This window comes from Pagrus pagrus (genome assembly GCF_965226575.1).
Source record: "Pagrus pagrus genome assembly, chromosome: 13".
Lineage (NCBI taxonomy): Eukaryota > Metazoa > Chordata > Actinopteri > Spariformes > Sparidae > Pagrus > Pagrus pagrus.
Genome location: NC_140197.1, coordinates 28,807,486 through 28,932,896, shown reverse-complemented (window position 1 = coordinate 28,932,896; position 125,411 = coordinate 28,807,486). Strand labels below are relative to the sequence as shown.

The following is a 125,411-nucleotide window of genomic DNA, read 5'->3' as shown; positions in this document are numbered from 1 at the left end:
GGATACAGGATTTTATGTTATGTGCGGCAACAGTTTTTTATCAGATATTAATCGTTTAATTCATTTATTGTGTAACAGTGTCAAAGACTTTACACCCAGCTTGTTAAATTTTAACTTTAGTCTGTTTTAACTGATTGTAGATTAAATGTTTTTGGCTTTTGAGCACATTTTAATACTTAACTTTGGGCTCCATGAACTTGTAATATCGACTAATCAATATTATTAGTTTATTATTATTATTTTTAAGCTTCCTCCCTAAAACCGTACGTTGCACTGACCCATCTATGGCTGCAACTAATAATAACTTTCACTGTAGATCAATCTGCTGATTATTTTCTTGATTAATCAGGTCGTTTTTTGGTCTTTAAATGTCAAAAATGATGAAAAATGTTGACTGAGATGACGTCCTCAAGTATTTTGTACACAACCCAAAAGATATCCAGTTTACTGTCATACAGGAGGAAAATACTCACATTTAAGAAGCTAGATTCTTCTTTTTTCTTTAAAAAATTACTCAAACCGAATAATCAATTATCAAATTAATCAAACCATGTGGTTTTTGTCCACATATAACATTGAAAATTGAACTTAAAGAAACATAAACATATCCGCAGTTTGCAGAAATGTACATTGCCAGCATTTATTCTGGTGATCAGGTGGCAGGTTATCTTTCCTCTTCTGGATTTTATTTGGACTTTTGGGTTATTTTTCTTCATGTGTTAATATAAATGGTGATTTTCTCCTCATACCACAAACAGCATGTTAATTCTTATTCTTAATGCAATGCCTTCATATCCAGTGATATGCATTATTTTCTATGATTACATGCAGTTTATTCTCCACTTGTGTGGAAATGTGTCTGAATAAACCTTAAAACCAACAAGCAGCTTACCTGTTAAATAAAAGCATCTTTCTCCCAGTAAATTAAGAAACTGTGGATGTTGTTAAAAAGGGCGATTCCTTTAAAAAAACACTTTTGATTTGAGTCTTCATGCTGCAGATTGAGTTCATGAGTTCATTTAAACAAACAAAGTAAGACAGAAGCAGAAACAGTCCAAAGTTCTGACACAAAACAGAATAATTTGGTTTTATTTCATCATTTTTCCTCATTGATGCGTACAGAAACAGTTGAACTGCCCCTGAAGAATCAGCCACATTAACCTCGACCTCTGCCGACCACTGGAGGGAGACATGCACCGTCACAATCCTGCAGAGATGACATCATGAACTCACCAGCCATTTTAAGCTGTGAGGGCTGAAGTGGTGTTCACGCAGAGAGCAGCGGAGTGATGGACATCATCACTTCATCGCCTGCCAAGAGGCCAGAGCACACCAGCATTTATCTGTTTATTAATGAGAGATTGATCGCACTTTTTAAATAAATAATCTCAGGTAATAATTCATATCATGATTATTTCAATGAAGCTGTTTGGAAACACACATCTGAAATATTAAAAACCTTTGACACAAATTTGTTTGAAGGACCCGTCTGTGTTTTTACTGAGTACTTTAAAGCACTCGTGTGTCGACTGGTGACAGTCAGTCCAGTTTTTACTACAATCCAGGAAGAGCAGTGACCGCTGTGGCACGGCTAATGGGAAGTCAAAGCTCTCTGCAACCACATGATTGGGATTCACAACCTTACAGTGTACAATATGCTGCATCATGCTGCGTTATTTGAGCTGAGCTACGACCCACCAGGATGTACATCAGCTCAACTGCGTCTCTCACGGGAAAACACTATAATGCACTGACGAGTGCACTTGTGATTAAGGTTGTAATGACATATACAGTGAGGACAACTTGGGGATTTGAGCACAACAGTGAGGGCGGCATCCCGCGGGGGGGTGAGGGGCTGAGCAGCAGGGTTTCCATATCTTTGTAGAGGGAGAGAGCCATTACGCCTCTCCTCCATTTCCTCTCTCAGGGGCAGGAACCAAATGGACACATTAATAACACTCCCCATGTCTGAGGGAGCTAATGGTGCCTTGAGTGCTGATTAAGGCTGGGAAGAGTTGGAGGAGGAGTATTAGTTTCAGCCTGCTCGCTGGCTGTTGTGGTGAACAAACTGAAGCGCACATCGCTGCGGTGTGTTTTTACTCGAGGGGGAAAACTGCTAATTGGCAAAAAGGTTTTGGCAGATTATAGGTGCTGCAGCTGCAGCGAGACTTCGTGAAGAAACAAGTTTCCCGTCTCTACACACCTCAGTAGCTTTGCCTGTTAGAGTGATGTTTATTCTTTCCGCACTGGGTGGATCTGACTAAAATAACCCCCGAGCACAAACCGACAGTGCCTGTTTGGTTAGTTCATACAAAGGAGCAGCTTCACAAAGAACATTTAACCCACACGGTCTTTGTTCAAAGTGCTTTAAAGTGTTTACACCCTAAACTTGATTATTTGATAAGGATGGAAGATGAGAAGAAATGGGAATAAAGATTATTTGGGCACTGAATGTCCTGTTTCTGATCACTGATTTCACTGATTTCACTGAATTCACTGTCTTAATGTCATTTGTTGCCTGTTTCTTAAGTCACCAGAAAGAAATTAACACAGATAACGTTTGTGCAAACCACAGATCTGTTAACATTTGTCAAATTTGTCACAGGCTACGTACCATATTGACATGTTTTTGAGGAGCCAGGGTGGTTTAACTAAGTCTGACACCACTGAATATATTTAAAGAGACCTCGGGACAACTCCCGCCGGCTTGTGTCAACAGAACCTGGTGTTTTTGACGGGAAGCCGGGCCGTCTCCAGCTCTGTTTGCGTCTTCAACTTGGGACATTTCCAGCCGTGTTTTTGTCGACAAAAATGTGATGTTTTTGATGAGAAATTGGGCCAAACCAGCCGAGTTCATGGTGACAAAAAACAGATATTTTGAACGTGAGCTCAGGACGTCTCCAGCTCCGTTTGTAGCGATATAACCATTTTTTTTACTCATGAAACCTCCTGACATCTCCAGCCGTGTTTCTGGTGACCAAAACAGTTATTTCTAAGCCAAAACGTGATGTTTTCCGAACCCTAACCAAGTTTTTCTTGTGCCTAAACCTAACCAGAGCTTAAGCACAGCGTTGAACCTAAAGAAACATAAAACTGCAACATAAAGAAACTGAAATAAATAAAACCAACAACAACAGGTCATTTTAAAGCATGTTTAGTGATTAATTTCAAAGCGTTTCCTTCTTTACATGACATGTGCAGAGACATTACATAATAAATATCAACTCACAATGTGCGTACGTGTTAGTAATGGGATAAATAAGGCAGACGTATCATCGTGGTGCAGTGTGTAAAACCTTCCCACAAATCAAAGTGCTGAGAAAAACATTTTCCACTTCAACAGAGTCCAGGAGTCACTGCTGTCTGTACACAACATGACAAGTTGTTTTCCCTCAAGTCAAAGGATGGAGCAGTTTTTTTTTTTATCTCCTGGGATTAGTCAAATGTGTTCCTGGTCGTGCCTGGATTTGGATTTATCACATTTCCTTCACAGAGGCAAACACCTCAGGGGGGTTGGGAGAGCCACAGGTCTCACACAAAACTCATGATTTTTGATGAAGCTTCTGTCAGACCCGCCTGTTTCCTTCCACAGCGCCAGCATACTCCTGATTTGAGTTCAGTCCAGCTTCATTTTGAAGTCACAGGATGTCCCGTTTCTTGATGTTGAGCTCCTCCTCAGACACTCTGAGGTTCCCCAAGTACCAGAATATCCAGAAGACGAGGCTGAGGAAGATCAGCAGAGGCCCGGACAGCACGAAGAAGTCCCAGAAGCTCAAAGGCGCGAAGATCCCGGTGAAGAAGAGGATGAGGCCGACAACGTCCATAATCACAGCCAGCGAGAGGAAGAAGGCGGTGGCCTTCCCTTCCTCCATGGCCGGGCCGGGTGAGTCGGGCGATGTCTGAAGGTCTGACAGGAGTGAGTCTCTCGGGTAAAGTGCTCTGCTGTCATGTGGATCATTCTGTTTCACTCAGCACGCCTCACATTTCCATCATAGCACAAGACTTAGTGGCAAGACTGGTATCCAACCACAATGACGGGCTGAGCCGCAATTAGCTGTCACACGGTCCATCTTCATTCCTGTGCAGGACCGACTTGTTTTGCACCTCTCATGACATTAATGCGACACATCAACCCCATTGTCTGTAACCCGTGTGGCAGATTTATGCACATATATTTCACAATCAGCCGCCATCGAGCCCAGCGTCGTCACAGCGATAAGCCTGGGATAATTAATTGGGACCCCCCTGAGATCTCTGTGTTCGGCTAATGAAACCAACGTGCATCTTTTTAGCAGCTTTACCAGCCTGTCAGAGCTTCCTCTTTCACTCCTCTCCCACCGAGTTCAGAGATTTTTTACCCCTGGAAGTATATTTACCCTTTTTATATTTATCTTGGGAGCAGCTCTGCAGGGTGGATACGCTGCATTCAAGCGCTCCCTAAATATTTAACAGTCCACGGTTCATGCACCGCGACAATAACGACACCTATTGTGAAGCGACTGTCACAAAGAGGAAATGCACGTAATGGAAACTTCTCTCCGAGGACCTTGTTTGACCTGTTAATCTGCCACTATTTGTCTCTGCTCCGCCGCTTTTGACTTACTGTCCTGCCCTCCCGGAGCCGGTGTACACAGCGGAGATGAATTTTTATTTACTGTAACTTTGTCCGGGAGTTTGATTAAAGTGCATTAAGCTGTCAGTCAAGGCTCGCTCTGCAGAGCTGTGACATTTGCATAAGGCGTGAGACCAATGTGTGGATCACTGGTTGAGACTCTGTAGTCATCTCGGTGGATACACAGTCCCCACGTCACATGATCCTCTGCTGAAGGCTTTCAGGTTTGTTTAACCAACACTACACCGCAGAGAGAAACCAGTCGGACCAGTGTTTGTGTTGCTTTGACAGCAAATCAAAGAGGAGCATGACTTGACTGTTTTCAGTCCAGTAGCAGCTAAAACGAGCGTAAAATATGTTAAATGTCTGAGGAACATGTGTGAGTATAAACAAATGTGAAATGAGGAACATTTCCTCTGAAAACTGGAGGTTTGTTCCGGCCTTCATGAACCACCGAGGACACAGAAGTCGTGTATTTAGATATTTTGTAACTGCAAAGACACTGTATGTTTATCACTGAGGTTGTAGTTTAAAGTGGTCAGAGGTGTTTCTAATATTTTGTCCACCCTATTTACAGACCTGAGAGAGGCAGAATATTAGAAACGTCGTCCACTGAGACGAATTATCACCTTTCAACGTCAAAAATAAGCTTCGTAAAAGCAGAAATCATGGCAGAGCTGTTGTGTTGGATCACATTACTGTGTACGTCTACTCGAAATAAGGGAAGTGACCGCTGAGTGTTAATCAATACGCTCCTGCAACAACAACAACAAGAAGAAAACAAACAAATAAAAAAGACTGATTGGCTTTGGGCCAAAAATGCTGTTGGTCCTTATTGATTGATTCAAATGTTCGTCTCATTCTCTGTGTGAGTATTTAGAAGACGTGAATTAACTTGATTAAGTATAATTTTATTGATTTGATTAAAAAAAACACAAATCTAACCTGAAATAATTAAAGGTCCACAAGCTTTGAATAATTAAAGTGTTGACTTCAGGTCCACCGTGCTTCAGTGGTGAGCAGAATATTAATCAACACGTTTAAAAATTAATTAAATGACCAGAAACCACTTGGTGAACGTGGACACGCTCTGGTGACTGAACCGGTTCTGCTCAAGATTCTTGGTGCTACGAGGTGAACCAGCCCGTGTTTCCCACGACCTGAACAATATGACACGCCCACTTTAAGTCAAGGAAAAACTGCTATTACCAGTTTATTTAAGGTCCAAATGCTCCAACTGGTAACTGGAACAGAACCAGTTCAACATGGAGTGGAGAAGTCTGGTCTGACATTTGGAAATAAAGTGCACATAAAAATACAAGAAGACAGTCGAATAAATAAAATAAAAATACAGAATTATGATGTAATATGGGAGAAAATTGAAGGACTTTTCCTCAACTGCTCCGTTTATTTACTTGTTTGTCTGAATGTCTGCTGGTCTTTGAAAGCTCCCAAACAAAAATTGACAAAGTGTCTCACGTCTCTCAGATCGTCTAAATTACATTTCATTCACCATTATTTCATTAAGTGAGTAATCTGCCAAGTATTTACACGATTAATCGAACAAGTCGATAAATTGTCCAAAAGAAAAGCTCATCACAGTGTCCCCGCTCATCCCGATGCGACGTCTTCAGACCGCTTCATTTGTCCGACCAACAGTCCAGCAAATCCTCACATTTAAAAGAAGCTGGAACAATGTTTGACATGTTTTTGCTTGGAAAAATGACTTAAAACGATAAAACCCTGATGATCGAAGCAGCTGACAGCGCTCCCGTAGCCCAGTTTCACATGTGTTGCTCTGCTGCTGCGCTCCGACTCAACCCTCAGTAGGTCACAACGAATTGAGATTGATTAATTGAGAGTGCACCAAATGAACTGTGGCTCGTTATGACCTAAAAATAAAACCAGATTCTCTTTTTTTAGGAAACGTCCCTCTGAAATCACAGACCTGCGACATAAAAATAACAGAAATGTTGAGACCTTTGACCCCCTGGCTATAAATATCATTTTTTAAAGGAGCAGTACGTCGTTTTGAGGACGACACTATAAGATCTTCACTGACTGATTTTTTTTTCCTCCTCCCTAAATAAACAAACTCTATTTGTTTTCACGACAGAATAAACAAACTGAGCTTAAAGGACAACACACTTTCATGCTGTTTTGCTTTGTTTACATGTGGCGGACCCTGCCACCTTTCTAACTCCAAACAGTGTTGTGTGGACCTTATTTTCCTCTGAGAACAGCTCGTTTATTCACTTATGGAAAAAATAAATATGACATCCAGTGGAGAAGTTTTTCACTATCGATGTCCAAGTCACATCCTTACAGGGGACAAAATGAAAGTTTTAACGATGTAATTTTAGACTTTTTTTCAGCTTAAGTTACAGATAAGTTAAGTTTTTATGACGGACAAATTTAGCAGAAGCTACAGGGAGGATTTAAAACCCGTGGTCTCAACCTCCGTAGTCTACATGAGGCGTGTTCTTGACCAGGAGAGCTACTTATCTGCCACATGTTGTTCATCCAACCTCGTAACGTTACTTGATGAAGGCTCGATGACCAAAACATGGTGTAAAAAAAAAACCCCCAAACATTCATCCTGGCTCTCCACTGGACGTCTTCTGGATGTGTTAGCTCAGTGTGTCGTCACCTCTGACTCCAAAACTACATAGTGCACCTTTAAAAGAGGAATAAAGTGTCAGTGTGTGAAGCATCCTCCTTCATATGAGTCTCTCCTGCAGCTGTCACACATTAGACCGTGTTTTAGATGAAGGTACCCAGTTCAGATGTCTAGTTTTTCTTCTCTCTCTGCCTCCACCGTCTTCTCCTCCGAGTCCAGACTGTCATCATACCCTTCGTTGTGGTAGGCCGTGGACTTGCCCCACGTCACCCGGCTGGCTTTACGCGCAGGTGAGCCCACCTGGCTGTGGCACTCCTCGTCCCTGACGCATCTCTCGCGGTCCTCTCTCCGCTTCAGCTTCTGGCTCAACCTCTCGGAGAGCTTCCTGGCCAACTGCGCGATGCTGCTCGTCTTCTTCAGGCCGTCGTCCTCCGACACCGGGACGTTGCCCACGTACCACATGAGCCAGCAGCCCAGGCTGAAGAAGACGACGAGCGCGCCGGTGTAGATCAAGAAGTCTCCGTAGAAGCGGCCGTCGACGCGCAGGTTGGCGAAAATCCCGACGAAGAGGAGGATCAGACCGACCACATCAAACGCGACGGCCATGAGGAACAAAGGCACACAGCCTCCGATACACCTGAGCATCTGCATGCTGGACACATCACCGTGCAGCTGCTGGATAACGGGAGGATGCCTCATGTATGTGCGTTACCTGAGCTGAGGCACCTGGAGAGCAACGCCCCACCTCACAGAGGAGACAAACAGGGTGGTTCCTCACTGCGCACACTGTCACCTGAACACACACCTGAGCACACACTGACTGCAGGCAGCAGCAGGTAGTTCAATAAAAAAAAACCTTTAAGTCACGATGCAAATAAAAGCAGAGCTGCAGGACGTTTTAACATCTGATTTGACTTTCAAATGTGGATATTCATGCGCACAGAGATGATCCAGCCTCAGCGTGACGCAGGTAGTCTGTGTTTTTATTATACACCAGTTTGTATTTATCACAGGAGCCATCACATGTTGAAGTTGAACCACTTAATGTCAGATTTTTATCCCCACTTCCTCCTTCTCGTGTAGATATCACGAGCCTGACAGGTGATTGTTATGTTACCTGGAAGTCTTCGGCCTGTCTGAGTGGATTCACCTTCATGACCTTTTCAGACAGGGAAGGTCACACAGCACGTTTATTTGTCAGGGCCGATGCTGATTACTGGAAATCGAGGAGACTGATTTCCATTTGAAGTAAAAATTCAAATCTTTGTGTACAATTTACTGAAGTTCTGCTCTTGAGTACATTTTTCCAGGTACTTTACTTGAGTATTTTCCATTTGCTGCTACTTTATACTTCCTCTCCACGACATTTATTTGATATATTCAGTCACTAGTTACTTTGTAATTTCAGTTTCAATAGTCTACCGCTATTAAAAACAAAACATGTGAAGATTAAAGTACATTTTTATTAGAAATAAAATAAAATCAACACATATAAAGGAAAATATAGGCAACACCTACATCTAAAGGGAGGCGCGACATGGATTTTTTTCAGCCGATACGATAATTGATAATTATCTGACTCTCGTGGCCGATACCGATAAAATAACCGATAATAGAAACCAACATTTTTAAGAAAGGCTCAGACGTGGTGAGCAAAGATGGTTTAATTGATATTTCACAGCTGAGATAAGATTTTATGATCAAACTTGAAGACTTTTCCCCTCGTGTCCCTCAAAACGTCCACACCGGTGACGACGTGCGGCTCATGTCTACATTACGTGGCTCTACACAGGTTCAGCAGACGATTTTACCTAAATGTTGTTGTTCTTAGATAAAACAACTATTGGAGATGTTTTTAAGAACCGGTTTGCTTCTTCACGGGAATGAAAGCCACCGTGGCGTCACGTCATTCAGTCACTGTACACGTCATCAGTTTCCCAGCAGTGAAAATCATTTGTTTATTCTCCCGTGGACGAGTCAGAACTGGCTACAGTAGCTCTGGTCTTTAAAAAAGGCGGTCAGAAGTGATTTTAATTGGTTCCCAGCCCCTGACATAAGCGGTTCAGTGTTGGTGCCACTCTGGAACCAGTCTTCCTGGCCGAGAGCTGTTGAAACGAGTAGGAGCCGGCTCTGAACCAGCACCTGAACTGCCTAAGCATGGACAAGTTTGTGACAGGACTGACGTTCTGCATCAAAAACAAAGACGAGCAGATACGATGAGGCAGATCTCACCCTCGGCTTCACCGGTAAAAATGGCGAGTCATGAAGAGAAACCACAGGAACAGCAGGAAAAAGTTTGGGAACCACCGAGTTAAGATTTTTGATTTGGAGGATTCACAAATCTAAAATGTTTTAATTTGTTTTAAAAGACACCACAACAACTGAAGTGTGCAGACATTTTCACACACAGTTGTCATCCTGATTATGTAGATAATGATTAGTTAACTGAAGCTAATGAAGGCGATTTAAATTTAAGATTACAAGCAGTCATGTGATCAGCTCAGTATTGATTATAGCTGCTTTAAATACAGTCCTGCAGGTCAGAGTCGTGCACTGTCAGAGGCTGAGAATACCCCTTTTCATGTGCATTACAGACTCTGCTTCTGAAGGGGTTAATTAGAAATTTCCGGCCCCATAATATTTAAATCCTATGAAAATGTGCTTTCAGGTCGCAGCAGTCAAATTGTTTTTCCTTTTACATACATTTGAGGATGAACGCACTCGGATTCAAAGTGACTCGGTTCCACATTAAGGACTTCAGCAGGCGCAGGAGACAAAGCAAAGCGGGAACTGACAATTATAAGCTCTCACAACCTTTAATTATTCATGAATTGGCATATACTGTACCACCACACAGCATTAGGAAGTCCCCCTCGTCCACTCCACCCTCATAAATATTCACGAGGACAGTTTGCTTTCTAGTAACCTCGCTAAATTGTGTGTGAATAATTGCATTTCATTGTTGTCCTTCGAGCTCTCACCTTCTTGGTCGTCGGCTTCGCGGGTTATGGATGCAAAATGTTGTCATGCACGCTTTGAGACTGAGATAAGTGCTTAGTGTCGTCAATCCTGGTAAATCAGAGAATAAACATTAATGTCACCACGCGGAGTCTTTTGAGTAATTAGCTTCCACAGAGGCTCCCATGCTGCAAAAGGATCATTTCAATCCAGTCCAAGTGTCTCAGGTCTGAACAGGAAGTGTTGTTGCATCGTCACAGGTTGAACATCGGTTGCCTGTAGTAACTGGGTACCTTCTTCCTCTTAGCCCTCTTCTTGTTCTCCTTGGTGATGGGGATCAGGACCACGCCCACCACGAACACCATCAGCCCGATGGACAGCAGGGCCGGTCCCAGGATGTTGGTGACCTTCTTGCAGTGGCCGGCGAAGTACAGGCCGCTGATGATGATGCCGCACGCCAGGAAGCTGCCCCCGGTGGACATGATGTGGATGGGGAACCAGTAGACTTCGCTTCTCTTTTCAGGGACCTCCGTGGTCCAGAGGGACTCGCTGCGGGACAGGCTGAACACGGTGCTCTCGGTGCGGCTCGGCGGCGTCAGCTGGTCCCTGGACTCGGAGAGGGTGCACTCTCCCAGGGGGATGTTCTCTGGGCTGCCCGGCATGGCCTCCAGGGTGACTCCTCTGTGGGGGGAACAATCAGTCTGTGAGGGGAGACGTGTCTCTCTGAGGCCGTTTTATCCATAACATGATATATAATGTGCGATATACGTCACAAAAACTGTGATCAGGAAGCCACTTCACAGGCAAAGTTCATTATCTGCCCCCCTGCCGGGCTGATGGAAAGTCAGATGAGGAAAACATTTGTGGAGCTTCATTACAAAACAGCCTGGCAGCGCTCTCCTCAACAACTGACATCCCAAAACTAAAACATAAAATGGCTCCACGCAGCTCGCACGACTTAATTCGATTCTCTGGAAGCCCCGAGATCCCAAATTGATTTTAAAAAAAAGAAAATTTTCACCCACGTGCATGCTAACGCCTGTAGCCGAGCAGCTACAGCGAAGAGTTCAGCTTTTAAAAAGGTTGTGAATAATGAAAGACGAGCTGTATGGAGCCATTTTATGTTTGTTTTTTTTTCCTCCCAGTTGTTTTTTTATCTTTTAAAACATTTTGCTGTGAAGCTCCAGGATGAAGAAATATCACCGGACTTTCCTGCAGCGTGGGGGCGAGGAGATAATGAGTGAACCCTTCAATTTTGGGTGAACTGTTCCTTTAATCATCCCGATGCTTAAAGGACAAAAGCATTTCAAAAATGGAATTCGTAAATCATTAAAAATTAGATTTTTCAACTATCAGCATGATGGAAAAAACACATTTTCTCTCTCATAACAACAGGTGGTGTAAAGTAACTAAGTACATTTACTCAAGTACGGTACCCAACTGGAGTAAATCCATTTTATGCTTCATTCCAGAGAGAATTACTGTCCCTCATGTGACTCTTTACTACATTTATTTGATGAATTGAGTCATTAGTGACTCTGCAGCTTCAAATAATCAATACTTGACATTATTGACAGATAAGATTTGACCTTATTATTATAAAATGAGCTGCGCAGCAGTATGGAAAGCTCTGACATTAACATCATACATGCATTAATCAATCAAATTATATATAATATTATTGTGTTTTGTGTTTTATTCTTTATTCTTAAGACTTTTATTCTTTTAAGTGCTTAAAAAATATTTTGTTCCTAATATTTTTTAAAGCCAATAATAATACAAAATAATAATAGAAATATGTATTTTTTCCATAACTGAACAAACAAGCTGTTATCAGAGGAAAAATAAGAACACTGTTTAAAGCCAGAAAGGTGGCAGGGTCCGCCACATATAAACAACAAGTAAAACAGTATAAATTGTTTTGTCCTTTAAGATCAGTTTGTTTATTCAGTCAAGAAAACAAAGAGAGTTTGATTATTTAGTTTGTTAAGGCAGAAAAAAAAAGAAAAATAAGTCAATAAAGATTTTAAAATGTCTTCTCCAAAACTACACAAGTGCACCTTTAATCGTAACACTGTGTTGGTGCTACTCTTACTTCAGTAAATGATCTGAGCGCGTCTTCCTCTCCAGCTCCAAACATAAACTGTTGTTATTTCCACAAAGCAGATATAAACATGGAGACGAGCACCTACCTTCAAATCACAATCAAGTGTCTTTGTCTGTATTTTTGAAGAATCAACAACAAGTTTAAAATCTCTCAATCATCAGAGAACGTCCAGAAATCTGAAGGAGAAGCCGAAGGAAAAATTTCCGCCCACTGTCCGACCAGAGAAACCAGTAAAAAACGCAGTGCTACAGATCCCACACTGAACAACCACCTAACCCACCCTCGTGCGCTATCTCCACCTCCTTCGAGACAAAACTGTGACCACCATCTCCTTACCATCATCTACCATCGCAGCCTCTCAGTCCTGATGTTGCGTCCAGGGCGAGGAGCTCGCCTTCCGGTCCCCAGAGGACATCCATAGATCCCCACCAAAAAAAGCACTCAGGCCGAAACCTCCAGCCGTCTGTGAAAAAAACGATTTGAGAAAAAGTTTTAGTTTCAAAATGCCTGAAATGTTCCAGGACTTCTGGACAATGAGAGGAAAAAAAAAAAAAGATCTGCCTCAATTTGTGGCTGGAAGTCTTTGCACACAAAGAGAAGCAGGGCAGGACAGCAGCTAGGAAATGGCTCTCTGTTATAGCCGGATTGATGTAGCAAAGCAATCACCCATACACAGACTTTCCAATACAGCCTGATATGTCGGTACAGTATTGATCCCAAAGTACCCTGGAGCAATTATCTGCAAGTTGTAGTTTTATCTGCTGAACATGAGATCAATGCGGCATAATTAACCCCCAGAAAAATGGAGGAAATCAAACAGATGTTTGGTGGAATTTAGGATTTATGTCTCCGTCCTGTCAGGAGGGACTGAACGAGGAGATGTTTCTGCAATCTGACACTCCTGCCTCCATCAAACAGCCCCTGATATCACGCTTTGTGTTTGTGTGTCTGACACCGTGTCAGTGCGTGACCATTGATCTGAACCTGAGCCCCACTCTTTAACACAGTTACACTGTGCAGAGGGCTCGTGGAGGCTCTCGCTCCTCCTGCGTAGTAAACACAGGAGCTTCCTGCCGTCTCTCATTACTGAAGTCATCTGTTTTAAAAACGCACCATCCTGCGGTGATGTGATGGAAACCTGTCAGCGCCTGCAACGAGCCGCTCCGGCCAACAGAGGGCAGTACTGACATGTGTCTTCACGTGTGGGGCAAACGACTGGTATCTCAGTGTTGCTGTATCATTAACTTTTAGTGAAATATTTCATAGCAGGATAAGCTAATGAATCGCTTAATTCGGTATATTTGTAATTACCTTCAGCTCCAGTTCTCTCTGGATGAAAGTCTTTTATTTTGCAGCCACATGTGGGAAATTAATCAGCCGCTCCGTGTAATGTGCTACAGTATCTTGCGATTATGATGCGCTTAATTCTCCTTAATGGTCCATTTAAAGCGGGTTGTGTCCCGTTCACTCGATCATACTCGTCTGAGGGTATTTTAACACCGCTGAAGGATGAGGCGGAGACGCAGGCCTCCATTTAACTGTGTTTGATCAAGATGTTTGGTTCAAGATTATAAACCCATTTAAGCAGTTTAAGCAACATGCAGAGGAACAGTTCACCCAAAAATGAAAACTCAGGCATTATCCACTCACCTTCATGCTGATGGAAAGTCAGTCAGTCAGTTCAACGCTGCAGCGCTGTTTCACTGTGAAGCTCCAGGAGTGAACATGGAGGTGAGGAGATGATGACAGTATTTTTTTTTAGTTTTTGAAGGAACTGTTCCTTTAAGTGTGGCCCGTGTGCATTTAAGGGTTAACTTGAAGTACAATTCTTTGAGGAACTGACGTGTTGATGGACATAACCGCTCATTCATTTGTGACATTTAATGCTGTTGTTTATGTGATAATATATTTTAAGATTTTTGTTGAACAAAACAATTTCTCAACATGAGATCAGGCTCTCAGATATCGTGGCCCAACTCAATCACCAGAATTGGTAGTGTACGTTTCTGCAAACCATAAATATGCTGAAACTTTATCTTATCTCTAGGTTTAGACACGAAACCACTTGTTCAGGGTCAGGAAAATATCATGTTTTGGCTTAAAATACCTGCTTTTGTGGCCAAAGACATGGCTGGAAAATATCACAACATATTGTTAGAAAATCCTGTTTAAACACAGTGTTGACGCCACAAACGAGACTGAAAATGTCCCAATTTCTCGTCCAAAATATCCAATTTTGTTGCCACAGACACGGCTGGAAAATGTCCTGATGTCTACTGTAAAGTATCCAGCGGTTTGATGCTTACAGATGTTGAAACACAGTCTCAATCAGTGGTCTCTGGCTTGGCCTAATGTCACCATCATCCAATCCACCTCCTCACATGGAGGTCAGCTGATATGCATGTAATGTGAACATGATATGAAACGTACTGTACGAGTGTTGCTATGATACGTAGGAGGTACAAATTTGATCACATCCACTGTTCGCATGAACGTGAAATGCTGCATGTTTATGACTGCATTTACGTCAAAGAACAGTTTTTTAAGAAATATCCAAATGACGTGCAGGACCAATTAAAACGTAGCTGCAGGTTTTCCAGACTGACGTCGTCAGAGAGGACGCCGTCACATCCCAGGTGGATTATTTGACTCGTTGGTGTTTTAAAAGTTAAAGTGGGGCCAGTGTATTGGTGAACTGACACACAGGTATCAGTCTAATCCTGCTTGATAATACAAACACAGGGGGCTGCCAGGGATTAGCGCTAATAAGCCTCCGTCTTGAGTCAGCACGCCGAGTTTGTTGGTTTGGCAGAGGGTTTTAGGACCAGGATTCAAATGAAGTGTGGACTTTGAGGTGCAGCGTGCACGCCCTCCGGTTAAAGCCACCAGAACTAAGATGCTCTAACAACTCCAACCCTTGCGGTTTTTCCAAGGCTGTGGATTAAACAGAAATACTTTTTGGCCAAATGAAGCCTCGCACAGAGCCTCGTTAACTCCCGAGCAAATATCAATAAAAAACTGTGCGGCAAACTCATCTGCGGATACTCATCCATCTGCAGACAAATCACATTTCCTGTAACACACCGTTGATTTATTAACACATGGAGCCCTTTTCTGTACAAGTGACCTTGGGAAACTAATTAATCTGCTTTGCATATTTACAGCTTTTTGTTGAGTAATCCCAGAGGGGGAAAGGCATCCAAACAACTGTAGCATAAAGGTGCTTTCAGCCATGGAAATGCAGACAGATCTGTAATATTCAGTTTGTCTTTTAGCCACCAAACAACCTCTAACAGAGAAACACCTCGCTGACACTGTTCAGTATCACTGCTCCTCCACTTAGTTTGTACTTTGGAGGTGTTTCCACTTCATTTTAACTTGCAAGCACCGACTTTTCTTCACATTTACTATCTTTAATGATCATTAGATAAGAGGCATCGCCTTCGCTTTCCTCTCGAGACAAGGACGCAGAACGGAGGCAGTGATCAGACCGACAGCAGCCACGTTTCCATAAAATGTCATCTGAAATTTTTGAGTGTAATTTTGCATATTAGAGGAATCTTTTTTGAATTTTGCCATTTCCATAAAATTTCCAATGCGATATTCTTCAAAATGCTTCATGGAAACACGGCTAGTTTCCTTCTTATTTAAATGAGAAAAGAGACGACGTCAATGTTAAAGTCAATCTGAGATTTGGCAAAAATAAATAAATGAATTACAACGAAAAAACAAAACCTGTAAGACTCTACGGCAAAAAGTAAATCCAAGCTCAGCTCGTCTCGACTTCCAACATCATCCGTTATAATTTCTCATCGAGGACGATTCCTCTCCTTGGTTTTCTCATCATGTGTGGTTCCTTCCTGCAGATGTTGACTCTGTGCTTCTACACACAGAGAAGATATTTGATCTTTAACAATAATCACAAAAGAAAAATCTGTTTGTTTTTTCAGATCTAATTCTGTATCATGATAACATATTTCATCCCATTCACGCATTTTCTGATTTGACCTAACTCTCTTAGCATTTGTGTGACTTTGCTGGTGTTGTTTCTTTAACTTTCAGGATCAATAAGTCTGACGAGGTAGGAAGTCTGACAATCGTCCATGGAAACACCAGATGACACGTCGGAGAGTGAGGAAGGACGTCGACGAACATGATGCGAATAAAACAAACATTACCTCTTCATCGGCAACAACTCCCACGATCCCACACTTCTTCATGACGTCACCGAGCTGTGTTGTTTGCTATCATTGTTTTGACTGCAGCAGAAATGACACACTGTGTGTTTAAATTTTAAATGTGCCTATAAAGGGATATTAAAGTGTAATAACAACCCTGATCATGTTGTTTGATAATCAGCATACAGAACGTGTGGATTTTGAACATGGGTTTTTGCCCGAGTGAAAGATTTTTTTTCCATCACCGCTTATTTTCAGTGGAGGAAAGCGAAGGCCTGCGTTCACCCCATGCATCTCCTCGCTCTGACGATCACAACATCCATCTGTGCTAATCTACATGGCCGTCTGGTTTTGTTCACCACACTGGAATGAAAATGGAGCTCATAATAATACGTGCCGTCAGCAGTTAGAGGACAGGTATCTGCGGCGACGCTGCCCTCCGGTGACGTCAATGGCCTGCACTGTACCGCCCCTGCTGTGGCATGTCAGAGACGGAGAGAGGCAGCCGGCGCTAATAGATGCTGCGAGGAGAGGAAAAGACAGATCAGTATAAACAGATCAATAGCTCAGCCACGTCTCATTTCTGACACATTTGTTTTCGCGGTCTGATAATTGGGACGAAGAACAAAGTGTGCCTCGCTCCTGTTGATCTCATGGTTCACGGTCCCTTCAAGGTTTGGGGGGGTGCTGGAGGGTGCTGACAGTGGACACACAGGTAAGATCTATATACTAAGACATTCCTCTGGATATCATCAGTTTGTCACTCAGTCTTCATGTTATGAGCTCACACACAGTTAGAAAATACCACATACTTGAAATGTACGACCAAGAAACTGAACCGGACCCAAGCTGGGACCGAGGCCCATGAAGACCTGACACAGACAACAATTTATGTTCATGCACAAACAACACTTCCATCATCATGGTCGGGTCGTCTCGGATCCACTCAGGTATTACACATAATGTTAAACCCGGGACTCACAGTGATATAATAGACCTGACTCATCACATATAACGTGGATCCTGAACCTGTGCAGGACCTGGGTTGGGTCCCGGGTTCTTGGGTTTAGGTGGACCCATGAGGACCTCACCCATTTGTCATCCTAAAACACAGATATTGGCACATTTAGGCACGGAGAGAACAAATACAGGAGCAGCCATTTTATTCAAATTAAAGTTGGAATAAACCCAAGATGGCCATCGGAGTGAAATGAATCATGAGCCTAACTTCTCTTCTTTGCTGCATCTTCTCTCGCATGTAGACGCTCTAAATAAAAAAAGACCGACAGCTTCTAACATGTCAACAAAAGTGATGTTCACAGATAAACAGGCTGCAAGTCTGGTTAGCAGGCCGGCTGCCCTGCAAGTAGATCCCTCTGCAGTAAGCAACAGCAGTCATCTCTGTGGACACCAACACAAGCACGTGTGATGATTTATGTAAAATTTAAGTTTAGTTGGAAATCTAAGGAGGATACATGCTGCGTACCCTGCTATATGTGTTTTAGCAGTCGTATTTCTCAATTTTCCCAAATAAATCAACAAGTTTAAAGTTAGAAGTCGTCTGAGAGGTTTCCAGTCGACCTTCTTCGGGGAAGTTGCTGCCACGCCTTGGATAGTCGAGCACATCCCCCCTGTAAAACCACAGTGAGTCATTTTTCAAACAAACCACATATAACATATTAATTAGCTTTAAAGCTGCTTGTAGACGGATTATGTTACCTTTGCAAAAGAGCCAGGCTAGCTGCTTCCCTTCTGCTTATAGTCTTTGTGCTAAGATAAGCTAAGCTGACCAACTGCACACTGAACTTTTTATATTTATACACACATAAAAGTGACATCAAAAATTCTCATGTTACTATCAGGAGGACAGCAAATATGTTTCTTTCCCAAAATCTTGAACACAGTCATTAATAATAACTATATAAACACAGCAGTCTGTTTGCTGATGGTCTCGTTTGCTGTTACAGGTCATCGCGTAGTTTTTAGAAAACCAAAACTAGAAAAGAAAAGTGAATTGTGTAATTATCTGGAGCCTCTCAGGTGCAGCAGTTCACCGCTGCAGCTTCACCAGCTCTCACAATCAAATATCAACAAAGTGCTTCAATATTTCTTCCATATTTGACCCACTGGATTCTGGTAAAACTGTGAAAACGAAGCTTCAGGGACTATCTTTGTATTCAACAGATTTGAGGAATAACAGCCATTTCAAACAGCCTCTTAAAAGGTAAAAGTGTGGTACGTGACCCGGAGGTGTCGGGCCTGTCGCTGCCAGCCTGCATGAACACGGTGCTCCAGGTGAGAAATCAGCCAGAAGACTGAGAAGTCTGTCTTCATACGACTGCGAGTGTCGGCGGGTGAAACCACACGGGCGGGAAGACGACACTCAAAGGGCGATTTTCACACTCGAAATGAATAATTCGATGATTTCTCTAAATCGTTATCTCACAGTGAGTCTGTGATGAGTCACGTATTTGAAACAGAAAGGAGGCTCTGTGGAGACAAAAACACAGCTGAGCAAAAAAACACATGTAGTTTCATATGCTGAGTGGGAACCAAACACCTTTCTGTTGTTTTTTTGTTTTGTGATGTTGGCTGGATTGATTTCTACACACATTTTGACCATCTGCAGCTCAGCGGAGGATAAAATACTCTAAAAATAACACGTCTCTCTTCAGGCTTTCGCTGCTGAACTCATACAGCTTTCATCAAAGAGCATCACAAGTGTTTTTTTCTGTATGGAAGAACAGCAGCGAGCGTAAAAAAAAGTCTTGTTATGTGCACTTACCATAGATTCCTGGGCAGAAGTATATAAAAGCAGTGCAGAGTGTGGTGCACTTAAGGTTGAATTTCTTTAATAAGGGCTGCGTGAAAGAGTTTCTCTGGTGCTTCTGTTAATATATACAGCCTGAACAATGTTTAAGAGATCATAAGTGCGGGTATAAATGATGTTGTTGCTCTGTGAGAGAGTTTAAAAACACACATACTGTAAGATATAAGAATCCCACTCGATGTACAGGTGTGAGGAAGATCTGCATTAAGGTAACACTCAGAGCGAAGTGTGTTTTGCCTCTTGTCATTGACTAAAAAGCTAATATATGATAAGTTTTTCATTTACACTCGACCTGCAGTTCACAAACTGAGTTACACTTTTTGAATGCCATCCCGATAATAGGCAGAAATAAAGTAAACCAAGTGAGAAAAAAAAGTACCTCAAAAAGTAAGAAAAAAGTAGTTTTCTACTTTTGAAACGGTCCATTTCCTAACAGGAAACAGGAGATAAAGGGACACACCAAGCAGAAATGATCTCTATCGTGCTGTGACAAAGCGTTCGGGGTTAGATGACGTGATCCTTCACCGCCTTCCCGCTGAAAACTCTGCTCCTTGATCACAGCGCAACCCAGTCGCCACCGATAAGTTCAGACTGAACGTTTCTTCAGGCCGAATTTTTCTTTTCCTCGCTTGTCACAACGCTGTGCTTAAGCTCGTTGGTCAGGCTGAAGGGAAAACATCACGGTTCGGCTAAGAATGAATGTTTGAGTCGCCACGATCGCAGCTGGAGATGGTCCGACTTCCCGTGAAAAGATAGCCCGTGTTGGTCGCCAGAAAAACCTCCTGTCCTCACAAATATCCACTGGTGTGACTCAAACTGTAAGTCTGTATGTATGTTTTACTGTGAAGTTGTTGCTCGTAGTGACAAACCCAATGTTTCCAGCGCCGCTCTGCAGCTGGATGGAGCCTCGACAGCAGAAAGACGCAGTCGTCATCATCTTAAAACCCAGATGTTTCTCTCAGGAGCTGGTGGAGACCAAAAACAGAGCTAAAAGATAGATATCTGACGTGTAGTCATCAGCTGGACGCAAATGTGTTAGCAATCAACTTAAAAGATGTAAACACAACAGTGTTGTGGTCATAACTTGTCTCTGCTGCCCCCAAGTGGCCCAAAATCTGTTATCTGATCCTGTATCGGTTTTTAAATTAAGTGTATTCTTGTTTTTTTGTCTCATTTCTAACAACCTGCCCTATAAATAAATAAGTAAAAGGTCAAAAAGGCTTCGCTTCTTTTCCCAGGAGGGATCATTACGCCTGTTATATCTGTGAAAACATGTATTTTCCAATTAAAATCAGTTTTTTTTAAATGATTCAATGATTTTCTGGAATACAAATAGAGGTAGAAGATATTTACAGGGATCAGGGCACAGCTGCTGTTTGATGGCAAGACAAAGTGGAGATGAAGAAAAAAAACAGCACCACCCACATCAAGTCAAACGTCATCAGCAGAAGATCCAAGGACAACACTGTCGCAGGTTATTGATTAAGCGGTGACCTCTGTGGGCTTTCAGGAGATGACGAGGAATCCGCGGATCGCCGCCTTAAAGAAGATTTTAACGGTATTTATAGATCCTACCTGGATGTCGCGTATCAGAAATGAAAGAGAATTGCAGCAGACAGGTGAACCGGCGCTATGAGCATCATATTTTCAAGGTGTCATCTAAGATCACGTCAGTTCTTTGAGAGTGTGAAAGCCCATTTTCTTCAAGCAACGACGGATAATATTATTTTGAGTTTTTCTGCAGGTGAAGACCATCGCACATCAAAGAAACTCTGGTAGTTTACAGCAGATTTGGAGACAACAAAACCTCAGGACCTCTCAGAAACCCTTCCAGTGTGCCGTCTTCCTCCGCATGATCCTTTTAGAAGCAATAAAACTCTAATGATGTCAGCCCCGAGAAGGAGTCGGGAGCTTTTTTTTGCGGTCGAGGTTACAGACCAAGTAAAGCAATATACAGCAAGTTATGACTCTGCTTCACAAGAGAGACTCTGACATCTAATTTCAGATATCAAGAGGGCCTGGCTTCCTGAACCATGGGAAATAAGAGCAATCTAGCCGGGGTCAAAGGGATAAAGGGAGTTGCGGTACTGCCCGTATACAAACAGCTGAGATCTCACAATCAGTACTCCACGATGCCGACGTTTCAAGGCTGCGCGGCGTTCGGTGCGGTCCGTCTTTGCCGAGATCACAGGTCAAGGCTCAGACATGTCTCACCTTTTGATGGAGAAACCCTCCGGTCGATTTAATTTCTCAGTTGTAGCTGGAGTTCCTTTTGAAATGCTAATTCCCCCCCAGAGCAGCAGGGACCGATCAATGATATCGATCCCCATCAGGAGTGAGGAGGAGAAGCTGCGGTCATATGGATGAGTATCTTACATCCCCTTTTTTCTCCTCGCAGGACTCCATATTTTGTGCGTATGCAGAGCGCCGGGGCTAATGTTCAGTGACACGTTGATGGTCGAGGCCGTACGGATGTTCAGGCCTAATCAAGATAAATGGGGAGTCTTTTGTTGCCGGCTGTAAAGTCAATAAGGTGGTCCTGCTGAGGCACCTGGAGAAACTCCCTGCGGAGCGCAGACGCCTCGCAGACTTTAGATTACTCAGAGGAAACAGTTCAGGACTCTCGCAAAAACAAGCAGCAATTTGCAAGTTTCCCTCTACTGTAGTCTGATTCTGCAGCTTCAGCTGAAGGCGACTTATGGAGAGAGTTTAGGACGTGTAGCAACAACAACAACGATGTGTGTTTTCTGTATGACAACACAAACAAATCTCCAAATCCATGATCCCATTTGTCTTTCAACTTCAAGGTCATGATTCGATTTAGACAGGAAGTCTGGCAGCGGATAGTGCATCATGTCAATTTATTATATAAGATTTATCCAGGTTTCGGCGGCGAAGTCGCCACGTTTAAATCATTGTCCTCATGTTGTGTAGTTATCTGAGCGTTTACGTAACTCGTGTTGTGTCATGTTCCTGTTTGATACTTTAAATTAGCTTCAAAGTCTGGTGGACTTCCTGGATGTGATGACGCATTTCTTTCTTCTTTGGTTTTCGAACGGGGCGGCACGATGCTCCCGTTAAGGTTAAGGTTTTGCTTTAATTTTATTTTTTTATTTTAACATTTCTCCAGAGTGTCCTTGGTGATGAGACGAGTTCAGGAGTCTCACGACCTTCTGATGGAGAAGCCGCTCTGTAGTCTGGTGGTGGCAGCAGATACTTCTGTATCTTTTGTCCAAACAGGCTTATTAAAACTGTAGCCAGCACACAGAAGCTGTAACCTCTAACATGGCCTCTGTAGCCTTCAACTACAACCTCATTCACAATGTGCAGTCTGTGTAAAAATGCCCTTTAAATAAATATAAAGCGTCTTATCACCAGAGATGGACAGAAAAACAGGAACATTCCCACCAAACAAACTGTTTTTATAACCTGTTCCCTTCATGTGTGCGCTCTCAGTTTCCTCTGTGGATATAATGTTGCTGTTTATCATCTCACATGTCAGAGATCACATTAAAACCTCGATGTGAAATCACCATTTGTTGGTGCGACCGCGGGGGAGCGGCTCTCACAAACGATCAGCGTGACGCGCTGCTCCGGCCTCTTACGCCCTTCATTTGATTAATTTCCGCCTCGGTGTGGAGACGGCTCGCTGTTAGATGAAGTCAGACCACCTGTTCAACTCGCTCCATTAATGTGTCAGTCTGAGGAAAGTATGAATCGCTTTTCGTGGCGTTTGGCTGATTCGGTTGTTATTTTTCCGTCGCTTGTTATGCAGAGAAACGTTCCGACAAAGCGGAGAGAAAATTCACGGTGTCGATGTGATGAGTCCCTCAGAGTCCTGAACCGAACACGATCATCATCACAAACACGGCTGACTGGAAATCTGTGTTACCCCTTTTTATCCCACTCCACTCACAATAAACTATAAATCCCCCCATTATTTTTCACACTGCGTCGACTGTCAGTTTCTATATATTAATGCCTATCGTGGACTCGTGGAGGGATGCATTTAACATATCTATGTGAGGTTTGCATTAAACGTTGGTCGAGGAAGATGTTATATAATCTCTCACATGTTCACTGTTGGCCTTAGATATAGAAGTTTATGGCAAAAACAAAACAACTTTCTACATTTGTATTAAACATTCAGGCTGAAATCTCTGACAGAAATATTGTAAGTGGACCTTGAGTTCATAACTTTTTGTGAAATGTTTGTAGTTTGGTCTTTTTTTTCTTCTTCTACAACTTGTTGTAAATTACATTTTGACATATAACCAGTTAATTACATTTGTGTGTATTATTGATGTACGGTTTCAAAATAATGCAATATTATTTTAAAGCAATACCAGGAGAAACTTCAAAGTCCTGCATTGTATATTTCTGCAAACCATGTTGACACTTTACGTTAGGTTCAATCTAGTCAGGACAGTGCTTTGCTTTTGGTCTGGTTAGGTTTAGAAAAAGATCATGTTTTGGCTTAAAATACCTGGTTTTGTCGCCACAAACGAGACTGAAAATGTCCTGACGTCTCGTCTGAAATGTCCAGTATTGTTGTTTCAAATACAGCTGGAAAATGTCCAGATGTCTCATCAGAAATATTTGATATTTTTGCCACAAATGCACCTAGAAATGTCCTGACACCTCGTCAAAACTATCCCATTTTACTGAAACAAATACAGCTGAAAAATGTCCCAACATCTCATCCCAAACATCCTGTTTTGTCCCCACAAACATGGCTGTAAAATGTCCCGATGTCTACTTAAAAGTATCCAGTGGTTTCACTCTTACTAATGTTGAAACACAGTCTCAAACAGCGGTCTCTGGCTTTGCCGCCTCCTCGTCGAGCTGTAACATAAAAGCAGACATTTTATTCTGCCGACTTGATGACTGTCAAGCTGTTTGGTTTCCGCTGTGGCCATTGTGGACGCTGGACGTCTGACTTCCTCTTTGCTGTTTGAGCTTTAAAGATTTCATTCAGCGCTTCTCCGACAGGCGAGCGGAGGAACACCGACTCCCTCGGATTTACGTCGATACGATTGAGTTTTCTCTCCTTCATTCTCATCTCCCCATCCAGACAGCCATTGATTTCTTTTACTTGCTTCATTTCAAAAGGAGGAGCAGGAATATAATTACAGCAGCCCCTCACTGTCAGAACATTCAAAATCAAACATTTCTTTTCCTCCAGAAACGTTTGCTTGTCTGAAAATCTTCCTCGTGCCAAAGTTAAACACTCAAACTGTACATCTGATTGTATCCGTCGCCTCCTCTCTGCACGCCTGTGTGTTGTAATCGACTCAAACATTGTCAGTATCAACACGTTCTTGGCAGCTTTATTTTTCTTACACTCATAGTTCATTATAAAGCGGATGTTTGCTGAAAGACTAACCACTCTGAATTATTCATGAGTGTACTCTTTTTCTCCCCGAATCTGTTTTTGTTTGCTCCAAACTGTCATGCCGCATTTAATTATTCGGCAGCCTCTCCACGCTCGCAGAGGAAACACAAAGAGGTTTGACCTTAACGGGGCAATCTTTCTGCCACTTTAGATCAAAACATTTATGAGCTTCTTTATTTTTTTGCTTTAGCCGATTCCTTCGCAGTGGTTCGCAGGACACTTGAAATGCCAGATAAAGTGAGGCTGCTCATTTTCTCTCCCTCTGCAGTGCACACTAGTTAAGGTCAACAGTCTTTTTTATCGGGTTCGGTGAGAGCCCGGCACATAAATCCACCGAGAGACACGCATTTAAGGATTTGTTGATGTTATTTTTTGCGCTCACGTACACTCAAATCAATACATGTGACTGTGAATGATTCTCCCGAAGCCGAGAAACCAGAGAGTGAAGACTCAGACTGGTGATATCATCAGGTATAGAGAGCCTGAAGCTGGACCGTAGACAGTGAAGATAGTGCGTCTGAGCGGTGGAGCGTCCATCGTTATTCTCCGGTGATATAAGAGACGACTGACAGCGACCCTGAAGAATGAAGCTATAAGAAGTAACAGCTGAGAAACAAACAACAACGAGGGAACAAAGTTTCTAAAGGTGGGAAAATGAACTGGTGCTGCAATCTCCTGCAATACAACATCAACGTCAGTATATCTGTTTCACCTGCTCTCCATAATCCAGTGAACAAATACAGTTTGATTCCTGTTTTGTTTTTTTACTTAAAGCAGCTACAAGGACCTTTTTTTGTGTTGATTCTGGCGACCCCTGTGGACAAAAGCGGTACGAGTCCAACCACTTCTTGAGCTGCTAGCCCCATTAATTTCTTTTTGGAAGTGAGTGAAAGACGGATGCAGTGATTAATCCTCAGCACTTTGACGTAAAAACTAGTTTCTAACCTTCAGTAGACAGGAGAGACGTAAGGCAGGCGGGCAGACGAGACGTTCAGCTGGTTAAGGAATGGCATGGTCCAGTGTAGGGGTGTCTGAAACTGTATTAGAAGATTCTTGCAGGCATGAATGTGGAAAATATAGATTGTGATATTTAAGAATAAAGGTAAGAAGGATATATAAATGTTTCGACCCCCTCGACCTCTGTTTTTAGCCTCTTTCGGTGGGGTCCAAGTCTTAATTAGCGGCGGTCAAACCCCCCCAATCACCCCTGTAATTAACACTATTGTTTAAAATGACCTTTCCCTTCAATGAAAATAAAGGGTGGAACCAAAACCTTCAACTACATGAACAACAACCTCAAACACGACCACAGATAGGATGTCATACCCGTCTGGATTATATAGCGAGAAAGTGACAATGGCAAATTAATGAATTTTTCTTGGATTAAAAAAGTAAAGTTCACACCCCAAAAAACGACTCTTATCTCCATCTTGTTTCTTTTTTAGCCAAACGCCTCGTGCGTCACTGGAGCCCGTCAATAAAGACACAGAAGTTAGTTGATAACAAGTGACTTCTTCCAGGCTTTAGGTATCTTGTGCAGCGCCGGGTGAAATTAGCAACTCTCCGATTTGGCAAATCACAGGAGGGAAGCCGATTTAATTAGGTTAGCAGTTAGCCTGGTTTTTTTTTTTTTTCACATCCCAGGAATCATTTAGCAAATCATGAAGTCTGGTTGTGATCCTCTCAATGTTTTAAGACGTGTTTTTAGGTCCTGAAAACTCGGATGATTTGAAGTTGTGGTGTGAATTCATGAGTCATTTGACATTTCTAACATACGAGCATCAACATGAACTTTACAAAAATCTCCATTGAGCCTATTTATATATCAATTAACTCGATATGGTGATGTTTCAAGGCAGAGTCTCACTGCGGGAGGCTGCATGTTTGGACGCAGCATTTATCTCCGACCACGCTGCAGTGAAGCATCATCATGTCTTGTCAGTGAGGAGGCCGCTCACACACACACACACACACACACACACACACACACACACATGCTGCTATTCATTATCAATGGGAGCGATTTGAAAAGGCAGCGTGTGCGACGGCCGGGCGAGAGCCAATCACGCTTGTTTTTAATGAAACAGAAACAGAAGCACAGAGTTGTTTACTATTCAGCTCCGCCGGCCGAGTCTGGACCGCTTCCAGCACAGATACAGGACCGCAGCGCCGATCGGTCCTGCCAACGCAGGCGCCAGCAAAACACAGCGAAACAGCGGCTTTACTCTTTACTGGGGGAAACAAACTGTACCAGAAGAAATAAACTATCAGGACACAACTGTCGGCCCGAGGCCAGAAACTGAACACTACCTCACAAAAGAAAAAATAAACCTTTTTATGAATTTATGAGCTCAGATTTGAAGCAGAGAAGTGGGAACGTGTAGCATGAGTGAACAGAAAACACAGAGAAAGGACATTTTTTTAATTTCCTCTCTACATCTGAACACAAACATCTGAACTTTCTCCTCCTCACGTTTTCAAAACTCTCGTTACTGTTTTCTCACTTTGTTGCTGCTCGGGACGCTTTACCAACCCAACATGTGGCTGTTTGACGTCCTGGGAATGAGACTCAACAATCAACTATCTTTGTGGTGCGTTCAGGAACAGCTGGGACAAATCCTACTGACTCTCCCTTTAGCTTTAATAGTCTTTGAATTATATTAATATGACGTGAGCTTCAGTTAGCTTTGACCACAAATGTCCTTCAGAGGGAGACTTTTTACTCCGATACTCTGAGTACATTTCAGAGCCTGAAGTTGAATCAGTACTTGAGTATTTGTACTTGTGCCACCTCTGCACAGCTGCAGTTCATTAGTATCCAGCTAATCCCTCATTGGATCCTACACATACATTTATTCTAGTTTCAGAATCAAACCTGTGCGCTGTCAGTACCAATCAGTGTGAGTCGCTCTCACTCCTCCCCACCAGATTTTATCCTGAAAGTAGGCTGCACACCGCATCGCACCGCTCCGACACAAAGTGCAGCTTTTCCTTTAGGCTTAAGGAAATAAATCAGAGCTCTGTAGGTTTCCCCTCCTGTAGAAATCAAGGTCATACAGTGTCTTTAAAATCTGGGACGGTTCGCCTCATGGGACGAGCCGTTCATCTACCTCGTATTACCAGGGTGGCGGAGCGACCGGGCACTTTGGAGCTGCACCACAAAATGTGCGCTGAAGAGCTGAGGAGGTTGATTGTAAACTATAACTTCCCCTTAAAACAAGTTGATCTCCTGGAAAAACCCTCAAATCCTCTGTGAACTTTGTGAAGAGCCAATCTGCTGGAGGCCTCTCCACACTGTTTACCGCTGAGAAAATTTATGGAGCACGGTGGGTATTTTCTTTTTCTTCTGTGTGCTTACTTTGCGCCCCCTCCAGTAAATCCCTCAGAGAGGCTTCAGCCTAGTTGCCCACATTAAATATCTGCCTGGAAATGGTCGGCTCGAGCTGGAATGAAACTTTAAAACGAAGAAAAGGGAGTTTTACCCCCCTCGCTGCTAACCATTCTGAAAGCGTTCAGGCTGTTATGTCTTTTAAAACCCCTCACTTATACACTCTCACATCCAAAAAACAATCGGTAATCGAGTGTGAACAGAGATCAGTGACACAAATGAGCACAGATCCAAACACACACACACCGTCTCAGTAAACAAGCGGCGGTCTCTGCTGGTGGCTCCCTGCCGCCGTCAGATAGCTCTCAGCGGGATACAGTCAGATCAGCGGCGTCTTGTTGAACATCCTCGTCTCATCATGTTTAACCAGTCGGAGGCCTCTCCACCTCACCTTCAGAGGAAACAGGAGGCCCCGCATGACGTTCCTGTGTCGCCACCGGGGAACCAGACTTACAGAGACTGTGTCACTACTTTTAATAACGTATAACGTGTTTCTGCAAACCACCGATCTGTTCAGATTTGTACGTGTCAGCATCATATTGACGTTTCTACAGTTTGTGTCATATCACGTTCACGTTGCACGTATATGAGCTGGAGGTGGAGGTGACGGCAGCGGCTAAGCAGCTAATTGCTGCGAAGCGACCGAGGCTCAAAACTGCATTTGTAAGCGTGAAACAATGTTTGAGGGGCAGGGGTGAAACATAAAATATAAGGGCACCAGTGCACAGAAAGTCTAAGGTGTGTTTGGCTGATGGAGCTAACAGAGATAAGTTTTATAATAATAAAAAGTTAGTGAAGCCCTGCTGCACCTGGGAACAGGTTTTTACTGAAACAGTGGACTTAAAGAGACAAAAAGCTGCAGATTTGCTGTGAAAACCTTTATTTGAGAGCATTATTTTAACTTGAGAAGTCGTGCTGTAGCCCCTCAATGGAGGAATTCAGGTAAAAATTCAACACATTGACAATCAGACGCTGGCTGAACCTGTGAGGCAGGTTCAACCTTTCACCAACAGGTCAGCTCAACATGGAGCTCTCGTAGTGGCAGCAAATAAACTGAGAGCACTTTGATAAACCCCTGAGCTCTTTCATTGAGGTGTGAAAGGTGTTCCCTCACATCATTCCTTGTATTTATATATATTTTCTTGCTGGCATTCGATCAAATGGACCTATGAGCCAAGTCTCAGACTCTGGAGAGGGTCTGATCTCTGGTGTGCTGCACATTGATCCGCTCTGTGGCCTCAACCCGTCTGAAGCTTCATGGCTTAAAGTCCAGACTGCAGAAAAAAAAAAAAGACTGAAAGTGACATTGAAGCAGAAGATGGAAAAAAAAACAAAAACCTCAAGGTGAAGAGAGGGAGGAAGGAGGCAGGGAATGACGGAGAGGAGGAAGAAGGCAGTGTGTGGAGAATTTAACAAACCGCTGCCATTGTTATCTCGGTAGCAGATGGAGACTGAATTGTGTGTATGTTTTGTGATTAATGAAGGTGCTTGTCAATAAGACGATGCAGGCGGGATATTAATTCATCAGTCTGGCAGGAGGCTCTGACTATAATTGAAGAATGTTTCTCTCTGGATGTGGAGCACATAGAAATAGGACTTTTTATAGCTGGGAGTTGTTTTCAAGGCCGTAACGTAGAGTACATGCTACTCGCTCCGGTCGATACCCGGGCCTGAATGACATTCTCATCAGCCTCTGCTGATGAGCAAATGTTAGCATTTTGCAGCCGTATTCATGGCAACAAAATTGGATATTTTTGAAGACACGTCAGGAGATTTTCAGCTGTTAGTGGCAACAAAACTGGGTATTTCTGATGAGACATTTCCAGCTGCGTTTGTGGAAACAAAACAGGACATTTCTGTTGAGAAGTCGAGACATTTTCCAGCTGTTTGTGGCAACAATGTCAGACATTTTTGGACAAGATGTCGGGACATTTTCCGGCCATGTTAGTGGGAATACAAAGGGATATTTTTGATGAGACATTGGGATTTTTCCAGCTGTTTGTGGCAACAATATCAGACATTTTTGATGAGATCCAGGTAAATCCAGGTATTTTATAAGTGTATTTTGTGCCTAAACCTAACCAGACCATAAACACAGTATTTCCACAAAATAAAATTTAAAATTTAACCTAAAAAAACACGTAAAGTTACAACATAATGACATGTAAAGTTTGGACGCACCTGTAGCTTGTGGAAACCTACACTGCCAACATTCATCCTGGTGATTGGGTTGAGCTGTTTCCATTTCCTCGGCTCTAATGAGACCAGTTTAACTGAATGTTCATTATAACTCAACTCACCTCATTACCACCTCCTTACCACAATTAAAGATTATAATATATATCAAACCAGGACATTTGGGCGAATAAAACAATGAACTCATTATGTCGGCTCTGAAACTCGACGGCTGCTGCCGTGGTAAACATAATGCTTCCTTTGAATGCAGTTTACCGTGATGAGGATATTTCCACGATATTTGAGGAGGGATTTAATAATAACTCCCATAATTGTTGTGATTACGTTTATGATGCAATAATCATCATCATTCCCCGGTCCTTGTGCCGGATGCTTTGTGTGGCTCACCGGACCTTTAAATCGTTCGGTAGGTAAAACTGTCCGAGGTGATGAGGCCTGAGCACATTCAGGGTATACGGCCGATCATCATGGTCCACCGGTGCTTTGCCAGGCCTCATTAGGAAATTACTCAAATCACATCCAAGTTATGGATTATTACCTGCAGGTAGCCACTTCATAATAACTCGCATCTTAATTTGTGGAGGGTTATAAAAACAGGAGAGAGCTCAGTGTTTATGTGAAGACGATGAGCCGCTTTAAAGGAATATACCGTGAATAAATACATAATCGTGTTTTCTAATCTTGACTGTTGTTGCGAACAAGGATTCAACACAGAGGGAGTGTTTTCAGATGGAGTACAATATGAAATGATGTTGTTATTTCTGAAAATGTATGTAATATGTTCCTAAAACACCGATCTCACTCCAGCCCAAAGTAAATTCAAAGCTGTTGTTGCACCATCTGGAGTACAGACGTGGATATACAGACTATAGTTTTGTCCAATCAGTCAAAAGCTCTGTACGTGCTTCTGTCATTGATCTATAGGAGTTTGAACACACTGAATTATTTATATTATTTATTTCTTGCCTGAATCTTTTAATGCAAAAATAAGCCTGCAGACAGAAAACAAACCCATATCTAAGGAAATATTCAGGCATCGAGCAAAAAACCCTTCAAAATACCCCCATTCTGTATTTCCTTATTTACATTAATTTTATGCATATAAAATAGTCGAAAATAAGTGCTTAGGTGGGTCACTGATCTACACGATCACTCATTGGCTGTTGTAGGCTCTAGGTCGGGCTTAGAAGCTCAAATGAGACGCAAATTAGTCTTTTTTACAGATAAAACCATGGAAAAGCATCCACAATTACATTTTTTTGATGTCATTTTGTCACCATTTAATCATTCAATATTGTGTTTTGGACTAAATGTTACTTAAATGCATCTAGTGGACATTTGGGAATAAGAGAAGACGGTTTTTGTTGCAGTTTGATGCACTCCTGAAACATTCAGACACTTTATTGATGAGATGCCAAAAACTTTGTACTTGCAATTTTGTTTAACTTTCTAACAATGTATAGCGTGACAATACGCTTAAATTGAGGTGTTGGCGTATTTGCCTGACGCTGATTATATTGTTTGGTGAACCAGCCAGATGCCACTTTGTTAAAATTGTCAGACGTTTAATCCATTTTTTCCGGGGCTTACAAAAAACTCTGTACTTTATATAAAGCAAACAAACTCTTTCAAGAAAATGAGGTGTATTATGTTGGTGTGTTACACTGGTTAACTGATGGTTAATGCTTGAAAATAACTAGTTTGTGTCATGTGTGTACAAGGTGGATTGAAGTTACAGACATTTTCAGATGCAGCTTCTCAATCCGACATCCAAGAAGTTTGTGGGGAAGTTTTTTTGTCACCCCCAAAGTATGATTTCCCTGTGGGTGATCGCAGTGAACAGCGGGGCGCTCCCGAGCCTTGTCTGCGCCTTGATTTCTCAATGTCAAGAGAAAAAATATCAAAGTGCAACGTTTGATTTTTATTCAAGAGAAACGGTGAAGACATGAAGAACTCAAAAAAAAAACAAAAACTCTATCATGACCAACGGGAACAGCAAAACATGTTGATGCATAATGTTCGAAGGTCTTTTCATTTCAAACTCATACGAAGCTGAAAGGAAAAACCAAAAGGAAAGAAATCTCCCCCCCCCCCAAAAAAAGCGAACAGACATTCAGATTGTCTGCGGCGTCTATTCTGCGAACGCAAATCGATTTTTTCCTCTTTAGGCTGCAGTTACACAATTTCCCTCTTTTTAAAAAAAAATCCTTCTGTTCTTCCTCAATCAACAGCTTTCCATTCCACTGCAGAAAACACTCGGGGCCATCTCGGAGACAGCTCTGCTATTGACTGCTCTCATTTAAGCAGTGGTGAAGCAGTATGTCGGTCGGATCGATACCAGCCGCCTATGAGAACGACGTATGTGTGTGTGCGAGTGTGTGGTGCAATGAGAACTGCCTCGGCCTATTAGCTGCATTCATCATCGCACTCCCATGGTGGTACGGTCACCGGTGAATGCCATGGTGTTTACACACTCGGGCTCCTTAAGCACCCGGCTCTATTAACTCGCTGCATTTACATGTTGCCCACATCCAATCGTTTCTCCCTCGAGGTGAGGAGCTCTGCGAACCATAAATAACACGAATTGTCCAATTTCTGCTCAGGTTGGATGCTGTTGGTATAATTGCAGCTCAGATAATGGTTTCCTATTTCTGCCCAGGTGGTTTGTTCAGCAGTGGAAATAACCAAGTACATTTATTTTATGTTATTTTTTTTTTTATCTTTATATGCTACGGCATCAAATTTCAGAGGGGAATAGTTCACTTTTCAGCCCACTGCAATTAGATTTTTGCGCTTTTTCAGTACACAGAGTTAAATATGATGCATTGTTGTAGATTTAACTAAACAAGCAGGAAAATATTTGAGTTGTAACATGAGAATAAATGTATGTTTTCTGTGAACCATGCATGGAAATGTTTTATCAACTTTGTGCTCATTGTCTGGTTGGGTTCAAACCACCTGGTTAAGGTTAGGAAAAGATCGTATTTTGCCTTAAAATACCTGATTTTGTTGCTACAAACACGGCCAAAATGATATCCCAATTGTTGCCACAACCATGACTGGAAAAGTCTCGATGTCTCGTTAAAAATATCCACTGATATCAGGCTTACAAATGTTGATACGTCATCTCAAACAGTTGTCTCTGGCTTGGCTTTTTCCTTAGCTGTAAAGAAATCGCTATCCCCTGCACCTACGACATGTAGTGTGAACGTGATATGGCAGAATAATTACAGATGACACACAAATTTTAATGCATCAGTGGTTTGCAGAAACGTAAACTGCAAAATCTAAGCGTCATAAACCAAACATTTCTCTATTTGGAGTGCATGGATTACCTCTGGTTTTTGAAATACTCCTTTTCCTGTTTTCCAAGAGCACCCAACAACTTGTATCCATCTAAATTCAAATATGAGCATAGTGACACAAATCTAAGAACAGGGAATGAACGTACGAGACTATTGAATGAAAGTTTGATAACGTTTCATGAAAACCTTAAATTAAACACATACTAAGATTATGTGAGATTACCCAGTAGTATTCCTGTCTGAAATAAGATTCTCAAAGATTGAATTGTGTTTGCATGAACACGAAACTGGAATACAATCACGTCAAACAAATAGTTTTGGCTCAAATGTTGGCAAACAATGGCGTATTTGCAGACGTAGAGAACATTGGCATCTATTTGGAAATGTGTTTATGTCCAGTTGATGAGTGTTTGTCAATATTTACTCCCTTTTAGCTCTGTTTTTGGTCTCTACCACTGTGTCTGTCTGCAAAACGAGCTAAAAGACGCTAAAATGCTCCATAAAGCTGAGGAGAAAACTGCAGTCAGGTGATAATTGTCTGTGGATTCATCACTGCAGTTGACTCCTTTCACATTACACGCAGTCCATTTGATCCTTCGTTAATAGAAAAATATTGATCAGTGCAGCTTTAAACGACCTCAGTACCTCTTCAGCCGGCGTTCGTCAGCCGGTTGTTTGTGTTGTACTGTACACATCTCTTTTCCGCCCGGCTTCCTCCTGACCTGCTATTCTTTGTTTGGCACGTCAATCAATCAGGCCGGACTTGTCCCTCACGGCGCCGTGGCTTCTGATCGGATCAGGTCGGGCGGTGATACATAAAGTCGACAGCAGCCTGTTTGAAATCCTTCACTCTGCCAGTCAAGTCGGCTCACAAATTTCGAGAATAATAAAATAAAACAGGAGGGGGGTGGAAAAAAAGGGGGGAAAGCTCTGGCTTCGTCCCAGAGGTCTGCATGTTTTCTTTTTTTCATAAAAAATGTAAAGGTCATCCCAACAGAGACGGACCTCGGTGCACGACATCAGACACAATGACTGAACAGGAAGATTTATGGGATATTTTACATTGTTGGCAGTGGCATTTGGTTTAAACAGACACAGTGTTCTTCCCTCGGGCTCAGGCGGACCCCTCTGATGGCTGGCTCGCTGACAATAACAGCGCGTGTTGGCCTTCAACAGACACGTCGTCACCTTTTTTTGGATGGTGGATGACCAAGTTGGTTTGCGATGATCGGGATCATTCGAAGCAGCATATTGAATTAATTCACCCGATAAGGACACTGGCAGGACAGGATTGTTTAATGGCCCAACATTTGACCATTGCTCCTCCATTTGGGCCACTGTCGTCCAAATAACCTTGTTCCTTTTTTCCATCTAAATGCAAATGGACGGGTATTGAAGAAAGTGAAAACCACTGCCATTTGCTATCTGCCCATTTGTGTGTGCACTATTGTAACCACCAGTTTTTTTTTGTTCTGGTTTTTGCGAGGAATGCATCGCCCACTCGCTCCTCTATGAATTTCAAGAAGGTTTCTGATGGCCTAGTACGTGATGGGAACAGTGGGTATTTATACATTTGTCATAAAAGTAATAGGAGTGTCGGTGCTTTCTGTGATGGTGTCAGAGACCGGATGTACAAGTTTTTTTTTGCTTGTGAGGCAAAGGCAGGTTTAGAGTGAGCATTTTGTGATTTGTGTTTCCAGAATAAAAGCATGGGGGTGGAAGGAAAATGTGATTTATTTCCACTTTTGCAGTTAAACCTTCCCCTCCTCTCCTAATGTCGGGAGGAGAAAGGGATGGTGAGATGGCTGCCAAGCTAACTTTTGCACCACTGGTTAAAAACGATGACATTTCAACATTTTGTGTCAATAAAATCAAATATTTCTAAGGAGATGTTGGGTTAAGCAACTCTCTTTATGTCAGAACAGGTTTTTTTAAGCCAAAAAATCATCTTCTTCTAACCCTAACCAAGTGTTTTTGTGCCTGATCCTAACCAGACAAAAGCCAGAGCGCTGTCACAGCATCGAGACTAACAAATTTAAGATGTCCATAGTGCGGGTCTTTCATTCATTGGTCTCTAACTAACTCTAACTTCTAAATGTTTTCTACGCCATCAACTAAAATAGACAGAAACCTGTAGGAGAAAACGCAAGAAGCCCAAGTTGACCAATTATGAGTGTGGCAGTTTCCACGTGAGGTCTCTAGAGCCACCAACCAACTCGCATGAATAAATGTTGTTTCTGTTTCTGTTGCTACTTTGCATTTGTTTAGATTCAATTTTCTATTTCTGTCTTCTCAGAACTCTGTGACAAAATCATGGTTTGGTTTAAAATAGCTGACCTGTTTTGATTCTGTCACTAAAAACAGCTGGACAGCAGCATTTTGTGTGTAACAATACAATAAAGCAGGGGTTTGCTTTTGGCCCTTGCCCCCCCTTATGTTTTGGTTTTGGTCCTCCAAGGGAAGAGATCTGGTGTCCTCTCAATTAATTAGATTTTTGCACAAAAGTGTATCTCTGCAACCCTGTCTCTGGGTTTCCTTTAAAGGTCGGCGTTAATATTTGAAACCTTTCAAATTCTCCGTGGAAACACAGAAGTCAAATGTCCAATTTCAGGACAAAATAATTAACGCTAAGAAGACCGAGTTTACAGAACAGGTGATGTTTGGTGAGTCCACTTAAATAAAGACACATATGCAATCAGAGCCACGGTGACCACGTAGGAAACTAAAGAGCGGTGTCTTTATCGATCGTGCACAATGTCAAACACAAAGTCTGTCTCGAACTGTAACAAAGCCGTTCTCTCCAAACAGCTTTTCTCTCCAAGGAAACTTGGGAAAGACTTTCCCTACAAGGTCACAAGTATCGACTTGCATTCTCAGACATAATAATCACAGATGGAGCGGCGTGAAGGGAACAACAACAAACCAAATGAAAACACAAGTTGCCTTTTGTCCACATCTTTTAACCTATTAGGAGATAAACTGGATTAAGGGTAAAATCTTACAAAGACTGGCTTTACGTAAATGGTTGTTCAATCACATTGTGGGATTGCTTTAACTTTATCAGCCTTTTGATAGTGTGAGAGCTGAAAAGCCTCATTCTTCAAGGGCCGCATTCGATTACATCGTGCACTGGCTGCAGAAACCCAGAGACCAATGGTAAAAACTCGGCTAATGCGTCTGCCTTTCTATTTGTTCTGTGTTTCTGGCCGAGATTTCCCCCAAAATTTTGAAGAATTGACTGTGGCACATCGTTAGGGGCCTTACTATAAATGAACAGCGAATACTACGCAGAGGGGTGGAACCACTGGAAAACAATACCGCAACAAAGCTGTGCCCTCATCAATAAAAAATGAAGAAAGAAACTAGAAACTCTGGATGAGGGAGGCAAAACAAAAGGAGGTGAAAAGACTGATCTGTTGCAACAAGGGAGCTTACGCTCTGCGTCTCCCCTTGTTGGATAAACCTTCACGAGCTAAAGGAGTTAAAACTGCCCATAAACACATTTTAAGTAACAGTTTTACACATGCATAATCATTTCTGCAATGTCACGTCTGTATTGCAATGAATTGTGGCTAATTAAATCAGTGAAGTCCGGTGAAGTCTGCAGAAAGTCAGCTTGAGAGACCTTGTGGACTGGATGAACGCCCCCGCGAAGTCCGTGAGTCTGCAGGTACCATGAGGTCCGGACATTTGGATGCAGCCTAACAATGTAATAATTCTCTTAAAGGTACAATTTGTGAGAAAAGTTGATTTTTGAGTCTCATTCCCAACTCGTCAAATAATGACGCTTTGCTATTTTGTAAATTTTTTTAATGAGAGCTGTAGTTTCTATGCTCACAAAGTAATTGTTAAAATCATGAAGGTTTCAGTTTTCGAATGGTAGCGAGCCATTGTTCCGACGGCCTTTTATTCTGAAACCCACATTAGTCCTGAAAACAAAGGCCGACTGCTCCGAAGGCCAGTGGTTTGAAAATGCAAACTCTCAGATGACCTGAATGTCTTATTGTTACGCTCATGACGACGTCCAAATACTCTAATAAACGCATGGTTAACGTTTTAAAGCATTTGGGATTAGTTAAGTTAAGTTAGGTATGTAAGTAAGAAATCTTCTGAACTACAGGTCTTCCTAGCGTTGGACGTCTTTGGCACAACAGTCGGATAAATGGGGATTCATTTTTATAGCTGCATATTTTGCACGTTACGTAGGAAAGTCACTGCGACAAGGTGTAAGTCAGTCTGAAGAAGAAGAGCAATGCCTCCAGCTAGCTAACGCTAACATGACCCAGTATCCACGACGAGATATTTTAGGTGTAACAGTCCCAAGCCATTTAACCTCTATATTTTCCTACTGTACAGCACTTTGCCTTTTTTTTTTTTTTAACACATCATAAGTAAATGGAACGAAGATAATCAGAACAAGCCAGCTGAGAAATTAGGTCTTACCTCATGAAAGTAGGTCTGTAGTCAGCTCGTTTTTCAGAAAATAACCACCAGGACCTCTTCTGGGTCACTGTCTCTGTGTTTTGAGAACAGTGACGCTCTGATGTTACTTTTATTTATCATGTTAATTGTTCTGACAGCTCCTGAACATTAGCTTCAAGCTTGCTTGGGTGGCACTCGAACATATCTTACCCCGGCTAATAGTAAGTTAGCGAGTGAGTGGATTAGCCTAAGTCAGTTATTATGATACTTTACTTCCACTGAGTATCAGAAGTATCGCCTACAATCGTTTTTCTAACAACTTCAAGTCATCAAGTTTCAAATTCTTCTGGTGATAACTTAAACAAAATGATCTCATCGTCTGTTTCTAACACTTATATCACAACTATGACAGAGCATAAGTGATGACATTGACGTATACAACACACATGATGTGCTTTAATAGTAAACAAACAGAAAATGCACAAGAACAGTCATATTTTGTTGTTTTGAAGCCTTTAAATTCGTCTCCAGTTATTTGTGCAGTTACACAGACACCTTTTTCATTCATACCACATTGAGCTGTATTATATAAAAAAAACTCCTCTGTGACTATGAAAGACAACAGTCCTAAATGGAAAAAAAAGGACAACAAAGCCTTTATGGCAGCAAATGAACCGCACAACATTTTTCAAAAAGAGCAAGTGGCTATAGAGTTTATGCTGCATGAACAGGAAATATTGCACATAGAGAAAAAAGGCTCTCGGGATGACATCATTATTAATTAAGTGAGAAGAAGGAGCGACGTCTGAGCGAGGTGAAAGGGTACAGATATCCATCTGAAGCAGTCGACTCCACCCTCAGCCTTCGCTATCACATATACTTACATGACCTGCAAACGCTCTCCAAGATAAAGGACAAAAAAAATCACATGTACAAAAAAGACAATAATTTTGGAAAAACAAAAAATACCGTCTCTAATTGACATCATTTAACACAGACCTGACATAAAAAACAAAAGTAGCACATCAATTTTAAACAAGTTCCTCGTCCCTACAAGGTCATCAATCAATTTATTTAAAGAAATAAGTCAACTTAAGAAAAACAACAAGACAATGGGACATCTGCCATTTTAAAATCATAATCAAGTCTTTACATACAGTAGCGTACGACTCAAATATCTGATGGTAGAAACAACAATGTTCCTGATGTTTTTACCTGTACAATAAGGTCAAGTTGTAATCGGATTAATGCTATCAGTAAGGGATACCCACAATTTCATAATTCTTGGCATTTTGGGAGTGGATAGTGCACGTTTACGAAAATATAAAGGCTTTCTCATCCGACTGTTTTTGACCCTCAAACTGTTTAAACTCACATATTAAGGCCTTTGGAGTAAGTTTAGGTCCAAATGGTGGACATGATTGGAAATGGACCTGTGGAAAATCTACCCAAACCACAGATATTCATGGGTCTTCACTTGAATTGGGACCGTAGACTGTATAAAACACGGATGTAGTCTGAATGATCTCACCCACCGGTTTTTTTGAAGAGTCGTTGTGAGGCTCAGCGCGGTGGCTCGGGCTGTTGGCTTCAGGCTAATCCAAAAATGGGCAAAGCGGTGAAGCTGAGGTGAGCCGACAGTCGTCATGAACGGGGGAAACAAGACGTTTCTTGTACCAGGCTTTAAACGTGTTCATTTTCACTGTAAAGTCGGGCGTTATTATATGGTCTGTGGGGATTGACTCAGGGCAGCTCTGCGTTGGCTTCAGTTTTCATTCCTGGCTTGTTTGGGACCAAATTGTCTTGACTTTGGACTTCAGCTTCTTGACTAGAGACTTAAATTTGGACTTATAGCCAAGACTTGAGACTTAAAAAAAAAAAAAAGTCTTTGTAACTCATAGTTAGCGGTTGAAAAGAGTGATACAAGGTATCACACAGACCTTCATCCACCAAAAATGGCTGTGTAGGTCGTCTTTGCAAGCAATTTACAACAACCTATTTGTACGTTTCTTGTTAGATGGTGTCCTTTAGTGGCTGCAGTAATTATGACAGGAGCAAAGGAGGACGTCCACTTTTGGAGAAGGTAAGGGCAAGGCAAGTATATTACGTAAAGTTAACTTAACAAGGTCTGTAACAAAAGCTTACTTACGTAACATTCTTATTTAACCCACACGATGTTATTTCCCTAAACCTAAACAGGTCCTTTTGTTGCCTAAATGAGCCAAAACTGCGACCATTTCAGAAAAAAATGGTATGATGACGTGTTATACATCATGGCAATGAGTCCAGAGACCTAACAAATCCAGCAGGACCCGGACTGACCTGGTTGGACTGGTTATAACTCCGGGAACCAGTCACAACTCTCACGGGGAACCAGATGAACCCTTGAAGACCTCGACTCTGCAGTTCATCTGACTGAACAGCTGAAAACAAAAGCACTGTATACTTACGAGCCCATAAACCTTTAACAAAGCTAATTCAGGTAACGCGATTAGTCTTACAAATTTCCAGTAGAAATACCCTCTAGTATCAAATGTTCTGATTGTTTGACACTCCTTCAATTGAATTTAGCCTTTTTTGAGGTATATGTACTGCATCGTCTATCACTGTACAGGTTTAAACTGCTGGTAAATTATAAATCAATGCTATCGCACAAACAGCTAAGACAAACGAGACGTGACAAAAGCATGATTGTTCAATCAAGAGCATATGGGAATCCATACAATAAGGCATTGCTTTAATGAAAACATCTGGACAAAAACAGTTCACAGTTTTTGATTAATGCTTGATTAACGAGCGACTATGACGTCCTTTCTAATACTTGATTGTTTCTGTCAACACATCGACAGGAAACCACGACTCCACCCAAACGCTCCTCAGAGTACCTGATATGTAGAGATGGAAGCAGCAGGCCAATCACTACCCGAGCACGGTGGGAGGGTCACCCTCGTGGACGACAAAGCAAGGAAATGAACGAGAAATTAAGCTAATTCAGGCAACCACCAGGCGCCAATTTTCACCTGTGGCTTTAGACTGAAGCTGCCAATCGACGGTGGTTTCATACACAATCATCCTATGCTACAAGCACAGTTAAAAAAAAGGAAAAAATACTCCCCATATACATATTACATCCACATATTTTGCAGACATCTGTGGAAATAATACAAACGTGGGACCTTATCTAAAATTAAAATTACTAATTGAGGAATCCGTGATAGATTTCCAGGTGGGAGAGAAAAAAACAAAAACGTAACGCCAAAAAAGGGCCAGCTTTTCTTGTTTAAATGCTGCTAATATAGCCTATTTACAATCATCTATTGTACGCAACAGAAATAGCCTCTGTTCTCACTAATAAGCTGATATGTTCTGGCCGATTACCAAAGAAGAAGAAGAGTAAAATAAAAAAAAAAAAAAAAGGGAATTCATTAATTGTGCTTTTTAACCCACAAATCCACTTCATCGTTGAAATGGGACGCTTTTTAAGAGGCACCACTTGAAGTGCTTACATCAGTCAATGAGAATCTCTAAAGCTATAACAAGGACTGAAAATACAAATAGTAAATATAGTATATTTATATATTTATAAAGTTGATACAATTCCCTTCCAGTCCCATGTCCAGTTTAAAAAATAGTTCCTCACGCTGTTGAATGTCCGACATGAAGGATCCCTCTTTGTGTCAACGCGCAAAGCCCTTATGATGCTCTAACAGAGAAAACGTCTTTGCCGGGGGGTTTGATTCTGGATGACACAGGAAGCTTGTGCTAAAAAGCAGGAAGAGTTTTTTAATGTAGGAGGTTGTTTTTTTTTTTAAAGTAGAAGACAGAAACACCTCTGCTGAGGGGACTTGCTGATTTCTGTTGACGTCCGTGGTGAGTCTCGGGAATCCTTCAGCTGACCACCCCGCGGGTTAAACAGTTACCTCGTTCTTACTGGCAGTGCGGTATGTGTGGTGGTGGCCGGGAATGTACTGTAGGTGGTCCACCGTGTGAGTTCGTCGGGAGGCGAACGCCTGCCTCTTAGACGTGGTCATTTGACCGTGGTTGACCGTCAGCGTGTTGTAGGAGTCGTTAGAGGCACTGGGCTGAGAGTGCATCTTGGTCATCTTGTGGCGGTCCATGACAGGCGTGACGGGCATCAGCATGTCGGCGTGAGACATCGCCCGCGCCATCGCCTTCTCCCGGAACTTGTCGCGCCTCATCGCCGGAGACAGCAGCAAGGGATCCTGGGAGTGGAGGCGGTCCGCTGACAGCAGCTGCTCCTCAGAGAGGTGGCGGCTGCTGCTGTACGCGTTGGCCGCCATGACGCCGTACGAAGATAGGCCGTAGTCCCCGCGACGTGGCGTCCTGGGAGGAGACAGGACGTGGTCCTGGGACATGGCCCTTTGGACTCGGCGGGGACGCTGCCGCTGCTGGTGCTGATGGGGATCTGAGTTCAGCTTCACCATGTGGGTCGTTCCCTGGCCGCCGAAGTCAGGATGATGATGCTTCCTTGCGTAGTACTCGTCGATGTCCTTATCACCTGAGGAGGAAGACAAAAGGTAATCAGAGAGACAACAGCGTCAAGACTACTGACCCTCGGATACTTCAATATCAATATTAAGTGTCTAAATTACAAGTTCCTAACTCTGCAGCGATCAGTTACTCATGACAGAGTTATGATTCAGTATCAGGGGCCCATTGAACCAAATTCACAGTGTCAAGTTATTTCATTTCCTGTAAATTTTGAAACATTTCACTTTTCAAAACAGACATATACTCTTGCAACCCATGCATGATCATGCAGGGGGGTCTGAGGGACTTGCAAATTTCTCTGCAATTTGCAAGCAGCAATCGCTTTTGTGAAATGTATCCCTGTCCTTACGTTACTTCTCAAACACACCGACTGAACGTGAGCGGTTGAAAAGCATCATGTAGGACGGATAACGTTGACTCATTAGTCTCCATTATATCCGTCCTCCACCTGCTGTCTGCTGCTGAATGGATGCAGTGATGATGACACCAACACACTGCTGAAGAGTGCATTCAAACTGTTTTCAAAACAATATTTGTCCTTTTGCTTCATGAACAACAGGACAGCAGACTCTCATCAGCATCATTGTCCTTTCAGTGTGGAGAGGACTCATCAGGCCGCCACAATACTCAACCGTTCATGAGCCGGTTGTGCCTGAACGCTCGGCCGGTTGTTTAATTCCTCTGGCAAGAAAAAGCGAGTCTGTCTCTCTGCGGGTGCACAAACGCTCCTGATGGTGGAGTCGTTCACGGCTGTATTAACCGCAGGTCGGCAAATCGGCTCTCAGCGCACTCCTATCTACCTGTTTTTGGCAGCGCCGGCTCACAGGGGGGACTCTACCACAGCAGCTCAGTGATGAACTGCTGTGGCTGAGGGGTCGTTACCTCTGCGGTAGTTAATTATTGCAGAACACAGAGGTCGAACGGCCGCTTTAGGACCATCCCACGCTTCAGCGAGTTGGGGAGAAGAGGGATGATGGGAATTGTTTTGTCTGGATGCTCCGGCTCTCTGGGAGAGATGTCATGGCTGGGATACAGAAGGTCACCTTATTGTTCCTTACATGAGGGGCTTCACGTCCACCGCTCGGCGCATTTTTAATGACGGAGGCCCAACTTTTGGCCCGTGGCGATGTGCTCCAGCATCCCTCCCTCAAGGGGTCCGGTTAGATGTGACATTATGGCAGGAAATGTCAACCAAACTCAACCAGAGGCTACAAATATACAGACGATCTACACGCAGAGGCCCATAGCTCCAGTAATAGGTCAGACTCAAGTATCCAATCACTGAGAGAGAGAGGTGATTATAGACTCAGACAGTAATGTGGCAGGAATATGTTCGATGATAAGAAAAGACACAGTGGATCTCAAATAAGAGGTCGCAGTCCAGTCACCGGAATAAAATGCTGCATTTTACGTTTCTGCAAACCACGGATGTTGAAATTTGTTGTTAGTAAAAGTATTTCTATTATCACTTTATCACTCGTTTTAGTCCTGCAGTCCTAAAACGCAGACATGAGTGAACATTTTTGTACTTTTGGTTTCCTCGTCTATGTGATGGAGGATGTAAGGCCGTCTTTTTAGGGCATCCTGACAAAAAAAACGTAGCTGTTTTGCAATGATCCCAGAAAGCTGTTACATAATATTTTACTGTTTAACAATAAACTGTTGTTGAGACATTAAACTTCACTCAAAAACCTCAATTATAAATTTGCGTAATATATCCTCAGTAGGTGGATATTGGCCAATAACATCGCCCCACTCGAGACCGGAAAAGCAGTAAAGCACAAGTGAGTGGAAGTAATTAGTCAATGAAAGCTGCGAATCAGCGCCGGGGAGTGGTGAGGATGACATCACTGCTGTACTGAGCTGCGGAAATGTACAATACTCAGACATGTATTACGACAACATGGAGGCAGTTAACATCCGTTGTAATTAGCAGCAAATTAAAGCGGAGCGGATCAGAAAACAGGGTCCTACTTTAATCAGAGTAAAGTAGACCTCTCTCTACCGCCGAGGTAAAAGAGCTGTAATATTAATGTCAGCAGAGGGTTTTCTCCGCTGCCTCACAATGTCCGCCCACAAACACACTTCCTCTTCCTCTGGACCGGCCTCGACCACCGTTTGATTTAGGACCTGCTCTTTACGAGCGTTCACTTGTTTCACTGTTTACACTTTAAGTGACTGCAATGATTTAGCAGGGGCGGCGCATACCGCTCGATCTCATCTCCGCGGCGCTGATAAAATGCAGCACTTTACAATTAACATGATTGCGAAGGGGGCGAAGGGGTCCCAAACGTGGAGCGGAGCTACAAACACAGTAAATTGCTAACAACGGCTAATTAAACCCCCAGCTCCCACTCTGCTAGATTAGATTCAATATAGCCGGTATATTTATGTGTCAGCTATTGATCACAGAAGCCTGTAATCATATAATGCACTAAAACCCACGAAAACCGGTGGAACATCAATTATAAAGTGATCTTTAGAGCCGGAGCGCTGGAATTAAAACGGGTAAACGCAGCGATATCATAACAATTTTTTTTTTTAACTTGTTTGTTCGGAGGTGTTTTGATCCCTTTTAGTGCGATTAAGACAACAGATTTGTTTCTCCTCCTTTCTGCAGGAGGAGCTGAGGTCACTTCAGAGCAGCGTCCTCCATCTCTGTCTCGTTGACATCGCTGAAGGACGGCGGGATGGAAGAGGAGTCGCACACACACAGTCTGCACACACACACACACACACACACACACGATCATTTAAAATTGCAAATAAACCATACTAATTTAATTTTGTCATCATCAACTCTCCAGATGGTTTCATTAAAAAAGCAACTAATCATATTACTTTTAGGCTTGTTTCCAAAGACCTCACTCATGCTTCAACCTGCAGTTTATTATTTATTTCCCCTCTCTCTGCGAGTGAACGGGCCTCCGTCAGGGGACGACTTCGCTCGCTTGTTTGACAAATTCCACAGGGCTCCTGTCTCAAATTCGAAAAGCCTTTTTTTGTAGTTCGCCGTGATTCATCTCTGTGATTTTCTGTGTGTGTACAAGGCTCCAGCGAGATAAGAGCAAAGCCCCGAGTTGATAAGGGAGTGAAGAGGCAAAAAAAAAAAAAAAAAAAAACCGCAGAAAAGACGACTGTTGAATGCGCTGAAAGGAGATTGTACCGATGCATGTTTTTCTATCACACAACCACTGATGGCACCATTTAAAATGGCTTTCTGTCTAACGTCTCTTAAGAGTCGAGGACAGAGGACGGTGCATTGCAATCTGAAAACCGTCCCTGCATTGAATTCAGTCCTGCGCACAACGCTGTGAAGAAAAAGTACAGCAAGTACGTGGACAACGACAATAAACCGATGTGAGCTGCTCGAGGCTGAAGGAAATGTTTCTCGAAAAAAGATTTACTGTCAACAAATGTGTTAAACGTGATAACTCACGACATAATACACTCGCGAGCGCGCCGTGTGTTTTCCACTGTCGGGCTTTCACTCAGCTGACAAACGGGCGACGTGACGGCACGCCGAGCGGCACGCACATTCAATGCATGTTTACTCGAGTGTGTTACAAAGAAGTCTGAAGAGTCTGAGGGGACGAGCTGCGAGAGATTTAGATTTCACACGTCTTGAAGGAGTTTTCATGCTCAGACGAGAAGAGTCCGGCTGAAACCTGAAGCGTCTCTCTCTGACGATCTCATCGCTCTGAATCCAGCTCAAACACTGACGCAAGTAAAAAATGAAAAATGGATGGGTCTCAAGTGGAGGATCTGAAGTGGAAATAGTCACTAAATATGGTAGATTTTTATAAAATATTTCTGCTCCTGCTGCTTTAAAGGTTTCTTTGAACAACGTTTGCAAAAATCCTCCAGAGCTCGACGTCGAGATGATGCACTCTGCTTTTTATACACCTCGGTGTCGTCCAAAGAGAGCCGAGGATGAAAGAAAAAGATGCTGTAACTATAAATGTTTTCACTCCATTTAACTGCAAAACCAGGATACAACCGAGCATCAGGCCGACCGCAGCTGTTACTAATCTCTGAGCCGACTTTAACAAACTCCAGTTATCATTTTACCAATCAAATCCAACCTTGAACGGCTGAAAAACACATTTATGACCTTCTGAAATCAGGTCTGTGCAAAGAGAAAAGCTACAAAACACGTGCTGGTGTCATTTCTAGGAACATTTATGAACATGTATCTTTCTAATTTCTAGTCAAAACATCTAAAAATATACTATTATACATATAAAATAATAAACAATCACCTAAAAGTAGCTGTTCAGTGACATAAAGGAGGCTCATTTTTTCCAGTGTGTGAACCCGTCTGGAGAATTTAAGTTCTGGTGACTGACATTAAGTCACTAAATGCTTCTTATGTGCATATTTATGTCCTCTGCTGTCACACACAGCTAAAAATGTTCTGGAGCACTATTAGTGGGAACTGCAACTTGACTTTTAGTGTTTGAGTAACGAACCGATGACACAGGACAAACACAAGATATTACAGGTGGAAGGGGAGGAAGGGACGCTGCTGTGTTTCACTTTTAATGAGGTGAGCTGTTAAAGTACACAGAGAGCGACTCAAACGCGACCAAACTGTCTGATCGGGGAAGTCTTTGCACGATCTGATCATCGCTGTGTTTTTGTTTTTCCTGCAAGATCGTAATTAATGATACGAGACCCGTCGTGGAAACCGACTGATCACATTTTTATAATGACGTAGCTGAGCGACTCGAGGGGAAAGACCAGATAAATATGCACGTGGGGTATTTTAAACCCAAACATGTCTGCCTAAACCTAACAAAGCGTTTCTGTTACCTTAACCACAGGCGGGAATCACAAGGAGGTTCAGGGGGGTTTGGACGACCCCTTTCTTGAAAAAAGAGACATTTGTTCCCCCAAATAACCTTTATCAGTGACTTTGATTGGCCCCCCCCCTCCATATGCCTCACAGTGGTTTGGTCCACTGCCAATCAACCTGCAGCTCACACACCTGTCTCTGTGGAGCGTCTCAGCGTGGTGCTGGTGGTGCTGCGGACCATAGCAAGTGGATATTTTTCAAGAGGTAACTTTAAAGAAAGCTGCTATTTTTTTTCTTATCACAAAAGTTTTAGGTTTAAGCACAAAAAAACACCTGGTTTGGGGAAGAGAAACAGTGTTTTCAGTCGCCACAAACGCCGCTGCAGATGTCCTGAGGTCTCGGTTAAAACACCTGGTTATGTAGCGAGAAACAGGGCGAGATAATTTCCCGGGTTGTCCCTAAAAACATTCAGGGGTGTCCCCGTCAGGAGTGTTTTCTGTGTAACAACACCAACACGGCGATATCAGTCACACCCAAAACCCTCACACAATATTTAACTCATAGTGACGTACGTACACTTTACCAACCTTTACCACCTTAAATGCGTAAGCGGCTCAGACAGATTGCTTTCTGGATCATTCATGAGTGGTTTGACTTTTGCCTTCACGCCGAAAGTGATTTCAAGCGGTCTCGGGTGGATTGTTCAGCAGCTTTCAAACGAGCCTACATGAACCAACCAAACGGGTTCAGTGTGAAAGCGTCACGTTTTATGACGAAGTTAACTTTTTTAATTCATCAAGCTCTCTTTCATCCGTCTGTGCTGCTGACTGATTGCTACTACAGCGCACTTTTGTCTTGTTTTGAGAAAATGTGTCTCCTGGTTGACTCCTGGTTTAATAAAAGGATACATCAATAAGCAGAAAACCTGGATAAACACAGGAAACATGCATCTATTCTAAAAGAAAACTCGCCATGCCGGGTCACGAGGTCACAGCGTCATGGCCCACGTCAAATGCCACAGCACAGATAATGAACTGTAGCATTGCCGGAGATATTAAAAGCGCCATCTTGTTGGCGCATAGAAGCCATTCAGCTGAAAGAAAACGACCCTTAATATGTCATTAAGAGACATTAGCAACATGATATGGGCTGCAGATGGAGCCAAATTACACGCCAATTAGTTGTCAGTCGATGCGCCGATGGATGAGAGGATGGGAATGAGTATGGAGGCTCTGGCGCCGCGTCATGCATTTTAAGTTTATTTCCCTTAAAAAGGTGAAAAAGTGAGAGGGCGATCTGCGTGATGAGGCGCCAAACATCTGTGGACACTTATCATGATGCATGTCTCTGTAATGGACATTCAGATGTTTCATCGGGCCGGACGTGGCGAATGCGGCGACCCTTTAATGCGCGGGGGCACGAGGGTGACGTCATTCCCGTCTTTTTTTTTTTGAGTGCATCAGGCAGAACACGGCGATGGAGGACGAATGAAGGACCACCTACTTAATCTGTGGAGGGAGGAGGAGTATTTACTTAAGTCAGACTTGAGGGCCAGCTCGTAGGAGGGCGGCAGATGGCTGAGGTTCTGGAAGGATCTGGACAGGGACAGGTCGTACGGCTCCGTGGCTGAGGTCAGGATGTTGTTCATCCGCTGGGGTCTCTCTACAGGGGACAAGGGGAGGAAGCGGTGCGCTGCAGTCAGTCAGAAATAAGGCTTATACACTGGGAGTCTTTACTGGAGGACAGAGAGGGAAGCAGGTAGAGAGGGTGTGATGTGGAGAGAAGTGTGAAGGGAGACTGGAGGTGACACCCTCTTTAGTGGAGGGATTTAGAGATTGATTGATTTTACGTGTCGGGGTGTTAAAGCCACGGCTGCAGGCAGGCGACCGCGTCGTATCATCTGCTTCTAAAAGCTGCGTTCAGACCGACTGTGAACTGAATTCTTACAGCTGCAACGAAAAGTCGATCAAAAGTGAATTAAGCGGCAACTTTTTCAGTAAATTTAGTAATTTTTAAGCAAAAAAAGGACAAATATTTACAGGTTCCAGCTTCTCAAAATGTTTTCTTTGTCAGTGATGACAGTAAATGAAGAGTTTTTTGGGTTTTGGACTCTTGATTGGACAGAAGAAGCAGTTTGAAAACGTCTCTTTGGGCTCTGTGGCCCAGATTTCGATCAGGGCCGGACGAACGCGTCTGATGGGGACAGATCTGGGCCTCAGTGACGCCGCTATCCGGGTTTTAACTCTGAACCAGTGGCACAAACTAGTGACGACTCATTAATGAATAATTACTTAATCGTTAGCAGTTCTTCACGATCATGAAAAGCAGCAGCAGCTTGGTTTTAACTTGGGGTCACAGCTGATTGTCACGATCAGGGACTACTTAGTAACTACCTAGTGTGATGCATCACTTTACTTAAGGTGGCACTTAAAGATTAACATTGCAGATTTCTTCCTCACCTGTTCCTTAATCACTGCTCATACTGTTTTCTGGAGGTGGAAGGCAAAAATCATTAAAATCCCTCATTTCTGAATGGAGTCTGGTGACGTTCCCCTGGGTGTTTTAAAAGTTGTGTTTAACTGAATGTTGACGAGTCGTAGCGTCATTAAAATCCACTAATCTGTGATTCTGAGCCAGCTGCAAACCGCATCTGTTAACTGCGTCGAAGCAGCTCGACTAACACTCGGTTTATTGCGAAATACCTTTCACAGTTGTGCGTCTGTGCCATCAGTGATGTGTGTGGCACCATTAAAGGCTCCCTGCACTGCGCTGGAGCTCCTGTGGCTTCGGTATTTGGGACGCCCAGTCATGGGTCAGGAGGCGCAGCGGGTGGGGAGGTGCTGGGATACGGGCAGGGACTCTGGTGCTGGATTTAAAAATAGGAACGGGGCGACTACTGCCGCAGCAGCAAGGAGGACAGGGACACACAACGCCGAGGAAACATATGGCGTTGGAGGGGAGTGTGTGCATGTGTGTTGGGGGGAGATAGAGCCGGTTAGGTGGAGTGGAAATGTGTGAAGAAAGAGATCTAGCGATTTGGACTTAAAGGTCATGGATTGTAATGCAGCAGCGTGAAGTTTTGTGACTGCAAAAAAATACACAAGCGCTTAAAAAAAACAGAAGAAAGAGAAAGAAAAAGGAGAATTTAAAAAATGACCCCCAGTGTGCAGGTAGAAAATAACTGATCTCTACATGATAGAAGTTGAAGAAAAAAAATACACATAGGCACCATGTGTATGTGTATTACTTACCGTATCTCATTTGTCTGTGGGCTAACGAATCCAAGTGAGAAAGAAAGGATCAATAACAATCAATGTGCACAGTCAAACCTCCCATTAACCAGGAGGTTGTTCAAAAGCCAAATATTACAAGAATGTGTTAACCAGAAAACTCTTGAATTATGCAGAGCAGACGCGACCCCCCCCCCCCCCTCGTCGGATGCTAAATAGACTTCGAGAAGCGCCGTGTGAAGAGTTTTATTTGGTGCTGGAAGTACTTTTGAAACCCATTTTCCGCCGGTGAAAAGGTGGCAGAACGTGGACCGCAGCGCTCCATTAACGCTGGGAAAAAAAGTTTGTACAAGGACTCGGTGACGATCATCGTAAATCTGAAAAAATGCCACAAAAACGTCGACCTGTGCATGTTTTTTAAGTTATATCAGAGAAGGTTTTTCTTTTTTTCCATCGGGTAAAGGCCTGATTCCTTCTTTAATTACACGGTGTTTCATTTCATTGCCGTTTAGTCGCGGGAGCGTTCAGTAATTCCCACAAAGAGCTGCTCCCCTTTCACACAAAATCACATTAAGAGGAATAGATGGGATGCAATAACAGTAATTGGGCTTTCAATAACTTTTTGGGCAAACTGCACAGATGATCTTTTGATTATCAGACACTTTTTTTTGCTTTTCATTTTCTCGGAGGACTTCTTTATCGGCTCCTCAGATTTTTAATTTCCCTGTGAAAAGATATACTTTTGTCCTTGAAATTGGAAATGGTCTATCACCAGAAGTGTTCGGCTTGATTTGGTTTAGAGACGAGATAATGAAGCAGATCATTTTCGGGAAAGTCGAAGTCAGGTCAGTGATTCTCGTTTAAAACCTACACAGAAGTTTTATTTTAGCAAATCGAAACGACACGACACGCTGAGACTGTTTATTTCTGGCACGCAGTCACAAGTTCACACAGGAAGCTGTTGGACTACAAGTACTCTTTGTGTCCTTACCCAGTTTAGGTGTGAGCGCGGTCAGGTCCAGGTGGCTGTGCTGGTAGTCATGGTGGTGGTTTCCTGTTGAGAGAGAAGAAGTTCATTTCAACATGGCGGCTTCAAGTGACGAGAAGAAAATCAGACATTTCATCGGACAGGTCCGTAGGCTTGACACTAAAGGGTCAGTTCGATCAAATCAACCCAAAAAAACATATTTTCTCTCTTGACCTCGGTGGTTTCTAGACATAACAACTCTACATCTTCTGAAGCCCCGACAGTACAGTTGTTTAATACAAGATTCAAACACTTTCTGTCTTATTTAACACATTTATAGCACACGGTCTGAAGTGCACTGAGCATGGCCGTGTCCATATTTGTGAATCTGCATCTGCATCTTACTATCTGAGTAATGAGCTCTTCATATAGCAAGAAAAATACTGCACCGTTGGCTTTAGCCCGGGTATTTGTTGGTCTATGGTGCAATCGCTTTCTTGCTGCCTCAAGATAGTAATGCGCCAAGAATCCACCGGCCCAAACCTCATTTTATGACCCACATGACCGTGGTCGCACAGACCGGCCACAAGCGGATTAGTGAGATAACATGATCACAACCGTTGAACCAATCAGAGTCGTGTGAGGACCTACTGGCAGCTACAGAGGTTTGTTTCGGTCTGAAGACCATCGGGAGAAGCGGCTGATCACAAGAGGTTAGCGTAGCTGCGACAGCATCGGTCCTATCAGAACCGGAGAGTTTAGTTCATCCTAAGAGGAGCGAAGGACGACTCAACATGTTATCGCTCTTCTGTCGACTGGTCTCAGAAAGAGTTTGATTTACCAACTGGCTCCCCGGATGGTAACGCTCTCTTACTGTATTGATCATGACAGCTGTTTTTGTCCAATCACCTGTGAGTGTTGCCCTTCTTTCCAAGGACGACCTCCCAGATGTTTCTGTCGTGTCAGGTTAATAACATCGAGCCCTTCTGAACTCCTTTGTAATCCTTTGTGCATTGTCTAGAAACTGTATCATTGTGGACAACTGGGTGAAAAATGTGTTGTGGGATTTCAGTAAACTGACTGTTTTTTAAAAGACAATCCCTCTGTGAGTTGAGCACAACAAGCACAAGTCTGGCTGACGGAGTATCAGCCGGCTTTTCCATCCCGCTCCCGTCAGTGTTTGCTGTTTTTTTCAGATATAAGAGCTTTGATTTTCTCGCCGTGTCTCAAGTGAGCAGTAAACTGTCACGGCTCAGTTACGGGCCTGTGAGCGTTTCTTTTTTTTTTTTTTTCCATTTGACAGAATCCACTGCGAAACCACTGCTTTGCCAAAATGATTGATTACAGCCTCTTTTATTTGGGAACATGGAAACACCTCGTGGTGATCCATCTTTTGCTGCGCCGGAGTCATTTGATGTCGCAGTAATATCGTTATGTGTTGTTCGAGTGCTTAGAAGAACAAAGCGGCATCATCTGAGACCTCCATCACTGAGCTGCGAGGGGAGTTCAAATAATTTCCGAGAGTGGAAATATCGCCTTTTTTCAATTACAGCGGGTTGTTTTTTGAACAGCGGCGCACACAAAACACAGATATGTGATACTCGTACCTTATTTGCATTTAAATATGTTCATCTATCATCCTCTAAGGGTGCTAAAGACAATAAAAACACAGCTCTGATAGCTTTAAACTACAGATATGAGCTCTTTAGAGCCGACGACAGGAGACGGCTGTGTTCTGCTTTTTGTTAAAGATCAGTGTGTGTGTGTGTGTGTTTCAATCATGATGCTTTTCCCAGCGGCTCGTCGTGACATTTCTGACAAATGTTATTTGACTTTTTTGCTCAGATCCAAGAGCCAGTATGAAGATTAATCTCACATATTTTCGCTGTGGTGTTGGGATTGTACTTGCTAATCTCCGCTGTGACGTATATATCCAGCTCAGGAAAATGGAGGCACATGAAGACTGGAGTTAAATGGTTTTAAGTAGCTGTGTAGCATAATTACAAAACAAGTCTTATTGGGTCGGTTCTGCCTGCAGCTGTACTCTTTGCTTTTTCCCCAATCACACAGGTTTTGATCAAGGGACCAATTATAACAGCTACAGAGAGCTCACGCTAAATTACCCCACCATGAACTTAAAATGGAAGCAGTTTTACACCAAATAAATAACAACCTTTTTACTATCAGTGTAATTGCAGAAACCGATTTTTTTTTCCTTCTCCCTCCACAGCAGAGAAAACCGACCGCCTCGTAAATTTCACACATTAAAATGTAGCGCGAGTGTTTAACCAAGGTTCACGAGTTTATCACCGAGCGACGGTGCTTTTTCTCATTGAGGTAATCTCTGGTTCAGGGGTTTACATTCCTGTGATGCAATTATCCTCTTTATGTGAGATATCTGACTGTTATTGTGCAGCAGCTGCGGCACTAAACTGAGCACACGTAAGAAAGAAAGAAAGAAAGAAAGAAAGAAAGAAAGAAAGAAAGATATCTGTTTATGGGAGGGGTAAGTTACACAGGAGAGTCTGGTCCAAGTACTCGACTGGTGTAGCGAAGCATGAATCAACCTCGTGGAAAGTGAGCAATCACGCCACACGAAGCAGTCAGAGGGACCACGTTCACAGCAAAGTACAGTTATTTTCTGCAGCTCGAGTGTTTTCTGCTGGTCCGTCAGAACAAAGTCACCTGAGCTCAAGTGGAACCGCGAAACTGCAGCGAGATGTCTGAACAACGTCTGGAAAATCATCGACGGCCGTCTGAAGCTCACACTCGTGTTGCTTTGTTTGTTCTTACATCGGCTGAGACACGAAAGATGAACACATGAACCCAACAGCCACAGGTACCAGAATCTGACTGCCTCCACAGACTCAGACTCAGTTTCATCGACCGACCTGTCATCCTGCTCTGAGTCTAACCACTGCTGCAATAAACTCCAGTGTGTTGCAGCAGCGGCGGATGGCAGGAGTCTCTTTCCATTGTTTGTCACTCTGCATTTGCAGTTTCCACAAACACTTTGACAAGTGCAGAAAATCTGACACAGCGAATAAACATGAAAACCATGTAGGGACATAATAACCGATGCTGTTTGAGGAAAAGCATGTGGACACCAGATCATTCCCAAACATTACTCCAGTCCTTTGGTTTCAGTCCGTCCATCAGATGTTTATATGCCTGGCTGCAGGGATGTGAGCGTCAGCGAGGTCCAACACTGAAGTCTGGCTCACAGTCGGTGCTCCGGCTCATCCCAGAGGTGTTGGATGAGGCTGAGGTTCTGGGCTCTGTGCGGACCAGTCCAGTTCTTTCATTTCAAACCAATTCTTTTAATTATTAAAGAAATTCTTTGGGGCATTTTCAGCAGAGAGGCAGGGATGTAATGCACAAAGGGCCCCGGCTGGGATCAAACCGGAGGTGTTGCAGGTACGTGATGTGTGCCTTCAACCTTTGAAGGCCACCAGGAAAAACTAAACCTTCACGGAGCTGGCTCTGTGCACAGGGGAATTGTCGTGTTGACAGCCGGCCAAGTACGTACGTGTTCACATTAAAAGCTCTCACAGAAAGACATTCAGCTGGGAACGAGGACGGAAACAAAGAACAGGACTTCATCTGCTCTCTATGTTGTGAAGAGGACATTAAGTGCAAAGAAGCAATGGAGGCATTGTGAAGGAATGAAGAAGAGAAATAAAGAATAAATACTGCAGTGACGAGGACGCTTTCCCATTATGGAACTACTCTCAGCAGCGGATTAATCCAGATTTGGTTTTTGCATCTCGATGTATGGCATCCTTAAATTTATTTTATACTGCACACGGCTACATTTTCATTAATTAATACAAGCAGTCAAAATCAAAACCTCCTTTTTTGTTAAGAATGTCCTTAAAGTACAACACAGCGTGTGATCGGTCAAGTTCACAAAGTCTGAAATGTCTCCATGCTTTCAAAATACTGGGTGTTTTTTTATCTTTATCACCTGCTGCCTCCCTCCACCACATCTCCAAACATAGAACAGTTCATAATGTTCACCCACAATTCAATGCAAGACAGCGATGTTGAAACTTTGTAGGCTGCAAACTCCTGATCATTTGGTCTTTTCATTCGTTTTTGTTGATACCAAGAAAAACCCAGAATATCACCAGACTTGCACTTTAAAGAAAGGTGGTTAAGCCATTTAAACCGATCTGTCCCTGCAGTATTTTGGTAGTTGTAGACGTATTAAGTACAAAGAGACAAATCTGAAGCTGAAGTCCTGGATCTTCTTCACAGCGGCCGGTGTTAAAGGTTTAAACTGTAGCACTACGACCAGAACCGACCGAGAAAAGTGGAGCAAAAATGTCAGGGGACGTCTTCTACAACATCAGTTTTATCATTCACACTGAAGCGTTCGACATCCTGAATCCAGCTGAGACGGAGCGCTGCACTATGTGAAGTACACGGAGGAGAACGTACCTGCTAAGTGTTAATACATAATGCAGCAGCTCTCACTGACGGTTAAGTGTGTCACGCGGATTGGCAGGAGTAACGCGGGGCGGCCCTGTCACAAATGAATCGAACGCTTCCAGCTTCCAGCGGGGTGGACAGAGGGGGATCCCACTGTGACCCAGATCCATTTTAAACGCCTCGCTCTGGGGAAGCTGACGGACAGACGCTGGCGACGGAGAGAGCCCATGCTATGTCATTATGCTGGCAGAGTGTGGAGTACCATGTGGACCTGCCGGTGGGACGGATCACCTCGTTTTGTCCTTGTGCGTATGCATGTGCGTGATGGAGAGGCAGAGTGATAGAGAGACAAAGAAAAGAGCGAGAGCCCGCTGTTGTTCACCTTCAGAAACCACTCAGGACTTTAATGGCAGCGACGCTCAGAAGCTGAGATTTAAAACTCAAATACTAAAATGTCAAGTTACGGGAGAATCATTTACAATCCGATGATCTGAAAATTACATCGTTATCCGACAAAAACAGCTACAATTCATCATCATTACCACGAAGCGACTTCTCATCAGAACCAAATGACACAAGAAGCCCCAGAAAACTTGAACTGAGCAGATCACAAAGGAAAGTTTGGCTTGTTTTCGTCTCATCCTGTGCAGTAATGAGATCTTGGTGAGTGTGTGTTGCTCTCGGAGAAAAAGAGGTTACAGCAGAATTTGGTCCAACGCCTCTAAATTGCTGCTTTTGTTTCAGCGGCTCATCTGGTCTAGTGCTTCCTGATTGGCTGTTTCCTCCTGGCTGGAGAACAATCAGAGTTTTTGTTGGCCGACATTTTCTGTCACAGTATTTTATACTGCGAGTTGATATAGGTCATGATACAGTACATGTTGTCTCATAGTTCTTTTGGAGTTACTGTAAATCAAATGCACACAACCAATGAAAAACAGTGTTTGTGTGTCTCTTTTCTCTTAATATAAACTTCTTTACAGGCCACTCCCCCCGACCACACCCACTTTTAACCAACTAGCACAAAAGTTAATCAGTGGTACGTTAGCGCTTGACTTACCCACCACAAAATGTAGCGCAAGTCTGTGAATTCATCAGTGAATGATGCACCTTTTTCTACGGACCTTCACATAAACACGCTTGACCCTGATGCCACATTTCAGCCTCCTGGGGTGAAAACTGAGGCCGCCAGTGATGACATTTCTGTGGACCGACAGATTTGCTAAAAATCCAGGTTGCAAGCAATTTTTTAATCGGATAGTTGGGAACAAACATTTCAGAAGGTCTAAATTTAGCTCACATTTCAACAAAATGTCCTCAAGATTGTCAAAAGAAAATGCTAATTAGTGTGTGTTTCCACTGCTGTGTGAGAATTACAGTTGGAAAATGCTCAAAAGTGTCATCGTGCATAAGTGACATGTATTGTGGCTGTGTTGTTCGAGGCGTCACGTGGCGACGAGCTGCGCTGCTGGAGCCAAATAAAAGAGAAGTGAATGTTAGTCATGCGTGCAGCTGCTGTTTTTCATCTGTGGGCCTGTATTCATCTTTGATGACTCGCTGGCATGTTGCTGATGTCACGTCTACGTCTTCTCTTCAACGAAACTCCCCTGAGCCTCTTAATGGCACATCGCAGTGTACTGGGTATTTAAAACATTTACACTGTGCGCTCCACCTCGATAACGGTATTTCTCTCTGCACATGAATTAATCTGAACTCAGTGTTTACTTCCAGGAAAGACGGGGTTCATCTGTGCACCGAGTAACATCCTCTGCTGACCACAAATCACTTCGTTTTCCATCTCAAGCTGCAGCAGAGAAACAGACCTCGTGCTTTATTTTACTTACTGGAAAAGCATTTTCTTACATTTTCACAGCAGAGAGCATTCGGCCCCGTTCACCATCTTACCCGCACGGTGTCGTGATCTTGACCGACGGCGTCCCGGAGACCTTCTTCTGGAGTCTGTGAATTACTAACAAGGATAAGCACAGATTTATCTGATGTCTTCTCCGATACGTCAGAAGTAACATCACACAAAGCTGCCGTTATCCTTGCCGTGGAATATGGGACTCCGTGAAGTACGAGGCAGAAAACGAGACGACGCTGAAGGATCCGTGTTGAATCATGTCCAGGTCTTCAGAGAAAAACCTGCACCGAGACACAAATCTACTTCGATACATGTGTGTGAAAATATGTTTAAAACAGCCTGGCTCATATATTGATGTGTACACTTTATGGCCAAAAGTTTAGGGACACTGCATTACAGGAGATCTTAATGCTACAACATCCAATTATAACAGTTTGTCAGGCTGAAATGTGAACACTGGAGAACGCTGCTTCAAAAATAAAATTTGAGATGTCCCAGTGCACAAAACCAGGTCAATAAGGAGAGTTTTCCCAGGAAAAAACTTGACTTACCAGCTCAGAGCCCATCAAACACTGTGGAACGCCGGCTGTGAGCCGATGTCAGCGTTCAAAACCAAAAAAAACGCACTGCGAAAAAAGTCAAGTCTGTGCCGGCATGTTGCTTCAGGAACCACAAGTTTATTTCTTTCCAATCCTGCCTCCTAGAAATGATGTTTGTATCTTGCATGGAACATTTTTCTTTGAGTAAATGAAACACTACGTATATGTTCAACGCTGGAGCTGCAGGAAGGTACACGGGGTGGATGGCGAGCATAGATGGTAAAAAACTCATGTCTCAACGTACCGCTAACGTTTTCTGTACTCTTCATGTCCTCAACCAAGTTATACACCAACCAATCCTCATACCTCGATTGCCAGAGACTCAAAATGACATAGTAACTTGTATCACCATTTCAAAAACATAATGACCGTTGCATCATACAAGCGACAGGCGTACCGGGCCTTTGGTTTACACGACACGAACAGCAGTCTCCTGGGTGAAAGTCCTGTGCTTGTCTGATCCAACCATCCACCCTGTTGTTGTCCTCCGTATGTAGACTTTTCTCTCTTTATACTACATCTCCTGACTTCCTCCTTCGTGCTGTGATAATCACTATGGCCAGTAGAGGCCGCCACCTTACAAGAAACGTTGATATTGGTCGTGATAAGCCGAGTGGACGATGCAAGGTTGCGGAAAACAAATGAAATACGCTCATTTCACGTTCAATATCAACACTTTTGCAACTTTCCAGCTACCATAACTGACGTTTCCTCATCATGTCGTGTAATTTCTGCAGTGCTGATATCAAACCATCCAAATATCCAACCACGATATCGTCCTCATCTCAACCATCCAGTTACTTCTATGCGTAGATTTTGTGGAAAGACACATGTTTTAGACGTCAGTGTTGGACCTCACTAATGTTCATGTGTCTGAATTGGAGCAACTCTGCAGCCAGGTTCAAACACCTGTGTGGGGAAAGCTTTGTTGGAAACCAGGAGGAGGCTGTTACAGCTGCAGAATAATGATTTGGACCGGCCTGTTCAAGAGCCAGATACGCCTGTGATATTTGGGTGTCCACATACTAATGACTATAATGTGCATAAAAACACTGAGTCATTTCATTTTAAATTATATCAAATCCATAGTTTCAGTGAGGCGTGAAGAAAACGTCTGGCTCATTTTTCTCTCTGACGAACTTTCAAAGAACGGAACGAGTTTTTTATTCTGCATCTGTTCTTCTTAGCACTTAGAGAACATCTGCAGACTACAGCTCAGTCATGATGAAACTTTAATGGTTCAAAGCCGAAAAGCAGAATTTAATAAGACTCGTGGCACAAACACAAGACAGTATATGTCAGAAGTAATTAAGTGAGGACACCAAACTTTTTCTTATCGTGGCTGGGTGTAAAAGAAAAAAAGGCAGCAGAGTACTTCCAAAAAATGAATCACCCACTAACTTATTTTCCATAATTACATTCTGTGTTTTCCCGTAATTATATTAGTAGTTTGGCACAAAGCTACTGTTGATAAGCAGGATGATGAACAGATTAAATAAAGAAAGAGAGAAGGCCATCTTTGTGAGGACACCACGCACTGGAAAATTACTCCCGAGATCTTTTAATGACTTTGCAATTACGACTGGAGCTCGGATGCTTGTTGCGTTCAACAGGAGTGCGTACAGAATGCTAATTCGAAGATGTTTACATCTCTCACTTCAAATTTTGGGAACGCGCTTCAGTTGAGACGCGGCTAATTTGAGTTCACGCCGGTTCACGCTTCACGATCGGACACGATTACGCAGTCGTGCGTCGTGTAAAAATTCATATCGGAGTTACAGAAGTTCACCCCCGAACGAAGGAAACTCCTCGGAGAGAAATGAAGGAGGTTGTTTCCATCCCAGCTGCTCCTATTTGTGTGTCTGTCACCATTTCTTTGCCTTTCTCTCAGCGCCATCTATAATTCTGACAGATCAGTGTGTGTGTCTGTGTGTGTGTGTTTGTGTGTGTCTGTGTGTGTGTTCAGACAGCCCTCCTCCACAAAGAGAACAGAGGCGACCGGCTCGGCATTACACATGAAGACTTCCCACCAGAGGCCCCCGAGGCCGAGGATCTTTGTTTCTCCTTTATCGATTAGGGATTGTGTGTCCCAGCTCCTGGACACATCATGCGCTCCTGACATGTTTTTTTCCAGTCAAGAGAAAGCTCAGCCTGTTGTTTCCTCCCCTCAGGCTGACCTTGTGACTTCTTAACAAAAAGTAAAATAAAAAAGAAATTGCGGTAGACAAACTCCTGAGCTCTCCGGAGCCTGGAGGCCAAACGGGCAGCCGGTAAATGACAAAGAAGTAAAACGAGGACGTGATTTTTAAACAAACTGTGAAAAATCAGCAGCTTAACAAGTCATTAAGAAAACAAACTGACTTTAAAAGCTGATCTATGATGAACTTGATATGTGAAAAGGCAACATGATAATTTATACAGTTGCGTTTGCGTCCATGATGAATCTGTATCTAATATTCACTCTCTTTAAGCTCCGTTTTTGGTCTCCACCACCTCCTGAGAGAAATATCTGGCTCTTTAGCTGCTAAATGCTCAACTGCAGTATGTTCATCAGCTGGTCTCTAACTGTGTCTGTCTGCCCGTCCTCACCAGGTCGTCTTTGTGAGTAGCCTGTGAAGTCCCATATTTACGTATTTGTTAGGCGGCGACCCCTAGTGGCTGAAGTAATTATGACGGCAGCAAAGGAGGAAGTTGGGTGACGAGATACACAAAAAGACATCTTATGTATCATTACAACGTAAATGTTGTGATGGATATAGACTAAAGGACACTGTCAGTGTTTAAGTTGGTACTTCAGTGTCATTTTGTATTTTGTTTTGCCATCAGACGTGAAATCTCAGGAAAACACGAGCTGGCAGGTGATCCAGGGAGGCTGGCACCATTTCTATCCGCTTTCACGTCTTCATTTTAGACTGAATGAATAAATAAACTCACATTTTCTGTGTTGGAAACACTAGAGGTAAAGTCTTCACTTTAAGAGATGTCATAAGATACTTATTTTAACCCAAACCCGGTTGTTTTTGGTGAAAAATTTTATTTTCTGTAAATTTTATCTCCCTACATGATGATTTAAATGCTCCGTCAGAAAGAGAAATTCTCAAAAATGGAAGAATAAGCAACATAATGAAGTAAACTAACCTGTGCTTTCTAACTTCCTCACGTGTTTTAAGAAAAAAGGACTCGATTAGATGATTTTTGAAGCTCCAAGAGATTTGTGACATGAGTGGACAAAATACTGGAAACCCTGAGTTTGTTTAATAACGGCGAGCGAACACGATACTGAAAGCTGTGACTAATATGAATCCCCAGCAGGAGATTTTTCTTTTTTTCTCCCCTCTGCAGATGTGTTAGCTTTCTTGTGAAATCAAAGTCGATGCCAAGCTAACGTAACCTTGGTGTTTCCTGGAGGGAAAAGGCAACAAAGAAATAGCATCAGAGTCTCCCCCATTTACTCGGAGAGACTTTCATCAGGAAGCCTTTTGAGTAAGTGGGTGTTATTTTACAGCCGTTTCCGTCAGAGCAGCGTTTCTTGGCTCGGTGCTGCTGTGTCTTTGAGACGCTTTGTCTCCTTCACACTTCTGCCACTTTCACAGAATTAAAAAGCAACAAGCGCCCTTCTCTTCCTCTGCCTCGTGAGTAATGTGTGATGATTAGTACAGATAATTGCATCTATTTACATATAAATGTGATTGATACTTGTCCCACGGAGCTGAGCTTCCTTAAGCCGCCGCAGGAGCCGTTTGCCACTGATCTTGTTATAATCTATCCATAATATTTGGATCCTCCATCTGAAGTTACCTAATTAAATGATCATTCGCGACAAGTAAACAATTGGGGATGATGATGCTAATTAACGATGGCTGAACACTGTGAGCCGCGTTGAGAGCCGCCACTGTTGCAGTCGTCTAATGGTGTTTGTTAGGAGACTTATGATTAATACGACTTCATAAAGAGACGGAGCATGATCTGTTTTTTCCCCCAGTAGCAGCGGCAGCTCTGCACACTGTCTGAGAGGCCGCGGGCCTAATTGATTAGGTGCTGTCATCCCGTATATCGACCGCCCTCATAAGAATCTCAAATGAGCACTCGAGTGATAATGCCAGCACTCGTTAAAATTTGGGCACAGTGGGACTTTCGGAAATGTCAAGACGAAGCCAAACGGGTTTCCAAACAGGAGGACCTTTTATAAATAGATGCCACAAATCCCATTTTCATAACAACGAGCAACAGTGTCTCGATCCTGCGTTCATAAATTTCAGATATAATCACGTTTCTGCTCCTCGTCCCCCCGCTGTGCTTTTTAATTTTTACTGGCCCGGCCCGGAGCCCCTTCGGTGAAGGTGTTAAGAACATTTGCTCACCCTGTGCAGCCTCGTGTCAAACATGCCCTGCGGTCGGGTTGCGCCTCAACAGGTACACAGTCAGACTGCTTATTAAAACTCTGGCTTGGAGCCCAAAGAGCCTCTGGCTGCTTCTGAACTGGCACCGTGTGCGAGGCTCGCTGGTGGGCTGCAGGTGCAAAGTGTTCGCCGAAAGGCGTCTGGATGGAGGTTTGACCTCGGGTCAGACCGAGCCCCCGTTTTTATGCGACATGCTGTAATAACCCTCACACGCTGGGGAACTTTCACTCACAGGTGTTTCTACTGACGTGACACCGGGACGCTTCCAAGAAGTGGAACATGTCACAGTGCAGCGACGTCTCCTACGAAGTACATTTACCAAGTTGTTTTCCCGCTCATAATGTTTTGACACATGGATTATGTTCAGAGGCAACAATTGGACTTTAAGGACAGAGACCAGCTTCACATCCTGAGTCTCATCTTTGGTTCAGTTCAAGCAACTGAAGCGGTTTTAGCTTTATTTAAGGTTTGGGAAAGATGGTGGTTTTGGTTAAATTGATACCATCTTTTGTGATTTAAGTCACTTTGGACGTTTTCTAAAGCCGAGCTGACGACGAAACCACATCTAGATTTCTTAGTTGAGTGCCTGAATGCCATTTAATCAACACTGGTGACAAAACGTTGACTTTTTAACCAGTTCTTTGAACGTCTTTTTGGTGGAAAAATGCTCAGTGGCCAGATGAAACTAGCCGAATGCCTTGAAAATGTGGAAATCACATGTTTCTACGTGTGAATTACAAACATTCATATGTGCTTTTTCACATGTGGATTAGAATTTTATGTGAAAATGTGAATTTCAGATGTGAAAAAACGAATTGAAGTCACAATTCTATATGTTTAAATTTTAGTTTCCATGTAAAACATGTTATAAAACATTCAGTTCACATGTGAAAAGGACATTTTCACATGTGACATTTTCATAAAGGGTCAAAATGTCCCTGCAAGCAGTTTTTGTACTGATGGATTCAGTATTAACATGTTTGAATAGAAAGATCCTTTGAAAGAGATTAATTTAGATACTCAGTGAGGTTTGTTTTCAAGACCTGAGGAGGAAGAAATGATGCCACGAATAAATGCTGCATTCAATATTCAAATCTCAAGGTCTTCCATAACTTTTGTCTGTCTGTGTCTTTCAAAACGAGCCACCGCTGTAAAAAATAAGTAAGTCTGATGATTTTCTCATGCGCCACCTCTAAATACTGGAGGTGTGTTTAAGCTCCTTGTTCGGGGTTCGGAAAGATTACTTAGTTTAAAGAGACCAGCGATGGCTTCACGCCTCTCAGCCTGACCTTCTCCCTCGAAAATGTTTCGCTACAGACGTCACACACTCGCACGAACCCAAAGAGGCTGTTAAGAAAAATAAACCGATGCTGTCGTCTGTTCAGAGTCAGACCTATAATTCTGACTGCAGCAGCAGCAGCAGCAGCATTTACTGGGATTGAACATCTGAGAACAAGAGCATCACACACAAACTGTCCTAGTTTCAGAAGTACTGACCTTCTCCTCACTTCTGATGAACTGGGTTGGGCGACGCAGGACGTGGACACCTGCCGTCCCCCGTTTATACGCTCTCCTGTGGTTTATTTGTGAGTTTAAACATGTCACCGTTTTGTTTTCCAGCGTCGACACAAACACTCAGACTGGCAGCAGTTTTATGGCGTTCGCTCCCTTGATTGACGAGTCGGTCGTACGTTTGTGGGTGTCAAATGATGCAACGCTGCGCAAATCAGTCAGGTGTGTTCGACCTCAGATTTCAGCGCCTGAATGTCCCAGAGTGAAACACTCATTACGATGCCAGCACACGAATACATGCTTCTCTGTAAGTTCACAGAGTCACCAAATTACACGGCCGTACTTTCAGGAAGCGAGTTCATTTGCTTGTTTCTCGGGGAGGTCCTTTTTGTTCTCGCTGTGTGTCCACAGTTGTCGGTTGTCTACCTGGAGCTCAAAGCGCTCCCCCCCCCCCACGGTCCTCACTGCAGGAGTGATTACTAATTATACAACAGCAGGGAGGCACGCTGTGAAAAAGGTAACTCACCTGCCAAAAACATCAAAAAATTTAACTTTTTAAAAAAGCTTTTGTTGTTTTTCTTCTCTTTCATGATCTCACCGCTCAAAAAAAATATGATATTCTGACGCCGTGTTGTTTCATGTAGCTCACAAAGAAAGCGAGGTGAGATCCGATTATCACAGCGGGAGAAAAGGGTTTATTTCGATGAATGCAAGTGAGGGTATATTTTGGGGACTGCAGAAAGAAATCAAGAAAATACTTTTGCTTCCTATCTGATCTCAACCTTTCTGATGGGAGGGGGGATAAGGAGCGAGGGGAGGGAGGGGAGGGAGGCGGGAGATGAAAGAGAGCGCTGAGAGAGAATGAATGCGAACGAAACAGTGAAGTGATTGTCGGAGCTTTTGAAGAGCCGTCTGGTTCGTACAAAAGGAGAGGTCAGTGAGCAGATAAGGGGTAGAAATAGTCTGTCATATGCACAGGTGAAGAAATCCCACCTGGCCAAAACAAAGAGAATAAGAAACGCGGGTGAGGGAAGAGGACGGACGCAACCAACCCTCCAAGGGATGGAAGACATTTTCTGACCGAGGCGACATCAAAGAGGAAGGAGATGATGAACAGCAAAACACAAACCTGGACTTTAAGAGCAGGTCTCGGCTTTTTAAAATTACACGGACTGGGAAATGTTTGAAAAAGTCACGACATGAAGATTTCTTATCTCGTTATTCAGAAGTTCTGAAGAAATTAGACAATCCCGGTGTGTCGCTTCGGCCCGGAGAGGAGGTGCAGCCGGGTGCACCAGTTAAAACTCATCATTCTGGCATTTTAAAACTTTCTTATCATCAACAAATCCCATGAAAAGACCAAAACCAGCATCATGTTCATCTGTCTGTTGAATCCCCTCATCCACTCATCGTTTCCCACTGAAGCTGTGAAAAAAAAGCCATTCATATATAAATGTCAGTTATTCACGTGTGAAAATATAAACGTTGTATGTGGAATAAAGGCCGATCACTTCTGAAAATGTCCCGTTCACATGTGAAAGTAGTCGATCACATGTAGATGTGTGAGATTCACATGTGCAGAAGCATATTTCATGTTATTTATGTGCCATGTTTTGTTGCTACATGTGGAAATTATAATCCAGATGTGGAAGAAGCAAATTTCATGTGCCAGTTTTTGCTTCCACCCGTTTACAGCTGTCGCCATCTTGTTTCTTTTTGGAGACAGGAAAGTGGCCATATTTGGATGAGAGGGCGGAGCTGTCGATAGCTGTTGATATCCTGATTGGCTCGCCCTGAAGCATCGACTGCTTTATCGTCTATTTTCCCTCTAAATGAGACCTTAATGTACTAAATGAACAACACGCTGTGCTGAAGAAGACTTGAAACTAGCCACTGAAACCATAAACACATTGAGAAACTGTTTTTATCATAAGCTTACATGCAATAAGACTTCGTTTTGAAACGAGTGGAGTCGCCCCCTACTGGCCAATAGGATGAATTCAGGTTTAAGGTCTAATGTCTACAGTCGATGCACGACTCGCTGAAAAGGCCACCGACATATTAATGCAGACTGCTTTGTATTTGCTTTTCTTATTGACGAATGCAAACAACACACGACATATTCCTTTAAGTGTTTCAATAAAATTTCCATTTTTAGACGCTCCGACATCGTCCGATCGATGAAAACACTAAATCCCTCTGTGCAGGCTTGTTTTCCTGAGCTGTAGAGAATAACATTCACACCTCCTGCTGTAATGACATTTGTAATGCCATTACTTCACCTCCTCACCTGAGAAAAGCTGCTCTCTTTCCTTCAATTTAAATACCTGATGTGAGGAATCAATACGAAAAGCCCCCCCGAAAACCCACTCCTGATATCAGGAGATCCTGCGGGTGTCATACAGTCACACAAAAAAGCTTTACATTTGAACAAAAGCTGCACAAAAGCAAACAGCTACTCGTGATTTGCATTCCTCGGTGTATAGAGGATGTACACTGCAAGACCTCGGGGCGTTCATTTACAGTCGGAGATGAGGAAGAGGGGGAAAAAAAAAAGGAAAATCATTTGAGAGATTGATTTGCTCGGAGCCTCGTTGTGCCTTCAAGTGTCTCACATGGTGGAGCAAATGAAGTTCCTGCTACCTCTTGTCTCCCATCTGAAGACTCCTGCTGTCGGTGAGCCACCGCCAGTCACATTTTGATCTTTGCTTTCATGTCTCTCACTCCTTTTCTCCCCCTCTAACCAAACATATCTCGCTTTTTAATTAGAGCCAGGGAAGAGGCTTGCTTCACTTTTTCATGTGTGAACCCTAAAATACATTTTTCAATCTGAAAGGAGATTGCATTAACCGAGGCAAAGAAATCTCGGTGTAATAGCCACGGGGGCCACATGTGCCGTAAACACAGCGACGACCACACAGACAGCACTTTATTTATATTTTAAAAAACGGGAAATTGCACTTTTTACGACCTGATAGATGAAAACTAAATAAAAATTGAACCCAGAGAAATGGGAGATATGAAAAGGCTGGATGGTTTGGTGGTCCAGGGGAGTTAGAAAACACATCTCTGCGACGGCGGGAACAACAACACGGAGGCACTTTCTCACAAGACGGAGCGATGCACTAACAAGCTCCTCCGAGTGGCTCGTTTCTCCACCTCTCGCTGTTTTCTGTTCATTTTGCGGTGCCAGACGCATCCGTCTGTGGGTTCGCAGGGGCTGTGACTGCTTAGAGATGAAATCCTAGTGGGCATTGCATGTGGGGATTCGGGCTGCTGTCTGTGTCGGCTGTCGCTCCTGACGAGGAAACATGATGTCAGAACAGCAGCTCTCGAGGAGAGAAGCTGCAGATAAGCAAGCTTAATTGGACGGGAGGTAGCAATGTGCTGCACAAAAAATATATGGACCGTAAATATATTTTCAAGGTACAGACACATGATATCTTTATACAACAGGGTCGTGTTTGTCCTTTTGCTACCGCATGACAAAACCAGCTCCATAATGAAAGGGCTGCACAGAGCCCTGACCTAACCCAGACTCATCACCTGATATGAGTGTCAGACCTCCCTGATGCTCGTTGTGTCTGCAGACAGATTTCAAAAATGTGTTGGAAATCCTGAGAGCAGACGAGCGGATGTTATAGCAGCACATGATTAGCTTTTGAACTATGGCTTCAACAATCACGTATCATTATTAGGTGTCCACATACTTAAGGCCATGATGTGCATGTTAAAGCTCCTCTAAGCATCGTTTGCATTTTAGCTAACTTCCTGTCTGTTTTGCAGTTAGCAGTCCCCTCCCTCCTCTCTTTCTTTCAAGGCAGCTCCGATTGCACCTTTTTCTTTTCTTCAAGCGTTTTCTTCTCTTGGCCTGATCAGATAAAGTGGGCAAGGATATGAGAAAATGTCTCTTTTATAAAAAAGGGAAATAACACTTACAGTAGCTGTAATATAAACTTTAACTGTTAGCTTTCTGCTGTAACCTGAGTTCGGACATCAGAGGAGGGCGAGTGAAAGACGAGATGATGAATGAATGAAAGTCTTGAAAACAACGATTCATCCCTGTTCAATTAAAAATTTGACTCAACTAAAACGAACAGTAATTCATTTTCTAATCAAGTCAGTTCCTGTTGCAGCTGAATGCAGCTCGTCCTCTCAAATATAAGGAACAAACAGGTATGAAGGAGCATCGTGCATCACAGGTTTCAACATAATCTGCTCACCGACTGCTGCAAATGTAAGTTTTAGAGTGAATAGTGAATATAAAATGTGCTGTCTGAGACTTTTTGCACATCTTGATGTTTTGCTGTGATACAAACATACTCGAATGCATCTCTTGAAGGCTCATGTATTAGTCACAAGTGTGTTGTTATGTTTAAAATGAGCAAAAGGGAACAAGCTTGCAAACTTTGTGCAACAGGCCCCAGAATCTCAATTAAAAATCTGAATCATTTCTTAATTTCTTTTGTTGGATCTCTGCTGTACAACAGAGTCATTCAGTCACAGGTAAAATATTCATTTCAGCTGCGTCTGTCGGAGATGTTGTCGTTAGTATCGCAGAGATCGACAGAGGTCACAGATTAACTTTAAAACGATCTGGTAGACAAATCATCAAGATGGAAGCGCTTCACATAATTGAAGGAGGAAGGAGGAGGAGATTTAAATCTTATTACAAAAATCGGTCTCCACCAACCTCCCAGAAATGCTGATCAGGAGTATGTGAAGTAATGAGCCTCCACTATGAACAGCCGGGCACCTCGGTGACTGCTGACACTGTCGGAAACCTATCATCACCTTGGCAGATTAAAAACAATCGAGCGCAAACATTTCAGATTCATAATTCATTTCCGGTTTGCGCTGCGCGCTGATGAATGAAAACCAGACTGGAGATCGTTGTTTGAAAAGGAGCCGCTCCGAGGAAAGGAGTCGTTACCGTCAGGTCACAGAGAGAGGCACAAATAACAAAGCACAGCGGGAAAGACGATTTCAAATAATATCCCGCTAATTAAATTCCTCCAAAAGTCGAGCAGAAAGCCATTAAAATGACTCGATTGCTGTTTGAGTGGAGCGATATTGAAATTGCATTCATCTGAGGGACGTCCAAAGATAAAAAAAGGTGATAAGAGAGAAAAAAATTAAGTATGAGCCACCGCTGGGTCACATCATTTTATCAGTGTTTCACTGCTCTCCTGCAGAACTGAAGGCATCACTCTTTATCCACTACATGGTCTAACAGCTAGAGTGTGAACGGGTGCATGTTCACACAGTCTTCACACCCGATCTCACAAAAACACAAATAAATCAAACATAAATCACAAATGGTCGAGTAACAGAGTAACATATCAGCCTCGTCCTGGGCTCTGCAGTCAAGTTAGCATTAGGTTTAGGCACCAAACTACTCGGTTAAGTTTAGGCTCAACAACCATAGGTTAGGTTTAGGCTCTCCTTGGGGAAAGTCCAGTGTTTAACACATCCAGCCACATGCGATTTAGCCACTGGGTGACTTTTTATCAGATTACCTGCAGCGTCCTCTGGAGCCACAGTGGACTTCTTCTTCCACATAAACAGTGGCACTCCAACAAGACCTGTAAACACACTTTAATGTGTAAATTGGTGGAGTTACCCTTTAAGCTGGCAGACCTTTCAGCGTTTGTTTTTTTTTGTTGCAGTCAAGCAATTTAAATTATAGTTGTCAAATGTGCAGAGTGAAGTATTTTTTATTGGCAATTGTGGGCTCAGTTTTATCATCCTCTTTATCTGATCTGCTTCTGGCCTTTTTACGGTTTCATAATTTCCTCCGTAACCATTTTATCTTTTATAGCGGAGCACGTTGTGAAGTCTCCTTTAATACGAGAACTATAAACTGAATGGATTCTCCTCCTAACTTTTGATGGCGGTAATACAGATAGATCACTTTAAATGATAGTTTACAGGTCAATTAGAACGATTTTTGCTGTTTTAAATAGCCACAGCATCTCATCTCCTCCCAGCCATCAACATCTATTTATTTCCACCATAACAAAGTTGTTTTTTAATCAGCGTGGCTCAAGAGACAGTCCACTTTGGTCCAAACTGAAATATTTCAATAACTACTTGGACCACATTCATGGTCCCAAGAGGGTGAAGCCTGCTGACATTTCATCCAGCACCATCATCTGATCAACTGTCAACTTCTCCAACATTTAGTTTATATACTTTTTGTGCAAATTGACATGTTTTAGGGTGCAGACATGCTGATCTAAGTTGTTGAACATGGTAAATATTACACCTTAATGACATCATGCGAACATCAGCATGTTAGCATGCTGCCGTTAGCAGGACCGTTGTGTCTAGGTACAATCTGACAGAGCTGCTAGCATGGCTGTAAACTCTGTGCACTATTTATCCAATCTTTAAACCTACAGAAGAGGTTTTCGGGCCACGTATCATCATATTATATCAAATCTCGTCCTCCTCCGTCCAAACCTTAACAATGTAGGTTCAGTTGCCAAAATTATTTTCTTTTTTATCATGATTTATTCTCCTTTTCTTGGCTTTATTGATATGACAGACGGCTTGCGGGTGACAGGAAATGGGCGATAGAGGGGGAATGACATGCATCGAAGTGCTACAGGTCAGATTGTAACCCTGAGCAGCTGTGGGGGGAGCGCATGCTTTACCAACTGAGCCACCGGGGCACCCTTAGCTGCCCAGATTTAACCAAACCTTCACAAGGTGGCAGATCATAAAACATCATTTGAGAGGCAACATTATCTTTCAGTTGAAATGGAAGAGAGATGCATTCATTGACAGTGTTGGATCAACCTTATGCATCCACATTTCTTAAATATATATTTATATTATCTTAACATGCACATCGTTATTCACTGTAACAAGACGCTGGTGAAACAATTGTCTCGGGCTCTCTCCTCTCATCTGACACTGAAGGAGGCTTCAGAAGGAAAAAAAAAAAGGCTGAACTTCAGAAGGATACGAGGGCAAATCAACCCGTGTGGGAACTCTTAAAATACCCCTTTAACTAGGGCAGCACACGAGGCTCGGGGTGTAGCACGCTGCATGGCGAACCTGTCCACGCAGGAGGGGGACACGAGTTATATAAACCGACACGAGACGCCGCAGGATCCCTCTGACTGGAGGTTGTGATAATAGAAACGACGCGGTGGGCGCCTGCGAGTGATCGGGATTGGGCGACTGGGCAGGTCCGGCGCACAGACCCGGGGATTAACTCCAGAGCTGCTTCCACTTCTGACTTTTAACAGTGCCAGCCAAGCAACTTCAACAACTGGGGTGTGTTTTAGAAACGACCGAACGGAGCGGCGGTGGTTAAAGATTCATGGGCTCCACATTCACAGCCATCCGTTCCACTGATGAGGTCTATAGCGAGGGATTAGGGGAGCCTTGCATATTGTTAAAAGTAAATTGGTGCCTTTCAATTCTCGCAGCATTACCCAGTCTGTCCTGCACATATAATGAATTCCAGTAATGAACTGGCCTTATACAGGAGAGCACAATATCAGCCGTAAAGTGTTGTACTATGCACACCACATTTGTCACCATTACAGTCAATATTTGGTGACTGCCACAAGATTTATGTGGCCCTGGGGAACAATGAAAGAAGCCTGGTCTAATCTAATGTGAGTCATGATAGTCTCTGTGGCTCCGACTGGGCCCAGGTAATGCTCTGCGTTATACAATGCAGCACCAGCTATTCTCCATCGCTTCACCTTAATGCTCCACTCTATGCATCCACACCATTAAGGCATTATTATTATGACTCTGAGAAAAATAAAAAGTGTAAAGGTTCGGCCAGCGACACAACAAAAAGATGCTTTTGTGCTCAAATTGAGTCGTTACGAACACAAAGTTTTAGAGTCGAGGCTGACCCAAATATTAAAAAAAATCACCTCCTTTTTCTATTTGCGCTGCTCGTCTCTGGTGACGGAGCCGAACATGGAATCAATTCAACTAATTGGAGACTTTAAATGGAAATTGTTCTTTGCCCCGAAACTGAATCGTTGCCAAAAGCAGCTGCAGTCTTGTTCAGCCAACGGAAAACAAATGATAGTGTTTTGTCTTTTTAGCTCAGTCTTCAATTAACTTCTTAAACTCTCGATTTTCACTTTGCATTCCCCCTCCGCCGTCTAATTTTCCTTAAATTTAGCGAGGGAAACGTTTGGTTGTATAGTAACTTTTGTTCTCTGAGTGAAGAGACCATCCCGAAGCTTTTAGACGATCGATCAAACCAACGACGACCTGAAACAAAACGCTGCATGAGGTGAAAGAGACCGGTATTATGTATATCTAACGTGAGTCATGATGGTCTCTGGGGCTCTGATTGGCCGACTGGCCCCAAACAACAAGAACTTATTTAAAGTTCTATGGCCCGCTGGTTTGGCCAAACCTCGACACAGTCAGCAGCGGCCGTGACGCACCGCTTACAGGAAATATACAAGGCTGCTTAAGAGCACAAAGAGAGAAAGAGAAAATAGACAAAAAACTGCTCCTTTACAGTCCCAGACTTGCTTGAGAAATGTGACATTTTAAAGTTTTCTTCAGCATCACAGTAATCCAGCGACAGTCGTCTGTACATCCATGAGCGCACTGAAAACAGGAGCTGCTAATAGCTAATTCGGCCTACGTGTGAGTAACAATTTGACGTTTGACGCCTTAGTTACCCTTTTAGCATCACTTCTTGACGGGTCTGAATCTGGAGGTGGTTGGATGCGTCATACACTGACTGGACTTCTCTGGAGAAAAGGGTTCACTGATCGTAGTTATTTTAACCCAAAGTATGATATTCTTCTAAAGAAAGCTTTATTTTGAAAGTCTAACCAGTGCATATTATTCATACTTGACCGTTGAACCCTTCATGAGCTGATGTAGAGGGTTAGGTAGAGCTGAAGGCCACTGACCAAGCTGCAGCCCACAGTGTCGTGCTGTTGTTTCAATTTAGTCTGAGGAAGGACCGACAATTTTTAGACCTTGAAAAGCTGCGTGGTAGGGAACATATTTCTCTACATCGTCTGACATTATCACAGTAATACTCCGTCTCTTATCTCTGTTTGCTGAAGCTGCGCACAGTGAAATATTCAAACCCGACACTTTTTGCAGCCGGAGCATCCCATCAGACGGAAATATTCTCGTTGTCTCGTCGCAGCGCTTTAAAAACCATTTCCCTGATATTCAGCCTGACGTTGTTGGTACGTTTAGGAGCACGGCAATAAAGCTCGAATTTAAAGCTCGAAAGTTTGGTTAGTTCGACAAATGTTCTGCAAAAACAGCATGAGTAGGTAGAGATGGAGTCACCAGAGGGCTTTTAAGAGAATACAACTTGTTTTTTATGTTTATTATTTGGGCAAACGTCAAAGGAAGTGGGTCAAAAGCTTCCAGGTAATCATTCAAGTTGGTCTACGTGGCTGGATTTGGTTGCATCATTAGCGGTGCCGGCTTTAAGCAGCACTCGGGGCGGGTTGGACGAGTTTCGGCACCCAGATTCTGATCAGTGCAGTCGGGTTACTTATTTTTTCATGAGTCTGCCAGATTTTGCTATTGGATCTAAAATGTATTCGTGTCTTAAAAGTCAAGATCATTTAATGCCCCTTTAACCCAGAGGTAATGAGAGTGTTTTTCACACACTAAACCTCTTTCATCCAGCCAGACTCTCCCTCAGAGGAGAACAGCTTGCTCAGCGATTCACACTGTATTGCTTGGATTTCTTTTTCCTCCTCTGACCAGGTAAATCCTGCCACAAACAACCTGAAACCGCCCGACCGTGAAGCATTTATTCTCCCCAGCGGTGTTAAGAGCACCATTCCACCTCCCCACCTCTCCTCTCCGCTCTCATTTTTTGATTTTTCTTCCCAAACTCTTGATACTTCATAAGAATCTGCCAGCCGCTCCCGACAGGAAGCTTGTGAACAGACGAAGACGAACGCCTCGAGGGTGTGAGCTCGGCGCTCGGCGTCTCCAGCCGGGCTCGGACATTAGCATGCGCACACAGTCCGCGGGCTTGTGTCCACATCACGCCGCGGTGTGTGTGTGTGTGTGTGTGTGTGTGTGTGTGTGTGTGTGTGTGTGTGTGTGTGTGTGCGCGCGCATCATATCTAAACCTCCCGCCGGTCATTCGCACTACAGGCATCTCCACTTACAAAAGATATGTTGCCATGGTTACCACATACAGAGCAGCAGGCCAGCTCTTCTCGTGAAGCGTGAAGCTGCTCCTCGTGTTTACGTTCGGTGATCTACCGTCCTTATGTTGCACGTGAAGCCGCACTAATTAAGATTTTTATGTCAACAATGGATCAGATGACTCCGTGCGCTTTAGTGTCTTTTGGCTCCTTGTTTTGGTTTTTGTCAGCCTCCATCTTTACTGCTTTATTTCACTTTTACTGCTCTCGTGGAGCCTGTTTCACTGTTGTTCGTTGCTGTACTTGCCCAGTAAAGGCGAGGCAGAGCAGGTTTGCAACAAGCTGGTGACACAAAGGAGCGTTTAGTAAAGAACAAAACAGAGATAAAAAAGGATAATGAACTTTCTCGCTGGCCGGAAACACTTTAAAAACTCCAAATGGATGCTTATGATGAATGATGTTGTCTCTGAAGTTTGTCCTGCTCCTCAGATGCCACAAAAACAAAGAAATGCAGATATAATATAAGTTCAAATCACAATAATCCCCCTCCCAGCATGCAAAGCTGCAGGAGCAGATCTGGGGCTGACCGAAGTCCTACTTGCCACTCGGCAGCCATCTTGGCAACGCTATCCGGGCAGTTAAAGCTCCTGTCTAAGTGAACGGGGAAAGAGCCACGACTTCACTTTAACGGTCACCGAGTCATAAAAACGACACCGGCTTCTCTTACGGTTCAATCCAGAGCGAGCTTGAACAAATGTGAATTTAACGTCTAATCTTTAAAATAACTTCACCTTTTATTTTGGTAATCCTCTGCTTTACTGTGACATCCTCCTCTTCCGTGCCTAAAATTAAAATCCTTCTGCAGCCGCAGCAAATCGGTTGAAACTGTTGTGAAGCGCTGCTCACTGGAAAACCATATCTTTGGGTTTTAGTGATTTGATTGTTATTGATTATTAGCTGTTCTGACTCTTACGCCGTCCAAATCTTGATTGGAGACCTTTATTACTGTAGTTTGAGTTGATCTTGAATTGTACAAATTCATTCATTAAATTGAGTTTCATGACATCATGTCAAACACGTTGGGGTGATGTTATATTGATGTTGGTACAGGACACAATGCAGAGAAGGAAACTTGCACATGGCCCTATAAAACAGCCCCCTAAGAGGTGAATGTGTCCATGTCATGTTTCAGTTTGTGATTCTGTGATTTCCTGTTTTACTTTTAAAGTGTTTCCTTCATGTGTCGCGTGTTGCTTTTCAGTTCTTCCCCTTTTCTGTGTCCACCTGTGTCTTGTTGCTGAATCAGTCTGTGTTGCTGCTTGATGTCTTTGTCAGTTTGTCCTGTGTTTTTCCACCTGAGCCTGTTCCCCGTGTCTCCCCGTGTCTCCCGGCGTTTTCCCCTGTGGTATGTTTCTGTTTCTCTTTTTGTTCCTCGTGTTTTTACCGGTCGTACTTTGTGTAGCTTTTAGCTCATTTTAAGCTCCCAAACCTGCTTCCCTCTTCTGCGTCCTCACCTTTTTAACCACAACGTGCACAAACCACGTTCACAAACATTCAAGTCTTAAGATTGAAAATGTGTAAACCTAGTCTTAAACTGTATTTTTTCAAAAACCTTATTACTGACTTCAGTTTTATGAACTTTGATGGATCACTTCTCATCAAGAGAAGATCATTTTCCTTCTTACGTTTGACAGAACAATAAATATCCTGAAGTTCTTCTCAGGTGAGCAGTGAGTTTATAGTTTTTACTCTGGAGTTGAGGCTGCTTTGGAAATAAAGAAGAATATAATAACACTGGAGGAGAAAGATTTAATAATGGGGGGGAAGGCGGAGAGTCGGAGAGCGGCGATATAAGTATTCAAGTTATTAATTCAGAGTCGGATCTTGACAGTGTGGATATCACGGCAGGAAGTGGGCCACGAATCCCGACCAGAGATCATGTAATTTTCTCAAATGAACATCATCAGTGCAAAGGCCGACGAAGCAGAGCCACACCTCCACCCGGCCCTCTCTCCATAATGGGGTCAAGTGTTAAATATGCCGCCTTTCACACTGAATTTCATTTCCTCTCTGCCTCTCTCTCTGATCACGTCTCTTTTTTTTTTTTCCTTCTCCTTCTGTGACATTTTAATTGCCGACAGAGCTGCCGAGTGAAAATATTGCCAGTGCAACATCAGTTAGGAGATTATCACAAGTCGTTTCACTCATGATGCAAGAACATCAAAGTCGTCTGTAAACAAAAATGTGAATGAATGGTGACATTAGAGCGGCGGAGGGTTTATCTTCACACAGGAGGAGGGACGAGGGCGCCGGTTAAAGCTGCAGAGGACGTTTCTTCTTCCTGAGTGTCAAATGGAAAATGAAGTGTTCAGCAGATCCTGTAACACCCGGCGGAGCATCTGTTAACCTTATTTAATCCCTCTTCAAAATGTGTTTTAATCACTCGCTGCCACTTTTGTTTTGTTGAGCTGCATGTGTGCACCAGTCGTTTGCCGAAAGGGTTCCTCCGACGTCGCACAATAAACGCATTCCCCTGAAATCTAATGAACTCATCAAGAGATGCGACTTTTCAGTTGAGATCCCTGCTGGCTGCTCGGCTAATTGCATTTCCCCCTCCGTGAAAAACATCTCCTGCAATACTGGGAATCTTCTGGAGTGACGTGTGTCACAAAAATACATTTTTTTTTATGACTTTAAAGTGAATCAAAAGCACAAGAGTGAGACTGCTTTTCATTTCATTAAAATCCGGTGAGGAAAAATGTTCAAGATTGCTGCAGGAAAGAGACGCTGTGTGAAGATTTATCCACCAGAGAGTCGGGTGATGAAACAACTGTAAATATAACATGTACGTCCTGATGTCACATCTTGGTAAAGACTTAATGGTGTTTTCATGGAGCTGTTTCTCATCGTGTCATTGGGTTTACAGTCTGTGGAGGAAACGCTCTGTTCGACGAAAATCCACCTTAATTCACTGATGTTAGAGAAGTATTTCACTGCTGTATTTCACTGAGGACCCTTGCATGAAACAAACAGAGAAAAAGGGCTGTGGTATTCACTTTTGCTCAAAAAGGTAGAAAACCTACAATAACCACAATGCATTGCACTGCATCGATAAATACTGGGCACTGCTAGGCTTTTGGCCCATAAAAGTTTTTTTCCAACTTTCTCAAACTGCAGGATGCTGCGTGATGTACAGATCGTAAAAGCTCCTTGAGGGCAAAAAAAATTGTGATTTGCGAAATTGGGCAATTCAAAATAAATTGACATGAAATGGAGAGAGTTGTAAAACCGGCACCGGAGACACAGTCATTACCTTGTTAAGGTGCAAAAGGTTTTTTTAGCCGAAAAGTAGCTCAGGCCAAATACTTCTTATCCAATTTAACACCCATTTACACAATGACAAGTTGTGATAGGATGTCAGCGAGCATCCTATCATGAAACTTTCCCTATTTTAAATAAAAAAATCCCTCGATTCCGGTGCAGGAAACTACAGCCTACAATCTTCGACAAAACCAACTTGTTAACATGCTCGTTTTGTCGCACTGCCTACGTTTTCAGCTCTCGGTGTTATGTGCTGGAAGCAGCAGCGGTATTAACGTCCCAGGAGTTTGAACTTCATCTCGTCGCTGAAGTTTCCTCCGTGCCGCCAGGAAAAGTTGGTGAAATCACGTCAGACACTCATTAAGCGATGTGCTGCCCCTCATCAGCTCAGAGTCTCCTCCTCGTGACTGAAGAGAATTTAATAACCGAGGTTAATAAAAGCAGCCGAAGTGTTCGTCTGCACTCGGCGAGTCAGGCTGCGGCACAAAGAGAAGGTGGAACTTTTTTCTACCATCACAAACAAAAGCTGTTTTCAAGCCAACAAGAATCCCCGACGGTGTCAGAGAGGAAACACCATCTGTGCACAACAATGGAGCCAGCGAGGACCTGCTGCAGCGCTCACAAAGACCGTCAGGATTACATTCAGAGGCTGTAATCACAACAAACGGAGGGGAGAAGAATCTGATTAACATTAGTTTAGAAGTAGGAAGTGATAACAAGAAACAGTGTGAGGAGAAAACAAAGGTGAAATGTGCAGGTTGCACTTTAAGGATAGAAATTAAGGTTCCCACAGCAGATTCTTCTTTAGTTTTAGCATCAGATATTAAATAAATGTTTCCAAAGTACTACAGCACACATCTGATTTCATCTCGTCCTCCATAGCCCGTCTGCCTGCACCCATTATCATGCTGCTGTAGGGAAAAAGACACGTCGGCTTGTTTGTATTTCTTTAAACCAATCGCAGTTGTCTTTGGCGACGCTAAACGGCAGGGTGCAGTGATGATACGTCTGCAAATATCGTTGGGAAGCTTGTCTTGCACGTCGAGAGGTGAGCCCTGGTGTTAAAATGACTAATGCTGCATTCATGGCCCCATTTCCCGAGTTGGGAAGTCGTTCGTCCGACCTTGGTGCGTTCATGTGCGTCATGTTGGAGTGTGAGAGCAACATGGACGCCAAAAAAGAAGTTCGCTCAGAGCGTTTAAACAACATGTTGACAGCTTTTTCAAGTATTTGATTGACGAGGAAGAGCAAAAGGAAACTGATCAAGTCAGGTCATGAAACATATTTCACACATATGCATGTTACCATCAACCCAATGTTTACATCAACTCGGCAACTCGTCTACCAACATTTTCTGACTTTGATTTACACATCATTTAGACAGTTAATCCCCCAAAAGACAAAGGTAACAGCTGCTAGCTCATTTGGGTTTTTGCCGTTCCAGTATAACAACGAAAAACAACGAAACGATGATTTTAAAAACACGGAAGAGAAGCTAACTGAGAGAACTGGATGCCAACAGCCGACATTTGGTGAGTCAGACTAGATTTAATCACAGCTGAGGTCTTGAAAGTTTCTACATTTATTAAAAGTTTCACGTTGCATCAGAAATGTGTTGGCTGATCAGAAATGGTTCCCGTATTCGTTTCTTTCTAAAAAACTGCAGAAATACACTGGTAGGAAGCATCTGGACAAAATAAAGATCGATATTTGAGCAGCTGGCTGTTTTCCTCCAGTTATTCTGACAGACAGGTGAAATATTTTGTACTGCAATTTTCAGATTTACCAGCCAAGAAACTCCACATCAGAATTCAGCGTCTGATTAGATGTCTGACAGATTTTTGTGTTTCTGGAATGAAAAACAAAGCGACACGCTGCTTTCTTCAAAAACAGGGTGAGAAAAAAAAAAAGGAATGAGGTTCAGCTGAGAGACAGATTGAAGTCAAAATTACAGGAAAACACTAAAAATCAGCGTCTGCTCGAGGCCTCGCATGAGCGTCTAATAGAGACATCCAGCCAATAAACAGACACGAGTCCGGTTGCCAAACATCCCGTCAGATTTTCGGCCCAGACGTCTCTCAGGTTAATCTCTTGTTGATTAAAGGGCTGCGTGGAGGTGAAAACCCTCTCCGGGACAGTTATTGCTGCCGTGTGGAGTGACAGCTCGCTAACGATCTCAGCGGGGATAAACTTGATGAGCTTTAAAGGCGGCTGTTGGCGCTGTGACGCCGCCGCCCCTCTGGTCCCACCTCGGCTTCGATCTGTATCCCGAGTGCACGGACGGTCCACAGGGACGAGCCGGGGGACCTGACCGGGAGGTCGCGTTCGCTGCTCGTTGTCAATAAAGGCTGATGGTGAAGATTCCTCGTTTAAAGTGGACGTGTTCAGCTCGAAAAGGAGGAAATATAGTGTTGTAAATGTCGATAAAACTTTGATTTGATTCAGTTTTCCACTTGATACTCTTTAACTTGTTGCATCCTGAAGTTCGTGTGCAAAATTGTAAATATTCAGCTTTTTTTCTACAAACTCTGTGGCGTGTTGTGATCTCACTGCTAACTTCTGTGACTTTTTCATTTGCATGAATTGGTTTAAGTATTTCCCACTCCTGCAACTTCTTTCTGCATTGCGAGAATGTCGAGAACATTTTTCACTCAAGAGTCAAGAGAAAAGTTGGCGTCATACATCGTACAGACACTAGAAAACCCTCTGGGAGAACGCAGCCGCTCTGGGCCGTATAAATAACCTTGACAAAGCGGCGCTCAGCTAACTTAAACGAGATTAATCTCAAACACCTGCGCTGGTCCTCGTTAGTGAGGGGAGCTGCAACACGGCTCCGTCCTGAGGCTGCATGAAGTGATCAGCCCAACTCCCACTACAGATCATCCCAAAAAACTCATTTACAATAGTATATTACATCCACCGTCGAGGAGGAGGTGAACATGCACGGAGACTGACTTCATCATCCCAGCGGCTTCAACTGTCTGAACTGAATCATCATGAGTTTTTAGAAGTCGACAGTTGAAACAAAAAATGTTGACGCTGAATATTTTACAGCCCGATCACCAGAACGTTGGCGTCATATCACATTCACATTACATGGAGACTGAATGAGCTGATTTGGACGTTTTCCCTCCGTGTTCGTTGCGACAAAACCAAAAGATGTTTTCCTAACCGAGTGGAGTTTGTGCCTAAACCTAACCAGAGCATAAACACAGCGTTGTGACAACATGGAACTGAAAATTAAACCTAAATAAATGTTAAGTTTGAACATATCTGTGGTTTGCAGGAACGTACATGCATACATTTAGATACAAACTGCAGCTGAACCAGGTTTCTCTCAGCTTGAGGACAGGAAACGTTTTGATATGTTGTCCTTTTGACATTGGCTGATTAATGTGTCTGCAATGTTTTTTATATTTATCACATTTTCTTTGAGAGAGGTCTGTGGTTTTTGTTTCTGGCACTTGGCGACTCCCACCCCTCGGATTCTTTGTAATGGCGCCTGTGCACCTGGTCCAGGTCGACTATAATCGCTTGTCTTTGTCCACTCTGACTCTGATGAAGACGCAGCAGTGTGGAAACATTAGTCTGTTCGCACAATTAAAGTATTTGGCTAATTTAAAATCGATGCATCTTAAACGTTAACTCTTAGAAGAAAAGAGATAAAATGTCTTCATTGCAAACCAAATGTTTCCACTACAGACGACAACATCTGAATTTAAATCTCTAAGTGCAGTTTAAGCAAAGCTCTCACATCGCATAATTAAAAGTATACTAAATCTCAGACGTCTCCACATCTGTGAAAATGTGTTTGAGTTATTCTGGCTGTAAAGGGCACGACTAACTGCCTCTTCAGGAGAACAGATGACTGGATTGAACGAGGCGCTGCGTTCTTTGCTTTTTTTTTTTTTGAAAACCCACTCTGTTCTCAGTGCTTTTCACACCCCTGTTTGACATTCAGACTGTCTGCTGGCACGAGAGAGGAAAAAAACAAAACACACAAAAAGCATGAATTAGTTATCTGCAAAATGCCTCCAAATGCAAGTCAACACAATTCATAACACGTAATTATTGCTGACACACAAAAAAATATATTTACGTCTGCATTGTTGTGCCGAAATAGTGGGGAAAAAAAACAAAAAAACGACGATCCGAGCACTCGGAGCTGTGCCGCGTTGTGTTCAAGGCTCTGCAATTATCACACAAAACAGGAATATTTCCATTAGCAGATAACGCTCACAGCGAAACCTTGACAGCAGAGAGAAACCTTGAAAAACAGGAGCTGGGTTGAGAGAAAACCCGTCCAAGGCCTGATCTCTGCGGAAAGAAAGGTCGTCTTTTCTTTCCGCTGTCGACACCTTTGTCAAAACAGCAGTGGATGTTTTATATTCAAGGAGACGACACGTGACCGTCCCTACACCTCGCAGCCGACCATGGGCAGACATTACAGAGACGCCACATATGGTTGGATGTGTGTTCATGCCTGGAATGACTCAGACTGGTTTTCGATTTCGCACAGTGTCTGATTTCTCTGTCGCAGCCTCCCGGTCTCCCTCTCGCCATTCGTTTCCTCTCCTCTGAAGGATGAATTACAAATGATAAAAGTGCGTTTTTTTTTTTTTGCATCCAATCTCGCCACAACACAATGCCGACGCCTCCAGTAATGAGGTCGTTATTATGCATATCACAGATATCAAGAGGAAAGAGCTTAAAAGCTTACACGTTTAATTGATTAAGGCGGGCAGGCAGCCGTGGAGTTTTATAACAAAGGAGGCTGTTTTTCTTAAAGGTTGTGGTATTTGAACCACATATTCAAAGAGTTCTAATTAAATATCACTATACTTTGACTTCTATTAATAATTGAATGTCATGCTGAAGTTCATCCTTGAAAAGCAAACAGCTACTTTTTGTTCTATCGCTGTTTGATCGATGCAGCAGCTACACCGGGACAGGTTTGGGGCTTTTAACATAAATCTTTAAACCTTTTTGTGAGGTGCATTAAGTTCCTCGCTCATTATGCCACAAACATTATGTTTCACAAAGGCTGCGAGTTTTACAGGTTTTTTTTGTTGCCGAGGGTTCAAAACGTCTTTGTGTGACATTCAGTAAATCGTGATGCAACTTCAGTTCAAGCTTTTATCTTTTGTATGATCGCCGAGCAGAAGATGTTTTCTGAGCCGTCCACCTGAAGACTTGAAAGCAAAGTCTCAGGACTTGACTGGACAAGAAAATTGCTTTAAAAGGACTTGAAACTCGACTTGATTTGGACTTTGCTGGACGTGACTTGAGGATTAACTGAGACTTCACATGACGTATGATTTGTCCTCAAGGACTTAAGACCTGACTTGGACGTGAGACTTACTCAAGGTCTCGAGACGTGTCTAGATCAGGACTTTGTTGGACACGACTTGAGACTTGTTTTAAGACTTGACTTGGACCTGGCTGGACGTGACTTGAGAGGAGGACTCGCTGCAAAAGACTTGTATAAATATCAGATAATCAGTTGATTCTGGACGATTAGAAACCTCAGTGTTAGTCTAGTTTTATAACTGTCAGGATGGATTAATCTCTGCTTCTTTAAACGTTGCTGTGCTGACGACCTCTCGATGAACACACCAGTGGACTCAGATCCATCCGGAGCTGTTGTATAACTGCTGACCTGAAACACTTTGGACCAACAGGCTTTCTGTCACGTACGCAGTGTTTTCCTCCACCTGAGCCTCGGCAGCAGCAGCAGCAGAGTCTTGGAGGCCCCTCGCTGCACTCTGCGGTGCAATGTGACCTGGATGAGAGCTGGAGGATACTTATCTAATGTGGGGCAGCGCAGATTGCATTGTATCCACGGGGCCCGAGCCGAGCCGAGGAAAAACTTCAGGGACACAAACTGCTTAAAGCGGAGCGCTGATAGAGATGGCCTACTATCGTCTTCACTCTGAGAGCCTCCGGTCTGTTCGGCTCGGCCTCTGGTCGGGAGGCCACGAGGAAAATTAGAGAAGTGTAATTGATTCTTTGACTCCCGACTGATTACGTTTCATCAGACGGTGACTCGAAAATGAAAACAGTTTGGACGGGAGGATGGAGGCAGGTGTTGTTTAATCTGCATATCCTCATGTTTCCACTGATTTACTTCACCCTTTTGGCACTGATCACTATGAAACAGGCTTCACTAGTTGATCTCGGATTCAAAAGTAGCTTTGTGCTTCACTTTTTTTACTCTCTCGAGGCCTGAACTGAGTTAAACGAGATTAATTTCCTCCACCTGTGTTGGTCCTCGTTAGTGAGAGTGCCTGCACACGGCGCTAACCCCGAGGCTGCTAATAACGAGAGCTGGAGTAAATCACACAAAGCTGTTCATTTGTTGGAATTAAAGGAGAAAAGAACAGAAAAACAACCCTGTCAGAAAACTCTTAATATAATTAGCTCTACAGCGAGGTAAACATCGATGCAAATATGTAATAAAGCAGAGAAATTATCTCCACTGCAGTTTTCCTTGATTGTGTGGCAACTTAAAAAGCTCGTTGCCGGTGTGCCTCTCTGCCTGGCGGTGTTTTTTCTTGACGTCTTCATTAAAATAGTCCAAATAATTCATGTTGATTCCACCGGCAGACGGCATTAATCTGAAGTTAAACCTGTCTCCTAGGAGGATTTCGTTTAAGCCGTGATTTAGACCTGCAGTAACTCTTGATCTTCATTAAGGAAATCAGATCACATATTTCCCGATTTAAGGATAAAAGTCGAAGGTCTTCGGGGTGTTTCAGACAGATCTATGTTAGCAAAAGCAGAAGATTGTGCAAATGTTGTCAGACGGTGTGTTTCAGCTGCTGTTAGACGCTCCTACAAGCACTTTATTTGAAATCATACTGCAAAAATGAGGGTGCAAAATGAATTATCATGAAAACCCACTCAGGATCTTGGTAAACTAGCCTTAATCCCTACAGAGCACACAACCCTTATCCACAGACCCATCATAAACTTGACACGATGGATCTGTGAACAAATCCGACTTCCCTCCGAAGTAATGCCTCTAACAAGAGCCGGCGGCGTGACAGCACGTCTCACACACTCTGCTGCAATGTCACGCAAGTCAACTGAAGCTCGGCCACGTCCGGAGACATCTTGTCGAGGAAAACTGACCGAGGATCCCGGCCGGTGCCTCCGGGCTCGGCTGTTCCTCTCTCACGAACTAATGTAAGAGTGGTTGCACACTCGCCTCCTCGAGGCCGGATGCTGGTCTCTACCCCTCGGATCACAAGTTCAATTAATTTCACAGTTGGCGGCACCCACAGTCATTTCGCCGGGGCCTGTTGTCTGGAACTGGAGAGAAATGGGAAGAATATGATGCACCCCGAGCCGCTCAGCCTCGCTCCCCCTCCTCCATCCCCTCGCCGCCCATGAAGGCTCCACTCGCCCGGAGCCACATGTGATCTGATAGGGCCGCGGCTCTGCAGCACATTAAAGCTCACATCACGGCGATAAGAGAGAGACAAGACGGCCGGCACGCATCATTACTGCTCCATAAAGACATCGCTTTTTCCATCTCACTCGACAGAACATTTCAGAATCGTACCATCTGAGACGCAGCTCGTTGAAGAGCCGAGTTAATTGACGGTCTGCAGATCGATCGTGTCGGTTTGATGAAGTCTCAAATGCAAAATAAATAAACCAGTAAGCTTTTTTTTTTTTTTCCAGACATGACCTGAAGTCAAACTCAGCTCCACATGGCTGAGTGAAACGTACAACACATTCCCCTGGACATCGGCTTTTCCATTTCACTGAGTCCAACGCCGACTTTTTTTTGTGATATGAGCATTTCAAATACTTTTTCAAACACAAACTGGAGCAGCGGCACTCCAAAGGCCCCAAAACAAACTCAATACCACGTCCCTCAGATTGCATTTTTATTTTTGACAGTCAAAAAAAAGGATTCTGCCAAAAAAATGGACTCACAGCGAACGGGAAACTATCGGCAGGTGTGTCGGGGAGGCACGGACGTACAGCGATCGATTCAAAGTCTAGACGGGAGTACAACGCCTTTTCTTTATCATCAAACAAAACTTTTTCTGTATGTAAAGTTTAAATATATGCACTCAAACAACAGCAGTCATCGTCGTTAGAGGTCGACTCACAGCTGATTTTTAACGGCTGATGTAACGACGATCGTTTGAAGCAGAAAAAAAGCAGATAGCTGATTAATCAACCGACGTTAGAATACAGTGAGCTGTAAGTGATCGTTTGAGGGCCGCGTACATGTGATTAACTAACGATAATGAGCATGTTCACTCAGTAGCAGCAGTTATAGCCAGTCTAATGCATTAATAACGCCAAACCATAACCTACAACCTTATAATGCTTCACCCTTCAGCACGTTCACATGACCACAACAATCCAATAACTAGGAATAATCAAGGTTATGATAATAATCTGATTAGACGTGTTTACATGCACTTTAGTTATGCTGTAATGGGAAAAAAATGGGTTCACGTGATTCAGTCAATTAGTTGGATTTCTTTCTAAGTACGTGACGTATAAACTGTTCTGTCCTGTCAGCGTGACGTCGCTTATTGTGGCATCTCCGCCGTTTTAACAGCAGCCAGTTCCTTTTCAGTGTTTGCACGTACGCAGATGTAAGCACATCGCATTATGTCGTCTACATGACTGCTCGAATAATCTGGAAACTCCACGGGTCAGTTAATGATCGGTTTATTAGTGTGCATGTAAACAAAGCTGTCTTATCTAAAGTTTTAGAGCCTCCGTGCAAAAAGCGATGCATGTGCGTCCCTCCATTCGTCGAGGCTGCAGGCGATGATATCTGAGCCAAGTGACCACGACGACAAATCAAATCAGGCTCTAATAAAATCATAATGAATCAAAACTCATCCGACCATCTGTCGTTCATATTTTCTTTGACGAAGCGATAAAGACAAAACAAAGTATGCTGGTCTGAAAAACAGTTTGTTAAACGGTTTTAGATAAGATCCTGTTTTTTTTAGTTGACCTTTCGAAAAACCCTCAAATCTGACAAGCCACAGATTTTATAACAGCAGATCCGACATGTGCTCCGACAGGATGAGGCACAAATTTAGTTCCATTTTAACTTTTAACTGTGATCAAAAGTGTAACAAATGATGACTTAGGAGACAAACATCTCCGAACAATACAACAGGATTTAAAATGTCAGAAGTAATTACTGTCTACGTTGTATTAAAACTCTGCCGTGAAGATAAGCAAGTTTATTTATGCACCATCCTTCAGACTTGAGTCACAAAGTGCTTCACAGTCGATGAAATCAAGCAAATTAATATAAATACAAATAAAACAAAGTGTGTGATCAGTAAACTGTAGTGGAGTAAAGAGACAGATAGTAAAACAGAGACCTGTTCTCATCAGATTTAGCTTCCTGAACAGGGTCTAATACTCAGTCTTCCTATATAATATCAGGCTTTTATTGATCATGTGCGGCACCTGATTTAAAAAATTTAAAAAAGTTGCATTTAGTTACACTTTAAGGGATATTAAACTACAAAGTGTCCAGTGGGTTGGTGGCAGTATTTAGTACGAACACAAGAAAGTAGTAGAGTCGTGAATAAGAGTCAGGAGGTCGACGTCAACGCCAGAGACCAGAGTTTGTTTCCTGTCTGAGACGAACCACCAGACAGTGACCTTCCAGAACCTGCCATAAATCGGACCATACTGTCTGCAGCTGCCAGGCCCAGATTCTGTAGAAATATCCAATGGCAGAAGATTTACATGATTATAAATGTCGACCTTCTTTACGCCGAGCTTCAGACTAGAGACTGACTTTGTTTCAAGGGTGACCTGGTTCCATTTCTGCTTTGCATACCTTTTTACTGCCGGCTGGGAGAAAAAAATGTAGATATGGCCTCAAAACTTCTGTCTGTAGTCGTCCATGCATTCATTTTCTATACTGCTTATCTTATTCAATGCATTTGTCCCTGTATGCACTGGGTGAGAAGAAGGATAAACCCTGAACAGGAATCTAGTCTTTCATACTGTACCTGCATACGGGGGAAATTAGGGGGAAACAAAGCCAAATTTCTGCAAAGTTTCTGCAAACCATGGATACATTAAGATTGTTTCTTACGTAACAAGACTTCTGGACATTTTCCAGTTGTTAGTGGCAACAAAACCAGGCATTTTAAGCCACAATGTGATGTTTTCCTACACATAACCAAGTGTTTTTGTGCCTGAACCTAACCAGACCATGAACACGATATAACACTGAACTTACACTTTTATATCTGTGGCTTGCAGAAATGTATTCTGGCCTTTGTCTTGGAAACCACCCAGCTATCCTGCTCCAGGACCTTTTTCATACTGCGAGGCACCAGGCGGCTCAGTGGTACGCACTCATAATAAACACCGAACGCTGACGGCTCTCTGCAAACCACATTACACCCCGTGATGAATGGGAGCAAAAAGTGGGTAAATATTATAATGACCCATCATGCATTTCTGCAGGCACCCAGCTGGTGACGACTCTTAATGAGCGCTACAGAAAAGTGGCCACACGGCTTGTTGAAACATCGCTGATGGATGTTTCACATTACGGGCGAAGAAAAGGTCCTCATAAGGAAATCCAGACCTGAGCAGTGAACCTGCCGCCCCCCCCGGCTCTCCCTCCTGTCTTTACCTCAGCCTCTCTGTGCCGCTCTGTCAGGCAGGGCAGCGCAGCCTGGTTGCTTTTCCAGGACAACACACAAGGGACGGTGCTAATCACAGGTTTATCACTGCTACTCACTCCCAGCTCTCAACACCTCAGTCTGACTCCCAAGATTTAAGCCTGCAATCCCTGATCCTACTGTCACAGCACGCCGCTGCACGGATGCTGAATTTTTTCACTTCAGTACAAGGCGAGGTCTCCCGCACGTCTGTGCTTTTTTAAAGGAGCCAGATTTATGAATGAAGCCTGCTGTGTGTGGGATGCATCACTCGAGCCGACTGCAGGTCCACCCGAAGGGTCACGGGAATGTGGTGGGCGGCGGCTGGCGCGGCGGCGCTCGTCTTCTCCCATTCACAGAAAACAACCAGAGGCAGCGAGTAATGAAGCATTTAGAGGAGCAAAACTCCAGCAGGGACGTCGACCTGCAGATGAGCTGCAGTTGTAATTTCGGATGTGTTTTTACATACAATTACCAGCCGGAGAGCTCGCCGCCGCTCGCAATCTGACACTCGAGCTGCAGAAGCAGCAGCAGCAGCGCTGTGTGGAGAGGAGCTGGAGAGAGTGGGAGGTTTGATGTGGAACAAAAATCACATCTCCACCCAACTGGGCGCTGATTTGTTTGCAGGGCGATGTTTCTGTCTCACTGATGAGCTCATTGTGCCTTTTACCCAGTCCTTTGTGCGATGCGTACTCTGACTGTAGATGTGTGAGCACTCCAGATTAGATTATTGTCAGTGTGTAAACACTACAGTCGCTGCGCTGTAAAAACCACCACAAAAAAAAGTGGTGTTTTTAATGTTTACTTGGTTTTTATTTCTCTTTTCCATCCAGTGAAGGTTTTTTTTTCATAAGCTAACATAAAGCTAGCAGCTCAAACAGCTCCGAGCTTCTGTCTTGATGTATGTATGTTCACGCTAAAACATGGTGTGAAGTGGCTCTTTAAACTGTTTTCTCCTCTCGGGAAGTAACCTTTCCTTTAGTTTAGATTTAGGATGAAAACCTATGAATAAAATTGTAAGCGTGCGTGTGTGTGTGTGTGTGTGTGTGTGTGTGTGAGAGAGTGCGAGTACTCTGCATTTGTTTTCCAAATGAGGACGTTGTCCTTCAGCACACAGTCGTTAACACTCTGCCTCTTCTCATCACACCGAGGCTTTTCTCCGTCCTTGGTTGTCAGCGTTTTTTTCTTGAATTATTCCGTCTTTTTCTCGCAGCTTCCCGGTTTGAATACAATCCCTCCTCGTTGTGAAGGAAGAATACTTTCCCTGTGATAGAAACAAGGCTGCTTCAGGGGCCCGGCCCGCCTGCCCACTGTATCAGAGCTGACTCTCTGCATACCAATGCGAGCCGTCCTCTTAAGTATCGGTATGTGATTGCGGCCGCCGTGCTGACTGAAGCGTTTCCATGTCCAGCCCCGGCCTGTCCTTGCCCTCCAACCATAATAGATATTGACAGGTGCAGCGCAGATAACGCTAATCTGCATCCTAACAGGATTCCACATGTCTTTCTCATCGCGGCCGCATTCAATTCGCAACTTTGTTATGCTGCTAATAGCATTTCACGGTGGTACAGCCCGCGGCCTTCAGAGGGAACGATGTGAGAGCAGAGCCCGACTCGTGTGAGCCGCGGCTGAGCAGGTGAACCGATGCCCATTGTCCCATTAACACAGGTGACAGAAAGTGTATATCGCTAGAAATGCAACGGTAATAGATTTAACTAACAAACTACGGCGTTGAAAATTATATTTTGATCAAAAAATAATGATCGGAAATCACAAATTTGAAGGAAAAGGGGCCAGGCCTTCACATCGATAGCTGCACAGTGCATGCAACCTCCTCAAGTCTAGTGAGGTCATCATTACCCATGTGCACACATGGGTAATGATGACCTCACTAGACTTGAGAAGGTTGCAATGTTTAGTCGCAGGCTCCATGGCTGCTGTATTGTCAAGCGACAGGTTATTACAAGCCAACATGGCTGCCAAACAGCCGACTACAGCTCGAGTCATTGTCTGGGATATTTCCAGATGATTTTGCGGGGATCAAAATCTGCTATTTTTCACAGGAAGTTGGACCATCCATTCTCGTGGCGACCAAAACAGGCATTTTAAACCAAACCATGATGTTTTACGAACCCTAACCAACTGTTTCTTTTTTGTGGCTAAACCTAACTGCAGCTTAAATTCAGCGGTGAGTGGATTTCCAGAAATTGGAAACATAGGAATCATGGGAAATGTAGGATCTAGTGTTTTCAACAGCAAAAGCATTTTTACCCTGTTATACTCTGCTGCCAGATTCAGATGCTGTTTCCCCACCATTTTCCTATCACCTGACCTCCATATCCCCCTTGCACACCTGCTCCCAGTTCCCTGGTGTGTACCTCCGAGCCCCTGACAGGTTGTCTGTATCCCAGCTGTCACTTTCTTCCCTCTGTTATGACCTTTTTCCTGCCTTTTTTAAAGACTTTTGCCCCGCTGGTCAGAACCTTTTCTGTCTGTTATCAAACTGTGCTCTGAAACAAAGACACAGTAAACTTTACTGCTTTTACCTTTTGTGTCTGACACAGTCTACACGCTGTTTCACTGAACCACTCCCTACACAAGCAAATGTCATTAATATCGGTGTTTATTTTTCCTTCTAACTTTAGTTTTACAGCTCTGGCGTGAATCGTTTCAGCCTGTCTTCACTCCCTTTTTAAATGCATGTAAAGAAACATCCTCGTGTATGAATCGTGCAGTATAAATAAATGGGCTTTTGCTTTTACTGTTATGTTCTAGTTTTAACGCTGTCAGAGAGACGCCGGTTCAGTGAAGGGTAAAATGCAATCTCGACGCAATCTAATGCAACATCGAAAAATTACAGCGTCAAAACGTGAAGATGAGGACAGAACTCAGCGCTCAGGACTGATGTCTCCAGTCGGAAACACACACGAGAATCTCACGGATCAACACCGACGCTGCACAAATTACACATTTACGAAGGGTTTTTATCGGTTCGGTCCAGAGTCGGATCATAAATAAGCAAATGAAAAAGAGTTGACCTATCAGATCGAAGATACTCTGACACAAATATATACAGACAGATGTGTGGACGCCTCGATATGAAAATGGGAAGAAGAGGCCGTATATATTTCCAATTTGAGATTAAGAATGTTTCGAGGAGGCGCTTTAATGTGAGATATCGCAGGTTGACGTCCAGTCTGTGATTTTTAGTGTATAAACACGCTCTACATAATGCATGAGGAGAGGCTGCGTATGAGAGAGCTGTCGAAGGGCTATCTGTTCGACCGTCTCAGTATTCACTCCTCTGTCGGAGGAAGGACTTGTGAGAGTGTGATCTTCATCTAACCAGCCTAATCAGCTTCATTAGCCTCCTATTTAACGGACATGAGGGATGAGGAGGGGAATCAATTCATATTGTGCTTTTGGCGGGGCGGCAGATCCGAGCTATGTGAGAGGGACCGACTTCCTGCTGTTCTGAATCATGCACATTGAGAAAGAAGAGGAAATGACCAGTTCGCCGAACGCGGCGCTGACTTCAAATGACCTGATAAAAGACCATCAGAGGCTCGAGAGCTGCCCGGCGACAGACGGGAGGTGGATGGTCGGAGTTTAAATGGATTTTTTCACACATATCAAGTTAAACTTCATACTTGTATTTGTTTTGAGTGTCGGCATGTTGAACCTCGGGGGGTTACATGTAGCATAAATCATATCAATGGAGCTGAAACACAAAATGATGAAAGGATGAAGCTAATGACTTGTGCCTCTGAGTGAACATGCACATGGTTGAGGAATGAAAGGAGTCAAACGCCTCTTTTCCTGCATTCTGGTGAACGTTTATGCACCAATTTGTGTTTTTTTTTTTGCTGCAGTTTATGGCAGAAATATCAGTATTTCAGTAAAGAAATCAGACCTCCCTCTCCCTTCCCCCTCCGGCTCCTCCACGGTTATCATCCCTGTATAGCTGCAGCTCCTTCGTACCGTTTTACAGCAGATTGCAGCCATTGTTTTTCAAATTGCATACTGCCACCACATTGTCTATGGCCCCTTGGGACAAACTCCTGTATTTAAGATATTGAGAGGGACATGTCTCCCCCGGAAATCTACGAATGAAAACGTAATCTACACCGACACATTGGCCCAAACTGTTGAAGTGTTTTAACCGTTTTCCATCCAGTTTGCCTCAGTTTTTATTTTCCTCCCTTACAAACAGTATTTTCTTTCAATCAACAGAGAGGGAAGGTCTTTCCTTCTCTGCTGCATGAAACAAGAACAGCAGGATGAACTCACTAATGCCAGTGACTCCCTCTTTCTCAGTGACAGTCTGCGTCAACTGAAAACATCTGTGCAGGTGTGGATGACCTTAAGAAGTGAAACAACATCTCAACATGGTTCTCAATGTAATTTTGCACACATTTGCCAAATAGCGATCTATCAATATTAGAAAAACAGCCTCGTAAATATGATTTTTTTTGCAGCTGTATCACTAAACCCGACATCAACATGACTTTGCTGGCTGTCAGATATCCTCGACCCAAACTCGACCTCTGATTCATATTTCATTCCTCTATCGGACACTTAAGATGCAGCAAACGAATGCATTTATTCATTAAGTCTGTCAGAAGGATTCACTGTTTAAAGCTGTTTCTGGTAAATATCTTGGGATTGGGGGGTTTAGTGCTGCAGCTAACTTTGCTCAGAGACAAATGTTTTTAATGGGTTTTTCTCTTAAACTGGATTTTCTATGAAAATGTAATTCAAACTTTATGCAAATAAACCAATTAGTGTTGCAAAAAGTGTCTCATTTAACCTTGTTGTCACCTGCTGCTTTAATCTCAGCGGCTGCACAAAAGCCTCCTCGGCTCGACAGCTTGATAAATATTTTAGACTCTCCTTGTTTTGTTTTTTTTCTCCCTCTGAAGGGAAAAACTTCCTCTGCAGACACTTCTGAGAGTTCAGAGTTGTGTCGTTTTGGTCAAAATGCTCAGCTTTTTACAAGATCTGCGTGCGTCGGGGGCTCATATCTGTCCCGGCGTGGGGCGGCGACTGCACAAATCACCGGGATGACAAGTTCGCAGCTCTGTGACAGAAAAGCTGAAGAGGCAAAGAGTTAAAGCTTTCACTCCATCTCATGTGTCGAGTCCTGTGAATACTTTGATCATCTCAAGACTTCCCACCCCGCGTCTGCCATTGTCTCTGGCGTTTTATGTCGTCGCTGTATGGATGTGGCCAAATGTGAGATGAGCTGTGGTGCAGCACAGCTAAATGTGTGGAGGATGAACCCTGTTAGGGAACAAAACAACAGCAGCATCATTGTCCAGAGCACAGCGGGACTAACAAAGGCTTTTCTGCCTCACCAGTAGATTTCCTGCAGCTCTGCTTTTTGTCTCTGAATCTATTCGGGGACTGTTAATGGCTGAAGGATGATATCAGGGGTTTCCTTTCAATTCAAAGACTGAATGTGTCACAACAGGACGAAAGGAGCAGTTGCTTTAAAAAGCCAAACATGACCTTTACATCTACATGTGGTCTTAATAACCTCAAGCTTCTGCACGCCGGTCTCGAGAGAACGAGAGCTGGAAGTTGTGACGAACGACTCGATTGTGAACCGTCTGTATCGTTCGTATTCAGAGTGAAAGGGAGAGGGGTGGTGAAGGATTAAAGGCGGAGGCTGTGTCCACTGAAGGAGGTGGATCTCATTAAAACAAGCAGTACCATCACCAGATAAGAACGTCAATATTAGGGCACATGGAGGTTAAGATGCCGACCAGGAACCGCAATTTCCCTCAGTTCTTCATTCTCCATCACTCTCGCCCTCAATTTCTCTCATTTCTTTACTTTCTGCTTCCACAAAAAGATACAAAATGCTCCAAAATAATAAAAAAGAAATTCTTCAATGTGCCAGATTTAGTTCGGTGGTTTTAAACAATCTACAATACCCACACATGGTTAGTGTCGCTGTGGTTAACACCGGGTCAAGGTCAAGGAAAGATTGTGGTAACGATAAATACATTTCTAAACGTTAATTGCTGGTTTGTGATTTGATGCAAGTTCTGGTCGACAGACCCGTCCACCACCTTTAACCTCTGCAGCTCTGCTATCTGACCTCTACAGGGTTAATTCCTTCCTGCATCGGCACTGGACACAAATAGGATTGCAACTAATGAATGTCATAACATTGTGAAAAATGCTCCCCGCAATTTCACTTCTTCTTTTGTCCAACCAACAGTCGTAAGACTCATTTTCTGTCATAAATGACAAAGAAAGGCGGCAAATTCTCACATTTAAGAAGCTGGAACCAGCAAATGTTTGACATATTTGCTTGAAAAATAACTTTTATAATCGATTATTATCAAAAATTTAGTCAGAATTTCGACTCAAATCTTGAAGGATACCTGGCTGTGAAATGGGACTACAACCTTTTAATTAATCAGCTGCTAATATGTTGCATTGTGGGTAATGTAGGCAGCAGGATTCGATATAGCGATATCTCTGGTTCTGCTGTATCAACTTTGAGAGTCCAGGAGTGTTGGACCAGTGGACTGCTTTTCAAAACCTGCTATCAACCCACTAAAAGCTGATCAGGACACTAAAAGCATCATGAAGCTGTTGCTGCAGTTCGAACGAACATCTAATCCACACTGAAACTGAAGCTTCAGAGTGGATCTGAAGCAGCAGCAGCAGCAGCGAGCTGAACACTCGATCCAGAGAGAGGACTTGACTCACAACCGCTCGACAATTTTGAATCGATATAAAGCATCATAGCGAGGTCAGTAAACATGAGTGTGCAGCGTGCTGATGATGTCACATTACATGATTTATTGATCCGCGATTCTCAAGATCAAAGTTTTCAGTTACGGCCGGCTGCAGTCCAGAGCCACTCGCCCGCTCTAAAGACGGAGACATATAAGGACTCGGTAATGGAGGCAAACTGGGCAAGTGATACCTACTTGGCACACTCCGGCTGCCATCCATTTGCACTCACGCTCAGCTACACAGCCGTGCACAGACTCACTGTAGGGCCTGGAGGGATTACAGCGCGGGGAGGTGGGAGCACTGCAGCAGCACCGCGTCCCAATAAGACAAGGTCACCTTAAGTGGATTGGGATGAGGAGGAGGAGGAGGAGGAGGAGGAGGTGGGGGGACAATTCCCTCGGGACGAAAACAGGGAGCAACTCATGAAAAAGTAATTAAGCAGGATGCACATCAGTGGATGCCACAGGCGGAGAAGGCAAGGAGAGCGGTGAACGAGCCCCGAGGACGACGGGAATGTTTGTACACAATGATATCTGGGAGATGATCGCTGAAACGCACAAAAGGGAGCGTTTAACCTCCGACGTCCGTGGGTACGTGGAAGCGATCAGTCAAATGTTTTTTTTTCTGATTTACTGATCGATTTTCATAATTCAAGCAAAACGGTTGAACAACCTTTTGGGTTTTAGACGGCTGGTCTCTCTATTTAAAGAATGAACACCGTCAGAGACAAACAAATGCCTTCAATTAAATAAACCTGAGGAGCAGCTAAGCTTGGACAAAGTCAATCAAAGCTCAGGAAATGTTATCTGAATAAAGTGTTTGTACAGTAAATAAAGGATGGTTCCTTCAAGCTTGCAAATGAAGGAAGGGATGAAAAGAAGGAAGGAAGAAAGGAAGGAAGGGATAAAGTGAAGGTAGGAAGGATTAAGCAAGGACAGAAGGGATAAAGTGAAAAAGGAAAGATGATATCAAAAAGAAAAAGAAAGCTAAAAATGTAATTTAGGAGGGAAAGAAGCAAAAATGGAAAGAAGGGAGAAAGAAACGAACACAAGGAAGCCAAAGAAAAGGGAAGAAAGATATACAGAGAGGGATGAAGCATAAAGGTGAAGATAAGAAAGAAGGACGTGCAACAGATAAAAGCTGTCAGCCATCAGATAAATGTAGGAGTGGAAATTATAAATATTAAAAAGACAAAGAACAGACGAGAAGGGAATGAAGGAAGGAAACAAAAGGTGGATTATTATCATATTATACCAGACTACAGAGAAGTGATGTACAAAGTGTAATATTTCCCTGGAAATGAAATAAAATGTACTTCCTTGCTTTTGATAACCTTTCTTAAATCTTAAACTATCCATTTGCTAACCTTTCCTTCACTTTATCGTCTCTTTAAATGCAATTTTAATGTCTAGTTTCAGGTGGAACGAGTTAACAAAAAGGAAAAGAAAAGAAACCTAACCTTTGTGTATTTTGGATCTTTTGTTGCTTTTTACCCGTCGTACCAAACTTTGTACTTTTTATACATAAAAATTAGCTAGTTTGCGTCATTTAATCTCACAGGTTTACAGTGAAGTAGAAAAAAACCTGTGTGTGTGCAGAGTTTGACTCAGAGCTCAAGCATTCGACTGCAGGACCAAGAAGACAAACACGCTTCTGACCGGAGGGCGACTTTAAAGCAGCTCAGCCACAATGAATCACCGTGCAGCTCCTCAGTTTGAACGTCTCCTGCGTGACAGCTGTTTGCCTCACCGTCAGACTGAACTCGCCGCAGTCCAGAGCTGTTAAATGGCCGCTTCACTACAAACAATCCATCAGAGGCAATAGAGACGGACAGACGGGGGGCCAGTGAACACACCGCTATCCTCCGGCTCCTCGCTCATATCGGACAGGAATCCATCTCGCGGCCTTGGCGGCGTCCTCGCACACTCTGCTCTACCACATGAGTCAAACAGTGGAGCAGGTAGAACCGGCGCTGCTCATGTGGATCGGCGCAGAGCTGCGAGTGTCGTGTTACATCACAGACGCATGAATATTAATGACAACATTACTCCGAGCTTTGTTTAGCAGCTTGTTAGGCCCTGACGTACGCTCAGATCTGCACTGTGTGTACTGTTCCTTCACTATGATGCGCCCACGCAAACAATCCCACGTTACACACACGCTGCCGAGTTCGCGGTCGGGTCGTCGTTAGAGAGCGGGAGAGTTTCTAGGAATCGCTGTGAATGTTGTGTTTGCCTGAAGAAGTTCAACGTTTGAAATGCAAAGCGAGGCTGTAATTAAATGTGCCACAGTGTAAAAATACTCTCACCCACAGATTCAACTCATGAATACAAATATTTAACCAACAAATAGAAACAGTTAGTACAAATCTCTAGGACGGTAGTCTGAGTCGGGTGTTGGGGTTTTTTTTTGTTTTGTTTCTGAGCAGTTGAAGGAAAGAAAAGTAGAGAAGAGGAAGGGAGGAAGGAAGGAAGCATAGAAGAAGGAAACGATCTAAGGAGGAAAACGAGGGAGGTTAAAGAGAAAGAAGGAAAGGCAAAACTATAGAAGGAAGGGAGGGAAAAAAGGGACCATGCAAGGCAGAGAGCGAGGAGGATTAGATAAGGAAGGAAGGAAGGAAGGAAGGAAGGAAGGAAGGAAGGGATAAAGCAAAGGAAGGTAGGGAAAGAGGGAGGAACCAAAGGAAGAAGGTGGAATAAAGGAATAAAGGAAGGAAGGAAAGGATGGAGCAAAGGTAGGAAGGATTAAGCGAGGACAGAAGGGATAAAGCGGGGGGAAAAAAATTGAACAAGGAAAGATGATATCAAAAAGAAAAAGGAAGCTCACAAAGAAATTTAGGAGGGAAAGAAGCAAAAATGGAAAGAAGGGAGAAAGAAAAGCGAAGGTAAGAAGGAAATACAGAGAAGGATGAAGCATAAAGGTGAAGATAAGAAAGAAGGAAGGGCAACAGATAAAAGCCGTCAGCCACCAGATAAATGTAGGAGTGGAAATTATAAATATTAAAGAGAACAGACGAGAAGCGAATGAAGGAGGAAAACAAAAGGTGGATCATTATCATATTATAGCAGACTACAGAGAAGCGATGTACAAAGTCCTCTTCACATAAAAGCAGAGTTCTGACCCGAGTCCAGTCGGACGACCTGCAGATCTGTTTAACTCCAGATGTTATCTACAGATTCGAGGTACGAGGTGTTTGCTCAGCAGTTACTTCGGTGGTGACACGGTGCACATCTGTCAGTCTGCTGCAGGAGGTCTGCTGATGATGGGGGGGGTCTGAGAGCCCGCCGACAGCCAGCTGTTAAACTAAGTCAGGCAGGATGGAGGCTGACAGGACCTCAGCTCTGAAACGACAGCTGCCGCCATCAGGCCGCCACAGAGCGTCTCCTAATAGGTGCAGCGAGAGGGTGACGGGTGGAGTACAGGGGGAGGGACGCCGCCTCACACACTCTTTTATAAAGTATAATGTTAGTGTTTGACTGAAGCTGCTAACACACATATCTAGTTGATTTCATGAAGGAAGGAAGGGAGGATTTATGATGAGTCACCTGATGCTTCTAGCAGCAGGCGACCAAATGAAACACTGTTACCTCGAGTAAAAATTAAAAATATTACTGTGTTTGAAGACAATACAAAGAAATGCAGACGCAGAGTTGTTTATCTAAATTATATCTTTGAGTTAAGGACTTGCAACACACAGCCAGTCCTCACTGATGTGTGTTATAACCCAAATCTCTCTGTGGCAAAGTGAAATAATACAGAAGTGATTCACAGTTCACGAGCGCTGACATGCTGTTTGCAACCTGCTGCTGAGTATTCGCCTCCAGGTGTTGTGTCAAAAGTTAGTGGTGTGTGTGTGTGTGTGTGTGTGTGTGTGTTTCACACCGGGGGAAAGAAAAACAGCTTTTTTTTTAAAATCTCACCGACTTATTTTCCTCGCTGCCTTTTTCCAAACGGCAAATGTTGTTTGTTTAATTCTCGGAGTTGCTCAGCGCGGGGGAATCAAACACAGACGTTTCAGTTCTGCCTGCTTCAGTGTGTCATAGTTATTTCAGTTGAGTCATGTTTAACCCGTCACTAACAATGACTGTCAGTTAGTTCATTACCAGCAGCAGAGCTGGGACTTTTAACAAGACAGATGTCCCCAGATTTACCCTCGTGAAAAAGTCTCACAAGGCCACTTAAAGGCAATTCTGGAGAAAGATGGCCGATGAGTGAGTTTCATTCTCAGGTCGTCAAATACTGATGCTTTTGAATGAATTTTGCGCCGAAAGCGACAACCTGGGAATGAAACGATCTCTCTCCAGAATCATACTTCCCTGAACTGCGGTGCTGGTTGTATGGAAGTCATTGGGAGATACATGAAGAAACACACTTCAACCCAACATATCTCCTTCGTCTGACACACGTCAGAGAGGAGGTTAACTACTGATTTCCACTAATGAGACTGCAATTACAACGTGAACAGGAGCCTTTCCTGAACAAATCTGAGGAAAGGAACAACGTGTGGATAAAAAATCAATAGTTGACCTCCTCTCTGAAGTGTGTTCGGTCATTTTCTGGAGGCATTTTTTTCATCAGAAGTGAGACGACGTAGATACGTTGGGTTTTAGTGTTTCTCTACATGCATCTCCCATAGACTTCAATACAACCGGCACCAAAGCGAGCGTTAGTGACCCTTCCTTCTTTGATAAGTTCCTTGGTTTTAACCAGGAAGTTAATGGTCTTTTCACCTTCAACACTGATTTATTGAGTGCTTGTGTTCTCTCATAAGTTTATTGCCCTGTAGAGATTGTACACTCTCAGAAAAGAAGGTTTATTTTGGGGGTACATTGGCTCGCCACTCAGGCAGTACCCTCTAAGTTACAGCTGTTTTACCCTTCATAGTGTATGTATTTGTACCCTCGTGGTTTGTACCTTTAAAGAGCCCAGTCCTGTATCTCTGGTGGCATTTTTCAACCCGTTAAAAAGGGTACAATTAAAAAAACGGTACATATATGTCGTGTTAAATAACTGCAAATGTAAATCCAACATTTCTTGATTTAATGCTTCATAATAAAAGCTTTTATATGAACTTTTATTGCGAAGAGTTTATAGGAAATGAAACATATTTGCCCACAAACTAGTGGAGCTTTGTTTGCCGCCTTTGTGTCTCCAGCCGCTCGTCCGACCACCACACAAGCCGAGCTCATCAGATAAAGACACACCTTCAAGCAGGTAGCCCTGTTGTCATGGAAATACAAATCCCTGCCGCGCTGGGCTGATGTGCTGAGTCAAACCGAGTGGAAAAAAGTCAATGGTTTCCTTGAGGTCCAATATTTGAGCCCATCACATTAGAGTAGATCGTACCTTAGGGGACAGAAGTGGACTCTTACTGTACCCCTGTTTCTGACAGCGTAGGAACAAGTTGAAGAGACGCTCAGAAGTCTTTTCCTGTTCAATAGCAAACCCATTTCCACAGCGACCATCTGTCCTCATCACAAAGACTGTGAAATAAAGCTGTCAGGTCACAATCATCGGTTCAATAAAACACACAGCAAGAACTTTCTACGGAGAAACACCTTTTTGTCTCGGCGCTCTCTGGATATTTATGTCACTTTGAGCAGCAACAGAACTGTGAAAAGCAACTCGTGAGCAACAAACTGGACGTTTTCATGGACCTGAACTGAAACACAGGTGTGGAGAAGCTGAACGAAAGTGACGTGTGTTTCAAAATAACAGAGACCCAGAGGAAGTCAGAACCAGGAAATAATGTGCGGCTTTCAAGAATTTGGATCAAGCAGCTCATAAAAACGAGGTGTTAAATCTGGATTCAGAAGGATTCAGTGTGTAATAGCTCAAATATCATCAACAAAAGAGACGTCGACATCGAACTGATTATGTGATGGATGCAGAATACAAATCAAAACCGACATCAGTGAATAAATAAATCGAACAACCACCCGTCAGAGATTAACACCTCAGATTAAGTGTCTGAATCGAACTTTCACTTACCTTGCAGACACCTAACACGTGTTTTTATCAGCTCTCTAGACTCTCACTGTTAATGACGCCCTCACCTGTCCATCAAAGTCACACATATAAATAAATAAATCTTAATAGTCTGTCAATCACATTCATTCAAAACCACCGGTGGAAAATATTTTGGCTCACGAAACCACCAACTGAAAAAAACACAAATAAATCAAATATTACAACTCTGGCAGTCTGCAGCCGATGACGGCGCCGTGATTATCAGCCAAGTGCACTCGACTGGCTCGTGTGTGTGTGTGTGTGTTTGTGTGTGTGTGTGACTTTTCTTATCAGGTGCGAGCAGAAAGCCCGGTGTGTGGCGATGGAGCAGAACATTCGGAGAACGTACCGTAGGACATGGGGATGTCCAGATCGCCCTGCCAGGACATCTGCCCCGATTCGTCGATGGAGTGCTGCGCTGTAAAGACACAACAACAGGCCTCTTGTTTACAGCTCGCTCTCGCTCCGACACGCGGTTCATTACAACTCCGAAGGAAGACAATAGCGGGAAAATCTACCGCTGTGCCATGCTGCACTCTGGCACACTGGCTGCCTACCAAGTGCGGAAGTGTTACTTTGTCATTGGGAAAGTGTGGATTTAATCATAGATAATAAATGTGTGTGCGTGGACTTTACAACGCAGAATGGGCTTGAAGTGACATCTTGCAAAAAGTCCAACTTCCACTGAGCTGGAACAAAAGTCACACTCACACATTTGGCAGAGAGAGACAGCGACAGCATGACACGGTAGCTTCGAGACCGGACGGATGATTTATTATTCTGAACTTGTTTTTTTTTTTTTTTTTCAGGGAGCTGTGAAGTGAAAAACCGATAATGAGGATTGGACTTTACCTTTCAAGTGGCCACGTCCGAGTGTCACAAAGCCGGAGGAGATGAAGTTGTGCATGTCTTGGCCTCCGCTGCGCATGTTTTCCTTCCCGTAGTGGCCTGGTGAGAGGAGAAGAAAGTGGAAATGAATATTTTGGCAACATTACGGATTGTCTCGCTTTCGAGTTTCAAGCTGGGTGTCTCGAGTCCCAACAAATATTTCTAAAGCACTAAAATGTCCCAGCATAACAACAATGACAATATTATACTCGTGTCCTCAATCTATAAGAAAGAAAGAACTCACTGTAACTGGACTTAACATATGCCGAATTTACAAGAAGGCCCAGACAATTAAACATTTCTCATAGACAGTGTTTCACAAAGTTGTAAAGCTTCTCCTAACTCGAAAACTCACTAAATTGAGTGATTTTATAAAGGGAGTCTGGGGAATTTCCTTCAAGGAACATATTAGCACTAGACAGTCACCAAGCCTTTGATATCTTTTTAGTTTCTCTGTACTGGGTCGTTCACTCCCTCCCTGACATTTTGTTCATCCATTTATTCAGGAAATAATTATGAAGACCCTAAAATTCTCCTTGGACTGAATTTTTTGTTGGCTGTCAGTGACAGTAAGTTCATCGTCCATCCAAAAAACATATCGGTGCCATTGAAACCTGTCTTATAACAGGTTAAAGTACACAGGCTTATATGAGAGGAGAAGTTAACTACGACTCCCAGGGTGCATTTCAGGAAACATCCAAATACCTGGCTTAAAGTCTGTTGTGTGTGGCCAAATGGTGGGTGAAAAGCTAAACATATTGGTGTTGAAAAACTGACAGTGTGCCGCTTAAATTAATTTGCTCTTGGATCCACAAACTGGTGCCTCGTTAAGTCCACACGATGAAACTTTTCGTATTTGCTACCGCTCTGTTCGCAACCTCTGATTAGCTTCAGCAGCGGCCCAGGCTCATAGAAATGATGGACAAGACCTGATTACTCATAAACAAAGTTGAGATAATTAAAACCGATCCTCTACTGGGCGCTTGTTACAATATCTGGGATGTTCTGTGTTTGTATCTGAAGCAAAATGAAGGATATCGATATTTGAAATGTTAACAGAACGAGGAAATCCACTTCCTGAGCCAGCTGCTCTGCAACTCCATGACCTACAGTTTGCTGTTGGTCTATGGCGCTTAACTCTTAACTTTAACTCTGTGCAAAGGTGGATTTTACATCCCCCCCCCCATGAGCAAATCCACTGACGGTGGCCTTTTCCATTTAAATGAATTCACTGCCAAATTTCAGCATTTTAAATGCTGCTGTGAGCCGGCCACAACACCGAGCAGTGTCTGTACTCAATTCCCCCGTCATCGCCTGTCTTTTATAAAGCAGCAGCCGCAGATGACAGGAATACTAAACAGGGCTAAAATGGCATAACTGACAAAACTGACTGTCAGGTGGGATCAGCTCGTCAATATGTGTCGCTTAAGGATGCCAGCGATGCAATCTGCAGGTTTCAGGGCATCAGCGTAACGTATGAGTCATTTATCAAACACCTCTTCTCTTTTCAGCACAGTCAGTGAAATATTAAATATAATTGGAAATGCTTTTGGCTCCTCAGAGGCAAACGGACTGGGGTTTGACACACTTGATCTTAGACTGAAGCCTCCGTCCTCGAGGATGCCAGCGCACCTCAGGCAGGTACAGACGTTTTGGATTATCTCTCCTTAATGCAGTTTGTGTTAACTCCACTCCCAAACAGTGCTGTAATTGAAGAGTGCAGCCTGAGCACAAAGGAGCAAGACGAGGTGCCTGCTAGCACCCTGACAACATTCAATTGTCCTGTCAATCACAGACGGGTCTTACAACGAAATTAAAGAATGTAGTATCGACAAAAAAAAGGAGGAAAACAACAAAAAAAAATCCAAAAACTGGAGAGTTTATCAAACGTCTTCCTTGTTTCTCTCTTTCTCTCTGTTAGTCTACATTAACTCGTGAACGGCTAAATGCCTCTTTCTCCGAGGAGCCACTTCAAAGTCAATAACATCACTCAGACCTTTGGGCCTCGGGAAGCCGAGATCAAACAGCATTTCAAATTATCATAATGAGAAGAAACACCTGGGACCGGTTCGGCCCGGTCTTCATCACAACCGCAAGTTTGGCACTCGAGCTTCAGCAGCACAGCTCGTTTGTTTCTTATTAACAAACCCAGAGGATGACTACACACCGATTACTGACGCACTCTGACCATCTGGTAATTTGGGACCTTTAAAAGAAATCAGAATAATTCACACATTTCGCAGAATCTAATGATTTTTAAGAAGCACAGTCTTGTAAGCAAGTATGTATGCGATGTCTCGGAGGGTGATTCATAACCTCCGCATGCTCCAAGGACGGCACCGTGGAGCTGAAATCAGGTAGCCGGAGATGCTGACCGTGATATAAATTGCTCCCATGTGGCTGCACAAATGTATAGCCCCCTTATTATCTCTGAGAATGGTCTTTAAAATTGCCTCATCTACACCGCATAATGAAACAAGGTCTAACCTTTCTGTTAAAATGGTTTTCATCAAGAATGAAGGACGAAGCGGTTTATTTTAGAGATAAAAAGTCGAATCTGGTGATGGGAAAAAAAGCAAAAATCTAAAAAAGTAACATCTGAATTGGCCTTTTGGGAAAGTGAACAGTCATCACATTAGTGACTCAATGTGCACATTTCTGCACTCCAGTCATGCAGGACAGGAGCTGATGTCAAAGAGGGTCACGTATTAACACAAACGGTTTGACTGCTGCTGTTAACCAGGCCGGCTGTAGGCCGGTAGGTAGAGCGGGTCGTCTAGCAATTGGAAGGTCGCTGGGTTCGAATCCCCCAGCTGCATGTCGAAGTGTCCTTGAGCAAGAAACTGAACCCCAAGTTGCTCCTGATGAGCAGCTGGCACCTTGCATGGCAGCCTCTGCCATCAGTCTATGAATGGGTGAATGTGACAAGCGTTGTAAAGCTGGAAAACCGCTATAGAAATGCAAGTCCAACTGTTTACTCAAGGTCTAATAACTACTTTTCCAGGGCTTTCAACCACATTTGACGGTCTTCATGTGCAGACAGAATGGTTTGTATAAATGTTGGTCTGGTGCTGGTGCTAGCACAGCTTAGCCATAAAGACTGAAAACAGGGAAAAAAGCCATCCTGGCTCTGTTCAACGGTAACAAAATCCACCTCCCAGCATTTACCTGCTGATTGATTTGCTCCACACGCCCAACGTGTTGAACCAAGTATACACACATTAGCTGTTTTTTGTAGGGATGTGTCTGTGAGTTTGCGTTCAGCTCGGCCTCTGACTCAACTGAGAACTGACCTTAAACTCCGGTTCTTTCTGTTCTCTCCTTACTTTTTCCTCTCGTCTTTGTATTTTCATGAAGCATCCATAAAGCCCAGAGATCCACTGTAATATTTGCTTCATATTCTGCCTGAAGCATCGTAAAGCTCACCTACATACAGGTTATTTATTAAAACATTAAACTGACACATGGTGTATTGGGGTTATGTGTGCGACAGTTTGTGGGATACAAGCAGTGACTTTCCTTCGTCTCCGCTGGTTGCCTGGCAACCTCACTGTAATGACAAGACTCCTAGACGTGAGTCAGTAAAACAGATGATAAAAGAGAAGACACCATGTTCATTAGTGAGCTACAGTTACAGATTTTAAACACAACCTGGCAGATTTCCCTGAACGTTGATCCCTGCTCCCGTTCACACTTCAAATGTTCCTGCACATTTCAGGGATAGATACTGATCTTATCTTACCCTGACTTGCCAGGAAGCAAATAAGTAAACTGTCAAAAAAGTCAAACTATTCCTCGATTGCTACACAATACAATATGTTTAAGTTACAATAAAGTTCTTCCAACTTTGTGGCAACAGTTTGTGTTTATCCTTGTACTTATTCGCTGGCCTGCACAGTGACCTCAACCGCATCCAACACCTCTGGGATGAACTGGAAGGCCAGCTGCGAGCCGGAGCTTACCTCCCCCCGAGCCAGCTCTTATCTCCCGACATCAGTGTTGGACCTCACTAATGGTGCTGTGGTTGAGAAAGAGAGCAAATCCCTGCAGTCGGGTCCAAAACATTATGGTGGCGAGTTTAAATTCTGTTGTGTAAAAATGTTAAAGATGTCAAAGACGTGATGGAGGGAATTTAACGGCTTTCAGCTGAATGAATAAACACACAAACAGTCTCTAATTGTTCCTCTGCAGGCTGACTGAGACATCCCAACTCATTACCGTCAGCAGCATGACGTCATCCTCTGAAAATATCACTCCAAAATTGCTCTCACACTGAACTTCTGCGTGCTTTTAAAAAGACGAAATGAACCCGGCTGCTGTGAGCGTCCTACGGAGATGATTCCCCGTTCTTTCTCTGCAATGTGTGGAAGACATTTGTCGCCTATTTTCGCAGCGCCGTGGAAACTTCCGAGCACGAAATGAGAGAAGAGAAGTGAACTCTGGGAAATTGAAGTGATAATGCTCACTGCAGGACAATTCTGGAGAGTGCTATCCTCGCCGCAGCATCACACGTGGGTATAATGTCTCCTCCGGAAGATCGAGTGGGACGACTTCACATCACATACTGCTGATGTTTTCTGTTCAAATCCACGAATCCACCACTGCTCCACATCATCAGCCTCTTTTTATTGAACGTTCTGGTAAAAAAAATACCATGAAATTTCTCTCTTTTGGCTGAACTGTAATAATGATTTTACAGTCAGCGTTTATCACTCAGTGTATAAGAAGGAGCAATAAAAAAAGGATTAAAAAAGAGGAAATGAGTCTATTTGATTCTCTTTTATGACTCTACATCAGCGTCACGAAAATATCTATTAAAATCTATCTTTATTCTCAGGTCTGACCCAGGAGGTGGTTTCCAGGACGAAGAATGGCTGCAGCTGCTGGCTGACCCTCATAAGAGCCATCTTATGAACCTGAAGAGGATCATTTTCTCCTCGCAGCCACTTATCCTTGACCACAATGAGAAACATCATGAGGTCACAGAATGGTGTGAAGGAGAATTTGTAAGAAAAACACCCATTTTTTTTACCACACAGGCAGACTGCAGCTCTCAAAAGTGGACTTGAGCATACAATATCGACACCAAATGTGTTTTTTTTTTGCTTTTGAGTTAACCACAAATTACGAACGTCAATCCAATTTTTCTCAAAAACGATGGATACGTTAAAATTTGTGCGTATCATATTGACATTCCTACAATATTTGTCACATCACATTTAAATTACACGTATTATGAGCTGAGCTTCATGTCGGGGTGTGAAAGAAATGTTGGACCACAGAGACCACCGTTTAGCGTGAAACTACTGGACATTTTTGCCATCATGTGGTACTTGCTATCTTTTTCGTTGTCCCTCTGGATTGAGTGCAGTGAATTCAGATCACCTGTGTGCAGGATCTGGAGACCGGCTCCTAATTAATGAGTGAGAGCAGCTTGGGGTATTCCCCTCACAGCCAATCAGAGTGTGACAACGGCCTTTTTGTGAAGGCTTAAGAGAGTCGAGTCGTTCTCATTTTGAATCTGTCCTTGAAACTCTGCTCTGTTTAGGCTTTGTTGAGATTTCTTGCCAGCCTTGTCCTTTCTAGTTGATCAAAATTATGAGCATTCAACAACCAAAGTTGAGTGACCATCAAAAGTCAACGTCAACTCTGGTACCTACATCAGCGCCGTGCTTATTTATAAGTCTTGCTTGGCTTTTAATAGTCTGGTGCCTGCAGGTTTCTTTAGCTGTTTATATAATCTGCACTCCTTAATTTCCAAGCACCTTTATACACCTTCAGTTTATTCCCGTTTAATTTCAGTCGGGACTTTAGATGTGGTTGTGATTGAAAAAAAATGATTGAAGAAATGTAATGTTTCAACATACTTTGCCAACATTTATTCTGGCGATTGGGTTTATTATCTAATAATGTAGAAGAAGACATTTCAACTGAACTTCCGTATAAACAGAGAAGTCATCTGCATATAATGAGAAAAATCTTTATTGTAAACTGCTTTTCTTTTGTCATGAGTCGGTAGAAGAAAATGTTTTCATTTCATGTTTTCTGCGAACCAAAGATGTTAAATTTGTACATTTCTACAATATGTTTCATATCATCCTCAAATTACATGTGTATGACCTGACTTCAATGTCCAGATGAGGAGTGGATGGTGGTGGTGGCGGTTTCTGTTTCCAGCCATGTTTGTGGGGACAGAATCAGGTATTTTAACACAAAACATGATCTTTTCCTAAACCTAACCAAGTAGTTTTGTGCCTCAACCTAACCAGAGCATAAGCACAGCATTGTGAGGACATACATTGCCAACATTTATTCTTGTGATTGGGTTGTTCCTAACCTCAGCCTGTAACTAATTATAAACTTTACCCAATAATCCTTTAAAATGCAAGCTGGGACATTTCAGTCACATTATAAATATGAATATAATGAGCTTTGACCATTTCTACACTAACAGAAGAACAGAGTCTTTTATCCTTTTTGTTAAATTCACATCACTGTTGTCATAAAATCTGAGTCACGTCTCCCCTGGAGTGCCTCCATCCCTGCTTGGACTCCCTCCACCCTCCTCTCTGAAGGCTTCTCCGCTCAGAAGCACTCACCCCGGCCATGTGACGTCCCGGTACTGTTCACCCAGCAAACAATAGGAGGCTGATATGACACAGGTTGGACAATTAGGACATCTTTTCCGTGGGCGTTTATCATATAATGAACAAAATGACAATGTGTGGCTTTGTGAATCACACAGACGGGTAATCTTTGCTCTGTGTTTGCACTTCGAAACAGAGGCTCTGTAGCCGCCAGCGTGTAGTCATGATAAAATATGAGTGCACAATTAGCACGAGGGCAAACCTTTATTAGCTCTGACTGTTACATTTTTCAAACCGTCTTCTTTTAAAGGTGGTATTTACACATCTAAAAGGCCATGTTTGAATAAGAAACACTGGTAACTGTTGTCATAGCAGACCATTTTTCAGCTGCTGATACAAATACAGCAAAGGCATGAGCTCGATGAAGGTTATAAGGTATAGATTTAGTTTTGATTATAATGTACTACTTTCCAAGAAACTGGCTGTTAATTGAGTTGTCCAGTATTGTGATATTGTCTGTCTTGTGTTTTTTTTATTCAGATGAAGTTGAAACTGCATTAGTTGGGGGCTCAGTGCCAGGGTAACACTCTGGACAGCCTTGGGGCACAAATGATCTGTGGCCTCCCACCGACGCTCTAATTTCTTCCACTGGTAATCACGATAAATTCTGGCCAAACAGTGTTTCAGTGGTGCATGCAAACAAGTCTGCAATAAATTAAATTACCCCACAGTGAACCTGGAGCATTTGGATCTCATGAAGGTTTAATGATTTGGGACAGTTGCCCATTTTGCCCGGTGGATAATCAAGTCTTAGTGGCGCTACTTCTGTCTGTCCAGCCCTGCTGGCTTCAACTTCTCCAGTTAGCTTCTCTACTAGTCCTTATTTTACTTACTCCAAACAAACTTTGTTTTAAAGGGGCTCCACTGTATGTAAAGTCAATCACTTTTTCTTATTGGTCACATGTGAGCGAATTGTAACTTTACTAATAAAGAATAGAGGGACAGATAATGTATATAAAAGTGCGGCCCAGTTTTTTTCTTTAAGGAGCTGTGGACACATTTCCATCTTTTGTTTTTTGCGGACAAAACCTGCAAGTTTTCAAGGGAAGTCGTATCATCTCCATTTGTGAGCGAGGCCACTAAAACGAGTATTTTAAGCCAAATGAAGATGCTTTCCTGACCCTAACAAAGTGTTTTTTGTGCAGAGCATAAGCATTGTGACAAAAGAGAAATAAAAAATTCGACCTAAAAAAAATGGAAAGCTGCATCTTAAAGATGATGATGATGATGCTTTAAATACAGCAGCAGATGTACGACAAAGTCAAAATAATTCAGGACCATCTGTCGGCGAACACACGTCGAACTTATCTCCTCCTCCTAAAGACTGAACTCCTGAACAATCATTCTGCTGCAGAGAAGCAGCTCAGAACGGTCTGTATCAGCTCTGCTCTGACACATTCCCTCCATGTTGGGTGGTGGCAGCGGTGATGGAGAAAGAGAGGGGTGGAGGCAGGGTGACACCAGAGTGAAACATAACACTGTTGAATCTGGGACACCATACTAGGGCACTTAGCAAACGAGCTGATCCCTGGAGCAGGGATCTGGAGACCGAGCGGATAAAAGTAGGAGGAACAGCATTGCACGACAGAATTATCTCTGGACAAGAAAGCACGCGTCTCCCGTAGAAGATGATAATTTGCATCTCAATTTTGAGCCCAATGCTGAGTAGGCTTATGGGACTGCAGCATTGCATTTAATTCACTATATATTTCCTTATATGTTCTCTTGGAGAGAAGAAGCTTAAGATTCACAGCCCGTCCATCTATTTCAGTGGATGTCAATCAAAGGAAGTGGCAGATTTAGGAAAGCAGAGAGTTTTTCTATACAACACTTAAGCTTAACACCATCGTAGTAATGTAAAGTTGGATTTTTTTTTTTTTTTAAATGGACGTGCAGAGAAAGCTTCACATAAGACAGTCATTTGGTTTTCAAACATGCTCTTTCCCCAGAGCAGTCGTCAGACTAAAATGTTCACGTAACATGTATATGAACTGACTTTCATATCAGGAGGTGGAGAGGATTGTGGTGGAGTTGTAGGAAGGCTGGCAAGCCAGTGACCCCTGTTCAAGACTATGTTTCATGTTTTGTAAGAGAGCAACTGGAACTTTGAGGATTCCTCGGGACAATGTTCAGCTGAGTTTGTGGCGACAAAACTAAGTGTTTTTTAACCCAACATCATGACATCTCTGGTCATGTTTGAGGAGATGTTATCCTGTAACATCATAATTAATGCTGCTCCAGGACCATCGTTTAAACTTCTGGAAAAAAGTGATCACCTCTGGAGAGAGCTGTCATGGCTATATGGGTCAATTATTGGACTTTCGCTCAAGACAACTGAGTTCACATCCTGTCTGGAACACAGACTGTTTGCTTTTTTTTTCCTACATACAATTGGAAAATTAAGACTAAACAAATCTAAAGTTGCACCATAAAGAAATGTAAAGTTTAACATATCAATCATTTGTGCAGTAGCAACCCAATTCCCAGAGTAAGCATGTGCAACAAAACATTTCGGCATTCAGAGCTGTTATTCTGTATAAAAGCAGAGCAGGGTTTCCTACCGTGGTTTGATGTCTTGCCGTGAACAGGTGTGTAATGATTCTTGGAGGTTCTGACCGGCGTCTCGTCTTTGGGCGACCCATCAATCGCTGCGATGTTTTCATGTTCGTACTGAGATATTGGAACCGGTCCTTGTTGCCTCAGAATGTCTGCCAGGGCTCTGAAAAGTGAAAAAAAAAAATACTGAAACTGAAATGTTTTCCAATTACCAACCTTTTCTTTTTTTTCTCTCCTTGCTATTCAACCCCTAAAGGTCTTCCTAATTTATTTAGCTCCAATTTGAATCATAGAGGTTTGAAGCGAGGCAGAGAGGAAATCCTAATTACACCCACAGTCACGAGGGAGTTAGGGAGTTTCAATAGCCTGGTACACAAGGTACAGACAAGTCCTATTATGTGTGCCGGACGCAAGCTGAAAGCCCATTTATTGAAAGTTAAGTCGGTGTCTCCTCTTCAGCCTCAAAATACAAGCAGTAGTTCACCAATTCCAACTTTTAGAGGCACAGTGACACTCGACTGCGACGGACCACCAGCGCTGCGTCTTCTTAAAGGAAATGAGAGGCCGATTTAACTGTGTCAATGTCAACCTAAAGGAACCACACAGTCCACTTTTCCAGAACTCTGTGACTTTGGGAGATACAGTATATATATTAATAGCATTTCCCTTCCAGGATGAGCACACTTTAGCCGTTTTCTTTTTCGCAGATGGAGGCGACCTGATTTTTTTGCATTGTCCCAGTTGGCGGATATGTCGTGTGCAGCAGGGATCTACAGTAGTTTTGCAGGGACAGGCCCGACTTTTAACATATGTTTTATAAGATGGAACAACATCTGGTCCCAGAAATGAAATCACAGAAGCAAGAAGAACTTCTAATTGACATCAAGTCGTATGAGGATTAGTCAGAAATGCTGTTACTGTTTATACTCCGAATAGAGCCTGATTAATACTGAATTTTGGGGATGACACTAATAATATTTGAGAGTTTAAAGGTCCAATTTGTAAGAATTCCCTGTCAAATACTGACACTGGTAATGAGACCTAAAACCTTTTAACAAGGATTGCTAAACTGTGAAGATAAATACTGATAAGTGTGACAACTTTATAAAATTTTGTAAAGCTTTACAAAGGACAGTAAAAAAGAAAAATAAACTTTTAAAAAATGAAATAAAACACTTGTATAGAAGAATATTGTTGGCTCTAGATGAAAAATATATCAAATCAAACATATGAAATATTGACAAAAGCTGTTTATAAGATGTTAGTTTGATATCTTTGAGTGTATATATAGGTGTTGACTGAAGGCTTGGTCACCCTTTGTCTTGAACCAGACCTAAAAATAAGCAGCAGAGCTCCAGTGTAGATCTAAGGTGACACACTGGCAGGTAAGGAGTCAACAAATCTGTGAAATGTTCTGACACAAAATCATTTATTTCCTTTTAGTATCTGATGTAAAGATTTTAAAATTAAAGCAGAACCAAAAAGATATACAGGAAAGTGTTCAGAAGTGAAAACGACAGTGGGCTGAGAACGGACCCCTGGGGAACGCCACAACTACTCTTATGTACAGTAGCGGTACAGAGCATTTAAGCAAGACGTTGACGACTGTTTCCAGTATTTGAGTGACATGGAAGCGCATCTTAACATCAACGTAATGTTTACTTTCATCTGCCGTGTTTCAGCTTCATGTGACGTCAACTCGTGCCAACTTTTTTTTCAGGTTTCCTAGATGTTGTTCCGATTTGAAGGCATTCATGTGAATTTTCCTTTTCCAATAAATCCGACAGCACGTGAACGCACCGTTAACACTGAATGCAAAGATGACGTCAAATCAGTCCAATGAGAACTGCTGGCATGGCGCATACGCTTCAAAAAGTTTACTTCCTGGTTATGCGGCCCACAGACTTCACATTTTGATGATGCCATAGGTTTTTAAATCGCTAAATCAAGCAACGTTTTATGAATATAAAACCTCCATGGATCAGAAAATCATAATAAAGAGTCATTTACCTTTCTTGCAGTTCGAGGCGTCCTGTCAGTTTAACAGACGTCTCTTTTATAATGGTGCTCTACAGGGAAAAAGCTTTTTGGTCCGCAGGGGGAATGTTTCACTGTAACTGGGCAAAATTGGAAGCAAACCTGAGAAGCAACACGATGCATCCAGGTCTTAATGGTGGATCAGTACTTTGGCCTGAGGGCAGCAGACGAGGTAGATAAAGTATTGTGAGACATTATTGGGTTTTGTTGTTTTCATCGGACATTATTGAAAGAAACAAAAGCACAGAACATCAGCCTTCACCTTTGAGACAGTCAACTTTCTAGAATCTAGATGGTATAGGAGAACAATCAATCTAATCAACAAAACAAGACTCTGATGGTCTTTATAGTCCAACACATAAAATCTGCTCTAAATCCTAACCGCAGACTTCTTGTACAAACTTTGCCCTTTTCTGTCCATTTTCCATTGAACTTTGTGTCTGTCTGCTTCTATTTCTGCCCGTCCACAGTTTGCCTTTCGGGTCCTGCAATCGGAGAACCGAGCATTATTCTCACCACCTTGCCGGCATAAATTGCATCTTGGGTTTGCTCTGCAAGAAGGTGATCAATACATCCTGTTCAAATCACTGGCTTCAGCTCTCACTCGGCATTTTCTTGTGTTTCGGTGAAGGTCACGGACCAAACAGCAAAGGTCTGCCAGCGGCTCAGTATTCTGCTCACAGTCCTCCCCTCGGTCGCAGAGGTAGGAGTCTAAATGACATTCGAGAAGCACCGGAAATTAACAACAGAAGCTCCCACTTTTTAGGAGCGGGGCCCTTGCCAAATATAAAGCTAATCCCATGTTCCACTACTTCTTTCTTGGTCACGGCTGTCAGCGTGAATGTGTGCTGCCAGCCTCTGAGGTCTATTCCAGCAGACATCATTACGACAGCTCTGTGTGCCAAACGGTCGGTGAAAAAATAAACAAATCATAAAAAAGAAAAAAAGAGACTATTGAGCGCCCAGGAAGCCATGTCGGCTCTCTATAAACTCTCACGGCCACCGCTCATATTGAAGTGGCGCCATTTGCGTTGATCCACTTGAAAGTACGCCCAGTGGCGACAACAGAGGTGCGATGTATGAAGACATAAACTTCAGCATCTCTTCATTTCTCAGAGCAGGGATGGAAAAAAAGTGCTGCATCAGGAGCTTTGTTGTTCCTTTTGTGTTTGAAATAAAAAAACTCACGAGCCCATATGGATATTAAAAGCTGACTGTGCCAACTTTTCTGAAAAGACACTCACGGCGATCGCTGGAGCTTAAATTTAATCTACAACTGATCTACTGAAAGAGCTCCTTTGTGTTGTCGTCAGGGCTCCAATTTGGATTGTTTTGTTTTTCTTTTATCAGGAACGTGTCACCGTGTTTGGCTGAGCGAGGAAGCTGAGTAATCTCCCTTGACATTTTCCAAAGCAGCAGGCACCAAAGTTTAATGACCGAGGCAACAATGCTCAATTATATTCATGTCTTTTTTAAATCAGTACCTCCTCTGCTCCGTCCAAAATGGACTCTTAATGGCAGGTGACTCAGGTGATTCTTGTGTAAGAGCAGTGACTAAGAGGCGATGATTGTGGGTGGAAAACATGCAATTTTATTTGGTCGTCACCCCAATTAAAAGTCCATTTATCCAATTTTTTTTTGCATCCTCAATGCCTGCGTCAGTTGGGATGAAGAGTACGGATAGTTGAGATATTTATACCACTCTGAGACGAGCACATTCAATTTCAGGTTTCCTCTTCAGCTGACCTGCATGTGTTTGAACTTTGGGACGAGTGGACAAGATGAAGATATGCATCAAACCATCGAGACACCCAAAACATGTTTAACATGTTTACACTAACCTTTACTTTATGCCTGGAGTGTTACAGGTGGGGCTACAGCTAATGATTGATTAATCATTCGCTCTACAAACTCTTAAAAAACAGATTCCCGTAGACCGAGCTGACACCTTTTTTTAAAATTGCTTGCCTTGGGTCCAAAAAACTCAAAGATATGCAGTTCAGTATTATGAAAGATGAGAAAAAGCATCAAATCCTCATATTTTAGAAGTAAAACCACCTAATGTTTAACATTTTGGTTAAAAAAAGACTAAGTAGTTCAAAAAATATTTCAATAAGTTAAATTATCTGTCAGTCAGCTTCTCTCTGGGAGCAAAGAGTCCGACATGAACGCAAAATAATCCGTCAACATTCAAGCAGTTTGTCACATGACGGATTTACTGTACTTCTGGGATGAAGTGGGCGGGGCCTAGCTGGGAAAAGGTGATGTCATATCTTGCCTCAGGCTTTTCCTCACAATACACTAACCTTTATGCATGGAGTGTTACGAGGGGCTGCAGCTAACCATCATTTTTATTATCGATTTAATCATTTGCTCTCAAAACTCGTAAAATTGTGAAAATGCCAAAAGCTGACTTCTTCCAATCGCTCGCTTTGTGTCGTAAAACTCAAAGAAGTTCAGTCGAGTATCATGAAAAACGATGAGAGGCATCAAATCCTCGTATTTTAGAAGTACAACCACCAAATGTTTGATATTTTGGATGAAAAATGGCGACAAATCAATCAAAATAGTTAAAAGCAGGATTAGTCGTCCCGAAACGACCCAGAAAAACGTATTGACTCAATCAGCTGAGTGGCAAACGTTCAAACTGTTTGTCACATGTCTCGTGGGCGGGGCTCCGTCTGAAAAAGGTGATGTCACATACTTCTGCATCAGCATCATTTGAATCCAAGTCTCTTAACAGTTAGGGGGGTTGTTGACTAATGTGGCAGAGCTCCTGTCAATCACAGCTGATCAAACCTCAGACATTTGTCATTGATTAAGAGTTGACGTGTTATTTTTTGAATGAATGGAAAACTCTGCCACTAGAGGTCTCTCAAGTCAAGGCAGGTCAATTTTTATCAATCTCATGACTCAGTCAGTCAAAACCAAGGAACTTGTAAAAGAAGAACGGGTCGTTGCGTCACCGAATCTCACTTTCGGGCCAGACTGCGGTGCTGGTTGTATTGAAGTCTATGGGAGATGCATGGAGGAACACACTTCAACCCAAAAGATCTACGTCGTCTGACTTCTGATGAAGAAATGCCTCCAGAAAATGAAACATCACACTTCAGAGAGGAGGTTAACGACTGATTTTGCCCTCAAGTGATCAAACGAGGCAGGTCTGACTGATTTCCGCTGATGAGACTGCAATTACACTGTGAGCAGCAGCGTGAACAGGAGCCTTTCTTACACAAATGTGAGGAAAGGAACAATGCGTGGATAAAAAAATCAGATGTTAATCTACTCTCTGAAGTGTGCTCTTTCATTTCCTGGATGCGTTTCTTCATCAGAAGTCAAACGACGTAGATCTGTTGGGTTTTAGTGTTTCTCCACGCATCTCCCATAGACTTCAATACAGCCGTCACCACAGTCTGGCACCAAGGTGAGATTTGGTGACGTAATGACCCCACCTTCTGTAATAAGTTCGTCGGTCAAAACAAGGGAAACTAAATAGTCGTGCCGCCTTCCAGACGACTCGGAGCTCAAAACTTTCACTTCCTACGAGGAAAAGTTCAATCGAATGCCACTTCATGAGCCCCGACTTCACGAGGGAGCAGTTGTCTGACGTCACAACAATGGCAGCACCCAGGGAGAGGAGGTAGGATGTATCGCAGACGGTTGTGAATGCTTCATGGCGTCTGTTACCTCGTGTGCGATTCCCCTCCTTTGACTCGTTTGTATATTCACGCATGCTGCACTGCTAAGGCTTCACTCGTGTGTCAGACAGGTTTTTTTGTTCACGTTCGACACCGTGCACTAGAAAATTCGGACCTCTGACGTCATGATGTAGCGCGGGATCATGGGAGTTGCTGTCTTCACTGTTACACAACCACCAGCAATGTCTGACGTCACTCAGGCAGTGAAGCACCTTCGCCGACTTCCTCCCCCACCCTCTGACGCATCATCTGACGTTTCCTCAGAGGTTTTAGCGACAGGCGACCGAATGAAACCGTTACCTTGAATGAAATTACAGATTTCTCGTCGTATTTTGACATTTTAATGCAGAAATGTTCAGATTATATCTTTAACTTTTGATTGTCGAGAAAATGTAATGTTCTTGAGACAAATTTAAGATCTGAAACTAAGTTTTTGGAAGCTCTCTGGATGCATTTAAACACACTTACACTTAAAATGCTAAGTTATTGCCATAATTTGTCAATTTGAGTTGTTTTGAATCTATTGAGTCTCTCTGGGAGGTTTTGTTTGCAGATAACATCTAAAAAATGAAAAGAAATCACTTCCAACATTAAGAAATCATTTGGTGTCGTGGTGATCAGGATCCCTGTGCAGCAATTTGTTCGGCTGCTGGCTGAAATGGCCACAGGACATCTTTTTTTTCTATGTTTGCTTTCACGCTCATCAAGCAATTCTCTGACCGCTATGGGTGCCTGGAGGATTCAAACATATTGTCACTGTAGCAGGGACCACTCCCATCACGGTGAACGTGCTCACTGATAATGGCTTTCAGTGGCATTTACTTCATCCCCCCTGAGGCTGCACGGACACAAAATACCACGGCCTCCCCCTCCTGGGATCGACTGGGATGGGATGTGTACCATAGAAAGGTATACAATGGTGACATTTTTTGACAGGGGGGCTCTGGGGAGGAGAGTAATGGCACGTGTTAAAGGGCAGGAGCTTGATTGAACCCGTGATATCGACGCTGTGAGTTATGTAGGCTGCAGATGTTCACTTAAAGGGAAATGTCAGTCATGTTTTTACAGTTTTACGCGGACGGGCACCAAACAGTAGATACACGCAGTGTTGTGTGACAGTGTGAAGTCGTTTTTAATGCAGTTTTCAGCAGAGGAAGATGAATTCAACACGTTTTCTTACTAAAACGATCAAACATTAACGCAGTGAGCGCACTAGAAACACATCTCCAGGAACACATTGGTGCGTTAAGCTCCACATCCTGCGCAAAAACCACATCCTGTGCACATTTTATGCTTTTTTTTTAAACAGCTCATCATCTATGAAATGTTGTAAGAAGAGATCTCACCTGTGTACATTCATCTCCTGAGGCGGCTTGGTGGCTTTATCATAGGCAACTTTAGCAGAAATCCCAATGGCGATGATGAGCGCAACGACCCCGCAGCTGATGTACACCGTGGTGTTGGTCTGGTCCAGCTCCGGGTCGTACGTGTCACCTGTTGGCGCCGGTGACGGGGGCTGGGTTTTGATCCAGTCCGGTGTGTTGTAGTTGGTGCAGATCTTCTGCTCCAGCCGCTTCCCCCGGTCCGCGCAGCAGAAGCGCAGGAAGCAGCTGCCGCAGCAGAAGCGGTGGTCGGTGTTGTTGCAGGAGAACTCTTTGTCGTACTGGCCGCTCACGTCGTAGTAGCCCAGGCAGGTGTCGTGCTGCACCGTGGGCGCCTGGACCTGCGTGATCCTCCCCGGGACGACCGCGGCCAGCGGGACCGCAGTGGTGCTGCCGTTGACCTCCTTCACCTTTGAGGTTCTCCTCGGCGGGTTTTTGCTCTTTTTATTGGCGGTGGCGGCGCACAGGACATTCAGCGGGTCTAAGTAAATCAAAAGAAGCAGAAGGTGCTGTATCCCCATCATTTGAGGACGCGCTGGTGTTTGTTCTTCGGCCTCCACTCTTCTTCTGACGGATCTGCCTCTCGGAGTGTCACTCTTCTTACCGACTGGAGCGTCTGACGGCTTTCTCCATCGCAGCTACTCCTTCGTGTGCCAAGCGTTCACTGACGGACTTTGACTGCTCATCACACACACAAGGAGGCATCGTCTGGACTTTGTCACCCAGTGCAGAGCCGGTTCTTCTCGGAAAAAGTTTCGCTTTGGGCAAATGTCCTCTCTTTGATTTCTGGTGCAGAGACGCGTAAAGAGCCGATGTCCTCCTGGGAAATCTGTCTTCTCTGTGCCGGGAGCTGTTGATCTTGAAGCTCGTAGTTAAGACTGTGGAGAATGTAAAGAGGGATTTAATCGATGAATTAGGATTAAAATATCAGTAAGAAACTTGACTAATTAGAGAAAGAAGAGTTTGGATCATAACTGCAGTTTGAGCGCGTTCAGCACCGCGGACAGCGCCCGAGTTCCCATTTGGGTGTTTTGCGCGCTTCAGCACCAAAAAGTGAAAGAGATTCGACATTTTTTCTGTTTTAATTTCACTTTAAACATAAAACCGAGCTGTTAGACTGGAAAATACATTCAGTATGTGTTCCTGAGTTGCACAGAAATCCAAAATAAAACCCAAAATCGCCTCTTTTGCCTCGATTTTACGCACGAACTTTCTTCCATCCGGAGCTTTAACTTCGCCGTTTTTTCCCCACTAAGAGATAAAAACTGAAGACTTGGTTTGATTTTTAAAAAGAGGGAGAAGATGGTGAAGACTTACCGGGGGAGCGGTGGCCGGTAACGGGCTTGTCTCAGCCTCTGCCACTGAATCAAAGAGCCTCAGCAAGACAAGAGCCAAGACCTCTCTCTCCTCTCCGGCCCGCCTCCCTCCCTCTCTCTCCCCTCTCTCTCTCCTCTCTCTCTCTCTCTCCTCTCACCCCTCCACCCACGTCACTGATTCAGGTACCTCAGTTAATTATCAATCGGCATCTCTTCTTCTCTTCTTCTTCTTCTTCTTCTCCCCCCTCCACCACCACTCACTCTCTGCTTCGGTCATATACCTCCAGGCTTCACTCGATAACTCGCGGAGGTGGAGAGAGAAGAAAAAAAAGATAAGTGTGTTAGAGATTGTGTGTAAGAGGCGAGGCGCTGCTGTTGGTGTACATTCACGCATCAGCGCGCACACAAGCTGCATCCACTCACAAGTCACCAATCAGTGTCCGCGGTGCGTGTGTGTGTGTGTGTGTGTGTGTGTGTGTGTGTGTGTGTGTGTGAGATGTGAAAACATGCCTGAGCTGGTTGACTTTATAAATCAAATGGCAGAGCGGAGAGGAGGAGGAGGAGGAGGAGGAGGAGGAAGGATTCAGTTGCTGTTTGACACAAAGTGGGAAATTTCTGTTCTGACTTTCAAAGTAAAATCACTTATAATTGGATGGATGTGTGTAAAGGGCTATATGTGGGGGAAAGGTTGTGATTTAAAGCACAACAAAGACTGATCTTTAGAAGAAATCTGCTTTTTGTCTGAAATCTGACAGATGAACGCTGACTTCTGGCTTTTATTGTGAAAATTTCCTCATGAATCTATAGATACTGTATTCTGATGTATTACAAACTTCAGTACACACTCAGGGTCCTGATACAAGACAGGACGCTCTATAGAATAAATTACATATAAAAGCACATGAAACAGTCTTGTTGATGTTTTCCTTTTCACAGACACAAGAATTTATCTCAAATTTGTCTTTGAGCGATAAAGTGTCACAATATTTAATCACATTTCATAAAACTCACTAATCTCGTCAGTTTATGACCTCAGAAACTTCTACAAATACCAACTTCACCCCAAGAATTATGACTTTATTCTGAAATTGATGACTTAAATGTCACTTTTGAGTTTTCAGATTTTCCGTCTCACAAAATAGTTTCTTTTTTTCACAGAATCACGACTTTAATCTGACTTTGATCTGAGATTCATAACTTTTTAGTCTGAAATGTGACTTTAAACTCACAACAAAGTACCTTACCTTGAATGAAATTACAGTTTGGTACGTGACGCAAGAAAACTTATTGTTGAGTGAGGTTTCGTTCGCACTGTTACACAACCACCATTGCTGCTGATAAACCTGTCTGAAGCACCTTCGCTGACGTCCTTCCTCACTTTCTGACTCTCTACCTTGAATGAAACTACGGATTTCTTTGGATTTTGTACACAAGGCAGGAAAATATATGAAAAGGTCTCGCTGTTTTTCACATTTACACACAGAAATGTACAGATTATATCTTTAACTTTTGATTGTTGTGAATATTTAACGTTCCCAAGACAAATTTAAGATCTGAGACTAAGTTTTGCGACGCTCTCTGGATGCATTTAACACACTCACACTTCAAACCACTCAGATCATTTTCCTCCGGACCAGCAGCCTTTAAAATGCCAAGTTATGAACAATTAGCCTAAAAGTTGTTTCTCAGAATCACGACTTTAACCTGACTTTGATCTGAGATTCATAACTTTTAGCCTGAAATGTGACTTTAAACTCAGAATAGAGTTTTTTTTCTTTAACTTATCATCATGAAGTCTCCAGAGGAAATGTCACCATTTCTATCTGCTTCCATGTCTCGATTATACGACTACATTCATGAATAAACTCAGGTTTGTCCTTTATGCTGGTAGTTGTCACTCGGGTTGTATTTTCAACCTGATCGCCACTTGATTGACATTTTCTTGAATCCACTTTACTCTCAGAATCCAGATTTTTGTTGAGTCTGTGAGAAGGACACGAAACCCGCCATCTTGTTTCATCCAACATCAACATCACCGTGTGTCTGTGTGCGTACCATCGAGGCAAAGTGTGGTATTGTAGCGGGAACAAACACAGAAACAGCTCTGAGTATTTTGTCAGGTGTTTTGTGCAACATGCAGACATGAAACTTGAAGATGGGCATGGTCCGACCCACGAATGCTGCGGACTCGTGGGTCAGAACCTCAGTACGGACGGTCTCTAGTTTTATTTGCACCTACATTAAGTTCATTTCAACAGTCCGTCTCCACAAAGGCACCACAAGGAGAAAAATTGCTGGTGGAAAATGTTTTTAATGGTATTCACCGCTCTGGTGAAGTCTGGTTGTGCCAGATGGTGAAAACGAGCACATTAAAAAACATCGCAGACAGGTGAAAGGAAATCAAATCAAAATTGACTTTCAAATACTTTGCTGTCATTGGCTGAACTCCGCTGTCCTCATTCACTCAGTTATTACCTGGCGTGTCAAAGCTCATCCATCTGGTGCGCCGACTAAAAAAACCACTGCCGGGATTTATTTGTCTTAGCCGGCCTGAGTGCTATTTGATCAAGGTGAATGCTGTTTGACCAAGGTCTGCTGTTATTACCTTTACAGCACAGAGGGCCCGTGTGGCCCCCGGTGGACCCGGGTGATTATGTTCATCGGAGCCCTCTGCAACATTTAACTACACTGGAGTTATTACACCGACGCTAAACAGCCACAAACCAGCAGCCTTTAACAAAGTCGTCTTTATCGCTCGGCACGACTTGTTGGACTCTTTTTTTTTTTCACAAGTACAACATGAGACGCTGTTTATCCCACGTGCTTTATGTTTTTATCTGATCAGCAAAGCAAATTCAAAATGTTCCTTCAAAGTTACATCATCAAAGCTTCAGAGGTGGAAAAAGTCCACACTGTGTCTCCTCCAGTACAAGTTCAGATACTTCTGTGAAAGAAAAAAAAAAAAGACTGGTAAAAGAAGAAGTACTGATTCAACTTCAGGCTCTGAAATGTACTCAGAGTAAAAAGTCTCTGAAGGACATCTGTGGTCAAAGCTAACTGCAAACAAGACATTTATCTTTTTAGCTTTTTCTTTCTTTCACCTGTCATATCTCTGATTGTTGTAACAATAAGACAAAGTGGACAATCTGTCTTTTCTTGCTACAGGTCATGAAGACATAATAATTTTGGACAAAGAGTCACCGTTTTCTCAAAGGACTGTCCTCAAATCTCTTTATCTACGGTATATATTAGTCCAGCTGATGTATCAGTAGTATTAAACTATAGAAAGATTATTGATCATTAAAACACAGGATAACACAAGTATGTGCACCATACTGATATGACTTCATATTAACCGTCACTAATAAACGGTGCATTCAGAGTTAAAGGTGCAATACGTAAGAAAAGAGCACCTAGTTAGCTAAGTTAGCCATGTAGCTAGCACTCCTATTAGCTTGGAGCGCCTCATGGGGTAAAGAGTGGCTAGCTGGTTAGCATGCTAACTTCAGAAGATGTCTGACATTATCAAAACTGTTATTTTCTACATTGTGCTGATGATTTTAGTTATTTTTTTAATGGTTTAAACTAAAAATCTTACATATTGCACCTTTTTAATTAAACTTTTCCTGTTAACAAACACTTAAATGCTTTATGAGACATTTATCATGCCGTTGTAAACTCACAACTGATGTTTAAGAACAGTTAACTAAATGCTTCAACTACTAACTAAAGTTTAATTAACGACGTATTTACCATCAATTAATGATGGTTAATCTAAAGACCCTGATTCCTCGTTTCCCTTCTTGTCCTCAGCTGTACTTTTCTCTCAGACTGCTAACTTCACAGCCCAGACAGAAGAGGAAGTGGACCTTTTAATTGTCCAGCCACCCTTTACACCAGTCGTTTGATCTACTCGTGCAGGCCCGTAGAAATAAAGTGAGATCAGCTCGGCAGCGCTCCCTGACAGCGCCGTACAGATAATATGACAAGGAGACGAGAAAAAAAAAGGGCACGGAGCTTTTGATGAATGTCTTTCTGCACTGGATGCTCCGGAAGTCAGCATTTGCAAATTGGCCCCTCCATTCCTCTGTCAGTCAAAATGGCACATCAGATGGCATGTTGAGCACAAAAGGGAAGAGGAATTGTCCATTAGTGTTAAACAGCTCCGAGTGCACATAAGCTGGCCTCAGCAGAAAAGCGCTGACAGGTAACGGCGGGGTCGACATTGGCTGAAGAATAATGAGACCATATTTCCAACAGAAGAATGAAATAATGAATGACACCAGAGAAGATCTGGAGCTTCGGCTTTCCAACAGCCAACAGCACAAAAACAATCACGCAGGAGAAAGTGACACGGCTCTCTGCAGCGCTGCGGGGAGGCTCGTGAAAGCTCTTTGCCTTGTAATTGTCACGTTGATTAGTATCACGAATATTTGCCCCACATTCTCTCTCTAGTATCTAGTTGGTCTATATTTTGTCTTTCAATCAGGGAGTCTATGTGGGTCTTGATTTGGTTTAGCTCAGAGCACCAACCAAAATGTCTGCCCCAGTTCTGGTGCAGAGGGGAATTGCTCTCCTCTGACACCGGCCCTGTTCAAGGGTCCGCTCCGTCGCCTTTGTTAATGAGCCAGGCAGCCTCAACATGTTTCAAAAAGCTCAACACTCGAAGCAAAGTGAATCCTAACACCATTCTGGTGTGACTGAGCATCACTAAAGAGGCCACGCGGCTCGTTTTCCCCGTCGACCTTGTAGGCGTCTGATCCTCCATACTGTGCCTCTCGACTTTAAGTGGACCCATAATCATCTTTACTTTGCATCGAGCACATGAACCTGCAGAGAGACACCGGTATGACGTTATGTGCATATATATTTTATATGTTGCCTTCAGAACTGAGCGAAGATAAGAAGGCCAAAACTGTTTATTATTAAATAAATATAAGGTGGCCCTGAGGGGTCAAAACACAGCAACATTTCCACAAAACACAGATTTTGGAAAACAAAACTGTGGAGAATACAACTACATTTTACAAAACATAACATCTTTGAAAACCACCAACATTTAGGAAAACACAACATTTTTCGTAAAACACAAAAAATATTTCAGAAAACACAACATTTCACAAAAACTTGCAAACATTTTGTAACAACAAAACTGGGGGAAATACAATCACATTTCACATCTTTGACAACCAACAACATTTAGGAAAACACAAACATTTTGAAGAAACAAAACAAAACTTTGGACAAAACATCTTTAATCCACAAAACACAACATTTGGAGGAAAAAATGGGAAAACAGAACATTTTCTGAAAACAGTATTTCAGAAAATACACAAACATTTCAGATCAAAGAAAAGGTCGGACAACATTTCTTGATTGCGATCGGACAGAACCCAAGCTGTGTTTTCCAAAATATCCTTGTGTTTTGACCTTCAGGGCCACCGTATAGGTAATTATTAAATAATCATACAGAGATAAATATATTTAAATCCGAAAATAACTTAAAATTGTTGTCATAATTTAGGCTATAGCACTTTTAGTTTGGTTTCCACTTCTGGAAAGTTCGGCTGTATTTGTTAAATTTGTTCCTCCTGTAAAAAACGGAGCTACCTTTAGTGATAACTGGGCCGGATCTTGTCTCTAATTAGGCTTCTTTTTGTCAGTCAAATCT

General features: G+C 43.1%; 3 protein-coding genes across 8 annotated transcripts; all 3 read right to left on the bottom strand.

Moving 5' to 3' along the window:
- Positions 1-5,178: 5,178 nt before the first annotated feature.
- tmem238l (transmembrane protein 238 like) lies at positions 5,179-7,940 on the bottom strand. Its single transcript, XM_084371199.1, has one exon. It carries the CDS (start codon positions 7,929-7,931, stop codon positions 7,395-7,397), a length of 537 nt encoding a protein of 178 aa, XP_084227325.1. The 5' UTR covers positions 7,932-7,940; the 3' UTR covers positions 5,179-7,394.
- A 1,945-nt stretch (positions 7,941-9,885) lies between these two features.
- Positions 9,886-13,995, bottom strand: pirt (phosphoinositide interacting regulator of transient receptor potential channels). Of its 2 annotated transcripts, XM_084370489.1 has the most exons (3): positions 13,948-13,995; positions 12,634-12,760; positions 9,886-10,871 (listed from the first exon to the last, which is right to left on the bottom strand). In XM_084370489.1, the coding sequence occupies exon 3, from the start codon at positions 10,850-10,852 to the stop codon at positions 10,445-10,447; it is 408 nt and encodes a 135-aa protein (XP_084226615.1). In that variant the 5' UTR covers positions 10,853-10,871; positions 12,634-12,760; positions 13,948-13,995; the 3' UTR covers positions 9,886-10,444. The 2 variants fall into 2 exon arrangements, with proteins under 2 accessions (XP_084226615.1, XP_084226616.1); XM_084370490.1 differs by lacking the exons at positions 12,634-12,760; positions 13,948-13,995 and adding an exon at positions 12,383-12,456.
- A 24,450-nt stretch (positions 13,996-38,445) lies between these two features.
- On the bottom strand, positions 38,446-120,123 carry LOC311268721 (shisa family member 6). Of its 5 annotated transcripts, none has more exons than XM_084372515.1 (9): positions 119,742-120,122; positions 118,389-119,302; positions 111,313-111,470; positions 102,069-102,164; positions 101,566-101,634; positions 51,543-51,605; positions 50,573-50,593; positions 48,825-48,983; positions 38,446-42,530 (listed from the first exon to the last, which is right to left on the bottom strand). In XM_084372515.1, the coding sequence occupies exons 2-9, from the start codon at positions 118,946-118,948 to the stop codon at positions 41,920-41,922; spliced, it is 1,737 nt and encodes a 578-aa protein (XP_084228641.1). In that variant the 5' UTR covers positions 118,949-119,302; positions 119,742-120,122; the 3' UTR covers positions 38,446-41,919. The 5 variants fall into 5 exon arrangements, with proteins under 5 accessions (XP_084228641.1, XP_084228643.1, XP_084228642.1 ...); XM_084372517.1 differs by having other exon boundaries at positions 48,855-48,983; positions 119,742-120,119; XM_084372516.1 differs by lacking the exon at positions 50,573-50,593 and having other exon boundaries at positions 119,742-120,123.
- Positions 120,124-125,411: the final 5,288 nt, after the last annotated feature.

What these genes read in the sequence shown, in the direction of transcription:
- tmem238l (XM_084371199.1), bottom strand. Translation starts at nt 7,931, where the DNA reads ATGAGGCATCCTCCCGTTATCCAGCAGCTGCACGGTGATGTGTCCAGC.
- pirt (XM_084370489.1), bottom strand. Translation starts at nt 10,852, where the DNA reads ATGCCGGGCAGCCCAGAGAACATCCCCCTGGGAGAGTGCACCCTCTCC.
- LOC311268721 (XM_084372515.1), bottom strand. Translation starts at nt 118,948, where the DNA reads ATGATGGGGATACAGCACCTTCTGCTTCTTTTGATTTACTTAGACCCG. An exon ending in CGGACGTGGCCACTTGAAAG is followed by an intron (nt 101,635 to 102,068) that starts GTAAAGTCCAAT and finishes GTGTCTTTACAG; the next exon opens with CGCAGCACTCCATCGACGAA. An exon ending in CGCGCTCACACCTAAACTGG is followed by an intron (nt 50,594 to 51,542) that starts GTAAGGACACAA and finishes TGGATTCGTTAG; the next exon opens with CCCACAGACAAATGAGATAC.